This window comes from Balearica regulorum, chromosome Z (genome assembly GCF_011004875.1).
Source record: "Balearica regulorum gibbericeps isolate bBalReg1 chromosome Z, bBalReg1.pri, whole genome shotgun sequence".
Taxonomy (NCBI): Eukaryota; Metazoa; Chordata; class Aves; order Gruiformes; family Gruidae; genus Balearica; species Balearica regulorum.
In genome coordinates this window covers 36663461-36807639 of record NC_046220.1, presented here as the reverse complement: position 1 = coordinate 36807639, position 144179 = coordinate 36663461, and the positions used below count along the sequence as shown (strand labels likewise).

General features: G+C 40.3%; 1 protein-coding gene and 1 long non-coding RNA gene across 8 annotated transcripts; one reads left to right on the top strand and one right to left on the bottom strand.

Moving 5' to 3' along the window:
* Positions 1–40962: 40962 nt before the first annotated feature.
* Positions 40963–125655, bottom strand: CDC42SE2 (CDC42 small effector 2). Of its 7 annotated transcripts, XM_075740205.1 has the most exons (9): positions 124870–124938; positions 124331–124388; positions 110358–110430; positions 89102–89243; positions 88392–88523; positions 75061–75383; positions 48009–48110; positions 43357–43474; positions 40963–42903 (listed from the first exon to the last, which is right to left on the bottom strand). In XM_075740205.1, the coding sequence occupies exons 6-8, from the start codon at positions 75112–75114 to the stop codon at positions 43376–43378; spliced, it is 255 nt and encodes an 84-aa protein (XP_075596320.1). In that variant the 5' UTR covers positions 75115–75383; positions 88392–88523; positions 89102–89243; positions 110358–110430; positions 124331–124388; positions 124870–124938; the 3' UTR covers positions 40963–42903; positions 43357–43375. The 7 variants fall into 7 exon arrangements, with proteins under 7 accessions (XP_075596320.1, XP_075596316.1, XP_075596317.1 ...); XM_075740201.1 differs by lacking the exons at positions 88392–88523; positions 89102–89243; positions 124870–124938 and adding an exon at positions 125327–125655; XM_075740202.1 differs by lacking the exons at positions 88392–88523; positions 89102–89243 and having other exon boundaries at positions 124870–124963.
* Positions 125656–125786: 131 nt separating this feature from the next.
* On the top strand, positions 125787–126888 carry LOC142599465 (uncharacterized). The gene is made up of 2 exons (XR_012833030.1): positions 125787–126020; positions 126131–126888. It is a non-coding gene; the product is annotated as an uncharacterized LOC142599465 (long non-coding RNA).
* The last annotated feature ends 17291 nt before the right edge of the window (positions 126889–144179 follow it).

Below are 144179 nucleotides of genomic sequence, written 5' to 3'. Positions count from 1 at the left end.
TACCTGCTCCCAGATTATTTAATGTGTAATGTTGCGGGTTTATGACAAACTGCAGGGTCAGCCCAGCTGAAAGCAGAGGTGGCTTCTACCTTGGTAATAGTGAGGTCCACCTCCCCACAACCCCCCCCAACCTTCATAACAGTAAAAAAAAAAATCTTCCTAGTCTTATTTACCTCCTGTGCTAAGCAGAGACAGCAAATGCACGAAGCCCAGCACAGCAACATACCCTGAAGTATACACCAAACCAGGGTGTATGCTATAACCATCAGGGGGAAAGAGGATTCTGCCAACTCAAAAGCAGTGAAGCTGCTATGGGTTGATGGTGCTTTTGCTCATCATAAAATGGGGTGTTGGTGAAAGCTGTCATCAAGAAGAGATTCAGGATTGGATCCATCTCTGTAGTTCCTGGAAGATCAAAGTAACCAGGACAAGCTGAATGCAGAGCATTCTTCTTCCACCTTGTCCTGTGCTGCCTCTAAGCAAGGGGAATAATTGTTTTATTGCCAACAGAAAGCACGAGAAGGATCATGACTGTTGTCTAATACTGGTTGTGAGCAGCCCTGGATTATGGTTCCTGTTTCCAGGCTCTGGTTTTGGTTTGCTGGGGTTTTTTTGTTTGTTTATTTTTAGGAATGTCTAGTCCAAAATCAGGTTTGAGTGTTAAATTGGGCTATGAAGGACAGAGTGAGCTTGAAGACATGCTAGAGCCTTGATGTGTATCAGAGAAACTAAGAACTGGTTAGAGTTTTGGTTGTCATCCTGCTTTTTTGTAGCTTGTCTGCTATTACAGAAAAAACAATAGGACCATCCTTGCATCCTCTGGCCTACTCCTTTGAGAAACTATAAAAACTGTGGTTTTACTGCATTGTTAACCTGGAGGATGTCCTCCTTTCTTGAGTGCCAAATACATGTGTTTTGTTTGGCAGCCTTCCATCCTATGCTGGTTTTGAAAGGATATTTGGCTGAAATTGGATCTTGTCTTGCATCAGCAATTAATTTGCTTTTGTACTTCTGAGATTAAGATTAAAACCTGTCAGTAAATCTGTTATCTACTTCAGTTTTCACAAGCAATTGCTACGTGAAGCTGACAAAATACTCCATCAAAATACTGTGGATTTTGGTAGAAATCTGTGAGAAAGTCATCATTCCTAGTAAGTTTGCAGTGGCAGTAACTAGTAAAACAAACTTAAGTACCTCACTCTTCACATCTTCTGTTCAGCTTGTACTGATGAGTCAAGCTCTTTTCCTACACAGAATGAAGTCAGGATTATTAGCTAAACCACACATGTCCTTTCCCACCAGGCAATGCATAATATTGTAAGTACCGTTTAACGCACAGTCCACAGCCTATAATACTGCAAAGAACAAGGCTGGCTGGCTGGCCCTTATTTATCCTAGCCAAACCACATGAAATGCTACATCAAGTTATTCCCAAATTGTGTCACTATTATGTTATAGTCCCATCTCAGCAAAGATGACTCAGCATTTTTAAGAGTGAAATAATTCCCTAAATTGTAACTTAGCTATAGAAAGTGACATAGATTGCCCAGAAATTACAGTGGGCGGCAGGAGGAAAGAGGAGTGATGCAACTACTCATCTTCCACAGGTTTCTCCCTGGGTTTGGTTTTTTCTTTTGGTTTCTTTGGTTGGTTTTGCCAGTCTCCCAAGATGTTTCTGTTGAGCAAAACACTAGGTATTTTAGTTGCCAGTATGTCACTCCGGTGACTTCAAGCTTCATCTTCTGAAAAACTCTGAGGCCAGTTAACAATATATGTCACCCAGCTGCTGATTTTCGTGACAAGTCTGTGAACCCAGACAGTTTCTGTCAGCCACAATGGAGCCATTCCAGATAATCCATGTTTTAATAGAGGGGAATCTGGCCTGCTTACTGTTGCTTTTTACTGTAGTATTTGTGGGAAGTGGAAACAGAAAGTAAGAGAATTCTTGTCCAAGCAGAATAGTTTCCTTAATTGGCTGGTTCAAACATATAAAGGAGGTAAGTAGCAGAACCCGTTTTTTTTTGCAAAAGTTACAGCACCTCAATGATGCTGACTGATGCAGAAGGACAGAATTCTTATCAGAATGAATATATTAATGACTTTATTCTAAAAAGAGGCTTTACTTAAAGACTTCATTGGGTCAGATGAAATTTACATATTGCTTCCTTTCCCTGTGAAAAAATTCTCAACACACACGTTCACATAGACTTTCTAGGCATTTGGCTGTCTCGGGAAGTTTTAGCAATGTTAGCAAGAAGATTGTGTGTCATCTTTTTAAAAAATAGTATGTTAAACTATCTAGGAAATTCAATGCAAAACCTAATGCATGGAAGTTTAATGGCTTGTGTTTATGTAGGCTGTCAGATTACAGATCTACAAAGGTCTTTTCTGAATCTGAATTAGTCATCATTACAAAGTTAGCCGATTCTCTGTTTAAGGGCAATGGAAAACTTCTCACTAAATGTATTGAACTGGCAGCATGCTAACTGCGTAATATATGCAGGCAAGGGTTTAGAAGTGCTTCTCGTGCAGGTCCATTGACTTAACTTGCATACAACTGGAGCTATTGCTGGAATATGGTATAAGAAACTGCAAGTGCTCAACTTCAGAGCTTGGTTTTTATGTATATTCTGTGCATGCAGTAAGTTTATATGTTGGGTGACAGTACAATTTTGCATACAAATGACAAATGTGATGTTTTCAATGTGACTCCAGCATTGAGGTACAAACCGTACAAGTATACAGATGTTTTGTAAAACAAAACAAAAAAGACACCCCCCCCCAAAAACAAAAAAACTCTCATATAATTACTTAGCACTACTACATAGCAATTAAAAACTTCTACTGGAAGTTGAAGGATATTATCCTATCATTTCTTCCATCTATGCATCATTTACTTGCTAGGTTTTGGTGATTTTTTCCCCCAGGCCCCAGGAATTGTTGTCTTTATAATGAATTTTGATCTGTCAGATTGGATTTCTCCTTTTTAAAATCTTAATATTATGGAATTTTAAGGAGTTAATGTTTTCATTGTTACTTTTTCAACTTTCACCAAGAAATAGCACTTAAAGCAACATTCTGTTTTCACACTGCTCTTTGATTTCTTTTGTCTAATTTTCAAATAAGCATATAGAAAACCTAGCTGACAGTTATCTGACAGTGCAAATTTTAAAATAAAATCTGGGGAACTTTTATTCAAAACTATTTCTAGTTTGTAAGAACCATGTGTGTCCTGTGGCTCCACAAAATCCTAGATGCTAAACTCTTTCCACTGGTGAGCTTTGCAGAAGACATAGTCCAATTATGTAGAAGGCTTTTGTTTTCCTCTTAAATGATATGCTAAGAATTAGCTTAAGGAAACAATTTCTGTAGTGATGTCTTATATTGAATCTTTAACACCAACAAAGAAAGTGTGTGTTGTGTGCCTCTACTCCCTGTATTTATAGGTCTTGACATTTTTAAGTGTACATTTCAGGACGGAACGATAATAAGCAGGAAATAATGTATAAACATTGCAGAACGTCAAGTCTTTGAACCTATCTCTATAATATGGTGTGAAAGTGCTGCAGCCATTTTGCAAGATTCGTATGGAATATTTTCTCCTCTATGTTAATAGTTTGAATAGTGAAGGGGAGAGTCTGGCTTCCAACCGTGTTTTAAGGTTTCCTCCCCCAGTAAAATTGTTAATAAGCTATTTATTTTCAATGGAGTGTAATACTTTCATACTGGCTCACTACTTTCACAGTTGAGAAGTATCAGTTTGGGTTGTCCTACCTCAAATTTTGAAATGGTTATTTCAGAAACTAGTTGCATTTCCTGAAAATCATCTCAAGTGATCTCTAAAATCACCAGTTAATTTAAATTATCTTAGCCAGCAGGCTATCTGGATTCTCAATGCCCTTCATTACTGTTCTCAGGATGACTCTACAAAAGATGTGACTAGAGTTACCCTGCAGTTTGTCTTACACAAAACTTTTAATTAACTGAGGAACTTTGCCTATGCTAGAACTATGAGAATGGAATTAATTTCTTTGTTACATAGCTATGCTAATAAAAAGCTCTGATTAAATGAATTTTAGCCCTTATTTTGACTGTCATACAAAAATATGTGCAGTCTTAAAAGCTGCAATCTTGAACCTGACTAGAAGTAAACTTTTCTTGACATACAATTTACTGCTTCTGACCTGGAATCATCCATCATGCCTACTAACTGTTTCTAGAAAGAGATTTTTGTCTTAAGTAGATAATTCATTGTGAAACTAATTAATGTTAAACTTAATTTTAAAAAATGTAAATAGTAAAAATAATAATCACTATTAAGGTAGGAGGAGAAAAAAATTAAAAGACCCAAACCTAGTGTCTCAGAAGTTCCTGCTAGAGGCAGAAATTATAAAGATAAGATCTTACAGCAACCAGTGGTAACTGTTTAGCTGTTTAGATGCTTATCTAAACTCAGTTCTACTAGACTTGCTCATCTCCCAACTAAGATTAGATTCCATCTCTGCAATGCTTCTCTTAGAAGTTCAGACTGGACCTTAGGAAAAGCTTCTTCACTGAGAGGGTGGCTGGTCACTGGAACAGGCTTCCCAGGGAAGTGGTCACATCGCCAAGCCTGTCAGAGTTCAAGGAGCATCTGGATGATGCTCTTAGTCACAGGGTTTAGTTTTAGGTAGTCCTGCGAGGAGCAGGACTTAATGATCATTATGGGTCTGTTCCAACTTGAGATAGTGTATAATTCTGTAAGTAACACTGGTCCAAGGTAAAGATGCTGTGGTTATCAAGTAACTTGAATAAAAATAGTCTTTAACATACTTATAAACTATGAGATCTTTTTGATGGGATATGAACTCACTGTTCAGTTATGAACTTTTTTCTTTCTGGAATTTAGGGCAGCAAAATACTTAACTGCACACCTAATTCTAAGCATAAATCCATTTCTGCATCTCTCAATACCTTGCAAAATCAATGCCTGGTGAAATGAATCTTATGCCACCTTATGGTTTAAAATCTGCCAATGTCCCAAGAAATAGTTGCTTCTGACCTAATCCTGTCCAGAGGTAAGCTTTATATGGCAAAGCAAAATCCTTTCTTCAACTGCTAGCTGAGGGGAAATCATACAAGCTCTCAACTAGCATATTAATTTTTTGCATATTAAATATTTTTCCTTAAGTATGTAAACTGCAGTTCACAGTGGTCAAATTTCAAATGTTTTATAAAGGCTGATTGGCATTTTTTACTTAAAATTACAAGGATTACCAGAGAGACTTTTAAAAGCAAATATTGCAAAAAATCCTTGAATTAGAAAAGCCATCCAACTTTTGCGATTACTAATCTTTGCTATGATTATGTACTTAGCTTTCTACCAAAAGAAAACACCGCACTTAAAAAATAATTGGTTAAGGGAATACTTCGTGTGCTCAGTGTTCTGTAGAGACAGAAACTGTAGATCGGATAGATCTCCTGTTACTTTGGAGAAGTTGACAGTTTATTTTGCTTTGCATATGTGCCAGTGAGATGGAAGTTTTACTGCAGTTTCGTTGTTAACTGTTTAAGATATGTACACCCAAATGTGGTTACCTGTTTTTCAAGAGCTGCTACTGAGATGCTCTGCTTCCTACCCTGAAGGGTAGGACTGACTCATAACCCCACCAGGCTCAGGGTGGTTTTGTCTTGATGCTGCATTTTTACGGTGAATTTGCTGTACTTGGAGCATCAAGGCAATCCCAATCACCATTCCGTTCCCCTCAAGGGGCACTGTGCCACACGTGAGCTTGGAAGTCCTGCAACCTTTTGTCCTCAACACTTCAATCTTCACTATTTTGCAGCAGGTTTTAAGAGTGCTGATTTTACTTAGACTTACTTAGAGTTTCTTTTTACCTCACTTTACTTTTTCTACAAGAATAAAACAGGGCAATTGCTACTGTCTTCTCTAGCTCTGTAACACAGAACATGGAGAAAAAGTGCAATTTTAATTGCTGCTTTCATATCCTGCTTCCTTACTCATAACGCGCTGTGTTTGGATTCAAAAGGTAGATGATTTCTTTAGTGGTTTCACGCTGAGCTTAGCACAGGAGGATGCTTAAAGAACAGAAAAGAGAAAGAGTAAGTAGGAAGTGCTTGAACCAAAACCAATTTAAAGTTACTAAATAGTGAAAATAGTAGGTAAGAAATGCCTCTTTCCTGAATCCGTTTGTGGCAAGAGAATCCTTGGCTGGAATGTGGGTCTTCTCTGCCTGTGCCCCATGCCATTCTCATTGCTGCTCAAAAAACCTCTGTTGCTTTTAAGAAGTATCAGCCTAAAAGCCTCAAAGAGTGTCTGTTCAGCACTACTGATTTTCTACATACTGCCGCATGTGATGGGGACTGCCAACCTTATGCTGAAGCTGATGCATGACCAACTGATGCATGCCCTAGAGGCAGGAAAATTGTGTATTTCAGATGCACACACACAACCCCCAACAAAACCCAAACTCCAGCCCCTTCACTTCTCTCTCAAGAAATTCAGTTTCCATCAAATACCGGGCAATCTTTATGTGTTAACATCTGTATTTACACACTGTTCTGTGTGTAAAGCACTGTTACTGGCAAGTAGGATCTGGTGATTTATATTGTTGTGTCTCACTTTTTAGTAAATATAATAAAGTTCCTGTCTTATGCCAGTGAATTGGACTGGTACCTATTTTTCAGGCAATGAATCTAAAAAAAGAAAATATTAAAACATAATGCTGAATTTTTATAATCCTGACCAAGTGTTTTTATTTTAGATGTAGTTTTTGCGATCACACAATTATACTACAGGAGAAAATCAGTTAGCATTGTATGGGGAAAAAAATCTCATTGTACCTTCCTCAGTCTGATCAGGATAAAAAAGATTCTTTACAAGGACCGATTTGTTACTACAAACTCTCATAAGCAATAGTTTAGAACTTAGGCAGTGTCATATGAATGATGAAACAATAGAGGTGGTTGTTCTGTATGTACATTTTGAAAGGGGAAAAAATAGTTTTTCCCTAAATAAAAAACTGTGCACCTTGTGCCTATATTGACAATTAAGCAGCATGGGTGGGAATCAAACCAGGAATTTTGTTTCTCATACTGTATATGGTATATAATGACAAAAATGTGGAACATTTCCTTTTTTGGCAAAGCACATCCACTTAGTGTGATGGAGCACAGAGCTTCGGATTCCCCTTGAATGAGCTTAGGCCTTACAACCAGTAATTAATTGCCTACTGCTTGAATATGAATCACTTTCAATAAACACTTCAACACAATTTGAAAGAAATTCTCTTGAGCTATAGTAGGCCTTTCTCTGGAGAGAGTGAATTTTTGGGAAATAAGGAATATACTTTTCAGACTGTCTGAGCGCAGAATTGTGAATCAGGAAAGAAACCCTAGCCATCAAAAGGCTGGGCTCTTGAATCCGATATATGAATACTCTGTTCAAGTGGCTGCTGCAATAGACAGATTATTAGAAATCAGACCAAGCAAGTGATCTGTGAACTGTCTGTCCCAAAAGATGTAATAAAGAAAGGGGGAGAAACACTGGAAAAGATAGGCAAAAGAGAAGACCCATAGTATCCTGCCTGGAGTTGTGACATGAATACTACTGACTTGAAAATATTCCTGAACAACTTGGTTTAAATTTGAGATCACTTACTAGGAAGGACCATACCACCAAAGAAAACAAACTTCGAGCATGTACAAATACATGTTCTTATGGTTCATCCACTCCTATTTAAGGGAAGTGTATGTTTATTTAACTCAAGCAAATATAAACATCCTAAATTGGTCCAACTTGTGAATCAGTAAGGGTAATGATGACTGAATCGGATTTAATATTAAAATAGGTATTGGATATTTTTAAACACCAAAAAACATTGCAAAATATCTGAACAATGCTGGAATTGCATTCTTAACCCAAAGTTAACTTTTTTGTAACTGCTTCTGAAACACAAAGGGCTGATGAATTTAACATCTTTTGGGGGTGAGGGGAAGGTAAAGGAGGATAATTTTTTATGGGCATATGTTCTTCACACTGGCCCAATACTGTAACCCTGCTGTTCCTACATAGACTCCTTGTGGGGAGAAAAACAACGTATGACCAGCCTAAGACCTGGGTAGATGAAGACCAGTCCGGTTTAGTGTCCTTTTGAATTGGCACAGGGCAACTGATGCAGGGAACTGCTCTAGCCGTTAGCACTGTGAGGGAAAAAACACATGGCTTTCAGTTTCCTCGTAATGAAAAATCTTGGATGTGCTTGCCTTGTCATGTTGATTTGGTCTAGAGAGTACTAGATCTCTGCTTACTTTAGCTCTGAGTTGTGTTACAAAGTAAGCTACGGAGTGTGCTAAATTAATTCTATCGTAAAGGAAAGTAAACACTTGTCATTAGAAAAGTAAAGGGTTTTTTTAACATGTGCTTGCATTCTCAGAAGATTTCTCAAGTTTTAAATTGCAGTTATGTAGAAATATATTGTTGTCCGACATGACTGTTGGAAAAGTTGGAGAGCCACTTCTAGAGCTAGGTTTTCTCTCTGTCATTAACTAAGCAATAAAAAACCAAGTGTAATTCATGGTAGCTATTTCAATAAATTAATTTCTGAAACAAGAGGCATAAGACTGATAACTTGAACTGCCTGAGAAGTGTAAGAAGCTGTGAGAGATTAGCTGCCTGGAGTGTTTTGATGCCTCTTTCAGACAAATGAGCTTTTACTAGAAAGTTAACTTCTACTCTTACTGACTGCAATAGGTGTGAAGTTTACTTGGACTTTGCTCTGCATTACTGATACTTGTCTTTGAAGCCCAGAAGGCAGGAGAAGTTAAGCTGTATCTGCTTCCCTTCCTCACACAGAAGTTTTTGATGAAAGTCTCTATTTTTTTTTGTTATGAGAGCTGTGGATGAATTTGTTTTCATGTCTTTCCCATCCTAAATGGTCATACCAGATTCCTTTTTCCAGGTGCAACTTACCCTGTAGTAACATGCAGCATCTTTGATTTTCCAGCAGTTAACTGGTCTTGTCTTTGCTCATCCGCAATGAGCAAATGGCAGTTTTACTGCCAGTTACTATTATCTGTTGCTGCTGGAATTCTTGCTGTGTGGTACATTGCTTCTATGCATTTCTTACTTCCTAATGGAAGTGCTGTAAAAATCACCAGTAGCTGGACTGAAGCAGTAACAATAGACTGCCAGGATGGAAACTGGCAGGTGGCTGTACATATGGAAAGCAACTCCAGAATACGTAATGGGCATAAAGTTCCTATTTGAAGAGGTTGGTTTGTTTGTTTGCAGTTTTTTTATCATGAATAGTTAATGTTGGAGAAAATACATTTGTTTCATCAAGATCATTCACTGTTAATGGTTACATTTTCTCCGGTCTGTTGGCTTTCAACAGAGCCCTGTCTTATCCTTTCTGTCTAAGACCATCTCCAGCACCAGAGGTCCTGAATGAGGCAGAATGTGAGTACAAGCAGCACAGTGAAGCTGTGATGTTTCCCGAAGGCTTGACTAAGCCTTTATGGCACCTAAAGAGCCATAGTTGTCTCTTTGGTTCAGGTAAGTCACCAAGCCATACATCCCATGAGAGAGTTAACTTCTTTCGCAGTACGTTTCCTCTGCTAAACTTTGTGTATGGATAGCAGTTGACTGGATAGTCGATTAACTACATCACTTGCAGAGCCATTTCTATTTGTATCCAGATTTCTGAAACCATTTAACAACTACATATCAAATGCACTTGAATTTAATTTTTTCATGTTTAGTAATATGAACATACATCAACATGACTCATATTGTTTGTTGCCTTTAGAAAAAGCGACAGTTGTCAGCCAAATGGAAAAAGTCAACTGGACAAACTTTTAGAGGTAGCTTTATTCTACAAAAATGCCAGCCTATATCTAACTTAAAAAACATAAAAATCTTTTCTATTTAGAAGGTACTTTCTCCAGGCACATGGTTTGTGTTAGGTTAGGGAGTTCACCCTGGCTGCCAAGTTTAATAAAAGTCAGTGTAATAATTTTTTTAACTAATGGAGTTGAAAACCCCAAATTATAATGTCAGTTGGAAACCCTTATTGGAAAAAAGCCTTACTTGCCATGGGGTTTAGATAAGCATGAGGGAGCTGAAAATCAACAGTGTCATGAATTTATCTGAGTTGTAAAGTGTTTTGGTTTTTTTTGTTGTGTTTGGTTTTGTTTGGTTTTTTTTTTTTTTTTTTTAAATTACTACTGAAAATGCCTAACATTTAAAAGCTTCAGCTGGCTCAGATTTTGAGGCTCAGCCAATTCTACTTTTTAAGACTTGGTTTATTACTAGTGAACTTTCATTGCAGCTAGTAGCTGGCTGTTTACCAGTGGCCTCAGTAATGAAAGTTGGCTTGCGTTTCCCTACAGACCTCAGACTTCCTTTCTCAGCTGAGTCTTTTCTAAGGTCTGTGTGGGGAAGCTGTCACTCTCTCTTTGATAATGTACAGCATTTGAATTTTTCAGTCCAAATCTGTAGTAGTTTCAATATACTTTAATTTCAAAAGAAAAAAAGTAGAAATAAACTTCTCTGCATTACTTAATAGAACTTTGTAATTCAAAGGTTATTTTAATACTGAAATGCACCTCTCCCTAGCATCCTGTTCAATTCATTCAGCTTGAGAAATTCAACATCTACATAGAGAAACATTCTTTTCTAGATTATTTTTGTTAGGTAAACTACTGTCGTGGTTTATCCCCAGCTGGCAACTAAGCACCACACAGCCACTCACTCACCCCTCCTGCCCTGGTGAGGTGGGGAGGAGAATTAGAAGACAAAGGTAAACCTTGTGAGTTGGGATAAGGACAGTTTACTGGGATAGCAAAGGAAGAGGAAAATAACAACAGCAATATTTTTAACAGAATATACAAAGCTGGTGATAGACAATGCAATTTGCTCACCACCTGGAAGCCCAATGCCCAGCCCATCCCTGACCAGCGATCCATCCTTCCTGGCCAGCTTCCCTTATATACTGAGCATGATGTCATATGGTATGGAATATCCCTTTGGCTACTTCGGGTCAGCTGTCCTGGCTGTGTCCCCTCCCAGCTTCTGGTGAAAATTAACTCTATCCTAGCTGAAAACCAGGACAATTACCATTATTAGAATATTAGTAATGCATTTAACTCCATCATAATTTGGAATAGATGAGAAAATTAGTACAAATTTGCTTGACTCCTCCCCCCCCCGCAATTTGTGGTACATTGTAATTTCAAAAAAACCAAAGTCTCAATTTTTGTGCTCAATTACTGGCCTTATGCCTGCTTGTTCTTACAAATTGAAGACTTGAGTCTGTATACTTCACTGTATTTTAGACACCAAAGAACTGGCACAGTTTTGGTAGCTTGGTTTGGTTAGAAAGCTAGAGTGTGGCCAATTTATAATTAATCTAATTTTTGATCCTTGGGTGAGGCTAAACATCTCTCCAAATGGAATGTTTCCTTGCCACTGTCTGAGGAGACAATAGAGTAGGACTACCGCTTGTCTTACAAATTTTAAAAATCTAGCTTTAGAAGGTCTAAAACCGACACCATGTAGTGTTACTCTAAATCAAGAGTAACTGCCCAAAACAGTAAAATGAGATTGTTACTAAGTGTCATGCTAAACTGGGATTCTAATATATAAATCCTAGTCTATAACATTTCTTCATGTATAATGTCTTCAGCTTTGCCTTTTCTGTATTGGTTTCATTAAAAGTACTTTGAAATAGTTTCGGAAGTATAACTAGTACATAGAAAACAACTTTTTAAAATAGTATTGAAAATTATAGAATGACATTAGTTTGCCAGATTGCTTGGCTTGGTATTTTTTTGCAGAAAGTTGTCTTGTGTATTTCCAATTGTACATACAATGTATCTATTTATATGCTGCTGCTGCTGCTATTCTTATTCATATTCTTATTCTTTACTGTTGGATTAAATCTAAAAAATGACGTATAAAATTTAGGGGAGACAAAAGTCTAAGTTGTAGCTACTCTCATGGAGATAAGTTTGACCTGAGATATTTGTGTTTGGAAGAAACTACTTTTTTATATGTCTGAAAAGATTTGGTGTGCTAGTTCAAGCCCATGTATTTTTAGGAATGAAACAAAATGATTTTTTAAGTAAGTAAGTGCACTAAAATGTGCCATTCTTTCTGAATAAAAAAGTATAAAAGTATAAAATATAAAAGTAACTAAAGAAAAGCCAAGCCATTTATCTTCCCACCTAGCTGTACCTGAAAAAAATTTTGAGTGTGATCTTTTCTTGGAAGCATATTTGGAGAAGGCCAAGGAGAGAAAGGAACAGTACTGAGGGGTGTCTAGGTATGGATAGTGAGATGTCTTCCAGTAGCTTTGCCCTTAAATGCAAATACAACACAGGAATCCTTGTGGAAGCAAAAGCGCAGTAACCCTTGTAACCCTTTTCTTCCACTCCTCCCAGCACTGTACCGTTCAGTTTGGTGTTCCGTGTGCCAGCCAGAATGCCTCTCTCTCTCCCTCTCCCTCTCTCCCCCTCCCTCCCTCCCTGCCTCCCTCTCACACACACACGGATCAGCTTCACAGCATGCCTAGGATGCTTTGGACTCAAATTGCTTTGGATGGAGCTGTGCCTGCCGAAGTAAATAAAAAAGGGAGGCAAGGGGAAAGATGCCCTTCAGGTATTCTCTTTTTATAACCAGCTGCGGTATGACTTGACCTTAGCTCTGCTGTGTAGCAGCATAGAAAGGAGAGGCGGTCTGTAAGGGAGGATGATGCCTAACTGTTTAGACTTGATTTTAAAGACACTTAAGGGGCTGTGAATTTTTTGAGGATATAAATTCTTGAGCTTTGCAGAGCAAAATTCTAGCTCCCTACAAAAGACAGGCTATTGCTTTGGAGATGGTAGTCAGTGTTAGTTTGGGGATAAGTGCCACAGATTACTTAAAAATTATGGAATTCTATTATAATTCATCTAATGCGACTGCAGACTTGCTGAGCAAAGGAAGGTGGGTAGGGTCTATTTGTATCTGCCATGCCAGTGGGTACTCTTTACATCACTACAAATGGTTTATATGAATGCCATAGGTGCAACATTGTTAACTGCTCTTCAGTTAACTACTAAGTAAGTCATGTTGTTTCCTGTCCCTGGATGGATAAAACCCTTATAGCAAGAACTCAATATTACAAAATTATATTATTTGAAATTTTCTCCCAAATTTTGTCCTCTAAACTTCAGCAATGCAGAAAATGTGAATGTGGCTGAGACAAAACTTAATTAAGCATCTTGGATATAGAATCATAGAATCATAGAATTATAGAATTGCTTTGGTTGGAAAAGACCTTTAAGATCATCAAGTCCAACCATTAACGTAGCACTGCCAAGACCACCACTACACCACATCCCTAAGCACCACATCTACATGTCTTTTAAACACCTCTGGGGTGGTGACTCCACCACTTCCCTGGGCAGCCTGTTGCAGTGTTTGACAACCCTTTCGGTGAAGAAATCTTTCCTCATATCCAATCTAAACCTTCCCTGGCACAACTTGAGGCCACTTCCTCTCGTCCTATCACTTGTTGCTTGGGAGAAGACACCGACCCCCACCTGGCTACAACCTCCTTTCAGGTAGTTGTAGAGAGCGAGAAGCTCTCCCCTCAGCCTCCTTTTCTCCAGGCTAAAATGCTCAGGTTTATTCTGCCTTATAGATCCATGTGTAGGAAGAATGATTTTCTCTTTTCCAAATGGCAGAGTGCTTTCTAGAACATGAGGCAACAATAAAATAATGTCCTATTCAGTAAGGCAGTAATGACATATTCAGTAGGTCCTATTCCAAATGGGACCTGGTTTTCTGATGTATGTGAGAGCAGACACTGGGATGCAAGCACAAACCACACTCTCAGAGATTTCCACACTTCACCCTAACTGTTAATGGTGTACCACAGCATTCCTGGGCAGGAAGCAGCTCTGCTGCAGCTCTGTGGATTACAGTCTGGTAGTGGAAAAATTCTGGGACCTAATTGTTTCATATCAAACATCTTAAAAATGACAGAATGTAGACTTTAAGGGTACATGCAGGGCAGAAAAAAATCTATCGAAAGTTTTATGCATTGTCTCAATTAAAAGCTTAATTAAATGTTAATGTTAGTTAAATGTTGCTACAGAAAATTCAACCAGACATGTGAATGCTCTTCAGCCTTTAAATGTAGAATGAGAACACATAATCTCTGAGTGCATGCCATACCATTTGCTCATGCATTCAATTCTCTGCTTTCCTTAGTTCTTTAACAGTAAGATTACCATGCTAGCTCTTTTCATGCTGCTATTGTGTATACTGTGATTTTTGACAATGGACTGTAAAATCCACCTGTAAGACGGGTACAAGTAAATGTACCGGTAAATATTTAGCAATAATATTTCAACTTAAGGAGCAGCCCTAGATAAGATGACCAGGTTATACCCAGAGCAAACTATGTAGTGCCAGTTCTGAGGATTTTGTGGGTGTGTCTGTCTCCTTTATGAGAAACTGCTATGACCTGAGTTTAGGTTGGTAGGTGTTGATGCTGCTGATACCCTGTAGGGTATCACCCTGTAACCAATGTGAACAGAATAGGTTAAGCAAACTCAGTTCTCCTGAACAAGATGTATGAGATGTAAAAATCCACAATCAGATGGCTTTACCTCCCAAATGATCTGAGCAGAAGGATGAAAGATTGAATAAGCTGTGAAATGTCAACACTAGGAATAAATTTGCTTTTGATCAGCTGTGGTGGGTTGACCTTGGCTGGCCACCAGGTGCCCACCAAGCTGGTTTATCACCACCCTCCTCAGCAGGATGGAGAGGGGGAGAAAATAAGATGAAAAAAAAAAACCCACAACTTGTGAGTCAAGATAAAGGCAGTTTAATAAGGAAAAAGCAAAGGCTGTGTGTGGAAGCAAAGGCAAACAAAAGATTTGTTCTCCACTTCCCATCAGCAGGTGACATCAAGTGAAGTAGGGCCTCAGAACATGTATTGGTTGCTTCAGAAGCCAAATGCCTTACTAACAATTTCCCCACACACCTTCCTCTTAGCTTTTATTGCTGAGCAGATGTCATATGGTATGGACTATCCCTTTGGTCAGTTTACATCAGCTGTCCTGGTTATGTCCCTTCCCAAGCTGTTGTCCACCCCTAGCCTACTGACCTTTGGCAGGGAGGGGCTGGAGGACAGCCTTGATGCTATAGCAGCACTGTTGCCAAAACACTGGTGTGTTATCAACACCTTTCCAGCTAGGAATACAAGCACAGCACTTTCAGGGCTGCTATGGGGAAAGTTAACTCCATCCCTGCCAGACCCAATACACCAGCTGTGCATGATACAGTAGCGACTCAGTGGTAGCAGTTTTGTTTGAACTAGTGTTGGTTTAGTTTTCACCCTGCTAGTTTTGTGCAAGATGAATTATCCCAGGCAGTTGAGACAGATTAGATTCCTAGACAATCCAAAAATTAATCTAAATCTATAAAATACATAGATCTTTACAGGAGAGGTAGAGGAGGTGGTAAGGGATCTAATGGCAAGTATTACATGAAAATGTTTTCTGTGTACGTTACTTGGAGTGGTATAGTTCTGCAGCAGGCTGCAGGGAAGAATGAGTAGATCCATATTCTGGAGTCAAACATACCACACTGTAACTGAGTGAGCTCTGTTATTTGTCCAAGAATAACTGCAAGAGCATATGAAAATTATAGCAGTAAGTAACTAAAGAAATGTTATGTTATGTAATGTGATGATACCTGAACCAAATTGGTATCTATTTGTACAAATACAATACTGTCCATATGCATGAATACTGAAATAATCTCCAAGCAGTGCAAATGCAGTCTGTATTCAGCAGAGCAGGACCTCAGTGTGCACTGGGATCTAGAGCTGTAGAGGAACCTTCCAGCTGATGGGAGTGCAGGGTGAAGCCAAAACTGCTGTCCTCTTTGGGATAAGAGTAATGTCAGTGATATGCATGTTTTTCTGCAGAAAATGCAAGAGTAGGGGAAACAAAAAGTATCTGAAAGAGACTGCAAAGTAAGAGGAAGCAAAATATTATCTAACATGAAAAATATATGTAGAGCACCTAATTTAATATTTAACATAGCAGCTTCCCAACTTGTGACCAGAGCATATCTATTGTGGTCTATCATGGAGGCACAAAAGGGGTTTACAGTTTTTCTCACTGGGAGCTGTCAAACTGGCCTTAATAAACTCTGTTAGCTACTCTTTCTACTCCTTTCCCCAGACAGAGTTATATCCTCTAACATGTGACCCTCTGCAATCATGTTGAGCCAAAAGAGTTTGGAAAACTCGCTAGGCTGAATTCACTAACCACCCTGTTCTCCAACAGAGCAAGTAAATGCATATCGCAAAGATGAACACTGTGCCTCATTACCCTGCTCTCTTTAGCTCCAGTGAGCAGAACAGGACCTAGCCTGTTAATTTTTATATTTTTTCAGATCAGTCTTGTGATGTGTAATGTTACCTTCTTGTACCAGTAGTGAATTGGTTTAACAGGAATGAAAGCCAGAGCTGCTCATGCCAGTTCTGCTGGCTTGAGCACGAACGAATAAGGAGCCTTCAGAGCAAGTGCTTACACATGGGAGATCAGGAAATAGGGAAGACAGGACACTGTGGTCATGACAGCAAGGTTTTAGTGTTGTGCTGGGCAGCAGCTAATGAAAACATAAAGCTAAAATTCCCAAAGGGATAGCAGCATTGAGATGTATCTTTCAGCACCTCCTCTGCTACATCTGCTCTCAAGCCCTCAACAGCCAGGTACATCCTGGAAGACTAAAGTGGCTGATGCCATCTAAGCTGTCATCAGAGACAAGATTGTAACCTGAGCAGTCTGATTATTTTCAGTTCTCTGCAAATGCATAAGGAAAGTTGTACCGCCTTCCTATGTTTATAAACTTGAACACAGTGTTCCCTACAAAACTATCGCAAACAGATTGCAGTGGTTTATTTCTGGTAAGCAATGTTGCCGTAATCCCAGCAGAGGGAAATCTGGAGGCATTGTCAAAGCAGATTTAGTTTTACAGCAGTAAAACCAGCTTGTTGTCATAAATATACTGGAATTAATTAGTGAAGGCCTTTCTTTTTAATTATATGACTGCAGATAATGATTAACTGATGTTATTGCTTAGTATGCATTAGGAGATGTTTGTTTTTAAGCTGTACTCCCAAGAACAAGATCTGGGACATTAAACACATTAATGGTGTCACTTGTTTTTCTATAAAAATTATTTTTTGTATGTTATTTAAAATTTTAAGTTCTAGATAGAAGCAAGATATATTATTTGGGATTTTTTTCTTCTTCTTCAGATATTTTATGTGTGCCAAAAGTAGTTAACAGATCTTTACAAAAAACAAAGAAGGTATGCTTTAATATATTAAAAGCATCAGGCTTTACTGAAAGGGATAAATTCTACCCAATGAAAAGTCTTCTGGTGCTTAACAGAAAGTTCTGTCTTTTACAGTAACAAGTGCAACAGTGCCAGGAAAATGGCAATAGCATAGACATAGCTATACAGACAAAACTATACATGGTAATGTAAAAGCTTCTTTTATTTTTTTTCCATTGCTCATCTCCTGCAGAAGCAAGAGAGACCAATGTAATGGTACCTCTATAAGGGGATTCTGCTGCCCTACCTATGTTGGCTAGTGACAGGATCTATGGATGCCTGAGCAATGTTTAGTGACAGAAGTCTGTAATGTAAAACTAATCATGTGAAAACCAGAGATTCCTGATTAGTCATGAGAATGTGGAAGAAGAATTACTTCTTCTCCTTCTTCTTCTTCTTCTTCTTGGAACTGGAACAGAAATCACCACTACTGAGTGGCTTAAGATTAATTTGGTCTCATGTTCTAAGGGGATGAAAAAGTCTGGTAAAAGCTACCCAGCACCAAGCTGGAATTACTCTAAAGTGATAGGAAGTAAAACATTTGCAGAAGCAAACAACCACAGACTCCTACCCAATTTACTGAGCAAGTCTCTTTGGCTTTCTGCACAAGTCCTTGCCACAGAATTGCACTCCAGAATTTGGAACTTCATTTTAACACTGCTATTTCTGAAAAGGAAAAATAAATATGTGAGAAATTGAACTGGATGCATACTGTTACTTAAAGCCCAAGAGCGCTGACTCACCGTCACAAGGAACTTCAGATCCAGTAGTTGCTTTCTCTTCCTCTCTCCAGCCTTCACCAGAGGCTATTGTCCCCAGCACTGCAGGAGCAGCCAAGAACATCTCTCTTCTCCTTATTCTCCTCAGTTCATAATACAAGCTAAGGTCATCAGCAATTTATACATGTCAGGCTGGAATCAATGGTAGGACTGTGAAGAATGTGCCATCCTCACTATAAAAGCTGTGGGTTCATGGATATCAGGCCCCAGAGCAAAGCTGCTGCTTTTTATTTGCTTATTGAACAGTTATTTTTAACCTCAGTCAATTCCTTGGTTTGGTTAACCTGTGGCTTTAGAAGCAGTCTCACAAACTTCACAACTACCAAAATTGGAGGAGAATGTGGCAGGGGGAAGAGACCAGAGGACAGGGAGGCAGGAACTTTTTGCATCGCTTTTGCCTGTATCTCCATAGCCAGCAGCAGGGCAGGGGACAGTGTTGGTTGTGGGGAACAGGAGCTGCTCCTGTGACTGCAGCTGAGCCTAATGCAAGTACAGTTAAACGATGTTTGTCTAGTCAGCGTGTGAACTCTATCATTTGTCTCAAGGATGAACTAACTCAGCAGTCCATAGCAATTTGTGTCTCTAGTCAGCTGTTCTGCAGAATACCCTGTTAATCTCCCTAGCCCCATTCACGAGTGCCTTCCTAGGTGTTAAACTACTACCATCTATATTAGGCTCAGAGGCCAGGTGGTTTTGAGCACCATCTTTAGGATTTCTATATTAAAGTCCCTGTTAACAGTACATAAATCTGCAGTGAGCCAGAAATACAGATGAAAAAAGACCACTGAAACAAATCATATAATTTTAAAAAATAAGCAACTCCATTTTTAAAAATGTCTGAATTTCTATCCTGTAATGCTGGGGTGACTTTTAATCTTATTAAGCAATTTGACTTTCTTACTTGAGCCTTGGTTAATACAGCAAAACTTTGTTACAGAGTCCTCTGCCCACCCAGATTCCTATAACCTGTGTGTCTGGGAAATTTGTCTGTGATGTAAATACTGAGATGTTTTTACATAGAGATGCCCATTTTCTGAGGCCTGTTATCTAGCCTCCATAGCAGGGCATACTACATTGTGCTTATATATAACTGAGGATAAACACAAACAGCTCCTGGCTTTGCATATATGTCAAGCAGATGTATTGCCCTTTTTAATTGCTGCTCCACACTGTATATGTGATGAAGATGCCAAGTTCTATGCAACTACTCATGGGAAAACATCCTGTTGCTACATCACCTGGGAAGATCTAACTATTAAATTATCCAAAACCGGGCTACAGGTGAGTCAGGGAAAGCAGAGGGTTTTACACCTGCAAAGAAAACCATAGCCAGGCTAAGTCAGTATAGTGTCAGTTCCTTTTGCTGGTGCCTGAATCTTTTGGGTAGAATAGTGCTTACTCCACATTTGTTGGCAGGAAGGAAGCTATCTTGCTGCATGGCAGTACCACAAAAATTATCCAGAATGTGCACTTTAAGATACAGAAGTTAGGTAACAAGGCTTCCTAACTCACAGTGCTGCCCAGAGCTTTGATTTTTCTGTACAAGGAATGAATGCAGTGTTAGCACTAACACATATGTGGTTCCACAAGATAACTCTTTGCTGTCCCAGCCAAAGCCTTTATCTGATTAGCAATTCAATCCTATCTGCTAGTGCTAGGTCAGCAGGTTAATTGGAAATTTGTGACTGGTTTGACGATCCAGAAAAACTAGAGTGATGTTTCACAGGTTTGTATTTGTAAGACAGAAGTATGTTGAGGTCAGTAAGTCAAAGGGCTCAGAGAAGCATCCCCAAATTGTTTCAATTCCTGTGTCAGCAGAGCGCTGTTACTGTTTAGTATTTTGAGATTTACTGCCAACAGTAAACTTCTAAAGCAAAGACCCCTGGGGCTTGTGATTGTATAATTCTAAACAGCATAACAATACGTTTCATAGCTTTTATCACTCTTCTGCCTGGAGCCAGCAAACTGCTATTCTGAGAGCTTTGCTTCCTCAGAATGATTTAGGACAGGGGATTTGAGTTACAGAGGTGCTCAGGAGTCATGAAGAGAGTGATCTGTATCAAAAGAGAGACCAAAAAGGAAAGGGGTTTGCCTGGGCAGACATCACATTCTGTTGCTTTCCTCTTGGTGCTGATACTGTTATCCCACGCAAACTAACAGGTTCCTTCTGCATAGTGATTTGCTGCTCCCGTAGCTGTCACAGCACGTAAGTCATTGTTTCTGGCACATCTTCTCCACCTTTTCCTTGGCAAGAGCCTTCCTCTGGTGCTGCTAGTGGTTCAGTCTTTAGTGGAATCATTGAAACGTGTATACAGAGTACATAAACTCTTGGAAAGGCTTATGTAATGATGGTCCAGGCAGTCCCTTGGTGGTGGCTTTAGCCACAAAAAAAGACAGTGTATGACTAATACCCAGTCCACATTTTATGCCCTTGCTATACCACAGAACACAGTAATGCTTCAAAATTTTTGTCTCTTGTCCGTTAAAGACAAATATTTTAATTGCTGTTACAAGCTTCCAGGATGTCTTTTTAAAAACTTTAAAATATACTTTAAGCCTTTTTCTTTAAATTTGTCTTCCTCATTTGGCATGGGTTATTAACTTTGGTTGTCTCTAACACCATAAGCCAGATAACGTAAATTATTTGGGGACTAAACACATTCATGTTGAGATGCAAAGTCCTCCTCTTTGCTACCAAGCTTCCTGCTTCATGGTAGGCCAAATTCTTTAATCAAGAAGTGCAAAGAAGGAAAAAACTCCTGTGGTGCACATAAAGACAAACTGATGCTTGAAGTCAGATGCTTTTTAAATCTGCATTTACACTTGCTTTAAAGCCTTACCCAATTTTCTGTCTGTAGCACTTCTGTGCTTCAGAGCAATACCCACATGGGAAAATGTTTCCAGTGCATGTTCCATGCTTTGACATACCTTGTTTTTCAATAACTGAACATGGAAGAAGATGTAATTCTTGCTACCTGCTGAGCTTGCTCTGTAGCTTTTGGCTGTTTCGGAGTAAACCTGTTTCCCATCCCTTAATGTTTCATTAAATCAGCAGTTTCTGCTAATTCGTAGATGTTGCATCATATTTTGTTAGCAAAAGGGAAAACAGATTTAATTCTGTTGAATGACATTTTCTCTGATAAGTCCTGTGTACAGAAGAAGAAGAAGGATCTGCCACCTTCACTGTCAGAAACCTCTGTTCAGGGCTGCTAAAAAAATTTACTGTCCAAAATAATATCTCAATTCTTGAAAGACAGTATACGCTGGGTGACAAGAGTGAATTGCTGTTGCAGTAAAACATATTTAATATTCCCATTATTATCTTTCATGCTGAAAATAAATGCTCGATTTTTAACAGTGCTGTTGGGAATTCACAGTAAGAAAAGACATTTTGGGGGGAAAACATCACTGTTCCTTCACCTGGTGTGCATGATTTTAACCCAGAATGTTGATATCTTCATCCATCAAGATAAATAACTCCATTATCGCTTGGGTTCTCTGACCCATATCCTTTTTATTATTCTGTTGCCACAAAGGAACCAGACACCCAGACAACTGATTCCTCAGGGATTCTGTCTTCACCAAATGCCACAAAGTCATTTCTTGCCAATAATGCAGCAAATCTAGTAACTTAATGTATCTCAAGACTTACAGTATCTTTCTTGATGTTGGTAAAATGCAAATTTTTCAATAGTTTCTGAATTATGTCTAATAAAATTAGAGAAAGAGGTGGGGTTTTAAGCTGTTTTTTTCTTCTTTGATCTTAGAGATTTGAAAGAAAATTGGCGTGTTGAATATGCAACACTTTGTGAATGACCTAATACAATGCTTTGGAATAAACTACGATGGCCCTTACAACCACTTCTCCCCTGATAGTTGATAAAAAATTCCCTGACAGATTTGAAATGTGTACATTTCTGCATGCATTTGTGTATAGTCAGGCATATATTTGAACATATGGAGAAGCTCCATGTACTTTCATCAACAATTTTTTACATGCATGGAAACCATCTCTTTGCCTACACGGGAGTAATTAAATCTCGTTTGCAGTAGCATTGTTTTGCTGAATGGGAGGTTCAGCATTAGACAGGCTTGCTCCAGCCAGTGACAAACTTGCCAGTCAATGGGACAACTGACTTAAGGTGCGAGGTAAACAAAACCTTTATTAAGTGAATGTTTTTCTGCTTTTCTGTACATATTCACCATTATTTGCGTAAAACCTACATATGACCATTTGCTGAGCCTTTCTTTAGCCTTAAGACTTCACTCACGAAATGCCACATTTACTTTCATAAAGCCAACCACATCCTGGGCTGCATCAAAAGAGGTGTGACCAGCAGGTTGAGGGAGGTGATCCTGCCCCTTTAATCCGTTCTGGTGAGACCCTACCTGGAGTACTGCATCCAGCTCTGGGGGCCCCAGTACAGGAGAGACATTGAGCTGTTGGAGAGAGTCCAGAGGAGGGCCACAAAGCTGATCGGGGGGGCTGGAGCACGTCTTCTGTGAGGACAGGCTGAGAGAGCTGGGATTGTTCAGCCTGGAGAAAAGGCGGCTCCTGGGAGATCTAATTGCGGCTTACCAGTACCTGAAGGGGCCTACAGGAAAGATGGTGAGGGACTGTTTATCAGGGAGTGTAGTGACAGGACAAGGGGTAATGGGTTTAAGCTGGAGGAGGGTAGATTTAGGTTAGATGTTAGAAAGAAATTCTTTACTGTTAGAGTGGTGAGGCACTGGAACAGGTTGCCCAGAGAGGTTGTGGAGGCCCTGTCCCTGGAAGTGTTTAAGACCAGGTTGGATGAGGCTTTGGGCAACGTGGTCTAGTGGAGGGTGTCCCTGCCCGCAGCAAGGGGGTTGGAACTAGATGATCTTTGAGGTCCCTTCCAACCCAAACCATTCTATCATTCTATGATACTCTCCTTGTGGCAGAAACTCCTTACTGGTACCATTTCTGCATGGATGACCCTGTGTGAGCTAGACAAAAAATCACTTTTTCTTTTAGCAAAGAGTTGTTGGAAGGACAGTATTGCTTTTGGTGCCTCTGATCAAGAGGAAGGTGGCACATTGGAACTCTTGATGTAGTAAGGATGCAGGGAAGAGGAAGATAAAGTAGAATTGGTTTGTTGACTATGAAGATATGCTAACAAAATTGTGTAGCAACATCAGGAAAAAAAAAAATAAGGAAATTCTGCGAGGAAATGAATGCACAAAACATCTTTTGTAGTCCAGATCTACCAGATATAAGCAGATACACTTCTGAAGAAGGCAAGCCATTTTAATAGGAGAAAGCATCTTGGAGTGGAGATTTTCTTATCTAATTCCTACTTTTTTTAGTAGCTTTCTTCTAAGAAATATATTTTCATTGGAAATGTTCTCCCAAGAGCTATTTTTAGGAGAAATGTAAACCAACATTGTGGTTTTCCTTTAAACTAGCTTTTTAATTACATCAGATGCCACCTATAATGTACTAAGTCCTCTAGCTTGTATTTATTTCATTAGTGTGAGTTGGTTTGTGGGGAAAAAAATTTAGATTAATGCCCATTTAAAGCTTGGACTGGTCCAGCTCTCACCTAGAGAAAAAAACCTATGGTGATGTAAAAGTTATTTATCCAGCAGTTCTTGTTCAGTGTGGGCATCAGTTATACTCTGTGATAGAATGGAAAGGGAGAATAAAGCCTGTAAATGTGACATGTTTTAAGGACTGATGAAAGGAAATTAGGAACTATTTCTGCAGAAATACTTCTCAGTTTGTCCTGTTGCCTCCTTCACAGGAGATTCTGCCACAACCTGAAGGCACTCAAGTTTTTTGGGGGGAAAGAAGGGGTTTTTTTTTGTGTTTTTGGTCTGACACCTGAAAGTAATATTTTACTTGATTGAGATTGAGTGCGCCCTCAGTAAGTTTGCAGATGACACCAGGTTGGGTGGGAGTGTCGATCTGCTCGAGGGTAGGAAGGCTCTGCAGAGGGATCTGGACAGGCTGGATTGATGGGCCCAGGCCAACTGAATGAGGTTCAACAAGGCTCAGTGCCGGGTCCTGCACTTGTGTCACAACAACCCCATGCAGCGCTACAGGCTTGGGGAAGAGTGGCTGGAAAGCTGCCCAGCGGAAAAGGACCTGGGGGTGCTGGTCAACAACTGGCTGAATATGAGCGAGCAGTGTGCCCAGGTGGCCCAAAAGGCCCAAGAGCATCCTGGCTTGTATCAGGAATAGTGTGGCCAGCAGGAGTAGGGCAGTGATCGTCCCCCTGTACTCAGCTCTGGTGAGGCCGCACCTTGAGTCCTGTGTTCAGTTTTGGACCCCTCACTACACGTACAACATTGAGGTGCTGGAGCGTGTCCAAAGCAGGGCAACGAAGCTGGTGAAGGGTCTAGAGCACGAGTCTTATGAGAAGCAGCTGAGGGACCTGGGGTTGTTTAGCCTGGAGGAAAGGAGGCTGAGGGGAGACCTTCTCACTCTCTACAACTGCCTGAAAGGAGGTTGTAGTGAGGCGGGTGTTCGTCTCTTCTCCCAAGTAACTAGCAATAGGACTAGAAGAAATGGCCTCAAGTTGCGCCAGGGCAGGTTATATTAGGAAACATTTCTACACTGAAAGAGTGATCAAGCATTGGAACAGGCTGCCCAGAGAGGTGATGGGCTACCATCCCTGGAGGTGTTCAAAAAATGTGTAGACGTGGCACTTCGGGACATGGTTTAGCAGGCATGGTGGTGTTGGGTTGACGGTTGGACTTGATGATCTTAGGGGTCTTTTCCAACCTTAATGATTCTATGATTCTATGATTCTATCTCTTGCTTTGTTGGTTCAGATTTCCCTGGAGAGTTTACAGTGACTACTCTGTCTGTGCAGAGCCTACTGACTGAATGGGGTCCTCAGTCTCAGCTGGAGCCTTTCAGCATAATTTTATTATAAAAAACAGTCCAAGGTACTACATGAATGATTTTGTAGATGCCCTAAAGCCGTTGTTCTCCTTTGAGACTAATTTTTAAGTATATTAATTATTTAACAAGCATGACATTGCAGATGTAGTCTGATGATTGCTGATAATACACTTGTCTGTCCTGTGCATCATCTGTCCTTCAGGGAATGCATGCACTATGCATGCTTGTAAGTCAGGATTGCAGCCTACACTTCTGGCAGTGTTTGAAAGTTTAGTTTGCTTGAGCAGTTAAGGAAAATTTTTACATAAGCAGAGACTTCAGAAGCATACCAATTCCATTATTAGCTTGTGACAGTAAGCTCTTGTATTTTGGGCTTGCTTTTAAATGGAAAGGAAGAGTGGAAAAACATAGAAAAGGTTAGAATGACCTGACCTGGCTGCTTAGCTGGGCAGATAGAACATCTGGTCCTCTTTCAGTCTTTGCTGTTCTCTTCTTCCTCCAAAATCCCCGAAACTGTCAACAAGAAACAGCCTCCAAGTTTCACTTCAAAATAACTGTCCCTTCTCAATCTGCTCTCATTTTAGAGCTAGTATTTTAGTCTACATACTTGCATGTGGCAGTGATTTTCTTAACTCAACAAGACGGATAATGAACTTTATAGATATTTTTTAGCACAGGTATTGAAAGTGTAAGTAAAAAAGAACAACAACCAAGGAAAGGAAAAAGCAAACCAAACCAAAACTAAGCTTCTGTCATTTTTGGTGCGTATTTTTCTGAGCCTCTGGCTCCTGTTTTGACACTATTCTAAAGGCTTTTCTGTCTGCATATTCTTGCCACTTTGTCCAAAAACATCACAAAAGGTGTGCAGCACTTTCAGAAGTGTCTGTAATTAGGATCCCCTGGTATACAGTCGCATTGGCAGCTAACCACTTCCGAGTGTGTGCGGATCACTCGCATCTGTTTCTTACTGCGTTTACTGCTGTGAGTCATGGAAAAGAAATGAATGGGTGCTACAGCACGTTGTCCAAAACTGCAGCAACTGAGTTCCTGTTGATAGTAATTGTTTGCTTCCATATGCATATTGTATTAATCAGATTGATTTCAGTCTGATACAGTGGGTGAATATCTCACGAAAGACAGAAAGTTCAGATGGAAGAATACGAAATACAGGCTTGTTGTACCAGAAGTGTCTCATCAGCTACTGGCTGATGAGTTGACACTTTTCACCAAACTGCTCAATCCTGGCTCAAATTGGCAAAACTATTTGTCATCCATATATGAACTACAGAAAAGGAATTTGAGAAGCCTGACTATCCCTGATGGCAAGAGGTACAAAGAAATGTTAGAACATTGCCCTTGGTTATTCCCTTTTGTCCAAGTCCACACACACATGTTCGTACTATGAATGTTGGAAGTTTTTGGTGTCAGTAGCTGCAGGCTGCATTCAGCCCCTGTTTTCTCTTAGCTGTCATCAGCCTCCACACAACCCTCAACCTCACATCTGAGTTCACAGCTGCCCTGTGAGCTTGCTGCATTATGCTTCATTTATCTGTTCCTATGAGTTATGCTGCTAAAGTGATGTTTCTTCATCCATAGTCAAACTCTTACCTAAAGAATCAAAACCATAAAAAGAAAATAAAGGAAAATAATTGAGTGTATACTTAGCAGTTTGTTTTGCAACAGGCACATTCCCATCACTACTGCCTGCAGAAGAGGTCTGCAGTGTTTGAGGAAAACACCATATTCTGCACAAATGCTTTAAGTTCAAGTGCAAAAGTAGTATCTACAATGCTATTGTCTTGTCAGTTTCTGTGCTCTGCCATGGACTTGGGAGGTCTTAACACTAAAACTTCATCTTCCTTGCTTTTTTCCTCAAGTGTCTAACAACTTCTCAAGCACTAAAGAAAATCTCATAGCTTTAGTATGGGTGATCAAGGCACCCAGAAATTTCCACCCCTGATATGCACCACTTCCTGAGACTTCCCTGATGGGACCCAAGAGAAGCTTACCCAGATGAGGTAATGAGCTATGGAAATAACTCTAACATCAAAGGTCAGGACATGTTTCACCAGCAATCAAAGTATACTAGTAGCTAAAATATTTCCTTTCCATACCTCTGCAGACCAGCTTTTGCCAAGTACTCCATTGCTGTCATGAAAAACCTGCATTACATAAAGAGTCATGGGACTTTCTTCTAGAAAATCTAATTATTGAACCCTAGAGGTTATAGTTGCTGGTGGCTGTGGTATATAGGAATCTGGAATCTGTGGTATATAGGAATCTGGAATCTGTGGTATATGCTGGAATCTGTGTATATAGGGGTAATCACACTTAGGAGCCAGCTTACCAGTAATTGTAGTTCCAGATGTGTTGTTCATATGCTCATTCATTATTCCTCCCCGTTTTTTTTTTTTTTTTAAATTGTGTCAAAGGTTGAGAAAATAGAATATGTGCTTTGCACTACCCTTTTGTGGTCATGCACAGCAGAACAGGAAAGAGGGACACACACCACAGGGTGCTGTAACAACACAAGGCTAAAATAGTGCTAAAGAGAAGGAAAGGAAAATCATCATGAGCAGCACATGGAGAGAAGAAAAGGGGACTATCAGAGCACGGAGGCAAGGCATAAAGAGTGTAAGGTGGCAGTAGCAGCAGCCTAGCCGAAGCTTTGATCACAGGGTTGGACATGCCTGGCAGCAGCATCACACAAGGACTTGAAGGGGAAGGAGGGGGGACTGGAAGAGAGGTTCCTTCTGACACTGCTGACCCAAGCTCAGAGCTGCCACTCAGACTTCAGCAAAGCTTTAAAAATGCTCCTCTTCTGGTGTCTTCATTCAAGACTCTTCAGTCACGTTTTGTGCAATGCAGCTTGAGAGGAAGGTTAGACTGGTTTTACCAGTGTTAGGAGTGTGGGAGCAAGTAGGACGGTGGGGAGAAATCAATTGCTGCACAGATACCTTGAAGTTTGCCTTGCTACAGACTGGCACAAATAAACAAATTTTATAAGTGGATTAAATGCATGTGTGACATTTTACTTGCCGTATATCTGCAGCATACATTACTCTGCTTCTTGTTTTACAGTGCACTATCTTTATTTTCTCTTTACTGCAGGGAGCAGAGGCCTCATCTGTGTGATAAATGTGCCTAGCACCTTCTAACGGTCTAAGGTGTGCAGACGCCTGTTTAATGGGGAGTGGAGAATTGGGTGGTGTGTAGATTGATGGAGCAATTGCACCCGGCGGTGGCACTGCCACCATTTTCAGTGTGCAGGAAACAGCCAAGGCAGCAGAGCTGCACAAAGCACAGGGCGGCTATTCCCTTTGTAGCTGACCAGAGTATCCTAAATGTAAATGGCTTCATCAAGAATTGCAACAGTGATTGCCTTGTAAATTGGGCAAGCAGCTTTCGCATCTGGTCTCAGAATAATTCATGTGTCCGCAGAGCTGGTTTCTCATCCTACGTGACAATTTGGAGAGGCATGCGTGTGAGCTGTGCTGTTGTACCAAGTATACATTGCCGGGGCTGTGGGGTGGGGAAGTTTCTTTTCCTGGTGTTGGTAGGGAAAATTACATGGGGTGCTAGAAACCAACTTGTCCCCGTGGAGGAGCACTTCAAGAAAAAGCAAGTGTGGAGGCCCAGAGTGGGAAAGGCTCGTTCGCTCTGCCATTCCCAAGCGGAGAGGGACTGGAGCCTTCCCAAGGGCCATGGCAGTGTTGGAGCAGTGTGAGGTCCTTGGGGCTACTACGGATGTGATGTGTTCAACATGATGCTCACTTGTCAAGCTTTGGGCTGTTCCTGCCATCCTGGTACTGCATGTCCTACGCTGCTAGGATCAGCTTTGAGGCAAGAAAGTTGGAGAGGGATGTGAGAACAAAGCACTACAGGAAGACCTGAGCTAAGGCTGGAAGCTAGTCGTGCTGACTAATTAATATCATCTCATGTAACCTCTCTCACAAGCAGCTTAGAGCCAATGAACGATTTGAAAACCGGTACCAGGCTGGGGCATGACCTGAGAACCAGGCGTGCTTATGCATGTACTCTTTTGTCCTGTGTACACTCGTCTTGAACAGCATATTTCAAAACCAGTATATTTCCTGTCTAGTTCAGAAGTGCCTTCTCTTCCACCTAGCCAGAATAAAGCTGGTTGCATACAACAGCTCTATGAATATATATATATATAGGGAAGTAACAGAGGTGGAAGGTGTCCAAAACCAACAACGGTTTTCAACAGTGCTTGCCAGGTCTAAGAGGAGGCAAGAGAAGGAGATCCAGAATTTAGCCAGACTTGTTGATGAAAGAGGATAGCATCATAGTCTGAGTTACGCATTTCCTTCTCCCTCCCCCATATTTTTGTGCTAACTAGTGCTTATTTATGAGTGCCAAATGCAGGAGAAAACATAGCTTTTTTCTGTGTTATGTATTTGTTAGAACTTGTTACTGTCTTGCTCAGGGGAAGGGATAAGAAAAACACAGTCTCTAGTTACTTCTTTGGTTTGGTCTTCAGAGATTTGGAACAGTCTTAAGGGACATGCAGAAGAGCTTTTGTGTTTCTGAGGCAGTAATTAACTTAAGGCAGTAAAATGCTTCTTCTCAGTGTGTCTGGTGGGAAATGGGTAGGTCATGGGCTCTGGCTGGAACTGGTGCTAAAATGCCCAGGAGCAAAGCTCACAGCTAGAAGCATGGAGACACAGTGCAACAGGAGGGGAGGTTGCCAGCAGAAAACCAAGGGCACTACCAGTTAGGATTTTCAGTTTCAGCTGAAGAAAAAGAGTACAGGAGAGAGTAACATGGCACATATGGCACTGTCGAACAGCAACTCTGTTTTCACCTTGAGAGGGGACATTGTTTTCTGCTGTCTTATTTTGCCTCTCCTGTGAACTGAGGGCTCCAGGAGCATCATCACTGAGCTAGTCACAGAGGGTTGCTAAAATCTGATGCTTTGCTGAAAGGCACAGCCCAGAGTAAGAGAGGCTCACAGTGCAGATGGGAGCACAGGGGGAGTCCGTAGTTCACACAGCTCAACTGAGCCAACTGTTTTAAGCTGATTTGTAGCAGAGAGAAGTTTAACAAATGTTCAGGATCTAGTGGATAAGCAACGTTACGCTGGGGTTTTTTCTTCACATACATGATTTTTCAGGACTTCAGACCTTTTAGCGACTGACAGCCAAATGCTCAGTGAGAAATGGCCCTAAGTTTGACATCTGAGATGATAACCTTCTCTGAAGCTGCGGAGTGTTCTGCAATGCAAGAAAGCAAAGTCAAGGGGAGGAGGGAGCATACAAACTTTTATTATTTTTGCCTAGATTCATGTGTTTCTATTTTTCTGTTACTTGGAACAAGAAACCTATACACCACGTCAGTATGCTTCTCACTAGTTCGTGTCGCCTTCACCCAGAGACACATGTAGAGGACCGAGGGCAGCAGCACACTGCAGAGACTTACACGGTGACTCACACCACCACTGGCAGTATGCCGGGAGACCTCCGAACCCTTGCACGCCGCTTTGCTAGGCGAAGTCACCAGTGTGCTCTCAGAGGGAGGTCAGCTGTTAGCCAGCGTGAGTGGGGGTAACAGACATCTTACAGCACCTGTTCTGTGCAGTGTCTTTAAGAAAATAAGGCTTAGCACTCACCAGTCCACCTTGTGTGAAAAAGGATAATGTCTGCCCACCACATTTTTCAAAAAAGCTCTCAGGCATAAGGGAGGGACTAATACCATGGATGTACTGGTCTGTTGGGTTTATGTTGCAAGGTTTTGATAGCGGGGAGACTGCATGAGTGGCTTTTGTGAAAAGATGCCAGAAGCTGCCTCCATGACAGCTAGAGCTGCCTCTGAGATGGACCTGTTGCTGGCCAAAGCTGAGCTCGTCAGCAACAGTGGTAGCACCTCTGTGATTACATAGTTAAGAAAGGATAAAAAAAAAACAACAAACAAACCCTGCTGTGCAACAGCAGCTGGGAGGGAGAAGTGAAAATTTGTGAGGGAAACAACTTTGCAGACACGAAGGTCAGTGAAGAAGGAGGGGGAGGAGGAGGAGCTCTAGGCAGAGACTCCCCTTCAGCCCATGGAGAAGACCATGGTGAGACAGGCTGTCCCCTTGCAGCCTATGGAAGTCCACAGTGGAGCAGAAATTCCACCTGCAGCCCGTGGAGGACCCTACGCCAGTGCAAGTGGACATGCCCTGAAGGAGGCTGTGGCCCCATGGGAAGCCCACGCTGGAGCAAGCTCCTGGCAGGACCTATGGTCCCATGGAGAGAGGAGCCCACGCCAGAGCAGGTTTGCTGGCAGGACTTGTGACCCCATGGGGGACCCATGCTGGAGCAGTCTGGTCCTGAAGGTCTGCACCCTGTGGGAGAGACCCATGCTGGAGCAGTTTGTGAAGAACTGCAGCCCGTGGGAAGGACTCACGTTGGAGAAGTTGGTGGAGGACTGTGTCCTGTGAGAGGGACCCCAGGCTGGAGCAGGAGCAGAGTGTGAGGAGTCCTCCCCCCCCTGAGGAGGAAGGAGCGGCAGAGACAACGTGTGATGAACTGACCGTAACCCTCATTCCCCGTCCCCCTGTGCTGCTGGGGGGAGGAGGGGGAGAAATCGGAAGTGAAGTTGAGCCTGGGAAGAAGGGAGGGGTGGGGGGAGGTGTTTTAATATTTGGTTTTATTTCTCATTATCCTACACTGTTTAATTGGCAATAAATTAATTTCCCCAAGTCAAGTCTGTTTTGCCTGTTACAGTAATTGGTGAGTGATCTCCCTGTCCTTATTTCAACCCATGAGCTTTTCATAGTATTTTCTCCCCCCTGTCCTGTTGTGGGGGGAAGTGATAGGGCACCTTGGTGGGCACTTGACAGCCAGCCAAGGTTAACCCACCATAGCTGGCAAACTGACACAAGGGTCAAGTGCAGCAGGAATGGAGCAGGACTAGAAAGCTGGTTTTCAGCGTGATGAATCCTCAGACTACATGGGAACGCAAGAGGCAAGTTGATGTGGAAATCCAAGTTGCACAAAGGCTCCTGCAATGGACTAATCTTTCAGTTCATTAGTAGGCACTGCTGTGTCATTCAACTTAGTCACCTCTGCACCAAAACCTAGCCCTTTGCCCCTTCTGAAGGAGGCTGCTGCAGAGTTCAAAGCCAGTTACTGGTTTTCCATGAGCTACAATGAGATCACATCACTTACCCTACCATCTTCCTTGAGTCCTGGTGCTGACAGTCATCTGCCAACTGAGGCTTTGCACAATGGCATGTTTTCATCAGCCCAGGACTAGGTGTCTACCTCAAAAGTGTTCCTTCCTTAAGGGACGAGCCGTGGGACCAATCTGAAGACTTTTTCCATTTTTCTCTATCTAGGCAGGTTTACCTGACCAAATAAAGCTAGTGGAGCCTGGAAGTGCAGAAGCTGCTGAATTTTCTTTTTCTCACTCCCAAGAACTGCTGCCAAACCCTGCTTGTACTTGTGGGCTTTTCTCCTGGACCCTGTCTACAGCCACACTGTGGGTCTGGCTTTTAAGAGAGCCACTGATGCTGCAGCACACCCCTTCTTGTGCACTTTCACGTCCAGGCAGGCTGGGATTTTTCTGTTGCTTCACTTTTAACCTATGAATGCAAACATCAAACCCACTTGCTGATTAAAGAACCACAAACAATCAAAATCAATATTCACTTTGCATTTAACCACAGGAGCAAAATGGCAAGACCTGAAGCATTTAGCTCTAATGAGGACACGGTGCTATATTCACAATAGCATTCATCCATTAATCACCTTGTCTGTAAGGAAAGTAGATGGTGTGTTTTGAGACCTCTATTCTCAGAGCTGAGGGCTCAATATGGTATTACATCAGAGTGACAATGTTGTGTCATTGGGTCTGACTAAGGGGGCATCTTAGTGTTGTAAACAACCTCACTGACAATCACATGCAGGCACACTTATAGACAGAGATTTGCTGAAAACATGCAAGGTTGCACAGTCAGAGCCCTCTGCCTCTTGCAACCAGGTCAGCCTGCGTGAGCAAAATGCCAGATGAGCTGTGGACAGAGTGCTCAGTTACAGCAGGCATGGCTGTGACAGCTCCCCTGCCACTCTCCTCCCCACTTCCCTTGGAGGTGTTGCTTATAAGAAGCAGAGGAAAAGGAATGATACCACCTATCTCTGCAAGTTCCTTAGTCTTTCCTCTTGTGGTTTGGTGTTTCTTCCATCATGCCAAGATGTTGGTAACAGGACTGACTCTCTGCTGCAGCTTGGCAGAGGATAGGTCTTGTTCCTATGTCCCATCAAATGAACATTTGTGGTAGAAGTGACTAAAAGCTGTATCTGACTCTGTATCAGAAATGAAGGCTCTCTCTCTGTTCACCCAGGCAACCCTATGTGCTCTTACTGACATAAATCAGCAAAGTAAAATTGAGTTGCAGTGACCTTGGATGAGACAAGTTGTCCTATCTGTGTGGCTTAGTTCCTGCAGTCCTTGTTCAAATAAATTATTTCATTAAAACAAATGAGGCTTTTTGACAAGAGTACTATGACCCTTTTTACTTTTCTCAGAAGATCTATTTTTTCTTATCTTGTAGTAATTGCTTTGAAGCAGGAGAGAACTCTCTTGTTACCCTGCTGCAGCTGAAGAGGTATTATCTTTCTGGGTACAGAACACAGGCAAGGGACAGGATGATCAGTTTATGAAAAAAATTATTATCCATTTTATATAATTATTAATTAAAAATAAATTACTTTTTCTTTTTCAAGAATATACTAGACACCCTGTGTGCTTGTGCGCCTCACGAGAAAGCTCTGAAGTGACTTTTCAGTAAGTATTACTGACTGAAGTGAGGATGAGACCTGGGAAGCCAGTCATTTGATGCAATGCTACAAAAGCAAAATGTGGCACTGCTGTTACCCTGTATAGGATGTTAGTCTTGACCAAATATCAAAAAACTGCTAATGCTACTTCAGGAGCATTCTAGGGGATGTTTAGGGACAATTTGTCTATGTTTGTTATTTCAAGCTTCACTTAAATTCATTAGCTCTTGGTGCATATTCCTGATAATCCATGTAAATGTGACTATGATGCCATTTGTGATGGGAGGACTAAGACTTACCTTAGGTGGGAAACAGGCAACATCAGTAGCACATAAAGTCTTAAGAAATAGTTCTCAGAAGCCCAAAACCTTAAGTAGTAAAGGAATAAAAATGCAGATGATGGGGTGCAACAGAAATTCAGGCAAAAGGTTGTGCAGAGGAAAAAGAAGGCAATGAAATCCTGAACCATGCAAATGCATTCTTAGTTTTGTAAAACCTTTAAACTCTTTGCAGCCCTCTCATTCAGGATCCTCTTGGCCTGATTAGAAAAGGTCATTCTCATTTGTATGTTCATTTATGGTCAGAGGATTGGACTGCAGGGTTCTTAATTGGGAAACAGTCCAGTGCGCTGAGAAACTGGCTTTACCTTGGGACAATGAGCTATCTAAAGCAATTGCCCATCCATGGAGTCTGGTGTCCACTTTCCAATTATCCAAATATTTATTGCAACTTTTTAAACATCTTGTTATGTGAACATCAAGATTGCTAATATTTGGAGTGGGAGGGTTTATGGGCCCTATGGCATGGTTTGTTGGACAGGACTGTGGCAATTTCTTACTTACAGAGAAGTTTAAATTTAGAAGGCATGTCAGTCCCATGGAGGATTTTTCTTCATGGGTGTGGATAGCTTTCCAAAGGAGGAAAGCTATCCAAATAAGCAGCTGCACATATTTGATTCCAGTTTTCCAACAAGTGACAGCACTGATTATTGTATTGATAATAACTGGCTCCAGTTACCCTTCCATGAGCTGACTGGGCTGGCATAACCCTGCTAAACGTGGGCAGGGATGAGGATCTTTGCGCATAGTTAGTTAAGTGCCCTCACTTAGAAAATCTGAATCGAGTTTTCTTAACTCAGTGCAATGCTATACGAATTTTCACTTAGGAAGGTAGCAGTGCTGCCCAGGAATGTGATGCAAACAGCTCGTTTAGTTTGGGGTGAGGCTGGGGTTCTGTCAGCTGCCTGTGGAGCGGGGCAGCCGCTGCGGTTGCACGTTTTTGAGCGAGTCTCACCGTGCCAGACCCCGCTGGCCCACACAGAAGCTGAGCTGGGGGCACTGCGCTTGCGGCAGCCTTTACCTGCCGGTGGCTGCAACACCTGCAAGCGCTGGTAAAAATTGTTGCAAGTCCCTTGTGCCAAATCGCTTTGGCACTTTGGTTCGGGACAAAATGTCTGTCCTATCAGCGCTGTGCCGGCCCCCGCTGTGCTGTCGGATGGATATTTGCAGCGCTGCTGTGCACGAGGCACAGTGGCTGAGAAGCACCTCATGCCCCAGAAACTGCCAGGCACTCATTCTTAGAGAAGAAATCATTATATCTTGTTATAGCATGCATGTTAGGGACAGTATGGGCTACTGCATCTATGTAGGTCAGAACAGTTTAATTTCGCTCTAAGTGTTTGGGTATGCAAGTGTGTTTTAAGAGGCTGAAAATCCTATTTGAAATTGTTTTAGTAAGCAGTCATCTTGATGTAACTTTGCAGTTCTAAGTTTTACAAAGCTGTTGCACTAGCCACGGTGTTTCCTTCTGTCATGTATTCCCAGTCCTCTGATTGTGATTCAGAGAATGAATGAGGAAGCTCTTAACCAAAGCATGGCATGGCAATTTAATTCCCATCCAAGAACTGGGCTGGGTACATTTTGGCAGTCTCTGAGGAAAACAGCATCTGTGCAATTGCAGACAGACGTAAACAGATAGAAGTGGGTGGTTCTAGTCAATCAAAAGAAATACTGGGACTTGGACCAGCAGCAGCACTATCATCCTGATGTTGTCCAGCTCCAGCAAATGAGTTTGGAAACAGAATTCTGAAGGTTTTTTTTAAGAGATGTGGAGTCACATGGGCATCTATTGCACCATTGTATGTACGTTCACATTAAGAAAAACAGTTTGCATTTAATAACGACTTTGAAAATTGTCGAAAAGAGCCTCATTTCCCAGCTCTGTTCACCATGCAGCTCTGTTCCTCTGGGCTGCTCCTACCCTGTCTGTTATGATGGATCCTTCGTATGCCAGCTGGAAACCAAATGTCAGCTGCAACTTACGTAAAGTGTAATTGGCTTGGAACCTACTACCTAAAACAGTGAAAAATGAACAAGCCTTGCTGCACTGGGCGCTGGTTTTGTGGCTGTCGCCAGCAGGTCCTTCCTGAAAAGAGCACCATGGAGAATTGGCCTGGGTACAGTGCTTGGACACCTATCAAAGTTTACCCTCCTCCATGCTCCTTTCTTTTCACTCACCCACCATTAATATCTGCCTTCCCCACAGTCCTCCATCCTTCCAAACCCAGAGTGTTGCTTGCTGAAATGTCATTGTTGATTCCTTACTTCCACCTTCTGAAATGTTTTTCTCCTTTATAAATGTGAATCAAAATGCTGCACAACGCCCCCACATCCATGCTTTATCTCTGTTGCTTAACGCATACACCATACACGAGATGCTTGTTACTGCTCCAGTAGGTGAAGTTGTGACAAATGGAAAAAGCTGTGGAGTGCCAAAATGTACATTAGCATTAACAACCTGGAGAGTGTACTTTTCTCCAAGGATTATGATTCTTTGCATGTTTTATTGCTACTGTAAAGATAATTTCCTAAGGAAAACTTTCAGAATAGCCATTACCCTAATGTTGCCACATTTCATGAAATCTGAGGACTTCAAAATCAATTCCAAGTAATACACATCTCCCCCCCTAGCAGTGATGTTTTAAGAACTAGCCTTGCATAACAGCCTATCTATCTCATACATTTGGTGGGGGATTGTGGTGAGTGACAGCAGATGGAAAAGATAAACCCCAGCTCCTGTGTGGTGCATGAGGGCTCCTCACACTATTATCAACAGGAGTCAATCATCTGAGCTTCCCACCAGGAAAGGCACAAATGCAAAATACGTTTAGATTGCCTAGCAGATACTTCAAAGCAATTATGACCTAAAAAGGCTGGTGCAATGGTGACAGATTTTAAAAAAAAAAAAAAAAAGCCAACAGCCCCTTTGTGGCACTTAAGGCATAGCATGGGCAAAACAAAGCACATTCCTGGGAAAAAATTGCCCATGACTCTGACATGCAGAGCACTGGTAGAAGACCAGCACTCCCTGAATTTCCCTGCTGACATCAATATATGAAGCTTTGTTACTGCTCAGCATTTTGAGGAAAAATGACATGTATCCATAGCGGGTGGCTCACTGTTTCATGCTGAAACATCTCCTACCCTTAAAGTCACTGTTGAACTGATAAAGCTTATCATGATCCCTCCATATACCAAGACTTTGTTGAACTGTTGGAAAATCAGAATAAGCTAATTTCAGTGTTATCTACAAGGTCTCCGGTCCTGCTCTGTGTGTGTGTCATGGCATACCAGGAGTGTCTTCTACTACAAGCCAAGTCCAGAAGTGAAGCATCCACTTCACTTAAAAGGATAAACCAAACATAACACTCTACTTTTATTTTCTGCTACTAGCCTCTGTTACTATCTTGTGTCTAAAAATAGGTCATCAAATTTTTGGGAGAAAAAAAGATGAATTTGGCTGTAGACAATCCATAACATGAAAAGTTCCCACAATAGATATGTTAAAACAAATGAATGTGTCTTTTCTATGACAACTGAATCATTCATAAATGTGGTTATACCATTCTGCATCATATTTAAATAAGCAAGTTTGGTATTCAACAAATTATTGCCAACTCCACCAGCACTGTGTTTTCTGGGCTTAATAGGAAATCTGCTTGAAGTCTGAACTCATAATTTCTATTAGCTTCTGTGAAGGCAGAAAGTCATGTCTTCTGTAGTGGTGATAGATGGAATTAGTGCTGATGGCAGAAATAAATCATATTGCCTGAGGCTGGCTGACTCTTGATGATGATGTAGTTGACCATTTGGTGATGTGGTCAACATGCTCTGCGCCCCCAAACCAAACAGAATAACCTGGGCAAAGCTGGTGAGCCCAATACATGGAAATAGAGCTCCCAAAAAGTGCAAGAATGAATGTGAATACAGTAGATGTATTCACAGCCCCAGCTGCAGCTAAGCTTTGTCACTAGGCTGAATGTTCTGGTTTTTTAATTCAGAAAGCTTGATGCTTTTCCACAGCCAGGTTAAGCTATCAATGTTCCCCATAACAGATTATTTCTGATCCTATGCCACTCACTCCCATGTCTACTCTAGATAAGCATTAAGAAACTGATCCAGGTTAAAACTAACCAATTTATCCCCAAAGGCAACCTTTACTATAGGTCAATACCCAATACAGACAGCTGAGCAGCCAAATCAATGTCAGTGCTAGCACGGACTGTGAGAGTAAGTACATGGGACCAGTCCCAATCAGTTTTACCAATATGCCTTTGAAGTACTTCCACTAATCAGTGGCAGAGCCAGGACATAAACTTTTAAAATATGCTCACCAAAATACTGTTTTAATATCTGCCAACATTGCATAAGGTAGGACATCTATCAAGAGTGAGGACGTTTTACTGTGTTTTGTCTGGTCATGTGTTTTCTTGATTTTCAAAGAATCTAGCCAGAGCTATACATTCACAGTGATGACTCAAGAAATATGGCTTGCACTTAGTGTTATTTGCTCAACTTCGCGATAACTTCCAGTTATATTGGCTTATTGCATCTACGCACAGAGATCTAATCACGTAATAGCAAACATTGAAAGAACCATTACCTATTACTACTTCGATGCACAGGTTTTTGTCAGCAGGAAATGGTTAAATTTTCATTACATCTCATTCTGGGGAATCTTGGTCACTGCTTGGCAATTCCTTCACCCAATATTTCTTAGCTTCCCAGTGGCATGTGCATCAGTCAGGCAGGTGAACTTCAGAAGTAAGGTAGTGCTGTGCTGATTATCATTTTTACATCTTCTTATTGCTAGTAGAATAGTTTTATAGGGAAGTTGTAGCCTGTGGCTGCAACCAGCATGTTTTTATAGACTTAATACAAAAGAAGCCTCAAACTCTCATCCCAAATACTGAGCCTGTAACGTCTTTTACTCTGAAAGTGTTTTGTGTCCTGATGTAACTGTTTATGCTCATGGAATTGCATTACACCTCTAAATCTGCAATTTTGTCCAGATTTCATAATTCTATCATGTTAAAAACTCTTTTTAAGGAGTAAGAAAATGTTAACTAGTAAATAGTGCATAATATAATAATAATATGCATAATTGTGCATAGTCTTCTGTGATTAGCTGTAGTGATAGAAGAAGGGATATGGAATAAGGAATGTGAATTTTACTGTTGAAATTCAAATAAATGCACTATTCACAAACTGCAAAATCCAGGATCACAATCCGTGTGAAATCCTCACCAAAAGCTTTTCATGGGTGGGAATATGTACTACCCAGGCCTCTTCCATTAAACTGCTTTCACAAACGTAAAAAACTAATAAACTTTCTTTGGAAAATCCTATACTGCTTCCTACTAGTTTCAGAAGGGGACACAATACTTTTTGATTTTTTTAAAGGCATATGAAGAGAGAAAGTACAGTCAAATCATGGAATCTTTTGAGTGGCATGCATAGAGATTTCATACAATATGGAGAACAGGAAATATAATAAAGTGCTGGAGATCTATAAAATCCTTATGAAGCTCAAAAATCACTTTCCATTCTCTAGGAAGGGCCCCTATTCACATGCATACACACAAAATAGGAAAAATTTTAAAAATTAGATTTTGAAAATCAATATTGTCCATGCTGTATGTGTCCCCTGCCCCCCCCGCAAAAAAAAAAAAAAAAAAAAAAAAAGAAGCGACAAGGAATACTGAAATCAGAATAATCAGTTTTGATTAAACACGAGTTGTACTTGGTAAGAATGTGTCATTATGTAGACAGGGCAAGATTTTTAAAGAACTTAATTTTCTTGATCTGAAGGGTGGGGTTTTTTCGGTGTATCAAATCATGGCAGAGTACAGTGCTACTTGGGACCAAGACTATGTTCAGAGACTTGGTTGCTAATGCAGCATTTCTCACTTAAATATTAAAAAATGCACAAAAGAGTTGAATTGACTCATACAAGTGCTTTAGGCAGCTACAGACTAACGACTAAGTGTAGACAGGCTGGCTCCTTCTTTAAGAGGTCAAACCCCATTATTTTTATAGATGGTTATATTAAAACATCTGCTCTTCAAGACACACCTTTGTAGACAGTACTCAGGTTCTATAACCTCAACAATTAAAGAACCCCCTAGTTGATTGATATCTCACAGCTTTATCTTGATCTTTCTTTCCCTTTAGAACTATCTTTTTTTCCCTCAACTGGCAATTTCAGGCACTTGCCATGAGCTAAAGAATTCATTATCAGTCTTTAAAACAACTTAGCATGAAGTTTAAAGTACTAAATTAGCGCTTAAGGAATTAACTTTGAGAATGTCAAATATAAAAATTGAGCCAAATACAGAGTAGAAATTACTGTGCCTTGCAGGTATATTTAATGCAGATGTGCATATTATGATGATTAGTTATACAATTAAGTCTTCTACTGATCACCACAGTAATCTGCATCACAATCAAGAAAGTAACGCACATACCAGTTGCAGTCATAAAGAAATAAATTCTGTATATGAAGGTATCCAGTGTATTTTTTAAGAAACCTTCCCTTGAAGATCCTTGCAGAAGCCTTTGGTATACACGTTAAATCAATGCAACAAAACTGCCAATAAAATTATGGTTTGATCCACTTGGTAACAAAAGGGTCAAGTGGCGTGAAAAAAAACTCAAGCCTGCAAATTACCAAATTATTGACTCTTTGAGAATTTTCACCACAAATTTGTCCATAGGCTGCAAGTGTTTTTCTAATGCAAATGTAACTTATGAAAAAGAAAAAGGGTAGGCCACCAACTGAAAGAAAACATTTATTGAATCAAAGTCAATACTTTCCTTTTATTATCTACAAGCCAACACTGAACTGACTTTATTCAAGAATGAACACAATGTACAAAAAAAGTACGTCTGTTATAAAAATATGTCAATTTTTTTTCCTGGCTATTGAGCTGAAAACATTTTGACAAGTGCAAGATAGGTTTGGCAAGTAAATTTAAGCCACTATTACCAATGACAAAGTTCAAATAATTTTGTAATCAGAGTATATTTAAGACTCATTGATAAAGTGGCATTGGAAATGTTGACCCCTAAAAAAAAATGTATCACTGCACTGCCATGTGTTTATGCACTCAGACAATTGAACATCTTGATCTTCTGTCAACAAATCAGTACTTTTATCAGTGAAGACTATCCAACCTAATTTGAACTATTCAACCAGAGAATTGACACCTACCACTGGAATACAACTTAGGGAAGGCAAACTACCTCCATGGCCCTGTATTTTGTGTGTTTGCAAACTGAGAGAGAGGAGTAGGTAGGTTCACACATGTTTAAATCAACCTGACAGCTGTTGCAATGTGAAATCAGGGAAAGGATGGAAAAAGAATAAAGAATCATTTATGACAGCAATCTGTATTTCTGAACACATGCATTTTTACGTATAAAAATGGATCTGACTAGGCTCAATTATGCCTTATTTGTTTAGATGTTGGGTTTTTCTCCCACATAAAAATTTAACTCAACCAGGACTCAAATCATTGCCTTCTCTCAAACCACCACCAAGGAGGAAAAAAAGGGACCATTTACAGGGATAATCTGAAAACAGTGCAATATTAAAATACAATTTCACAACATGTGAAAGAAACATGCTTTGGAACCTGAGCAAAAGGCGTTTTACTGACTTAGTAAAAAGTCACCCTGTATGTTGTTTTCATTGGCATCTGTTCTGCCAGATAAGTATGTTGCTCTTAGCAACTTCCATGGCCCCTAAATATTTAGTACACAGAAACTGCCAACTACTTAGAGAAGTCTACTAAACTTTTCAGCTAATATTGCAGGCAGTCTGACATGCTGCTACTGGAAATGATCATACAGCCTAAAATTGAAAAAAAAATTGTAGAAAGAAAAAGAAGCAGCCAAACATGATGCTTTTCTTTTTTAAATAGACTAAAGCGCTTCCACAACACTTAGATACGGTACTACACTGGTTTACAGTCTCAAGGTCAGCTCTTTCAAAATAAATATACTGAACATTTACAACAAATGCCTCATGAATGCAAGCTCTCTCTTTATTATTTCAAGACCAGTTGGATAAAAACTAAAATAAAGACATAACTCTGAAGCAGCTAAGTTACAAGTCCTTTTTCAGAAACAGGCATGACTTGGTGCCACAGCAAAATTTTTCACCAGTCTGCAGTAAGCAATTATTTTTTTTCTTCTAGCACCAAGCAGGCCACCATACAAAAGCAACCTCACAAAGCATGCGGTCATCTGCTCTGCTCATTCTGTATGAAATAATCGTTTGTGCTTGCAGGTCCGAAATGGGTATGAACAATAGATGATTGACGACATTAATGGCAACTCACTCACTTCTAAATTACTTGAGCAGAGAAAAGATTTAAAGACTAAAGAGCAACAAAATGTTGCACATTAGTATTTGTGAGGGATGAAGAAAGCTAAGGTTGGTGCTTTAATTTGCCTTAAAACAAACAAAAAGCTAAAACCAATCCTAAACAGCTCTATGTCCATGATACTGGTAGAGGCCAATGTGTGCATGCCACTAAAGGCACAGTTGGACCAATCTGATAAATGGCATCATCAGAGCAGAACAGCAACTTTTCACTGGAGCAATCACAAAGGGTGAACAATGAGCCATCACTTCTCTTGTCATGAGCACAGAAAGCAGTCACCAAGGCAAAAGAGGGGACACAGGAAAGAAGATACAGGAACTTACATAAACCTGGAAGACAGAAAACACACATTAAACTGAGTTTTGAACATTCTGAGTGATCACTTTCCTACTGTAACATTGCTACTCATTGATTTAACATCATACATATTATGCTTAAATGGACAGAAGTGTTGCAAAAATGGTACCCTAATCATATCACAAAATTCTTCTGACATTTGTTATACGACTAACTTCACTTGCAAATATTTGCATACAATATTATCTTAGGTATCTTTAGGTATAAACAGGCTTATGGACAGACTGATGCAGTCAGGACAATGTCTTGTTCATCGTGTAAAAAAATTAACATGCTTGCACGATACTGAATTTTTTACTTAGAAACGCGTTTTTAAAATCGGGCATTATAAAGACACAGCTATTTATAGGGAGCTAATGATGAAGTAGTACGATTGTTCTTCCTACTACTCTAACAGTGCCTAAAAAGCAGAGTGCAATACTTACAGGAAAGGTATCCCCAAGGTTATCCTGCCTTTGTATCTACAAGCTGCATCTGAACGTTTGCAGACATGCCACCTCCATAGCCTCCCTTGGACTGCATTTGGTTCTGAATTGAGCTGACCTAGAGACAAAAGGGAAAGGGGGGGCAGAGCAAACAAGAAAGACAGTTAGTGAGCTATAGCATCTTCTTGCTTTCAATTTTATTTCTAGTTTAGATTTGGTTTTCAAGTACTCCTTTACCATGAAAGCTACATTACTTTGCATGAGGACATGTGTCGCATAGGCTTGCTGGAATTTTCACTTCTGCAGGCAGCTCAGCAAGCGAGATGGAAGAACTGGTGCTAAGGCAGAATTTTCTCCTCTCTCCCGAAGAAAACTGGCTGATTCAGGCTTTCACTGCCTTGCTTGATTACTCAAAAAACCCCAATAAATCGTATCTCTTACTGGTATCCAACTCCACTCCATCTGACAAGCTACAATTTATCTTGTTATATCGAAAATGTTCTTTGACAAGTAAGATAAACCAGAGAAGTTGACACCATTAGGTTAAAAATATAATAAGACAACTTACATAATATCTGAATAGTATCTGCACTCTATGGCTAACTTCAGATAATTAAAAAAGGACTTTCTAAACCAGCTTTTGGTTTGTGGAAGGTTTTTTATTTATCTATTTACATAACAGCATACACTGCTTTCCTTAATTGCTCCTATTCCTTTAAATGGCAGGGCATTTGTTGTTTAAATCATACTCAATCTATCAACTTCCCTGGAAATAGCTTATTTGAAGGTATTTTTAGCCTGATGCAAATAAATACATAAAGAATACACACACACACAAACATGCACATCTCTCTATGGCTTTCATTGCCTTTATCATACTTCTTTCCTGCTTGCATTGCCTGAGTCAAAATAATCATCTCCAAGTGCCTGCAGCAAGATGACTCCAACCTCAAAAGTTTGGGCTTTTTCTCTCTCCACCCCAGAGCATACATAACAAGTATACAATGAGCACAAAACAACATACTCATTCAAGGCTACAGCTTCTGAAATTGAACTTGCAGCAAAGCCTATGCCTGCAGGGCACCACTTCCAATTATTACATATATGGTCCTTCATAGAGCCCTCAAAATACCACTAGAAAGCTGGATTAAAACAGCACTGGAGAACTATTTCCAAGTAGCTTGTATGATATTTTCTCTGTCTACAAAGACAAGAGAAATATATACTTTTCCACAGCAAAGCAAAACACACGCAGACACACACAATGAATCAGCAGAATTCTTTCTTACACACTGTTTCTCAAAACAATGTGAAAAAGAGCCTGTTTTAGCATCTTTGACTTCAACAGTATGGCATATTGCAGTACTGTGCAAAAGATCTGATTTTTATGTATTTAAGCAGCCCAATGCAAAAACATATTCTACCTTGGCGCTTTGCTCAAATAAGCGATGCAGCTGCAGCAAAGCAATGTTATGTTCACAATTTTCTTCAGGGAAAAGTGTTCAAAGCCAATACTCTAGAAGGTCTGACATCAGAGACTACAAACTCAGTAACGAAGTGTGAAGAAATGCAACCACATGCATGGGGTGGTATTTAAGAACCTCAACATTTCACCAAGCTGCTCATCTTCTTCACCAAGCATCTTCTGTTGCTAATTGGAACAAAAGGACTTTGAATTTAATCCTTTTTTCCTCAGAAAATAATTAATCTACATGTAAATGTATTCACAAAAATGACCTGAGGATGGCATTCATTTCATCTGAATGAACCCTGCCTCTAGTGAAAAAGAGCTAGAAAAAACATCTCCAGGCCATGTCACCGTCCAGCTTGAAAACTTGCCTACATGACTTTAAAATTTTGGAGAACAGCAAATCAACATAAATTGCAAGGCTAAAGCATAATTTTTCATGAGTACTTCTTCTAAAAGTTAGAGTAATTTCTCTGGTACTTCAGTCACACGTACAGATTTTTGTGTTACTGGGTAAGGAAGTATCAGTCTAAAATGCAGAGGCTGTTACACCTAAAGCAAAGAGAATGCAGCAAATTAAACTTGACAGCATTAACAGTTCAGTGGCTATTTTGTGTATGAAAACACATGTATAGGAGACATACCAATGTTAAGAACACTGAGCAAAAAGCAAGTCTAACAATTGTAGGCTTATAGGGTGATACTCTTTCTGAAGCATCCTCCTTCTGAGGAAGTCTGAGCTACAAGAACAAGCACTATGAAATGCAATTTTTTTTTTTTTCTTTCTCAAAGATGCCATTGCTTTCCTTTGATGATAAATAACAACAAAGTTCTCTCTCATGTCTAATTTAGATAGGATAAGGATTTAAAGATTTTTGGAAGGGGAAGAGGATTGCACCAATTAAAGATCACGCAATCTGTTGTGCCATTTATCTGCCTCATTAATTTCCTTCTTTCCTTTTCTTTCCATCCCTTTTAGAATTGGGAAATAGCACAGATGGTCCTTGAGAAAGAAAACAAGAAAACTAAGAAAAGGATGGATTACATGAAATCACAGACTAAACTGAGGAATATGAAGCAGAAGAAGAAATTGGGAGATTTCACCATGAAATATGAAGGTAAAATACGAAAGTGATGGGAATGAGAAAGAAACAGCACAGAGGGCTCCTACTGTTTAAGCGTACCTTTGACAAAGGAGCAAGGCGCTCTACAGAGAAGACAAACAAGCAAAATATTTCAGTAGCCAGAAAACTACTGGACTCAGAACCATAAGGATATGTAATGAAAGACAATGCTGATGAGAAAAGGTACAGAGTAGATAGTGGATAAGAACCAAATTTATATGGGAAAAGCTAATGAAATTGCAGGAGGTGCTCCTAAGGTATACAGAAGAGAGAAGGCACAAGGAGGTTCATGCAGAAGTATAATGTCCATACTATAAAGGAAATTAAGCAGCAGAAAAACATGTGGAGGTTAACACCATAATCTTGGAATTTACACTGCGAAGAACGAACAAGGAGATTGGATGCAATATTACCACAGTAAGTCACCACAGAAAAGGCAGGAAAATAAGCAGTGTGAAAAAGTAGAGATTTGTGCTTCGGAAAAAAAGGATTATTTTTGCATACAGATCCTTTCTATCTGAGGTAAGAAAAATCACTCTGGCCACTGATGCAGCACATTATCCAAATGAGAAAAAAGTGAGAGAAGGAGATAGCCAGTTACAAGCATTCAAAATGAAACAGTCTATGTAGAGAGACAATAATGATTACCCACTATCTGGAGATGAATCAGATATTACACAAGGCAAAGATGAAGGCAAGCAGGGGGAAGGTCTGAAGTGAAAGAGCAAACCTTCTGGCAGTCACCACAAACCTCACATGAGAAAACTCAGCTGTGAGAATGAGGAAGGTTCTCACAGGTGGGACAACAAAAATTTTAAAAGCAAAAAGCCACACTTTAAAAAAAAAAAGAAAAGAAAGAAAACCGCTCACTTTATTATCTCAATTTATAAGGGCTTTAAATACTAATGTAATATATTGCATTAAATAAGTAGTTAGCTTTAAATGAATTTTATCAAGTTGAACCTGTGTTTGTCCATTTTAACTTGCTTAAAGATATTTTAGTACAAACCACTTCCAATCCATTATGTTGTTTCTGGGAAATGTAGTATATTGTCATGTCAGGTTTTCTAGCTTTGTCCTTTCCCAATACATACTGAGTTACAAAAGCTTTCATCTGATCTCAATAAGCTGTAAACTAGTTGAAACTACAAATTACCTCACTTGCCTACATTAAAACTGTCTCTTTCCTTTACAGCTCTGCTCTCTATTCTGATACCTCTGACAGAACTCCTACTTCTCCTTTGTCAAGAAGTATTTTTCATCATTTTCATCTTAAAACAATTTTTTTCCTATTTAAAGATTATTACGGTCAGAAAGTATTTATCATCATTATCTACACACAACCCTTTTCTAGGTTGCATATTACTGACCTTAAAAACAGATTGACATTTCACATAAATATGAAACTGTACAAAAGAAATCATCATAAGCTGATTTTCAGTAGCCATCTTAGCCTCTGTTTTTCACTATCAGAGAGAGAAAAATATTTATTGCTCCTATCATCTACAGGAAGCCACAAAACCTTGCTTGTGACATCATTGCTTGCTCTGGAAATAATTCACACTGCAAATAGGGCTACAGAGTATAGAAAAAACACGATACTCAAAAATATTTGTGTGCACCATAAACCAAGGTAAATTAGAATTTTACATGAACTATATTTAAAATAGTTTAGAGCATTTAAGGTAAGAAATCTAGTAAATTATAATACACTTCTAGAAGTTTTCTCTAAAATACTCGTGTATTTTCAAATATACTTCTACTTTAGCTCATACATACCATCAGAACAAATTTTTAAAAAGTATTCCACACATAGCCTGTATAATTTATACAGCATCTACTACGTATTGTCAATGAATACAGGAATTAAAAAAATGACATTCCATAATCTTGAATGCAAGTGTTTAGGACTTGGAATTAAGACACTAGCAGGCTGCTCTTCAGTTTTATAGAGATTCTTTCTTAATAGTTGAAAGACTTGTTGCTTCAGCCACAATGTACATATACAATGTTCCTGTATGCCATCTAAGATGAAATATTTTTCATCTGCTCATGCTTACCGAATTCATTCCACTGAACAGGTCTCCTGACCCTACATGAGCAGTATGAACAAAGTTTGTCGGCTCCCCAATCATGCTTCTGTCAATCCGCCGTCGTCTTTTCTGAAAGGAAGGTAAAGAAACCATTTAACTGAGAGTCACTGAAAAGGCAACATTGATGTATGTCAAAAAAGTTAACTGTCCATAGGATATTTCATACACTGTAAGATATTTGCATAGAGTCAAAAAGCAAAGTCCGAGTTCCCAGGTTAACCAAGACATTGGTAATACTGTCCTTTGTTTCTACTTGGAGGATCTATAGCAGATCATTAGACCAGCACCAATACCACTCTTAACATTTAGGCCAACAAAACATTTGTAAATAACCTTACTGCAATCCATGGTTTATTAAGCAATATTTGCAATGTTTCATACAGTAACTTCTGCCTACAGTTGTATTTAAATCATGACGTGACTGATCAAACTCAAGGTTTAGTCATTCAAAGGAAGAATTAAGGATCAAAGAGCATTACTATAGTCTATGAATCCACTAACTTAGAGAATTTCTGATTTGCATGCCATGGGAATTTATGTCACTATTTGTCATACGCTTCACAGTGATGTTCAGAACAATGCCTTGAGTTTGACCAGGGTTAGTCACAGACATAACTTTACTGAACCCCGTATACTCAGATAACTTCCAGTCTGCGTGGTTGTAAAGTGAGCTGAAGGGGTGCAGTGTGATAGTAAGGCAGGATACCAGATTAGGGACTCTCATTGTTGTGCTGCGAGACAGAAGGCAAGAATTGCTTAACCTCTGCCTCCCCTTTCTCAGAGTCACAGCTTCATTTTTTATTAATGTAATAACACACAAATGAAAAACTGGAGGCAGTAAGGACTTCCTCTAATTAAAGCTGCTTTGGTTGCCTGCCTCCAGCTAAGCATTGCATCTAAACGAATAAAACAAGAAAACCCTATCCTCATTCTTCGGCCAGAGCCAGGGAGCTTACACAGAGCAAGCCATACAGTGTGCAGTCACTGTATGGTCATATTCTATATTTGAAAAAAACCCAAAAAACGCAATAGCCATGATGCACAGTATTAATATCTCAATTTAAGGTGTGTCATATAAAATACAATATAATAGCTAATAAACTACTTGAGCTCAGTGAAAAGTTTCCCATCATCTTGAAGTTCACTCAGTCTCATTTTTAAAGAGATCCCCGTTTCTAACCCACAATGAGATCATAAGACCACCCGGACTCGAGACACAAAGGTACATGCCTCATGACTGGGCTAGCTGCTATTGAAACACAGCTACAGATTAAATCTTTATGAATCAGAGCCCACAACTATGAGAATCACGGGGCTTAGCCAGCAAGCACAGAACACATTTAATCCTTTCCTGTACCTTCTCCCTATTGCCAAAGCCAGATTTCAGAAAGTTTCAATACCTTAATGCATCGTATTGATAGCTGAGGTGAGAAGAAACACATAAAAAACTCCCACAGAAATAGAAAAACAAAAATGAAAAAAAAAATAAAAAATTACCCAATCTATGCCAAAACTATTAATGAATTTTCTACTCCCAACAAATTTGACAAGATCAACCAAATAAAATAATCATAGCTATAAAAACATCTTCATGTAGTTTGAAGACTTTCACAGAGAAAATGTTTATGGAAATTAACTGAAATGTCTCAATTACAGAAAGCATTCGTAGAGTTCACAGAGCCATAGATAGCCACAACATAATCTATTATCGTATGCCACCAATGCATTAATATTTCACTCTGGAAGTCAAGCTCACTTATACCTACAGCAAACTATTTCTTAAGTTATGCATGATATCAGCGAGTAAAGCATACATGACTAACTTGGGGGAGGAGACCCCACACCAGCTTTATAGTTCCACTGGATGAGAACTGCTGATCTAACATGTTCAGGATGACGAGCATCTCCCACCAGGTGTGATAATTATTTTAAATGCACGTTGCTGCATTTACACAATATAGTATTGTGATATGCTGTGACTCTGGCACAGAAAGAAGTTCTAGAAAGCTGTATGAAACACAGCACTCCACATAAAACACAATTGTTTCGGGTCTGCAGTAGTTGCCCCTCTCCTCCTTTTAAAAAATAACAGCCAGAGTCAGATTCATTTCTATGTCTCAACAATATATCCTTGATTTCTTGGTTTTAGTAGAATTTTGAAATGCAGAGAAAATGTAGACAATCTCAAAGCTTTTAGAATTTTTTGTTTATTTGTTTTGCAAACAACCAAGCTCTTTCTTTGGGCAACGCAACTTATTTTCCTCCTTTACTTGTTGCTAAGATCACTGGCATGCCAGTAGCAGAATCATGTGCTGGATCATATGAACAACTGCAAATGATTCTCCGCTAATCATCAGCTAGTCAACCAGTAACCACTAGTTAAAGTGAATCCCCCTCAAACCCTGTTTCTTATCTTAAGCGAGTTTCTTATCAGAAACCATCAGCCAGTTATACCCTGGCATGTGCCCACTAATGAGATCTCCTTGAAGCAATGGAACAGTATTTAAATGCTCTGCTATATTAAGACCACAAAGTAGTTCACTCTGAAAGCAAACCAAACACTGTTTTTCTGTTGCAGGACTGCTCAAGTTTGCGTTTTTTTTTTTTCCCCTTGCCTTGTCCCAAGGCACTTCCTCCTTTACTAAGGGGGAAAGCGGTGGCAAGGAGCACAACAGAGGAGACATGAGAGGAAAAGACGTGTAAAGGGATCCTGGAAATGGAACATGAAATGTCATAATTTAACGGCTTTACTCAGTTTGTTTCCTTGACAAAAATCTGCAGAATTTGGATTGCAAAGTACATACCAGGTAATCTTTACACCACAAAAAGAATAAATAATCTTTAAACAGATGTAGAAGAGATGCAGGTTTGTGTGTAAAATGTTTGAGAGGAATGGAAGCAGTCTGAGGACCTATTTCAGAAGCTTTGCTTTGAACATATACTAGATGCAGTGAAACTGGATCACATATCAGTTACCATAGTAATGAAGTAAAGAATTGATGTCTCTTCTATTCTTAATCTACAAGAGATGCTTTGCACCCACGCAGGGTAGCATCTCTTGTGAAGTACAAGATCAGAATTCAGAAAGCCACCAACCGTTGCATCATGTGGACATTGGCTTGCAGGGGCAAATTTTGTCCAGAGGCTGGGCTGTGCTTCTCTAGCTCAGGCCACTTCATAGTGATGGCAATGGTTCTGAATTAGACAAATTTTCTGCCTTTATATATACCTACAAAAAGAAAAGCTTTGCAATTTTTTCTCCTTTACACATTTATGCATCCCTCTCTGCCCTTCATGACAGGCCCTCTCAAAAAAAGAAAAGACACGCAGAGTAACATCAAGGTCTCAAATATATCAGAAAATATTTGAGTGACATCACTTACATCCCAGCAGGCTGGTAATTATTTTTCTGGAAGCTGCTAAAAGAAGAAGTCGCAAATGAAGTCAAGCAATATCATACAAATGTATCCCACAGTCAAGTACCAACCTACATATGCTGGGGATCACAGAATCATAGAATCATTTAGGTTGGAAAAGACCTTTAAGTACTATCATTATGTCCAACCATTAACCTAACCCTGTCAAGTCCACCACTAAACCATGTCCCTAAGCACCACATCTACCTGTCTTTTAAATAGTTGAGTCACCACTCCAGAGGTGGTGACTCAACCACTTCCCTGGGCAGCCTGTTCCAATGCCTGACCACTCTTTTGGTGAAGAAATTTTTCCTAATATCCAATTTTAACCTCCCCTGGTGCAACTTGAGAACATTTCCTTTTGTCCTTTTGCTAGTTCCTTGGGAGAAGAGACCGACCCCCACCTGGCTACAACCTCCTTTCAGGTAGTTGTAGAGAGTGAGAAGGTCTCCCCTCAGCCTCCTTTCCTCCAGACTGAACAACCCCAGTTCCCTCAGCCGCTCCTCATAAGACTTGTGCTCCAGACTCTTCACCAGCTTCATTGCCCTTCTCTGGACACGCTCCAGCACCTCAATGTCTTTCTCGTAGTGAGGGGCCCAAAACTGAACACAGGACTCAAGGTGCAGCCTCACCAGAGCTGAGTACAGGGGGACGATCACTGCCCTACTCCTGCTGGCCACACTATTCCTGATACAAGCCAGGATGCTGTTGGGCCTTCTGGGCCACCTGGGCACACTGCTGGCTCATGTTCAGCCAGTTGTTGACAAGCATCCCCAGGTCCTTTTCCACCAGGCAGCTTTCCATCCACTCTTTGCCAAGCCTGTAGCGTTGCATGGGGTTGTTGTGACCCAAGTGCAGGACCCAGCACTTGAGCCTCATACAGTTGGCCTGGGCCGATCGATCCAGCCTGTCCAGATCCCTCTGTAGGGCCTTCCGACCCTTGAGCAGATCAACACTGCTGCCCAACCTGGTGTTGTCTGCAAACTTACTGAGGGTGCACTTCATCCCCTCATCCAGATCATTGATAAAGATATTAAAGAGAACTGGCCCTAGTACTGCACCCTGGGGAACACCACTTGTGACCAGCCACCAATTGGATTTAACACCATTCACCACAACCCTGCCATCCAGCCAGTTTTTTACCCAGCAGAGTATGCCCGTCCAAGCTACAGGCAGCCAGTTTCTCCAGGAGATTGCTGTGGGAAACGCTGTCAAAAGCTTTACTAAAGTCCAGATAGACAACATCCACAGCCACTTCCTCTTCGCTAAGCAGGTCCAACCAGATCCAAATCAATATGAAGTGATACATACATGAAATGGCAAGTGATGCACCTTGCTTTTTTTTTGACACAGTTCTTTTTGTCTTTCATTCTAAGTATCTGTAGACAAGGAACTTTGGTTCAAATTTGTGATCATTTTTCCTTATTCTGCAACACCATCTGTATTATTTTTCATGACATGTTATGTTATTTTGGCTTCTGTTATTTCAACACAAAATCTGTAAGCTTTCCACAAAGATTCACATACAGAAAATCTAAGAAGTAACATTTATTGAGGCATAATCTCTGTGCTTTATCATCTGTATTTCCTAATATAATGAGAACATCTTTTGTATTTTAACATCAAAACAGCCTTGGTTCATAATCAGGGGAAAACAAAACAAAACACCATGCTTTGGCACCTCATCTGATGTGGAGGAAAAAAAAAAAAGAAGCATGAACTTCCTGAGATTAATTTTCCAGTCTCTTCCTAATTTCAGACTTTTTTTTTTTAATTAATTCTTTAAAAGGAGTGCAGATTGTATAAATCATAATTCATAATATTCCACATTAGAGAGGGCTATTGTGGCAGCATATGAGGCTTCAGTGGGCTGCACTCATCTGCCAGGATTGCCTTCATGGAGTCAGCAATGCTTACTGCTGGCTTGCAGGCTCAGTGACCTAGCTAAGACCAAAAAATACTTTTTCCCTTTTCTTAAATGTTACTGTAATAAAGGTTTATCTCTCGTGGCAAAAAGATAACTAAACATTTAATTCCTCTCTGCAGCCTGGTTCAACACTTAATAAATTTACTTGCTAACTCCCTGCTGGGAAACTCTCCCTAGTGAATAGAGAAGTGAACAATCCAATCCATCTGGACACTATGAAGAGCTGCTTTGCAGAATGAGTTTCTAAGGTCAGACAATGACCATTTACATTGATTACCTCAAAAAATTTTGCTCTTTTCAAAGCAGAAAGATGAATGTGAATTCATAAACACTAGAAAGTTACACAGCTTTTAAACTTGTCTCCACAACATGAGGGTCACATTTTCAAACTGCTCAGTCACTACTGAGTCATTAAAATGGCATCAAATACAATAAGAAACAATTCACTCCACGATAGCTCTTTGCAAGCTTGACTTGTAAATAACAGCAGGGTAATTTGAACGTAATGAAGAATAACTTTTAACCACATCATCTAATCCTTTGCTACACTAAGAGAAGTAGAGTTAATACATCTTTGCATACTAAAACAATCCAAATCCCAAACTCTCCTAAAATAAAATAAATTGCAGTAGTGCCACCACAACTGCTGTTCTTATGGTAGACAGGACAAATACAAACAAGGAATACACTCCTGGTTCTCCTCTGTACCTGCCTAGTCCATTTGTGTTCGTGATTAGGAGCTAGTCTGCTCATATATCCAACACTGTATGGATGCACTATCACAACAGTTATTAAGTATGTGATTTGCCATTATTTATTTATTTATTTTTTACACAGGAACTACCAGATTTATACGGAGGCTCACAGCTATTGTTTGACCTTCCTTCACAAATAACCCTCAAATATCAACCCTTTTTTAGAGAACTTCTGTTACCATTAATTCTGTTAATTTCAGGCTAACTCAATGCAAAAAGCGAGCTCTTTTAATCTGCTAATTCATTCTCTGGGATCTTTGCCACCCATCAAGATAGGTGTTTTATAACTTTTCCCTGAGGACAAAGTCATCTATTAAACTTTTCAATGATATAACTCTCTGTTGAAATAGAACTGTTTGCTAGCTTTGTATTCAAGAACTCATCTGAAACTTCAAAAGGAACGCAGGCCAAAGATATAACCACGATAGAAATCTAGGGAAAGGATTTAATCATAGATAAGATAATCAACCATTTCAAGATGGGGAGAAACTGACAGAGAGAAAACACTCTTCATTTTATTTTCCTTCTTTGATCTCTCCTACTTATCGTATCTTCCCTGAAAAGAGGACCAGCAGCAAAGGAGTCCGTATGCTCTACATGCTCTCTACACGCTCACACACAGGAAGAGCGAGGTACTTGCTCAGAACAGGAAGTATCAGATCACCCTGTAGAGGTAGCTTTCTGTCCTCCCACATACATGCTGTTCTGCTCCCAAAATAGTCTGATGTGCACAGCATGGCTGGCTATCTCCCAACACAAGCTGTGGTCTGACTGACATAAAATGACTGACCAAAATTACCTAAAAAGGTCTTAAAGAGTATCTTTCATCAAACCCTACATAAAGGGGCTGCAGGGACAAGGGTGTCCCTGGTATTTGGTTTTGTGCATTGTGTGTTTAAGATCCATTTCTCCACAGTTGCCTCCCTAATTAGAGAGATTCTTGTTAAAATCAACAAAAAGTGTGTACACATATAAAGCTGGAATGCTAACACACTCCCATCTCTAGCAACCGGATCATTATGTAGCAAACTAGTACTGTGAAACCAATGGCTGGATGTATAGGACCATCATATAGACAGCATGAAATTTTTGAGGAAGAAAAGGCTGCATATCTCCTAAACGTTTCCCTGAATATTGCAGTACTCTCCTTTTTTTTCAGCTTTTTAAACCCATGAGCTTACACTACCATTTCCAACATTTACATAATCTGCAAATGCTATACGAAAGTTGTGAAATTAAAGACACTATCCACAGTAATGTTAAAATTCCAGTCAGGAACTAGCATATGTTTAGAAGTTTTAACATTTAATTTAATTTTTGAACCATAAAGTGACACTGACTATATTGAACTGCAGGAGACCACATACTCTCTTAAGAAGCAAGGATGAAGAAGTAGGACTTGAAGCTTCAAATGCCTTAGTTCAGGAGGTCTACCATACAGAGGAAACACAGAGAAGCACAAATAAGATAATATGCAAGATAAATTAAAATGCTAGCCACTCCCTTCAAACCACCACTTATGACCAACTCAAGTGGCAAAAAAAGAATAAGCAAATATGGTCGTTTTCTGAACTCCCGACCAAAGGAACTAGCAGTTCAGTTCGTATGTAGAAAAAGACAAAAGTAAAGGGAAAATTAAAGAATCTAAAATGGCATAGAAGCTGACTTTATCAAATCTTCCAGCCTGATTTTAAGTACAACTTCAATCAAATTTATCTATTTTGTAAATGAATATCTCAAACTGGATTGCATATTGTTATCTCAAACAGCTCCTTTGCTTTTAGCAAATTCAGCACCTTCCTGAATCTTTTGAAATGCATGCTTTTTGGTCTGTTTACACAGTATGCCATTATATTATGATGGTGTTAGTCATCACATGACAAAACTGGCAATTGTAGCCTGTTTTCTAAATAAACAGGAAAATTTGCCAGATGAGGTCAAATGACTCTGAAAGACAATAGGTCTTTTAACAAATGTGTTTAGCTCACACATTAAAGGGAGCTTGTTTCATTCCAGATGCTCAAATGACTTAAAGTCATATAATAAATCAGAATCCATTCCTTGGTATAGCTAGTAAGTACTGTCCTTTTCAAAATACACATTAGCACAATTTTAAGATGACATTTACAATTTGTAACTTGGCTGTCACATTGTATCACGAACTAACTTATCTTTCCAATAAGTTTATTTTCATTACTTTTGGTGATTAATGCCTCTTTAACATAATTTAAAAAACCCAAACCAGTCATCTAAGATAATAATACTGGTTTTCTACTATAGCAACCGTACTTCTTTAATGTCTTTAGACAGACTATGCAGTCTGATTGTAGAGTAACAGGTAATTCATCAACAATATGGACAGCAGTGCATGATGAAAGGAACAAGTTCGTGATACTGGCTTGTGATATCTCGGCAAAAGTCAGAGTTTAGCATTTAACATGCACTCTTTTTCTTACAGTTGCCAAGCTGTGTAACTTCCAGCACATTAGCTGTAGCTTGGAACAAGTGCTAATTACCAGTCTGCACAGCTGGAAACAAAGTTTATGCAACACCTTTTGGAGTGCATCCAGAGCTGTGACACAGGTAAGGGACAAAAAATCTGCTGCACGTCACATAGAACAAGAGACTGAAAGAGTGGGTTTGTTTACCCTTAAGAAGACAAGAGATAGCTATTTGTGGTCTTAATGGTCTTCCACTACCTAACAGGATGATACAGAAGACAGACTTGGAGGTGCACAGTGGTGGTATGAGAAGCCACAACCTGAAGTTGCAACATAGAAAATACTGATTAAAAAAAGAAAAAGATTATGTTGGTGGTCAAACACTGGATGAAGAGCCCAATGAATCTGAATGTTGATCCTTGGAGATGCCCAGAACACAGCTGGACGTGGCCCTGCAAAAGCCAGTCTAGTTCATTCTGCTTTGAGTAGATGCATTGCTCTAGATAGCATCCAGAGGTCTTTTGTCACCTAGATTATTTTCCAAGTCTATCTCCAGCTGGTGATGAACAGGAAGAATATAGAGCAGGCTGGAACTGACTTTGCTGTAATACAGATGCAGTATATTCTCCCTAGTGATAAAAATCATAATGTTAAAAGATACAGATTAAACAAATGATGTAAAGTTACACCACAATACAAACTACCTGGAAATTTCTAATAGCTTCTTAAAAAAAGCAAATCCAAAACGCACTGCGAACTGCATCATATTGAGCTGTCTTTCGTTTCACTTGCTGACCTTTTCCAGCAAGAACACAGGAAATACTTTAAAGGTTGTCTGGCATGAGAAGAGCTGTAGTTCTCCAGAGGACATGTATCAGGATTGCAACATGCAGCCCTTCCTGCTCAGCCAAATAAATGTCAGACACACCTCAACACAAACAGAAGCTTTGGGTGTCAAATACACTGCGTATGGAGATTATTTTGTTAAGAAATTATATTTCATGCTTGCAAATCCTTTAGTAAGACCTCCTAGAGCTAGCTGGCTAATACAAACAGGTTTGCTATCTCCTCTGTATGCAGGCGTCTGCACATATTTGCATATATATGGAAGCATATGTGCTGCATAAGATACATTACATACAAGTCTTTTGTACTCCTATGTGTAATCTTCTAAATCAGAATAAGATGCACATACCAAACTCCATTGCAGAAAAGTACAAGAACAAAAAAATAAACTGAAATATTACCTCCAAACAGGTAATAGCCACTGCCAGATACAGGATCCTCAGTCACACTCACTATACAAAACCAATCACGTGGTTAAGTCTAGCACCTTCTCTGGACCAGCTAGTTCAAACATCCACTGCTCTGAAGATAAAAGCTCCAAACACATTGACACATGTGCTTGCAAGCAGCAGTTTGGTACTGCACGCTGTGATTCACCTTTGACTATGACAACAAATCAGGGCACAGGTGGTATTTTCAGAAAACGTCCACACGCAACTCTTTACTGGGAGAAGATGGATCTTCAGCAGTTATGGCACTGGTATTTTTTAGCGGTAGGATTCATCAGTGGAAGCTCTACTACTTGTGCCACAGGCAAAAACAAAGCCATGAAATTTAATAATAATATCCTCAAGAGTCAAACACACACAGACACAGTGACTCCATCAGCTTTTAAATACCTCTGTGAATGTCATCTTAGAAGCTTGACATTAGTTTGCCCAAATAGCAGCAGCTTCTGGTTTGTGTATACACACATGCAATGAAACACCTAAATATTCACCTGGCTTTCTGGTGATGTACTGTACTGCTTACTTCTCAGTGCAGTTTTATGAAAATGAACTTGCTCTGAATCAAGATACTTTATTTTTCCTGTACAAATCCTTTTTTATGGGAAGCAATCCCATTACAGTTTTGTGTGTGTCAGGTCCATGAGACACACTCCTAACTGCTGACCTTCCTGGCAATCTTCCCATTGGCATTTCCTTGCTAAGTTATTTTTTCACCAGTGTGTATTCATCATTATCTCTGGGTACCCCTTGCTGCTCCAAAGGCATCCTGACCAGTTACCTTATCAGCATCTGAAGCACTGTCACACAGCCATGGGTACCCCATTTTGCAGTGGGGAGAAGCATTTGTAAACATGGAATCATGAATTGGCATCAGTGGCTATCCTGCTTTTTGCTCCTGTGAGGACTTCTGGGAAGTTCCCAAATTTGACTGTCAGCGTTGCAAATCTGTTCATCCAGTTCATTTAGGTAAGTAACTGGAACAAGTGCATCCCAGAATACATTATGATGTGGTCTGTCTTTGCTTGCTCTTGAAACATCAAAGTAAAAAGGAGTTACAGCCTACACAAGGGAAGCAGGAACAGCCTCCCATATTCTTCCCATACTATGAAAAATTATCACACATTTGAAATGTGTTCCCACTAGTCGATGTGGAAATGATGGCATTATGCACAATATAAAGAGACAATAGCACAAGGATCCCAGACCATTTAGCAATAGATATCCCAGTAGATATTTCAGGGATGCTTCGATACCGAGCCCACACATAGCATGGCTAGAAGCATCATCTCTGGAAGAGTACTCTACCAGCAACTCTTAAGAAATGTTCAAATCAACAGCTGCGTGCACACTTAAAATAGCTTTCTGCTGAGATTTTGACATATTCGTAACAGTATCTGACACAGAGCAGCAACACAAAAGCCTGTGCCCGAAGTGTGGCAAATACCCTCAAAAGATGGAAGGGAAGTTTTTCAGGAGCTAATTAACAAGTCCCAACAGAAGCATGGGGGTAAAGGAAGAGCAGCGTGGTGTATCATTGCAAATCTGGGGGGTCAAAAGACAGACAATGAAGAAAAAAGGCCATTGTGAGGGAAAACTTGTAGTCAAGCACTGTGTTCCTACCTATTCCTCCTTGTCTTGCAGGTTTTCTGCAATAAGTTGTCAATGATAAATTTATTACTGTGCAAGCAGAATTTCTATTAGTGTACTATTGTGTCTCCTACTTGCATACTTTTTGATAGCATTCCTTCAAGTCTAGTACTGGCAATTCTGAAGTTGGATCCACTGTAAAAATCCAGGAAATATAGTGGCTTTCTTAGAGTGTCAGATCTACTGGTCATGCCAGAGTAAGACCACATTTAGGAGCTTCTTAAGACAGGAAGAATAGGAAAGCATGGTTCTTTAACAGTCAGCAACACAGAGGAAGCCTTGTCATTGCAACACTGAGCACCATGGAGATCTCTCAGACTCTTCCAGGTTCTTGCATTATTGGCAACTTCAGGGCAACTGCTTTCGAGTTCCACAAGTATAGTCAGCTTCTATCAAAAAGAAGATACAGCCAACATGAGCTGTTGGCTACAGATTTACAGTCACTGTCAGTTAAAAAAAAAAAGTCAGAATGAAGAAGAGAAGAAGCAATAAACATACAGAACAAGACCAGGTTTTCTAAAGAGGTGCAGGCTGGGAATTTCTAAACTGGGTGCATAACAATAAGTGTAGATTATTTATAGTAAATATTTCTCCTTTTACTCCTCAGCAAATGGAATCATATGATACCTAAAAAGACAGGTACACAACTCCATCTTCCCAACAACTAGAGCTATAAACACAGAATTGAATAGTAATTGTTGGTAGAGAAATATCTCTTGTTCCTAAGTCAAAGAAAAAACCCCAAAACTAAGCTAAAACACTAGGACCACCACTCTGTGTTTCATAGCCTGAGTGTCAGGTACCCTTTACCAACACACAGGTCTGCAGTGGAGTCTGGCAGTTATGCCAATAAAACAAGTTGGTTTTGAACAGCTGCCTCACCAGCATGACAACTGCCAAGTTCCGATCATATCAGATTATTTTAAGAGTTCCCCATGCCACAGTGTCATCAGGCTACACCACCCAGAAACATGCTACCATGATCAATGCACAGAATTTGCAAGAAGCTCATTTTCTTCCCCGATTCCCTACATGGTTTGTATGCCTCAACTTTGCTTCGCCATTTCGCCAAGTTTCCCTGAAGTTCTGCGAAGATCCACAGACACAAGTATTAGAGTAGTTGTCTACAACTGCTGTTCTGAACTGGCATTGCCACTTAGGTGCTTCTCAATAGCTTCAAAGTTTTAAACTCAGGGGAGCTGCATACTACATCAAAATAATTTAGGACAAGAAGAGATGCATCAACATGAAAAGTATCACTTTTAATAGGCAGAATCTGAGTTGCCTAACCATGGAATTGTAAAACACCAGTTGTCACTTTGTAGTTACCCTACAGAGAGCTTCTCAGAGCCTCTGTAACCTTTCATTTCAGATGTGTGGAAATAGTGCTTCAGAAATATTTCTGAAAATCAGAAGGCACTGGTGTTTGCTCCACTATCCTTTCTTCACTGCCTGCACACATGCAGGCACGAACAGCCAGAGAAATGTCATCCTTTCAGGTGACTGGCATTTAAAGCTCACTGTATACTCACTTCTCAGGAGCCTTCCCCACGTCTGCTCATTGCTCCTCTCTGTTACTGTAACTAAAACCTCTGTCCTGGTCCCCTAAAGGTAGCGGTCATCTTTGTCATTTGACAGCCATCCAGGCAGGAATTTTACCCAAATACTGCTGGCTTTTCTTACTGGAAAGAACAATTGATTTACAAGTTACCTTGATAAAGGATTCCACAGGCTGCATAGCTGGAAGACAATAGAGTAGTAGTAAGAAAACCAGGCACTTCAAGCTTCTAGCTATTCCCTCCCCGTTCTTTGTCCTAAATCATCTATAGCAACCATGCTAAAGCCCCTCCTGAAAAAAGGGAATTGCTATAGCTCTTCAGAAGCTTAAAAAGCTTGTTTTCATAAAAACATACTTGGTTTCTACTCCATCTGCTTTTATGCAAAGCCAAACAGTACAGCTTCAGAAGTGACCCTAGCTCTCTCTGTAACATCATTCTAGACAATTTTAAACATAATTTCTTAAGCTTTAAAGTGTCAATTTTTACATACTATACTGAAAATGTAAATATATTTGAAGTACCATTTATGAATCTAATATTCTTTTAAACTCACTGGCAAACAAATTTCTCCACTAAGAACAGCACAAAGGGGTTTTGTTTTCCAGCTTACACAGCTAAGAGAGTCAGAAAGCAGAAGACGCATGCATTATCAAAACACTCAACATTCCCTCTTTGAGACCACTAAGGAAAAAAATGAGAAACCTAAACCATTCTGCCCCTCCCTGCATGCTTCCTTTTCAGATCACTCTTCTGTGTTCTGAGACTGTGTAGTTACAGTTCGTTTTTTTTAAGAAACTAAACCAAGTAAACTTGCATAAAGCACAATCTAAAATTTAGGTGTGGCTGTTTATCTGGGGAACCGTAACAGCATGAACCACATGATGGTTAGTGCATCCTGCAGCATTTCTTGTCTTACGCATTGCAAACGTTGACTGTCTGCTATGTTTGGTCATGACAAATAAATTGTTAGTGATATTCAACCCTGCAATGCCTGCAGAGCCAGCATTGCCAAGAGCCCAAGTTGAATTCTATTCCTTCTTGGGCATGACTAAATTATTTACTAAATTCCAGTGAGCTGAACCAAAGGGATTACTTGCAGAAAACTTACTGCACCAGTGTGGGAAAAAGAGTCAGCTTGACTCTGAAGCCTGAATGAGTTTGTAGACCTGGTGACTGGAAGTTTTACTTGGTATATATAGACCAGACTGATGTAAACCCTTCTGTTCCCTCTGACTAAACAGAAATTACTATTTACACTGGTGTCAAGTTCAGAGAGACTAAGCAAGAAGCAGAGACATTGCAGAATGCCATTTTGGTGACATGAAGCATGCTACCAGAAGCATAGAATCATAGAATCATAGAATGGTTTGGGTTGGAAGGGACCTCAAAGATCATCTAGTTCCAACCCCCTTGCTGCGGGCAGGGACACCCTCCACTAGACCACGTTGCCCAAAGACCCATCCAACCTGGCCTTGAACACTTCTAGGGATGGGGCCTCCACAACCTCTCTGGGCAACCTGTTCCAGTGCCTCACCACCCTCACAGTAAAGAATTTCTTTCTAACATCTAACCTAAATCTACCCTCCTTCAGCTTGAACCCATTACCCCTTGTCCTGTCACTACACTCCCTGATAAACAGTCCCTCACCATCTTTCCTGTAGGCCCCTTCAGGTACTGGTAAGCCGCAATTAGATCTCCCTGGAACCTTCTCTTCTCCAGGCTGAACAACCCCAACTCTCTCAGCCTGTCCTCATAGGAGACGTGTTCCAGCCCTCTGATCAGCTTCGTGGCCCTCCTCTGGACTCACTCCAACAGCTCCATGTCTCTCCTGTACTGGGGCCCCCAGAGCTGGACGCAGTACTCCAGGTGGGGTCTCACAAGAGTGGAGTACAGGGGCAGGATCACCTCCCTTGACCTGCTGGTCACGCCTCTTTTGATGCAGCCCAGGACACAGTTGGCTTACTGGGCTGCAAGCGCACACTGCCGGCTCATGCTGAGCTTCTCGTCAATCAATACCCCCAAGTCCTTCTCCTCGGGGCTGCTTTCAATCCATTCCTCGCCCAGCCGACAGTCATGCTTGGGATTGCGCCGACCCATGTGCAGGACCTTGCAGCTGGCCTTGTTGAACTTCATGCGGTTCACACGGGCCCACCTCTCCAGCCTGTCAAGGTTCCTCTGGATGGCATCCCTTCCCTCCAGCATGTCGACTGCACCACACAGCTTGGTGTCATCAGCAAACTTGCTGAGGGTGCACTCGATCCCACTGTCCGTGTCACCGACCAAGATGTTAAACAAACAGTGCTGGTCCCAGTACCGACCCCTGAGGAACACCACTCCTCACTGTTCTCCACTTGGACACTGAGCCGTCGAGCACGACTCTTTGACTGCGACCATCCAGCCAATTTCTTATCCACCGAGTGGTCCATCCGTCCAATCCATGTGTCTCCAATTTAGAGACAAGGATGTCATGTGGGACAGTGTCAAATGCCTTGCACAAGGCCAGGTAGATGATGTCAGCTACCCTTCCCTTATCCACCAACACTGTAACCCCATCATAAAAGGCCACCAAGTTTGTCAGGCACAATTTGCCCCTAGTGAGGCTGTGTTGGCTGTCGCCAGTCACCTCCTTGTTTTCCATGTGCCTGAGCGCAGTCTCCAGGAGGGTCTGCTCCATAATCCTGCCAGGCACAGAGGTGAGACTGACCGGCCTGTAGTTCCCTGGGTCTTCCTTTTTAACCTTCCTAAAAATGGGGGTTATGTTCCCACTCTTCCAGTCAGCGGGAACTTTGCCGGACTGCCAGGACTTCTCAAATATGATGGAGAGTGGCCTGGCCACTTCATCCACCAGTTCCCTCAAGACCTGTGGATGCATCTCATCAGGCCCCATGGACTTGTGCACCATCAGGTTCCTTAGATATTCTCAAACCTGATCTTCTCCTTCAGTGGGCGGTTCTGCATTCTCCCAGTCCCTGCCTTTGCCTTCTGTGACCCGGGCAGTGTGGCTCAAGCATTTGCCAGTGAAGACTGAGGCAAAGAAGTCATTGAGTACTTCAAGCCTTCTCCATATCCTGGGTAACCAGGTCACCCATTTCATTCTGGAGGGGACCCACATTTTCCCTCGTCCTCCTTTTCTCACTAAATACCTATAGAAGCTTTTCTTGTTGTCCTTGACATTCGTGGCCAGACTAATTTCTGTCAGGGCTTTGGCTTTCCTAACCTGATCCCTGGCTGCTCGGACAGTTTCTCTGTATTCCTCCCAGGCTACCTGTCCTTGCTTCCACCCTCTGTAGGCTTCCTTTTTTTGTTTGACTTTGCCCAGGAGCTCCTTGTTCATCCATGTGGGTCTTTGGTGGATTTGCTTGACTTCCTCTTTGTTGGGATGCATCGCTCCTGACTTTGGAGGAGGTGACCCTTGAATATTAGCGAGCTGTCTTGGGCCCCTCTTCCTTCCAGGGCTTTGTCCCATGGTATTCTACTAAGCAGATCCCTGAAGAGGCCAAAGTGTGCTCTCCTGAAGTCCAGGGTACACTAGACAAGGAGACTAATTTTACTGTCTCCAAAGGCTGATCAAGATGCCCTCATATTTATAAAATATTATGGCAGATGTTACAAAGTAGTTATTTCACATGAATATTGTGCACTTCAGAAACTCCTCTTGTATTATAATCTCTTTAGATACGGAAAAGCTGTTTACAATGAACATCAAGTAAGTAGTTAAGTCTAAAAAAAAAAATGTACATGTAATCTATAATTAACACAATCCATTTTAGAATCTGGCTAGAATAAATTTTTGCCTTTGACATTTAAGCTGTGCTGCCTTCAAAAATATTCATGATGCTTATGTTGAGGGATATTAGTTGTTTAACGTAAATAAGTAGGGTTTAATTAGAATAAATGACTTAGGATTATAATAGAATCTGATTTGTGCTGTTTGCTTAGCTTTACTTAGCACGAGTGGCTAGATTTGCTCAAGCCTTTAGGCCACCATAGAGGTATTTTTCTCAGTAATTTTCCTAGTAGTTTTCCTAACAGCTGGTACAGTACTGTGTACAGTCTTTTAGTATGGGAAAATATTTTGCTATCACACTAATGTCTCGGTACTGTTTTTTCCAAGTGTGGGACTCTTCAGCTCTGCATGTTCCACCAGCAAGGACAGGTGCACAAGGACTGTAAACCAGAAGACAAGGAGGCTCCAGCCTTTGGGGAAAACTGCAGAAACTGCAAGTCAACAAGATAAGAGCTTGCTTGCTCTTGAGCAGAATCCGGTTAGATGTTAGAAGCCCCCAGAGCAAAAATCACCATCGGACTAAAGGACGCGTGGGCAGCGCGTGAAGGGTGCGTGAGGGGTGGCTGTATGGGACCTAAGGGTGTAATTGCCCTGGGATTTCTTTGTTCTGGGTCCCTCTCTTTGGAGACACCCAGCCTGGGCTGATCCTGCTGCTGTACCCGTCATATAAATTAATTATTTTATAAAATCCGATGCCTGAGACTCTGCTGCGGGAAACCCAGGGTTGGGCCTGACGAAGCGCTCCCGAGAATAAGTGTGTGTATGTGTGTGACACCATGAATGGTGTGTAAATGCTCGGGCAGCAGCTACTCCTTTAACACTTATATGCATGTCCCATAAAACCCTCCTACTAAACCTTCTTCTAAACATCCAAGAGTTTTCTATTTTTTATTATTTGGTAGTGCCTTTCCTCAGAGGATCTCAGCACAGTCAGCAGGATCCCAGGCAAGCACTCAGAAAATACTCTGGCAATTGGTTTTTGCTGTAATTCAGCAGATTATTCCCTACACACATAAAAAAAAACCCAACCCACAAAACACCAAAATCCAACCCACCATCCAAAATCTACTTCACAAATCAGAGAAACCAGGAACTACAGTTTGTATGCCTTTGCTATGTAGACACTAAATGTTGCAGCCTGCAGAAAACCCCATAACCTTCAGGTTTTTAACCACTAAATCAGCTAATGCATCAGTCAGTTTCTTGCCAGATTTCAGTCTAGGTGTGTAAGCATTAAAATGTGTAAATTTCTTCTTGATTATCTTGTCTGTGTAGGAACATTACTCTCCTTTCATAATGGAAATGTTGGCATTTTATTCCTGAATTAAAAAAAGCAGCTGAATCTGACTGACCTGAGATATGTGCATGTTTCATTTCTTTAGCGGTAGGGTCATAAGCAATAATTAAGTAGCCCCAGCTCTTCTCTCTCACATACAAGTACTGTTTCTTTATTCTCTGAAGTACACACATTACTGTTATTTTCTTTCCACCCTAAATCTTCCTTTCTTCGCATCACAAATTGAAGAGGCATTTCATTTTCAAAGCTTAATTCTGATGTTAAAAAAAGCAAATATTAATTTGATATTTTTTCATGGAGAATAAAAGGCCCTGTAGGCTCTTTTGCCTGCTATTCTGTGGATCAGCACACCTACTCTTGAGTTGGCATTTCTTCTTCTCTTTACAAGTTCAGCAATGCTCAGCTGCTAACACAAACACAAGCAATCCAGTATGTTATGTAGACACACACACTTTTTGTGTGTGCATTTGCATATGCTAGCAGATTTGTTTGGAGTATGTGCCTAGCAAGATTTATTGCCCCATTTTAACAGTAATCTACTATTTAACCATCATCCTAGAGCCTAGGAATTAAATGGTTTTTAAGTAACTGGAGTATGGCAAGCTGCATTTATAGTAATATTTGTTCCAAATGGAGTTAAATAACATGTTGTCCTATATTAATTTTACTCAAGTCTTTCAAGAAATCCACCAGAAGTGTATTTGGCTTGGAAGCCCCCTACATTTAGAGGAACTTGATAAGTTATAAGAGTAATTACCTTCTATAAATGATACACTCCTCTGACACACAACTTTAATTTCCAGTTGAATACAGTCAAGTGTACTTTCTTCAGATAATTTAATTCCCAATAGCATCGGTTTTTCAGTTCACAAAATTGATAAAGCACCCCAGAAGGCAAGTTTTATGCAAATATACATAATGAAGTAAAGATTAATACCTACAGTTTATGCAACTATCTTTTTGAAAACCTTGATGTGACATCACCTCTAAAATTCTATCATTCTGGAGAAATCCCCAATTAACATCTTTTCATCAATCCTGTTGAAGACTCTTCCTCCATTTTATTTGAATCTGGTTCATTTCTCTCTAACCACCACATCATCCCACATGCCCCAAACAATTTTTCTGTTCTTTCACCACTTAAGGTCAGAGGCTCTGAAGCTACCGATGGACTACCACACAGCTCCCCAAGTAACCCACCTGGCATCTTCCCGCTGTAAAACAAGGATGGCAGTGCTGACCTCTCAAATGAGTCAAATGGAGGAAAACCGACCTCAAAGTCAGTGGCGTAACTTGGAGGTTTCAGTGGAGGCAAGACTTTAACTTTGTGTGTAAAGCAAGACTTGTACTTAAAGCAGTCTCAGGCCAGAACAAGAGAGTGCCACAAATTTCCAAAGCCTTCACCTGTGCCCGGCTGCCACCACAGTCACTGCCCATCAGAAATGGTTTTTTAAGTAGAAGAATTTAAAAGGTCGCAAATTCTTTTAACAAAGTGAAACTATGAAGCTCTGCACTGCACCACGTCCCTCCCAGACAGATGGACGTAAAGCAGAGGGAAGGCAGCCTCCAATAAAAAACAGCATTTCCTGCTGTGCACCAGAGGTGGGGAGCTCCAGCTGGCCAATACCACCACGCTAGAGCAGCAGAGCATGAAGTGTGTCACTATGCCAGCAAAGAAGTGCTGGTCTGGGCAAACTTAAGAAGACAAATGACGATTTGGTCCCAATTTATTTCTCAATCTCCAGAGGCAAGGCAGCCACAAACCAACTTGAAACCTTGTTCTGCAGGTTAGAAACACCTACACTGTAATGCAGGCCTGCCAAAGATAAGGCAAAACTAAAATATTACGGTTTGAGAGCATCCCGGTACCAAAACATACAAACTACAACTAGGTATGATAACCCAGAACACAAGGGTAGTTACGTTCACACTGAAAGACAGTCACATCACAATTAACAGAAACAAGCAATTATGAAGACCCCGTGCCTGCTGAAGACAGCATATTTTCACTATTTCACTATTTTCTGAGACTGAATGAGCTAAATCTACAATTGCAAGAAGACAGATAATGTAGCTTAAAACTATTTAAAAAAATCCCATGCGAGCCTCTCCCTTTTGGTGTCAGGTCACTCTCAGAGCATGACATGTCAATAAATGACTCAGTGTCACAGATTTATTTGAGAGAGAAAACACAGAGAGATGGTATCTTTCCTCAGCTACAGTAAACTACAGCTCTCTTGAGGGTACACCCAAGTAGCTAAAAAACCCTCTAAAAGTATTTGAAAAACAAAAATAAACCCGATGGGCTCAGAGAGGCATTACTTCCCTGAATCTGCACCAGAGTGCGGTTCACAGCTTCAGGTTTTCTGCCCAACCTCCACTCCTCTATTCTCCTCACCGCATGGCAGAGCAGTACTTCTAACCCAGAGTGTATTTCTAACCCAGAAGTACAGAAGTCAGCATTTTATAGAGATCACCTAAGCCACTCTGAAGATAAAAGTCAGAAAATCATTGCAAGTGAATACGTATTAAAGTCTATGGCTTAATGGGTACCTTATAATTTCAGGATCTCTAAGAATACATGAAAAATAGCTATAATATAATTCAATGGGAACGTTGATATCATGCATGTCTCACGCATAAGAGTCATGACAGGAACTGCAGAACCAAAGGTTTGAGGAACAGTCTGAAAAAGGAAAACTTTCATCACTGTGAAGTGTTAATGTTGGGAACTAAAAATGTAAGTGCAGGCAGAGATCTTTAAAATAGCCATTTAAAAATGCGTATTTTGTGAGTTTCGTATCGGTCTTTAGAATTATCTCCAATGGAATATCTCAGATTCCTTACAGAAAAGTTAGAATAGAAATACAGAAGATAGCAGCAGAGGAAGCTTCTATTCTCAATGCTCCCTTTCATATCAAAACCAGTTAAAGGTAAAAGGCTGAACACTTAGCTTCAGGCCAACGACTGACTTCTGTATTCACCAACACAAAGCGTACTTCCATACGGAGTCAGTGAAAATGCACATCTTTTAAGACTATGTCCAAGTCACCTCTGCCTCTAGCTGTTGGCAACTCAAAATGCCCCTAAACCTATGTGCTTGCCCATTTCCCCTGCTTTGACATGAAAAGCAGAACAGGGGAAAATAGCTGAACTGCCAGCATTAAAATTAAGGCACATCAAAAATATGAGGGCTTTGCAGCTTCAACTTTCATTAAAAAAAAAAATTCAAAAATTTCATTGGATTTGTTAATTTCAGAAATGCTTCAGCACAGTCTCCAAGGGTGGCTGCAAAACTATGAATTTGTGCTAGGCTGTATCAACTATTTCTTGTGGCAGCTCCTTTTGTCAGTGACTTGTACTGGGTTTTGCTCTTGAAGATGTCTTCTCATTGAAAAATTTAGAGATTTAAAAGAAACAAGTGATTCAAGGGCTCTAACATTGGTGTCCAGATCAACAGAAAGTACAATCTACTTCCTACCCATATTTAAGCAGAAAGGCTGAGCTCGGTAGAGCCTGTAGATATTAAGAGCATATCGTGTCCTTCTTCAAATATCTTGATAATGGCAAGACACATTCTTATCAACAGAGAGCTGGCATAATTTTTGTTTCCACCCCCCCAAAGAGCTATTTTCCATGCCATCAGCTAGTATTATATTAACTAAATAGCATCAATACAGCTAACTAAGAGGTCCTAAAAATTTCACAGCCGTAATAAAGGATCGTAAAATATTCAGTTAATTTTCATTCAAGTATTTATACTAAAATACAAAATACTGCCTTTTTTGTTTTCTTTGTAAACATTTTAATACTCGAACATCACAGCAGGTATTTTAAGATGTATGGGGGCTAATTTAAAGGTAGAAGAAAAATCTGAAGTAGCTCTATCAATCAGGCTGAAAGCAGCACAAACAGATCAGGTTTGAGAAATAAAAGCCAAGCATTTTGATGCTTATTTAACTCTGCCCCCTTTGATAAGGTGTTCCCTCAGGCTACTTCTACAACAGCACTGAATAGGAAAAAGAAGGAATTTCAAACATCTGAACTGGCAGCTCAATATGTAACTCAGCATGACGACTTTGAGGGCTCTCTAGAGTTGCCACCTTCTACATTAGAGTCTTTCATAGGCTTACTGAATGTGGTAGGCTGATCAAATTTAATGAATAAGAGAGCCCGAGTTTTAGTCATTTCGAGCCAGAAGCTGCACTTGCACAGCACTGCCGCACTGAGCAGCGAGCCTGGCCCTGTACTTCTTCAGTAGCAAATGCCTGATTTACCATGCATGGCTACCGAGGGTGATTTATTCTGCATATGGTATGCATATGGAATGCTTCATTATCTTTACTGTGGTTCATGTTTTTAAGAGTTGCAGTGGTAGGTGTATGCTTAGCTATATATCTAGAAAGAAAAGCTAGAGCTGACAATATCCATTAGTGGTTGATTTCCTTAAGTACCCACAATCAAGATCATTTGTATCTTCTGTAGCATTCAGTTCAGTTGATAAATACAACACTATGTGCAGGGTTTCTTCTGCCTGTATTTTAAGATGGGCCTCCCCAGTCTAAATACAGATCTGTCAATCCTCTTTCATACATCAAAAAAAGGCACAAAGGGAACTTCACTAGATCTCTAAGCCACTTTATACATTTATGGCATAGCATGCAGCAAAACCGTTATAGCCCTTGGAAATAATCTAAACAAGAGACAAGCAGCAAAACAGAAACTAGTTAACTAGAGAAGGAGGCTCAGAGCAAGAAAGAGAGCGGAGTTTATTCTTTTATAGCAGAGCAGTAATTTTACTGCAAGGTCAAAGGAAACTGAAGAGCTCAGCTGTACTAGGCAGTGGCCCAAACCAGGTGGGAGTGCAGCAGATCATGACCAAAGGCTTCTCAGACCAAAAATTAACTTTGCAAGTTAAAAAGGGACAGAACATGAAAAAAAAAATAAAAAAAAGGTGGCGGAAAATAACAGATTCCCGGTGTAGGCGACAAGCTCAGCCTAAGAAAGAAACCATGGACGTGTTCTCTGAAAACCTGCAAGATAAAAGGCTTTCTAAACTTCTGTTACCAGGCAATGCATCTGGTAGCGGGGATTTGGCAGAGTTTACTGAAACGTAGCTGTGGATGGGATGATAGCACATAGGAAGACTTGTCACTGGGAAGTGCAAGATCAGCTTACAGAACCTATAAAGGGTATAATCAGTGGGAGGTGTAAGAAACCTGGTGCAATCACTGAAAGCGCTACTCTTCTCAAAATAAAAGATGGTTTTGGTCAGATCATGAGCAATTGATTTCAGGCTATTTAAACAACCAAGAAAACCTGATCATAGTTATTAAGAGATTAATATCACCTTCTTGGTATTATGAAAACAGATATGAAAGCAACTAGTTGTCTGAAGTCTTCTTTGTGGTAAAATATATTATCAATCCAAATTTGACAAGAGAAAACTAGAAGTTGACATGAGAACACCTTCCCTTGGCTTTTGTTTGCATTCTACTGTGGTAAAGACCTCAAGCTATCAATAAGCAAGACCTGAGCCACCATCAGGGACACACTTCCTTCAACTGTATCACTATTTAGTTTTGTTTCTTTGCATAGTCCATTTCTTCATTTATCACCCTATTTCAGAGGAGCATAGAGACCCATGTTCAGACATGTGCCCTCCATGATCTTGTTATGAGTACTGCAGCGTGGAAACACCAAGTGAATTAATTAGCAACCAAAGAAACATTAGGAGAAAGAGTAGAACACTGCTTCCCAAGATGCCTATGTTTTATTTAACAGCAACACTGCATCTGTTTAGCACTGACGAAAGACAAAAAGCTGTGTCGTGATACATTTTAATAAAAGATGATGGTAATACTTGAATACTGTCTTTTAATTAAGGAACCTCTTAAAAGTGCACTAATATATAACTTTAACATTGTTACTGTTCTGCTCTGGGGTATGCTATTAGGGAAGTGATGGCAGTGAAATTAGGTAAGTAGTGTGTTCTTATTGCCTTACAGTTTGCAAATCTTACCTAAAAAGACAAGGTTCAAAACCATGAAAATGCACTGGAAAGCACCAAGCATGGAAGTCTGGAAGGCATACAGAGTATTGGCAATAACCCAGAAGATGCCTTTGTGTACAGTCCAAATAATAATGTTCTATAAAACTGACAGGAAACAGTCAGTGCATGTACGCATTTTTCATTTTAAGTGCATTATAGCTGCAAAGAGATGCTGTATTGAAGATTCCTAATGTACTATGCTAGAATTTTGCCAGAAGACAGCAAGAGACAGTTCCTGCCATCCTGGATTTCAAGCGATGAGGAAAACTATTTAGCTCAATAGAAGTTATAAATATTACAAAAACATGCAACTACTACAAGTTCCAGGTTTTTTCCTCCAGTGAAGAGGCTTAAGATGTATGTCACTATCCATGACACTGAAGGTGTCCAAGATATCAGCACCTGACAAAGCTAATGAGAAAAAAGTCATGTTTCAGAGAATATAAGTTTAAAAACAAAAGGAACATTTTAAGCATTGATCAGACCAAGTAGCAAATTAAGTAACTTCCTGCTTTCAGAGTCTTTATTCTGGGTGGCTGGTGGTTGTTAGCGTTGCTACAAGACCACATTAGTCCTTCCAACAGAAGGAGCATGCTGAACATGAAGGTGATGGCTGGGACACTGTTAGCCATGAAGAAGTTGAGATGCAGGAGGTAAAATGAAAGAAGGCACATGAAAGAGATGAAACCAGTCAGATGAGGCATTTCTCCTGAGAAACTGGACTAAACTGACAGATTGAATGCATGGTAGGGACAGACAAGTAGCATTTACACAAGCTTGCATGCTTCACCTTTCTTTTGATACAACAGGACAATAAGTACCAGTATATTGGGGCTAAAAACTAGCATGTTTTTCAGCATGTAAGTCTCCCAGACATGCAATCAGACAACACCTGCAGAAACAGGGAAAAAATGCTTCCTTGCCTCTTTTCTGGTTTATCAGTTTGCTCACACTGACAGTACATGCTTTGCTACATGTCAGAGAGAAAAAACATTCCTGTACTTATTCAGATGTGTATGTGTCTGATTAAACACTCCACTTAATGTAACAGTGCATGGCAGAACAACAGCTGTACAATGCAACACAGCAAAATGAGCTGAGTAACTGCAGGGGAAGGACAACCAAGCACCTATTGTCAAACATGCCAAGGAGGGCCTGCAACTTTTTTCTGAGATGTGTCCTGAAGCATTTTGGCACTTGATAACGAGCAAGGCTCCTATAACATTTGAAAGGCAGATTTCAGGAACTAGGTCAGTGCTCAGCAATGTGCTATTCCTATCTTAAACATAAGGATTGTTTTAGTTTTCTAAGAAAATGCATGCCACTAGATCAGCAGAAACATACAAAAATGGGTTGTTTCCCTTTTCTCCACTTTTGAAGTACATTCTCCACCCTTTCCATGAGCTGTGACCCACAGATCACTGCAGGCTGTATTAACATACTGTGTATTTTTCTTGGGCAATAACTTAACTGTATCATAAAGCTTGAATCAAGATTTTACAAGGACTGAGCCTCAGGATTCTTGTAAACAAACAGAATATGCCATTTTCTATCTCAAAGATTTTAAAGTTATACCTTAATTGAAATATGTGTTCTAAAAACTACGCAAATAACTTTTGCTACATATGGATGTAGCTAACATTTTAAAGGACTGCATAGTATTCAAGCAACAGGAGAGGATTGCACCTTCTCATGTTGGTACCTCAGAGTTCATCTCCTACAACTCTACTGGACTAAGAGTGAGATAAAGTCACACTCATTTGTTAGAAATGTTAACAGTCACACTTTAATTTTGTGTTGCCACCCAAGGATCAGTCTGTCATTCAGGCTTTGTGCAATGACAGCACCTAGCATCAGATTATTTTTTTTTTTTAATCCTTTGACTTCCCTAAAGCCAAATATTATCATCTGAGCATATTAATGTGAGTTTGCTCTATTCACTCTGGGATTCGCTTGGTCACTATAATTCCAGCATATCCTTTACTAGTAACTGGGCTCTTGTCCACGTATTTGCAAGATTGCTGTGCCTTCTATACATTCATTTAGCTTGATGTGGATGCCACACCATCCAATGATTTTTCTCACAGTGCTAATCATATTCCTGGTTAATTCCACCTTCATGCAGACAGACTTTCTCCCAACAGCACTGGACTCAGGAAGACACTCCAAAAGTACTCAGAGTATATGAAGCCCAAGACTATTTCTGTTCGTCTTCCTGACGTTACACTTTGAAATGTTCTTCTACTCAACTGTTTGCTATGTACTTTTTCACTCAACATTCAATCCAAATCGTACTAAAAAATGAAGCATTTATGGTATGAGTGCACCCTTTCACTCTCCTAAGGTTTCATCTAAAAATTAAAAAAAAAACCAATTAAGGCTGAAATCCTTAATTAAATTAAGGTGAAGGAGGACTGGATTTCACTCTGGACTTTTTACCAGAATCATTTCCTTCCTTCATCATTGTCCAGCCACACCTGATGGCAGGCCTTAAGCCATACAGAAGTCAGGATATTTATAGATCTCCACATAAAATTTAGTTGGTTTTAGAATGATAGTTTAGGTTCTCCTCACCCTTCTCATCCTTTTGCCTCCTCTTCAAATAAAGGGTCTTTCCAAAGTCTTGGGATAGATTTGATCTTAAGGACAGGAAGATACCTGTGTGACAACAGTCTAGAACAAACATTTTTTTTGTCCCCACTAAGTCAGGATGTTAATTAATTCCTTAATTCTCACTGAGCTTGGCCAAACAGCACTAATTTAAACAGCCATGAGAAAAACAGCAAATGTGAACCATGTAGTTAATCATACAAGAACAAAGCAGTATCAATATTCATACTTACAGGCTGAGGCTGTTCTGCAATACAGCAGTTGAAACACAACCAAAACTCACTCATTGTTTACAGTCTGAAGTGGGAACACAGATGAAAAGCAGGACTCAGCCTCTGTAAATCTGTCTCCAGATAGCAAGTTCTTTAAATAGGTTTATTTATAATGGTTCCAATGTGAAAATCTTTTCTCTGTTGAGCTCTTCTCCAAAAACAAGTCAGTCTCAGGACAAACAACTTCAAGGCAAAAAGTTATTTTAGAATCTTCTTTCAGAAGGTTGGTCCCAGCACCACAGAAATGTTACGTATGTTTCTTTGGTCCGTAGCGTTATGTGAACCTGAAAAGAGAAGTACATGACATCAAAAAGAAAGAATATAGAGAATCTTGTGCTCCCAGTCAGCCACCCACACCATTGATTTCTTGGTAATATCTTGATCAAGCAAACAAGTCATGTGCTTATTTCTACAATGACTACCAAAAATAGCAGACACCAGAAATCCATATGAGGCTTGCATTCCAGCTTTGGTTAGATAAAGTGACACAAAGAACTGGTGTCCCATCTTTTGGTAGCCATCTCTGTTTACTCTGTTCCTAACTTTCAAATGTAATTTTAGAAAGTGACAATTGCCCATAAACCCCTTTAAACTTCTTAGGGATGTGCCTATTGACACTTCATATTTCTTAATGGAAAAATTACCCAGTTTTCTCCGCAGTGTGAGGTTTAAATAGTATTTAAGCCCAACCCTGCCACACAGCTGTCAAGCAAAGGCATGCTTTTCTAAATGTTGAGGAAACAAGTAAATAAATTTCTATATATTGAAAATTTGCAAAATTCCTGGACTTGCTCAACTCAAGGTATTTTCCTTCCACTCTCTCTACCCTCCTGCTTCACATACAGTTGGCTTCAAAATAGGAGATTACTTGTCCAGTTTGAAACTGTTTCCTTAAACCTCTAAAATTCCTCATGTGGAACAACTGAGGATTCCAACCATTCCTTTGCTAAAATAGTGTTTATTGGTTAATCTCCAACCTGGTTTCTTTCAGTAAGAGTAAATTCCTGTAAGATTTCACCCTGGTCGTTTATCTTGCCCTCTATCATAAACTTTACTTGCAGAGAAAGTAAGCCAATGAGCATTCAGAAATTTTTACACACATACTCCTTAATAATTCTTGTATATGACTGCATCTTCATTCATAGAAATGTGTGCAAAACTACGCATCATTATTTGTATGCAACTCCTCACAGTACGAAGTGGTTCGGAGACTCCATGGGATACGTAAACTGCGTATACCTATGTACATGCACACACATTCTGTGGCAGAGCAGTCCCACTTAGCTACTGCCTTCATCAGTTCTCTACATGCCAAGCAGATAGGCAATGAGGTCCCTCATTTACTACATACATGCCAAGTTAATGTACTGTGAAGCCACTACTAGCCAGGTACTTTCCAGGACTGTTGGCTATAACACACATGTACAGAAATACAGTAGCATCTTTCCCATACTAAGTCCAAAGCCGCTATGAAGCTTTCCCACTTTCTTACCTCTTCAGAGACTAACAGAGGCCCTTTAAGAAATAAACACATGCTGCAGTAACACCATCTAAACAGCAAAACCTCAGCAAAGGTACTTGTCTCTCCTAGCTTTGAAAAAGCTACTGGTAGTGTTTAAATTACATTTATAGGCCTGTTTGTGGCATTTCTTGCCTAAAGATCAGAATAGGACAGGTGGGAAAAAAAGGCTTTCCTAGATTTTCCTATCACTAACACCATATAAAGCAAAGCAATTTTATTAAACAGAACACCCTGAGGGTAAGAAAAAACCTAAACAAAAACCAACCAAACAAAATCCTCTATGTAACCTTTCTTTTGTCAGACACTTAAATAATCTTAGTACAGTGCTAATATGACATATTTTCACTATTTAAAGGAAAATATTTTTTTCTACCTCAAAGATGATAATCTAAATCCCATGTCAAGAAGCTGCAATAAAACATGGGAATTACCAACCAACAGTGTTAAATCCAAGAATGAAAATAATACTAAAAGTCTCTACGGAAGTTCTCACTTGATAATTAGGTAGCTTCACACCATTTTCTCAATTCTTCTGGTTACTGAAATTTTGATCAACTTAAGTTAGCAAGAGCAGGACTAATGTAGAAAAGCTTGATAAGAAGATATTCTACTGTTCTCTGCAGTCTCAGAATGTGCATGCTACACAATTCTATTCTAAACTTGATTCACAATGTAACAAAATTGCAACTAATGTTAAGCATGTAACAATTGACAATTTGAGTCCAGTAACTGTACAGCTTATCTCTCCTTAAAACTTGGGGGGGTTTATGCCTGAGAAGATAGGCTCCACGTTGTTCTGAAACACAGCAACGCTCCCTCAATGCCTCAGTGTGAGAAAGTGAGCACGCAAGTACTCAAAGTTAGAGCATTTTGAAGTCTAATATGTTGTAACCTACCCGAGCTATAAACCAATACATTGCAGTGGGCTTCTCTTGCTGCGCAAGTGACCCAATATTCTGATTTGCAGCTCCTGAAATTCTGACACTTCTATTATTGCTTCCTCACAGTCTCTTTTTGACAAAGTCCAGATTTAACTTATCAAATTCTTGTTCTGACAGAGGGTTAACTTCCATTCTGCTGTTACAGCTGTGTACAGAAGACATACAGGGAAAGGGTAAGAAATTTCCTCTGTAAGTTGGTCTTCCTATTTGCTCACTAATAGCTGGTATGCTCCACCTGCTCCCTGCAGCGTTAAGCGCTTCAGCGTTGAGCTGAAGCCCTGGGACCAAGCACAAAGAAGAGCTTGTACCTTGTGTCCTGTGAGCCTGGAAGGTTCTTCCCGGTTACAGAACCCTCAAGGGTGCATAAGACTTTCTCCACCCAGCCACTCTCGGCATGAAGGACTTGTGCCCTCCAGGACAGAGTTCTCTTTGAAACTGCCACCCCCGCCCCGTAAATCAAAGCTGGTGAATGACAAAGCCAAGCTAGAGATCATGAATAACAGTCTCTGACAACACATTCATTCTTAAAAATGTATTTTCTTTTCTATAGCCTGTATAGTGCCACATTTGCTTTTCATTTCATGGTCCTGCAATTAGTATGAAGCAGTTTTTCAATATACTGATTTTGAATTAAAACCAAAATGGTGGTGGGAGGGCATATCTGTAAGCCTGGAGAAAACAGACAGTAATTGCACCTCTTAAAAGGCAAACAAAAGCTTAGCACTATAGCAGTTTTTGTTAGAGCACTGAAATTTTATACACCCCCACTCTGCTAAACAAATGTTTTTTGCAGTGACTAAGTTAATATAAAAGATTAGGTATAAATCTGCCACACCAAAAATTGAAAGAAAAAGCAATTATCTGAAGGCAAAAAGGCTTATCAGCACTGTGATGTCAACAGCAACACACTAGGACTTCTCTTAAACTGCTAGTTGCTTGTTTGTAGAAGAAGCTGGAACAGGAAACCTCTGCTGTTCTTTTCCAAAGCAATGGTTATAAAGAAAGAAAAAAAGCACCATACTGACCTAAAGCTACCAATCAGGTAATTATGTAGTATCAGCCCACAAGCAATCTTGTGGGAAAGAGCTCCTGCAAAGCCCAAACTGCACCCCAAACCTAGCTGCAATGAATGAGATCCTAAAACACGTGCAATACTTCACAGCTAGTTCCTCGCTTTGTCAGAGGATCACGCTTTGAATATGGCGCTGTTTGCAAGTGTTGCTGCGTTTGTGTAGGCTTGCCAGATGAAGAGGACAAGAGAGGCTGAAGAACACAGTTCAAAACAACAGCTCTGTCGCTCTTTGTTTTTGCTCTTTGCAGAGTCTATGGCGCTCAGAGTGGCAGAACACCATACAGCTCATGTCGAAAAGACAAGGCGCTTATTCTGTCTGAACCGGAAAGTTAAAGTGATGAATGGTGGAACACTTATTTACTTTTTCTCATTTAAACTTTCTGAACTCTGAATGCAACTTATGAATGTACGGTTCATGTTGCAAGAACACACACGACTATCACACTGAAGAACTTTGTCACATTTTAAGGCTTTTATACTTTATGTACAACTTTAATTTCATCCCATTTATAGACATTTTAAGTAGTGTGAAGAAATGAAAATATTAAAAAGGATACTAGTTTAAAATTTAAAGTGAAAACCAATAAGGTAATTTTCATTACTGCGAAGTTTATTCCCACAGTAGCTGATCTAATGCAAAACCCCAACTACTGCTTATTGTTAAATATCAGTCATAAAGGCAGTAAGTAGAAAACCTGCATTAATAGATTGTGGGGGTGAAGCACATTCTCTTAGAGTATCAGCAAGTTTTCTTATTAAAGCAGTACTAACTTTTCTGTAGGAAAGGAGGAAGGGTAAGAAAAGAAATCAATCGCCCCTCCAAGCTCTTCATGTTTACTGGCAAAAAGCAGGTTAGGTAGCATTTACCTTAACTGATCCAAACAGGAATATGCTGTACAGGGTCAGTTAGAATACAGTTACTTATTAATTATATAGTTTAGGAACAGCCTGCTGTTTTTAAAAAATATCTATAAAGTTCCTTTTAAGGGTGAACCCTCTATATCCTTTGACTGCATACTGTTCACTATGGCTTCAAAGAGGAAGTGCGGTAACAACGCTCTTTGACAATTACTTGAAGCAAATGAAACCACAGGAAGAGAAAGAAAATGACTGCAGGTGTTAACATCTGAATTTAACTAGATTTGCTCCAACACACAGACTATTATTTAAGGAGAAGGGGAGAAAAAAAAAAAGTTAAAAAAGTGAAGCATGCACAAAGCCATGGGTAAATATGCCATGTCATGGTATGTCATGACATGACATGATGTACAATAACATGCACATGTATGCACAAAGTCACAACCACAACTTCTACTAGTTTTTTAGTCTCAAGTACTTAATAAGAAAGTAATTTACAATTATTCTTGCTATGGAAGTATCATTTCATAAAACAAAGTTTTCTTTTTTCCTTCGCCTTAAAGGCTCTGAACAGCTATCATTTGTTTCAACCTTGCAAGCTGCTAAGTAGAAAATTACCATTTCAGAGTGTATTTTTAAGACTTTCATATTTTTCACTGTAAAACTCTATTGTGGCTGTACTATTTCCTCTTGCTGCTTATCAGACACAGTCAAGCAGCAGCAAGAAGTGTGGGTGTGCATGGATATGCATGTCCAAACCAACAGAGATGTTGGGCTGCTGCACGCTTACATACACTTACAGTTGTAGCAATTGGAGGGTGCTCTCCAGCTCTCAAAGGAAGTGAGAAGTGTTTACTTGCTTGACAACCTCATTTTTTGAAATAATGCAATCTGCACAAGAAGCAGTAGAGGTTTTAAACAAATACTACCTATAAGGAAAGTTGCCTTTGTGCATGAATTTTGTATCAGAAACATCATCTCACCAGAGCAGTGCCCTTGCAGAAACACTCTTCCTCCCTCCCCCCCAGCACAGCAGGAACGTCTGGGGACTTTGGCACTGCTTTTAATGCACTAGTTATCTTTTGCACTTTCAGATCCTGAGAAACCTGAGCTCCAAGTAACTCTGCCAGACAAAGGACAACATTCACCATCTACAACAGCTGAATAAGGTTGAAATCCCTTTTTCACTGTCTCATAACTTTCCCATATCGATTCAGCCTCCCCCCGCCAAAAAAAAAGTGTTTCAGGGTTTAGTTTCATGACATTAAAGAAGCTTCTTCAGAGTTAGACTTTCTTGTGCGACGGTGCGGTAGGGAGGCCCATCGTCTGCTGGGCCAGCAGCAGGGTCTCCCGGCCCTGGCCGTGCCCCCTCCGCCAGACCCAGCATGGAGGAGCTCCCCGGCACCTCATCCGCAGCCCGTGGTGGGGGTCCCGGCAGCCAGCCCTCTGCTCCCACTGCCATCACCACTGGAGCAAGAGAAGCCCCAGGAGGAGCCAGGGCAGGCTGTGCCCGGGCCCTCCACTTCCAGCCGGGGCAGTGAAGGCCCCCCTGAAGGGCCACGGCGACCCCCAAAGAGGAGGGCCGGCAGCTCTGACGCCTCTCCAGAGAGCAAGAAGCCGGCACCGCGTCGGTGACCCTGGAGGGTGCCTCGGGGGACGGCCAGACCAGGACTGCACCTTCATCCGGGGCCTGGGCCAGCCCTCAGGGGCTCCCAGACCCCCAAATCCAAACATCCCAATAAAAGCAAAGCATGAAAACTACAGGAAAAGTCTCCGTGTTGCTAACGGTGCAGGTGGCATTGCTCTCCTCACCCCTTTTGGTTTTCTTGCTGGGAGGGTGGGATGCAAACCCAGAGGGGGTTTTAAATTGTCGTTGTTGTTACTAGAATGGAGTCTAGCTTCAGGAACAATCTCATCTTTCCCAGAAGCCAAAACACCTCCAGGTTTTGTTTGTGTTTTCACTGTGTAGGAAGCCACCACAAGTTTCTCTACAACAAATGTCCCCTTCTGAAATAATAAACAGGAAGGCAGCAAAAGATACAGGAAAGGAACCACAGCAAGTCCGTAAGGAGAAAAAGTGGTCTTTTCATGTGAGGTCACTGACAGCGTGAGAAGGAGCTGTAAAGCAGGTGAAGGCAGGAAAGCATACCATTCGGTCAGAGAAAGAACAGCTCATGTAGTATGACACCAATCGTGTTGTTTGCCAGTGCCAGCTGGGAGCTTAAAGCAGAGTCTTTAAGTATCTTTAAAAGATATTGATAGCGTGAAGCTCAAACATTTGTTTTATCATTGTAAAGTGTCCTGCCTTTCCCCCCCCCCCCCCCACACCCCACCTGCAATCTCCTGAGTTTTAGCATTCTGTTAAATCTAATTATTTCAGCTAAGTGGCCCAACCCTTGAAAGGTCCTTATTACTTCGTGCACAAAACCAACAAATGAAACAGACAGTATTACACTGGTGCCGTTAAAATTCCCTGAGTCCATTTTGAAACATAAAAGCATAGTTTTTCAGGACGAAACCAAGTTTAACAGGCAATACTATGCAGTGACTGAGCAGTGCAAGTAACCTTTTCCCCAGCACTGGCATTTCAAAACTTTCCGTGTCTTCAATTAATCATTGCTTTCAATATACATGGGTTCAATGCAGCTTTCTGAAACATCTGATACGTAGCTCACACTATTTCCCACACATACATGCAGACAGGAACCTACTCCTCTGAAAACCAAAGCACAGAACATCTCATAGTTCTGCACTATGAAAATATAGAATGACTAACAAAAAACTAATACATTTTGCCCTACTTACAAAACCAGTCAGTTAAGACCAAGTGAGAAGCCTTTGAGAATCCACTCCTATGGTTCAGGAAATCTGACTTCATATTGCCTGCCCATTCACAGAAAAAAAAAAAAAAGTCCTGTTAGTCAAAGTTCTAATCAGTCAATAACATTATCTTCTTAAGTAGCAAGCCCTACTGAAGGTAACACAAAAGAACACTTTTCTCAACCTGCCTCTGTGTTAATTCTAACAGGTAATAACAGTCAGAGAGAAAAAATAAACAAAGCAAATGAGTGGTCTAAGGCAGGCTCTGAACAGGGTACCATTTCAGAAAAGAAAAGAGAAAAGGGAAGAGAGAAAAGGGAAGAGAGAAAATACACCCCAAAACCTCCCTGAAGAGACCCCTCTTACTACGTCTAAAGTAATGATGGGAAATGCTCAACATCGGCATCCAGGGAGTCCATCATTTTAACAACAGTGTAGCATTAAAAGGAATGGAATAGTCTGTGGGGAAGAAAAAAACCAACCCATGACAAACTAAATGACAGACCATACAAGATATTCAAGGGACCCCTACCTATTTTTTAGTAGGACAATAGGGAAAAAGCATTATTCACAGCATTTATAATATTCCTTTTTCCACAGAAAACTAATATACCAAAGCAATTTCCAAGGAAGGTTTAGGACAGAGGAAAGGAGTAAGTGGCAACAACAGGAGAAAAGGCCATTAAAACTGTCAGGAGTTCACAAAGGCAAACTCTCACTAAGTGTTTCTTGTCAAAAAATCAACATGGCACACCGCTATTGCAGATTTTAACTTGCTGTTGTAACATAGCCTTGCAACAGAAGTCTGCCATTGTATCTAAAGACATTTTAATGCACTTCAGTAGATTATTGCTGTCACTTCCTCACCTCCCACTCAAGTACAAAACAATTATGAGATCAATTACACTAAGCAAAGAGGCATCATGTTTTGTGGGACCAGGTAAGTTAAGTCTACTCAATCACAGACTAACACTAGCTAGGGTGCAGGTCTGCCTGTTTGAAAAGCCAGATGAACCACCTCTGTTCAAGCCTTCCTCAGCACATGGTGATGAGATGTTTCAAGCAGGAAGAATGCATCAGCTCAAGTAGCGTGCTTCTGCTTTAGCTTTCAGTTCCCTAGCTTGCAAGCAACAGAACAGCAATAGTCTTCTGCTCAAAGTACGACAGAACAGTGTATTTTTCCTCTGCTGGCATTTAAGACCCTACCATTTCTTTATATTTATTCTCTAGCCCTTTTATCATTTCTCTATTATTAGCTGCTATAGATAACTTGAACTCTGTGTGTGCACCTGCATGTACGCACATGGGAGATTGCTTAAAGCAATTTAAAGCTTAAGACAAAAGACACATTTTCAAAGATACTTGGGTTACTCTAGATAGAAGTGGAATCTAGGACATTTGCAGTATGTACTTACAGAAGTTGTAGGCAGAGACCTATGAGTTCTCAGCTGTACTGGCTCCCAGGTAGCAGTATAGTCCATCCAATGTACTGTGCAGTCTGTTGTACCATGCAGTGTACTGTACTTTCAGTGCTCCCATTAATTCTCCTGAATGACCACTCTGCAGCTTAATACAGATCACATCTGCTGGCTTCAACTTCTACCATCTTTAGCAGCTCCTCATTTAAACAGCACTCACACAACAACCACACATATGCAAGTCTGAATTAGGCTACAATGGGTCTGGAGTAGTATCAGTTTTTCCTGACTAGACACTTCAAAGCCGTTTATTAAAATATTTGCTTTATTTCATAGGAAGTCCATCTTCAGACAGAAAACGGTGCAGTAATACAAACAATACCACTAAAGTTAGGCAGGAAAAGCAAGATGTTACTGGGACATATGGCAGAGCCAGGAGGCACAGAAGTTTTAGAACTGGTGAGAGGTGGCAAATGCTAACTGGGCCTGTTAAGATTTCACTCTAAAGATAAACCTGGCAAGCCGCACCAGTAGGCTAACAAAGCAAGTCTCAAAAAGAATGCTCCAGTCAGAAATACGCGCACATGTAAAAATGTTTACCATAGCCACATGTGCTTTTGCACCAGAGGACATGGAAGGGGGGGGGGGGAAGGGACAAATTGCCTGGCATTTTCCTCTTCTCTGTGAATAGCCAGAGGTCTGCTGGCACAGTACTGTGTAACATGCAGCACGAAGTCACACCCGGACAGGACGGTCAGGTTTAATCTTCATCTAGCAGCATACAGCAAGAGATGGTTCTCTTCCTCTAACTCCAGATTAAGTCCTCCAACTCCATTTCTTAAGTCACTTAAGCAAAAGGAAAATCTAAACGTAACTGTAGAGACAAAGTCAGGCTCATGTATAATAATTTAAGTATGCCATAACGCACAAGAGTATCCTAATTCTATAATCGTTAAACAATTTCAAAGAAAACAATGAATTGAAATACAACTATTAAGTAAGAAGTACTCACTGAGAGATTTGAGACTTCCACGGCACAAATAACCCTTCTTACCCACTTCTACACACAAGTAGCGTACTGAACACCATGACTGCATGCACATGCTGGTGTCCATATGAAGCCACACACACAACCTGTAACTCAGTAACTACAGCAATCACAAAGTATTTCATTCTTATGGTTAAACCTATCATGCTATATGAACAGCAAGCATGAAACTAACCAGAAAGCTAACAAGCTTTTACCTGAGACAGCCAGTCTGTATTAAGGAGAACAACTACAACCTGAAAAAAGTTTCTAGGGTCAGATGGTAAAGAAAAAATTTGTATGTTAGAGCTGCGGTCAGTACAGAATGACATTCTGCAGGTCTACATTACCTTTCTTTTCTCTTTCTGAAAGGAACACTAATTTTTTCAAAACAGAATGAGATTTAGGGAGGGGAGAAAAACTCTTCAGGAAGTTTTTATTATCTCTACAACTGTTCACACTGAACAATTACACAAGCACACATACACATAGCTTATTAGTAGCAATAACACCAGTACCTATACAGGGTTGTTTCACATGATTTCCTATAATTTGGTATCCTATTTTGGGACCACCTTCAGACTGCAGCTTGATTCAGATACTGAGCATTAATTAAGAGGCATTATTGCTCTTTCCTTCTCCTTCCTCCAAGTTGAGAGTCACTACAAACGATTCTTAACCTTCAGCTGAATTTGAGTATTTACTCTTCGGAAGAAATACCTGACCACAAAGAGCTCTTGTATGTCTTTTGCAAAACACTGATAAAATGTTTGTTTTCACAATCAAAGGCAAAAGCATGAAGAATGTAACTGCAAACAAAATCTTGAAAATCCTTATTGATTTGCATTTTGTGATAGATAATTCGCTTATTAATTTTTTGGTTGGAAGCGCAGATCAAGCTTGCTGTTTGGCAAGTCTGTGACAGAGGCACCCGCTCTGAGTCAACAGTGCTTTGGTTCAAGCATCACAAGGATGTCTGACTGAAGTTGGCTCCACTGTGCAAACTGTGAGAACTGTACTAGGCCCTATGTTCTCAGGGACTAAGGAACCTAGGCTGTGTCTTATCAGGAGCTCAGTACCAGTCTGAGCTGGGCCTAAGCAGAACTAAAACTGCTGCAGCTGCACACCTGCACATACACCAAAGTAGGGTTTGACTACAAGTCAATCACTTTAAGAAATAAATATCTGTAGCCCCCTCCAAGCCCATCAAACTCTGCTGTACAGCAGCAAGCAGCACAGCAGTGATCTCCCCCTTGAGCAAGGACACCTCTCAAGGTTATTCCTCAAGGTTGAGAGACCCCTTCCCTAGCATCTGATATCTACAATGAGGTAAATGATATTTTACATTAGGCCTACAAGTATCATAGAATCAGAGTATCTCAAGTTTGAAGGGACCCACAATGATCATTAAGTCCAACTCCCCACTCCTCGCAGGACTACCTAAAACTAAACCCTGTGACTAAGAGCATCATCCAGATGCTCCTTGAACTCTGACAGGCTTGGCGATGTGACCACTTCCCTGGGAAGCCTGTTCCAGTGACTGGCCACCCTCTCAGAAGGGGTGAAGAACCTTTTCCAAATGTTCAACCTGAACTTCCTCCGATGCAGCCTCATACCATTTCCTCGTGTCCTATCACTGGTCACCGGAGAGAGGAGATCAGCACCTTCCCCTCTACTGCCCCCCTTGAGGAAGCTGTAGACTGCCATGAGGTCACCCCACAGCCTTCTCTTCTCCAAGCTGAACAAACCAAGTGACCTCTGACACTCCTCATAACTCTTGCCCTTGAGGCCTTTCACCACCTTGATCGCCCTGCTCTGGGCACGTGCGAACAGTCTGATGTCCTTCTTAGATTGAGGCACCCACGACTGCACACAGTACTCGAGGTGGGACTGCGCCAGTGCAGTGTCAACTGGGACAACCACCTCCCTCGACCGGCTAGCCGTGCTGTGCTTGATGCGCCCCGGGACACAGCTGGCCCTTTTGGCTGCCAGGGCACACCCTTGACTCATATTCAACCTGCCATCAGCCCCCAGATCTCTTTCCGCTGCGCTGCTCTCCAGCCTCTTGTCCCCCAATTTGTATGTAGAACCAGGACTGTGCCATCCCAGGTGGAGAAGCCGGCACTTGCTCTCGTTACAGTCCATACTCCTGCTGATCGCTCAGCTCTCCAGTCTATCCAGATCTCTCTGTAAGGCCTCTCTACCCTGGAGGGAGTCCACAGCTCCTGCTAATTTCATAGCATCGGCTATCTTACTCAAGGTACATTCAATTCCTGCGTCCAGATCATTTATAAAAACACGAAAGAGCACTGGCCTTAAAATCGAGCCCTGGCGAACCCCACTGGTGACTGACCGCCAGCCTCACGTAACCCCATTTTACTATAACCCTTTGAGCCCAACCCATCAGCCAATTGCTCACCCAATGTATTATGGACTTGTGTAGCTGGAGGCTGGACATTTTGTCCAGAAGGATACTGTGAGAGGCAGTATCAAAAGCTTTCCTAAAATCCCAAACCCCCACATCTGCTGGCTTCCCTTGGTCAACCAGATGGGTGACCTTTTAAAAAAATGAAATTGAGTTTGTTAAGCAGGACTTTCCCCTCGTGAACCCATGCTGGCTCTGACCAGTGACTGCGTCGTCTCGCAAGTGTTTTTCAGTAACTCCCAGCATAACCTTCTCCACAATTTTAGCAGGCACTGAAGTGAGACTGGCAGGCCTGTAATTACCAGGGTCTTCCTTCTTACCCTTCTTGAAAATTGGGTTCAATCGCTCTTTAATTATAATTTAATTATTGCTTAATTGACTACCATTTAATTTTCATTCAGTCATTGATTAATTATCATTAGATCATCATTTAATCATTACTGAAACCCTTTCAGTTAATGCCATAACAATGAGTTCTCTTAATAATTCACCTGCAACACATATCTTTTTGCACACTAGACAACATGAAAAACTATACCAAATAAAGTTTAATTATAAGTTAATGAAGTTCAGGAAATCAGGTAGAGAGATGTGCCGTTTTAAAACCAAGTCACTGCTGTAACATAGGTAGAAAAATAGCCAAGTGTACATATAGTGAGCTTAAAATAAAAATACATAGTACACAAGACAAGTCTCCAACACTGAAATGCAATTTCAATGGAAATACCAGAATAATTGACCTAGTTAAGAAATAAAGTGCTGTATAAAAAAGGGAGTTTCAAAATGTTCCAGAAACATTTTAACAAAGTACAAATTCTCAGCAGAACAGTTACTGCTGTTCCAAAATCTGAACGCACAGGCAGCTAAATTGTCTCCTCAGAAATGACCTGCCAATCTTGCCAAGAAACACTGAATTGTGTTCCCTGCGTACCCACAAAAAGTTCAAGGCCATTACCGCTAAAAATGCCCATTTGGAAAATGTCCTGCAGATTGTATCTCAGTGGTGGTGAAGTCACCTGGAGTTTTACTGCCAGTGTAAAACCACTGTAAATCTGAAATGGTTTGGCTCTCCTATTAAACACCAATGTATACAGCAGCATATGGCTCACCTACACTGACAGGTATCCAGTGAGTGGAAAAACCTGGAATAAAGGTGTGTCAAGGCTAAGAGTTATTCTCCCAACGAGTTTTAAAGTAAGTTGTTCATACCTGTAAGTGCTGAACAGGTTCATTTCAGCTCCCCAAACTGAAAGCTGCTGACAAAACCGTAAGCAACTTGCAGTGCTTGTGTACTAAGTATGAGACACACTTTATGTATCTCGATTCTTAGTCAGTGGCTCTCTAGAAGGAAGTAAATGGGCAATGTGAAAAGTGTACTCTGACACCAAATAACCACAGGATGACACTATTTGAACTCCACAATGAGCTTCTAATTACATTAACTACCGTTAGTCAAGATTGTATTCTCATACAATAGACAGAAAATAACTGTATAGCATGTAGTTCAAAATTCTACTTCCATACATCCTCTTACAAAACAGGCATATCACAGATTGGAAATTATTTTCTGGATGCAAATTCAGCCTGTCAACAATTTAAAGAAATTTCATTAATAAATTGCAGAGATTATCCTATGTCACAAACTATCCAATCTTATCCAAGAGTCTACTAACAGAATCTGTTTAAAAATGCTTCACAACATAAACAACTGCTCTTGTAAATTCTGAGGTTTGGGTTGTTTTTTTCAAGAAAAAAGTTCCCTCAATTTCTAAAAACATCAGGAAAAAAACACTCCTGTGGAATGAATTGTGATAAACACAAACATTTCTCAAACTAAAGACCTTTCTGTTCTTTCTGATGCAAAGGAAATATTTTCTATGTATTACACTACTATGCAAGAGAGGACTGAGACAGCACACCCGGTCACTTCTGGTTGGTTCCTCAGGACACAGCCAGATAAACTTTTCAGGATACATCTGGATTCAGCAAGTGTTCTCTTGCCTTTTCTCAAGAAATCCACCTTCTTGGTTCTGTCTATTTCACCATTAGTTTGAAAGTCTTCTGTGGAATAGTAGTGTTTGGTTTGTTTAAGACTTGGGCTATGTGACAGCAGGGGACGACAAAGAGATGAGCAGGTAAGTTGACAAGATCTGGAGCAGCTTCTTGGTAGAGGGTGCAGGAAGGCAGGTGGGAGCAGCCACCAGGGAGCAGGTGGGAGCAGCCACCTGGTTGCGGCAGGCAGACCAGCCTTCCCCAGGGGGGCAAGCCCTGGGTCAGGGACCCCCACTTGGCTTCCTGGCCCCCAGGTACGGCCCCACTGATGTTACACCCATCTGCAAGTACCTTCCAGTGCAGATAGCTGACAACCTTACAAGAAGCTGGATGAGATAACAGATGGATAGTTAGATTACTAAGGTCTTCTTTTTCTCCCCAGTAAAAAAAAAGAAAAAACAGAAATACCACACACCCCCCTAAACCCCAAATAACTGATTCACCTGCACCACACCTACACGTTTATTCTGACTGCAAAAGTGCTTCAGCCAGTTGTCTTTGATGTACTCATGCATCTGCTGCTAAGTCTCTTCCTTAAAAATGCTGCTTTTTATTTGCTTTTAAGCATATTTTGCACTAGAAACACCCTTCCTATTCTTTTTCCAATACATTCTAGACTAAGCTCATGTCACACAATAAAAGTTACATTCACTACAGGCAGAACTACTACATGACATTTGCAAAGCAGAGTCATGCCAGCTATTCAATATGACCTAGCTGACAATTAATCAGAGTAGTATTTTCTTCCTCCTAAAAGCACAAGCTGGGGGGTGGGGGGGTGACACACACCAAAAGACATTAAGAATCAGATAAAAGGAGATTAATTTTCAGGCTCCAATCTCAATCCAACCAGTGGATCAGAAAGAGAAAAAAGTCCACTGTGCCACTGACATTTCCTCCCAAAAATCTCCATGCTGCAGCTTTCTTGTTCACTGCTACACTGCAAGTCGTTTTGCTTTACATGCGAGAATGCTGCAGCATGAAAAATAAGCCGTTCTAAAGCAAAGAGTGCACACAGTTGTAAATCTGCTCTGTTTATATCCAAGGCAACAAAGAAGATTTAAATAGCATGACATTTTTCGCTCAATTTACCTTCACAGTCATTGGTTTAATTGTTAACCTTCTTGTTGGTAGAAAATGGGGGTTTACCACTAAAACTCAACTTGCGGCAAAGCTACCTGCTTCTCAGCTTAATGCAGTTTGACAAACAGTACTTTCTGTCACGCTACCAGGTGTTCAGAGACAGATGTTGTGAACATACAGTCAACCGCAGTGCTTGTTGTCCCATCTGGAGTCTTAACTAGGCTCTGATTTCATTAAACAGAAATTAGCAAGCTGTCCAGCCCTTCTTACCAGGCTTGGTTCCCACGACTGACTGGAGACCTCTGTTCTGGATAAGCAAATAGCTACCACAACAGCACAAGACCTTCCCAAAAAATCCTAACCCCCCCCCCCCCCAAAATCCCCGAAACAACCACACCATAATGCTCCCCACCCCAAATGAGGGTGTTTCATTTTTTAGCTCAAAGCCAGAGAGCATTTGCTGCTTACTTCCTATTTGTTAGCTTTCAGTTACAGTTATGTTCCTACACTATGACTTCTGCCTTTGAAACTCTCTTATCTGTGAATTATATTAAGAACAAACTACCTTATTAGGAAAGAAATCAGAAAACTTGTTGTGGAAAGAAAAAAAAAAAAAAGGCAACCAAGAACATGCTAGATGTGAAACTAGATCTGCCATTTGTCACATACACTATGCCTACAAAAGGAAGAGGTCAGTGCTCAGTTGTCCAAGATGTGATTTCATGCATAATCATTGCACTCCACTTAATCCACTTCCCATGTGGCACCTCAGGAGGTGCCGAGCGTGGCTGCATGTGAGGGAGCTGACTTTCAGAAGCAGACTAGTGGTACCCACGACAACAGGATTTTTGAGCACGCTACTGAAAGTACGTCCAACTAGCTACTGCAACTTCCACACAGAGGCATGACCCAGCCTCACCTAACCTCAGAAGCACAGCCCCTCGACAAATGTCTCCCCCCACCTCTCGCGCTCTGTACCGCACCCCATGCACGGGCATCTGTGTGGAAAGGGGATCGATTTGTGCATGCTGGAGGTTTGGGCATCAAGAGCTAGCTCTTACTTTGTTTTTAAGATACAGCCTACAATGCAGCATGTTGCTATCTTGCATGAAGGAATCAAAGCTGCATCACGTCAAAACTACAATTTCCAGGTTATTGTAACATCAACAACAGGAAGTATCTGGACTTAAAAGGATCTGTTTTTCCTCCACCTTAGTCTAGGAACTTCATGCATGAAATGTGTTTGTGGGTACAGTGCTATTATAAAACATTTACTTATTTGTCAATGACTAGCACATATTACCACAAGAGAAGCTCAGAGCACAGAGCCAACTCAGGCACTTTTGTATGATGCTTTTGTTTGAATTTCACAGAAAGATTCTGTTGCCCTGAGGGGAAAGAAAGGTGCCTATGCTGAACCAGACACGAATTTCTCATTTAGCTGATGCCAGCTAGAAAGCCCCCTACCTATTAAGTCAATATTTTTAATCACTGAGAGCAATTAAGACACCAATGCTGCGTTTTCCGCAATGAATGAAAAATCAAAGTTAAGTAACAAAGAATAAACATGAGATCAACTAATCTAGCTTCTTTATCAAACATGGCAGGGTTTTATTTGCATGGTCACACTTTCAGAAGATACATGGAAGCATAAAACACACCTGTAATTAGAAAAATAATTATTATGCCCAAAAGCACAAGTGATATTGTTGATGTAACGGGGTAATTACACTTTTGAAGATAGATTTGCAAATCAGCATTTCTGTACTCTGACATCCAGCCTCCAGGTCCCCTTCCTACTCTACAGATTTAATAAATTTAACTCAAGTTAAATGAATATATAGCTTAACGGTAAAACTTAACGGTAAAAACTATAAAGGGGGGGGAGAGGGGAAGGAAGGCAATTGTCAACACTGCCCCCCACACACACATTTCCTAGTTTGTTGTTGTTGGTTTTTTTTTTCTCCTAAATTGCAGAACAGTCTCAGTAGGCAAGTGGTGGAAGCTCCAGCACATGAGTCATTTAGTACTAAACTGTACAGAGCATTAGTTAAAAAAACAAAAAGAAAACACCACACATGAACAGTCACATCTTGGCAAAGAAATTAACACATGAATGAGCAGATCTTTTCCATTCCTTTTTTCTTAATGATTCTGTGGGAAAGAAATCAAAAGGTCTTTAATGTACGTTAAAAAAATTGCATTATCAAAATAATAAAATGGATTCAATAACCATTTAAAGACTTGGCAAAAACTTTGGGAACCAGTATCAAGTAGGTAAAAGAACTACAACTTTTTTTCCTGAACTTAATATACTCCCAGCATTCTAACACAGCCATAACTCTTCATCTTGGGCCACAGTGACAACACATTGACGTAATTTGTGAAGTCAATTTTGTGACAAAGGCTGGTAATTACTGAATTACTGTAAAAAAAATAATAATCACGCATACATATAAAGATCTTTGAGTATAATCCATTATTGTGAACTGTATTGCTAACTATTTAACAGGAATTAGTTCAATTGGTTAAAAAAAAAAAAAAAAAAGACAAGACACAATTAGGAGACTCATGGCAGGCACAGGCTTTCCCATGAGCACTCTGAGGAAGTCTCCTGACCTCTTCCACTTTGTATGTGTTGGAAACTGAGGCATAATGACAATATTACAACTCAAGATAGCCAAGAGCATTCTTACTCAACTTAGTTCTAAGCACATGCATTTCCACCAATTCATGGATTTCAATGTATGTCTCCTTGCAGAGCTAGGACATTGAAACTGCTCTGTGATGGGTACCCCAGGGTAACCCTTCACCCTGCCAAACTGACCAACAAATGTTTATTAGTTTTTAGAATTCCATATATTAATCTTTTACATTTTTATGAACAGGTATTGGAAAGAACACGGTAAAAATATGGTATCTTTTAATATACAGCAACAGGTATGTTTCTCAGCAGAACTTTTTCTGAACTCTGCTCAAGAACTCTGAAGTTACCATGAATGGTCTGCCTTGGGAAAAAGAAAAAAAAAGAATATACACTGCTGATAACTTTAATCTGTGATGAATTTTTAAAAACCTCAACACACCTGTCTTGATATCTGCTTTCATTGTATTTTAGCAAAAAACCCATACAGTTACATATTCAGACTGTTTCATGATGAAATCACAACATTAATTTAAAGGGGATTTTTTCAGTTATGTTTTTCTGAGCAGCAAAATTGAATAACAAGTGGTCTTTTGCAAGTCTGGCAGTAATACAACATGGTGGTTTTCAGCTAACATCACTTTAAGAAAAGACTGGTTTTAATCATTCTTTAGGCGGGAAAGACTGACTGTAATAAGCTATGTCATGAATAAATTACAGTGGCTGCAGTATCCACAAATACTACTTCTCTACTAGACATGCGAAATTATAGAATCTACATAGGGAGTTAGAGTATGACACCCATCCAGTTTTACATACTTTTAGTAGTTTTGTTTCCCCTGTGTCAACTTCATCTTCTGTATTTATAAAAGCTCTGCGGTATACTCAGCAGCTCTTTCACAAATCATCATTGTACAACCTTCTTAAAAATCCCTAAAGGGTACAGCAAACCTTTTCTTTAGGTAACATATTAATATATCATATATGCAGTTGTTACCACTGTTTACTTGCCAGGTACCCGCCAAGCAAAGATAATCCCAAAAAATATGAAAGAGAAGATATACCGTCTTTGCTACAATTAGGCAACATCATAGGACTATAACTGTGCCAGACAGCACTGCAACACGCAGGTGTGCATATATCACTAGAATTTTATATGTTATTTTGAATGGATTTTTGTATGACATAACAGGATTTTAAAATGTGTCATCTTTTTCTCAAGAAACAGACTTTATACATAAGGCTCGGGACTACAAATAAGAGGCAAAAGCCTCATTATTTTTGTTATGTATGATATTTCAAGTAAAGATATACAATATATTGTTTTCTTTTTAAATAAATTAATCACGGCTTTGTAGACATTTTCCCTACTTCATAATCTACCTTGACATTTTTGCCAGGCACCTATTTTATTTGGTTTTTTAAAAAAAAATAAATTAAAAAATATTCCATCAGTGTTGTCTATGTATCTAGGTTCTGTAGGATGATCTATCTGGTACAGCTCAAATCTTAAAGGAATAGAGTGACTGAGGAATCAGGAATTTAGGAAAAGCGAGCCCCAAACTAGTAAACATCTTCCTCCTTAACCCTTCCCTCAAGACACTTGCCCTATTCTGCTGCTCTTAAGGCTGAAACTAGTATTACCTAGAGTTTTGTGCACTTTTCACCTTTCTGCCAGTATTTCAAACAAAGCAATCACTCTCAAGGTATGTCAAGCTGCCAGCTCCTAGTGTTTTTCCTCTTTGTGCTGCCTCTGTTCTCTCTGCAGTACTGCACTGTGAAGCAAGCATGTCAAATCCTGGAGGCAGTGGGGATAGAAGCCAGAAGTTTGAAAACAATAGGAAGAACAAGCCAAGAGACCCTTTTGTGCTGAGTCCACCTCTTTCATACAGTAGAGGTGAAAAACATCCCTTCAAAGTGATTTGAACTAGGTGCTTCTTGCTGCAGAGTCCTTTTACACTTACGTTCCCAGAATGTTTGCTGAAAGACGGTGCCGTGCTTCCTCCTCCTGCCCTGTGTTGTTCAGGTCTCCACACTAGCCTGACACGGTCTTCAGACATTGCCCTTACCTACTTCTTGCTTTCTTATCCCTTCCTCAACAGTATCTATACTTCTACCCTCCATTCACACATATGGTGAGGAAAAAAACCATTCATTAAATATTGGATTTTGTAATGGCCAAAATAGTATCTACATGCAGCAGACATTAGCAGTGTGAAATAAAAATCTTATCACTGTAAGATAGCACAGCAATGAAGTTACATTCTTTTTCCCATTGTGGGCACGTCAATTCCACTTCCACATTACCCGACAGTATTTGCTTATCCACACTGAATGAACACTTTCAGGTACAAAGACCTAGCTCTGGAGAATTTATTTGGGAAGGAGGAAAGGTAAAGGGAAGAAGTGAGATTATTTACGAGAAAACACATTTGAAAACAGTATCAGCAATTGTGGTATCAGAGGCATACATACTGTCTCCAAGCAATCTCTCCTACATCATTTTAGTTAGTTACCTGCTTGCAAACAGGTAAGGAAGGGAAATAACACACACACATACACAAAATCCTGGCCTCTTCTTTCCAGCCTTCTGACCTAAACAAAACCCCTAATGGAAGCCTGAAAAATAAAGTGTTTCGACCATGGTGTTTCTCATGCCAAAACAATCACTAGACTAGTGATTGTTTATCTACTGATAAACTTGAGAGGCCCTGAATAACAAATATGAAATATAATACTTGTGCTTCTTTGCTATGAAAAGAACGCTGCTGCCACACAGAGTAAGAATCTCTATAAATATAAGCATGAAGACTCAAGTGTTTCTCACATCATTCAAAACCATTTGCCCACTTGAAACAGGGAAATACAAGTTCCCTTATTCAAGATCAACTACGGAAGTTTTCCAGACAGCCAACAGCCAAAAAGGCAATCTTTTTGTAAGACAGATGACAAACCCGTAAGGAAAATGGCAGCAGCAACCACTGCTGCTCTTCGTATCAGGAAGGACTGCCAGGTTCCTCCAAGACCTCTTTTGTGAACTATGCTGATGAAGACTGCAGAACAGGCCACAGACAGAGAAGTGAATTACAAGGCTTCGCTCGTGATGGATTTAACATCAGATGCTTCCGAGTTTAAGCTTGAAAAAATAAATGCTTTGCCAACTCCACCTACTTTGTTCTCCAGTGCCTGTTGTCTTATTCTACTCTTTTGACAGGTAAACTTAATCAGAGTTATTTCTCTTAGTGAATACCTGGTTCCCTAGACCACAAGGTAAATATATATTAGCGATTCAGAAGGATCATCCTGACTCCAAGTTGTGTTATGGAGAAACATGACAGAAAATGTCAGACCATTAAAATTACCTAACATACAAATCCACTACCTTTTCTGGTACTGCTAGGGTCAGGAAAGCCTATTGATACTGGTACATGTTTCCCTTTGAGTTAGACTCTACTTGTGGTTTGAACACAGTGGTACTTTGTCCTATGCTGGGATCACACCAATTTGGAGATACAAAGCACTAAGTAGCACAACAGCTTCATTTTCTCTCAGGAACTGCTATGGCAAATGACCAAGAAAGAATTAGACAAGTTTTGGAAAGATAAAATAGCCCAAACGAGCACACTGCCTTTTACAAAAGAGATAAGATGGCAGATTTTTTTATTTTGAGAAGATGCACTCTTTTCTTTAGTCCTATGGAGACTTGCCTTTTTCCCCAGTTACCCTGGAACGCTGAAGAAGTTTTGCAGTCACTTTTGAAGAAGAGATTGTAATAGCTATGAAGTATATACAATTGGAAAATATCTTCATACTGACCTTTACATACTTGGTGGTGAGCACTCTTTCTGCATGCTACAGAACTGCTGGCAAACTCCATTATCACTTAAAATTTAATCTGTAAAACTCAATGGAATTCCCTGTTCAAGAAGGGGAAAAAAAGAAAGGTCTTTTTTGCCTTCACATTTCTCTTATTTCTGTTTTGTTGAGTTTGGGGGTGTTGGTTGTTTATTTTTGGGTTTTTTTGTAAATCATTTAAGAACATCTTACTAATTCACTTGTCTAATCCTTTCCAGTGAAAGGTCTGGAGATGAGTCACTAGGGTTTTGCTGGAGGGTACAATCAAGTCTGCATGTAGAACTGACTTAAGTAAATCAAATGAAAAGCAAGCAGCAAGCACTTTGACTAAATTGTCAAACAGCTGCAAAGTGACAATTCAGTTTACCATACAAATTTTCCTTATTTTGAATGAGATCCTATCTCCTGCAATGCCACACAACTGTTTCTTTTTTCTTTTCAGTGTGTGGGGGACGTTTTCCTTGAATCTGCTGACAGATATCCTGTGTGTATTTGGAAACCAAAAAACCCCAAACCACACACCAATTCCTTTGCCTGGGATAACAATTTTTATCTGAAAGCTAAGATTAAGGTGTAAGAAGTATGTATTTAGATAAAAGCTACAGTTGCTCTTTAACATCTTTTTCCATTATGGTTACTCTTTCTGAAATAAAGGAAGGGACTGTTAAAGGAGAGGTCAAGCTCTTTAAATTTGCAACTGCTTTCACTAGCAACTTCTACAAAGAGCACAAACTACAGTTGTTAAATCTAGCATTTAAGTACAGCCTGAAGTCCTACCCCAGCCCAAAACATTTCCCTCATTTTTCCTACCCCTCACAAAAATACTGAGAATTCTATAATTTGAGACTTGTAGTGTTTTCAAGTATTTTACAGGTGCCAGGCCATTCCCTTTGCACTGTACAGCAAGTCAACCAATACACCCAGTGAGGGAACACGTTCTTCCTAGCTTTCACCTTCAGTCCTCTTTAATTGCTCAAGCTGAACATAGAAGATGTGAGGGAAGAAGCAAAAGAAAAAAAGGAAAGCCAAGAAATTAGTAACTCATCCCATCTACAATCAAGCTCCAGTAAACCTTGCTTGAACAGTTTAAGATGATGTTCTAGCTTTCCACACAGCTCCTGTACAGGACATTACTGCCTGTGTAGAAGAGTCAGTGGAAGGGAACGTGCTTCTGACCTGTGGTTGCCACAGGTCAGCACACTGGCCTGATCAGAGATCATCCAGGAATCATCGCATCTGCTGCTCCGTTTGCTCTGGGCTCTGACTTAGAATCAGCTTGTACCACAGATGTTAACAGACTGCGTATAGGAGGGAAGAAAGTGGAAGAGAAAACAAAACAAGATTTGTACCTATCTTGCAAAAAAATGGCTACTGCATTTCTCAAAATACTGGAAAATAGAACTAAAATAATCAAACTTTCCATGTCATCATTCTTTGTTATAGTAACTAGATGAGCACGATGCAGTAACAGCACCTTCACTGGCAAGGTGCACTTGCTTCCTAAGTGGATTTGATTTCCCCCTTTTCTCCCCAAAACGAAGGGGCGATGGCTCACACACGAGGTTCAGCATGAAGGCCAGATACAGCTGCGGTCTTTTCATGCAGGATAATCAGTCACTTCCCCAAAGTCCTCTTTGTCTTCCACTCAGCCACAGATCATTTGGTTTAAGGTATTCATTATTCAGTCTCTCCTTCAAACAAACGCCCCCTCTCTCCCAGACGTGCAGCCAGAACTGTGGCTAGTGAATCACTATCCACAGCTGGGTAATTAATGAAGCCTATTGTATTCACATCAGTAGCATTATCCCAATTCATTCACAGGACTTCCCATGCAAATAGATTGCCACACCTTACAATTGAAACACTTCACATTAATTTATCTAGAAAACATCTATCACAATAAGCACAAGGATCTTAGAAGCACCAATGCAAATCTTGCAAATAGTCTGTGAATATATATACATATAAATACATTTTTTACAATAAATTAGTTCCTCAAACCACTGCTTCTTCAAGGATTTTGTGCACCTACACTACACAAATCAGCTCGAACTGAATTCCTTCATGGTCTTTAACTGGTGACGACGACTTGTGCGCTGTATCAAACAGCATTGTAAATTGTCCAGGAAATACACTATCAAGTTAAGACTCTAAAATCACACACACACACAAAAAATAATTCAAGGATTTTAACTGTTTGTTTCGAGAACTTACAGCGTTATGTTCAATATGAGACATTCCTAAAGTGCAAACCAAGATACAGTTAACAGTAACAAAGCCACCGGCAAGTCATAAGCCATTGATTCATCTATGTATTAAAAAACACACAGATGGATTTCAGTCTAAGGGTTAAAATTAAAAAAGAAAAAATTTCCTAGGAAGAATAACAGGCATACACACACAGAGGTTCTTCTAAATACAAGCTACCGGTTTAATTCGCTCATCTTCAAATATGGCTATACTCCGTTGGGAAGCTGCCCTCATTCTTTTTTTCCAGGCCCTTGTTGCCAAGGTTGCAGCTGCGCACACGTCTTTGGAGGGGGGCACAAAGGGTTTCATTATGCGCTCCTCTGAGCGGGCACTGCGTTCCCCCTTCTCCCCCCACCAGTAAGAAGGCAGGCACACCCCCCCTGCCAATCCGTGGTGACTATTTACATATGAAGAGCTGCAGAAGGGATCCTGTGCCCTCACTAAACTGCCTGCCGCCACCACCACACGTTGCTACCCTCCCGTCCAGGGAAGGGTCTTCAGAAGGTCCTTATTTATGATCCAGTCATCTTTACTCATGACTTGATGGGAAGACCACACTGCACTTCGACTTAAGAACTAGTGAGATTTTTTTGGTTTGTTTTTTTTTTTAAACTAGGAAGAACAGTCTCCTAATACTGCTAATCTTCCAGAAAGAGTTGTGTTTAAATGTCCTGGCCTTCTCTGGGACATACAGATTGAAGATGCAGAACAGAGAAGGTCACAATGACCAAACAGGCACACCACGCTCTCGTCTAAAGCGCAGTTCATTGACACTGAACTACCTTCCCAGGCCTTAATTTAAATCTTTATTGGCATTAACAGCTGGATTCATTCAATGCACATCTTTACCCAGTTGTGCCATTTGTGAAGGAGAGGGGGATATGAGCACTGTTTCCATTCAGAAAATTTAGCAAAATAAAGAAATAAATTTTAAAAAAAAAATAAAATAATTAAACCCCAATTGTTTCTTGGACTGGTCTTGATATCATCTTGCTTTTGAATGCCAGTATATTGTCAACAATTTCCTATACAGGAGTTGTTCAGCATCTCTAGTGTCAGAGGAAAGAAAACAGGCAAAAATAAGTGGTTTTCACTTTGGACTCCTCTTCCTCAGGGCAAAAAAATTCATTGTTGAACAGCAGAAAAGGAATAGAGAAAAGAAAGAAATGAACTCTCCATGACAACCCTGAGTATCAACACGTAATGACTCATAAAACATGGTTTTTTGAGGCTATGTGCAAATAAGTAATTCACAATGGAAACTTAGAAGATTTATTTCATGGAAAGGAACCCGAAGTGATCATTAATTTTGCATTAATAAGCGTATCCGGAGAGTACATGGGGTGCAAAAGCATTCTCACATAGGTTGTCAGCCTATTGCACAGCAAGAGGTAGGAAGGAAGTCACAGTTTTTCCAGGCCTCAACTAAAGATCAGACTAGTTTTTCACTTAAAGTTATCAGATCAGCAGTGCTGTACCTGAAGGTCCGTCTCTTTAGCAACGGTGGAGGAAACATCTGGGATTTGTGCCAGCTCTGAGGAACCCAAGTCTCCATAGAAGGCAATAGAAATTGCAACGTTTGCTGCCCATAAGATTACCAGAACACCTGGGCAAGACCATGCACTTAGCGCGCTCCCAAAGAGTCAGCGTTATGACAACTTCCAGATACAGTCTGAAACTAGAAGGCTGCTACCTGTCCCATGATCTGACACCTGTGATCTAATACTGGAAGGACCATAGGCAGAAGTATGATATTTTTAATTCTGTGTTGATGCAGGACATTTGCAGACAGTCTAGACTATTTCCTGGTAACCTTTTGGGAAACAGGTTAGATGTTCTCTAACGTGTTTGCTCTTGGTACTTCTGCTGAGGTCTTTGAGCCCCATGTCGTTATTTCTGAATGGGCAAAAAGGAAGGCAGAGATGAACAGGCCTAACTTCTGTAAGGGAATGTCTTTAAAAGTTCACATTTTGAAAAAAAGCAACACATTTACAGTTAACTGTCTCAGTTCTGTGTAAAGCATTTTATAATCTGGGGGGGAGAGAGGGAAGGAGTGGGGAGTAGTTTAAAGAAAGAGATCCTGAAGAATACAACTGGTATTATTTGAAGATTATGACTTGAAAACTTCTAGCGTAACAGAAAGTTAATTGTTCTTCTAATCCAGAATTTGTGATGCCTTAACCTACAATTGTGGGTTTTCTTCAATGTGAATATCTCATAAATTTTTAAAGTAGGTATACAACAAGATCAAAAAAAGGTACATGTACCACATTTATTTATAGTACTATGATTTTTAATACTTGATTCCAACAGCTCTTTTTCCTAGCCTGAGCTCATGCCCCTCTGTCTCCTGTTGTATAGCTCTGTAAGTGGGATGGTAGAAAAACTGGCAGGAAGAACTTCAATTTCCATGTTAGAAGTAAACATTTGCTAGAACCCAAGGAAAAACACCAATAAAACAACACATGTATTTCACATTGGGCAGAAAACAAGCCAGAAGTAACTAGAAGAACAAAGTGTTAGAGGAGCAGTAGACCACCACATAGTGGTGCTGAAATTCTTGTATGTGCAGTGTAGTGAATAATGCTAAGTTTTGTCAAAAGAGAGAGTCTGCTTTTTATGTCACTAGTACATCCATTTTTGAACATTTGAAATTAATTAGTATGTGTGTACATTGTATTTTTATATAAATGTAGGTAAGTATCTCAAGCATTACAATTGCTTTAGTGAGATATGCACAAAGCTATCACCCTCAACTTGAGACTGAGATTTCAAAACAAATGCTGATTTAACTGCCTTTATAATATACTAATATCCTAGACAGCCACAAAATTTAGACAGCACTGGTAACACCAGTAATAATAGTCAGTGCATACTGGTCATCAATTTTCACTCATTAATTCTGTACTGGTATTTTGATGAGGAAAGAGACAAAAGTGGGATTTTTGCAGAAGTTCTGAAAACAAAGGTCTAAAATACTTTCTTCCACTTCTTGACGAATATCCCATTTTACTGTAATACTGAAAACATAGTATCTCAAAAATGAGGTACTTCCTAAAATGTACAAGTATGTACATTTAGTACATACTGAAAACATAGTATCTCAAAAATGAGGTACTTCCTAAAATGTACAAGTACGTACACAACAATGAAATAGTGAAAAGCCTTTCAGAAGCTTTTCGGAGAAGTTACTGCTCTTGACCTCTGAAGTGATGGACATTTCTTCTTTTTCTGTGTTATTGAACATGCCCTCAGAATATAACTGGTTTCTGCAAAACAACCTATTATTTCTGGATATATGTATCTTCCTTCTAGAGGATTCTCAGCTATCTGAAGAAAAAAAAAAATGCAGTGAAAAAAACCAAAAAACCACTGCTACACTTGAGTTCAGCTTGAACTACCAAATTGGTAATAGCTGCAGTGTCACTCTACTGTAGAAGCTTCCGGTAAGTAAATGCTACGTGACTTTGTTAAATATATACGGAAATGAAAGTATATCAGTCTCTAGAGACTGGAACAAGCACATGCTTTTGTTACAGTTTGTTTGCAGACACATAACAAAGTCAGATTTTTCTGCAACAAAGCTTTAAATCTGGGAATTCGATGTCTATTTACAAGTGGTTACTAGCCACAGCAATGCAATGTATTAGGTTAACAAAGATCATCCAAGAGCCTCCACTACTACATTAGTAATGCGTACCAAGCCCCTCATCCTTAAATGGCACTACAGTTAGTTTCTGCAGAGCTAGTAACTTCTCCCACAGCTTTTAAAATGTTAGTAATTAGAGTTTTCTCCTGTGCCACCCCATGATGGACTTCATAATGTAACATTATCCAGCAGCCTTCAAATTCTGGTGAATCTGGTGATCTAACAGCATCACCACAGCAGTAATGACTGCTACAGCTATTTTGAGATACAAGCAGCTGAAAGGAACAGGAAGAGACAGAAAGGTAAAAGGAAAGGTTATAGTGTTATATTGGGAGAAGGAGAGAGGAAGAGGAGAAGCAAGGCAGAGCAGAACAAAAGAAACTATACTCATGACACAGGCATGAAGTCTACATACAATATAAGAGAACCAGGTAGGAGAAAACAAATGAAAAATGAAAGAAAGGAGAAGTAAACACACTTGTAATGATACCACAACGGATAACTCACTGCATAAGAAGCTTTGCTGAACTATATCTAGATATCCAGAGGCAAAGATAGTGCAGGAGATATTGAGGAGGTAGATGGAGAGCAGAAGAGGCAGAAACAGAGGAACCATTGTATTTATAAGAGCACTTGTTGACAAAATAATTTTCTAGACTGGCTTATCTGAAGGTAAATAATGAAGTTTTGACACTAAATCATATTTTTCTTCTATAGCAACTCTTAACAATGAAAAATTTCAACAATCTTCCATGAGTTGTTTTCTCTGCAACAGATAAATCAAGTAATAACATCTGTGTACAGTCTAATCTGGGGATCTGAACTTGAAAACTAGCTGGGACTACAGAGATTGGTATCACAGTGTGGCTTTTCATTTACTCATTCAGTCACAGTCCATTAGAAGGCAGAAAACATTCAATAACAACAGCACTACAGTCTCTTGTGGCCTCTCAAGTTAGGAGCCTTATGCTAGAAGCATCTCAACACAACTTGAAAGTTAGGTAGGTAGACTTCCAGAAGTGCCAAGTACTCAGCAGTCTCCACTCAAAGCCTGCCTGATTTTTGAGAAGCAGGTGCTATTCAGCTACAGACTAGGCTTGCTGTTTTACAAATCAAACAATTCCTCTGGCACCCCTGCCTCCCAATAATTAATTACAATGCTTCTCCATGCCTCCACTCCCTCTTTTGCATAGAGAAATTAAAAGCAAATAACTGTAACCCATGCATTCCTCTTTAAGAGGGGGTATTTCATATTTCCACCTCACCATGGCAGAAGCATCTTCCCTAACAACAGTGGCACTAACTTGAAAAGACTACTCTTAAAAAAAAGGGGGCTAGGCTGGCATTAGCATTCACTAATTTTTTTTAATTCACTCGCATTAACTAAAAAGCAAACAAAAACCCTAGTTAAACTCCCCCACCAGTATTTTCCTGCCTGAGTCAATTCAAAAGCAGCATTCCTCTTCTGCCAGTCAATGGGATTTAAAGAAATAATGGCTCGAGGCCATTCTTCCAGTTCTTCAAACTCCTGCACCAGCCTGAGTCAGTGTGCAGTTCACCCTCTGAACATGATTCATACTTAAGGCTGGTTGACCCAACTTGACTAACAGAATAACCGTTGACAAATACTTGGAGTGAAGTCTAACAAAACAGCCTCAAAAGAATGGTTGGTCATGCATAATCCACCCAGAGAGAGGCATGGATCTGTTATGCAACAAGATTAATGGAAATACTGGCCTGCTTACCCTTCCTCCCCAACTTACCCTGTAATAGATAACATTATTCCTAGTAGGATTAGTAACCGGGAATCAAGAAAGACTAGAAAGATTAAAGGTTGATACACATTTCGATGCAGCAACAGAAGTTGTGCTTTTGAACTGCCTCAATCAAAAGAAGAAATCAGATTCTTGGAAAATGCTGCAGCTACTAGCTCATGCTTAAGGAGGTAGGAGCAGCAAGAAATTACTTTGCTCATTATATTTTTAAAAGAAAATGAAGTCACAGAATATGATTTGAAACTAGATCAGTCTCTCCTGGACACAGGCTAGCATCCAAACAGCTCAACCAAACTACAACAATTCTGGACATGAGTAAACATGCAGAGTGGGTGTCTGTGAAACTGCAGAAAGGAAGCAAGACATCTGTGAAATCTGCATGGCCAAAGCTGAATGTTAATAAGATTTTCAAGACAGTATTTTGAATCTATGTGCCAAAGTCCTGAATAAGTGCTTACAGGAACACAGCCCTCCTTCAAAAGACATAGCTTAAAATGCTTTTCCTATTAAGGGAGTACCCAGTAAGCTGTACATGATATTAAAAAACAAAGCTAGAAAACAAACCATTCTATGTCTTTCAGTGTGCTGTAGCAACTGTTGGTTCAAAAAACAACATCGGAGTGGAAGAGTATTTTCTGTGGCAGAGATGAACCTGAAAGTTAAGCTGGGCCATTAGCAAAAGTCTGTTCATTACTTTCTCTTTCCTTCTTGACACGAGATCATTTATGTAGGAGCAAGTATTATCCTTCTCCTTCTTTTGAAGAATACGGGCAGTTGCCATGGTTAGAAGCTCCACACGAAATTCAAGAACAAGATTTAGATATGGTAAGGGAAACAGATCGCCTCCACTTGCATTCACTTTTGCACCCAGCCTACTACAAAGATCAGATTTTTAGACTTCATATGAGCTCTTCTCTGCCTTCGAGCTACCTAACTTACTAGATTTTAGGTATCTCAAGCAATTTCATGCTGTAGAATAGGGTTCCTTAGTTGTTTGATACCTATAGCGATCTAATTCAACAATATAGGCTACCAGACAATGTGCATGCGCTTTCTGAATGGATAGGCTTTTGCACATTGGAGGGTAACTAAAACGTGGTGTACAGAAGACAGTAAGAACTAAACAATTTGTGACAAGCACTGTTAACACTCAGCCTGGGCTCTACCAGGAAACAGGATGCCAGCGTTCAAGTAGCCCCAGGACATTTGTCCTTGACATTCTCACTGCAGAGAGCACTTTGTCCTACACATAATGCAGCAGGTGGGCTTGGGGAATTTTCTGTGGAGATATGATTATCCATGGTGGTAAAAGCCAGAGTTACACTCTTAGGCTTCTTAGGCTTTGTGCCTTAATTACAAAATGGCAGATTTTTTTTTCCTGCCTAAAATCGCATATAAAAACAAAAATATGATTGCAAAGTACAGTGTGTGTTAGAGGGCAGGAAGCACATACAGGTTTTTCAAGATACCATATTTCACACTGTACATAAGCTTAGTCAATTTAAGGAAAAGATTACAGCATATGACTGTACTTCCAGAAAGAAAAAAAAAATCTTATAGAACAGAACTTCCAATCTGTTACAGATACTTTAAATACCATTGTGAAGTACATTCTATAGCTAGTTAGAAGGCTAAATATAAAACCTCAGAAATAAAATATCTCTCAAGGTGTATATACTTAATATTTCAAACTACAGGGTGTATATACTCAATATTTCAAACTACAGTAACTAAACATGATGCAGGTGTACCTCCTAGCATCATTTCTTTGTGGTCTTCATGCTTTTCTTCCCTTCCCCATTACACTGCAGGATGACTTACCCACAAAGGAGGACAAACCAGTTTAACTGTCTAATTTAGATATCAACCAATATTCCTGACACACTCTCCTATCCTACTTTTTGTTTACTATTCTCTTCATACAGAGAAGTGTAATGAAAGTTGGCTTCCATGACAGCAATTTTCTTATTGATGGTCTTTGATTCCTAGCTTTCTTCTGTTTTATGGTTTCCATTGGCACAAAGTTTCAGTGACTATTCCTTGTGTTCCACTTTACTGTGAAAAGCAACAGCAAAAGTTGCACTGTGGACTTCTGCGTTAATATCATTCAATTGGATCAGCTGTGTTCTACTTCAAAATACAAATAAAATGTTTCTGGGTAAAAAACCAAAACTGTTTTGAAGATCTATGTAAGAAGCTGAATCAGTTATACAATCCAGCTGCACCCCCAGTGATTTGACCCAAGTTTAACAAATGAAGGAAGGACAGTCAGATACAAAGACGCTGCAAGAGACAGCAGTAATGAAATGGAGTAACAGAAGAGCACAGTTTTGGGCCTATGTTGCTTCAGAGTTATTCCATGGGATTAATGCAATGACTAAAACTCCAAAGTTGCAGGTAGAGGTTAAGCTAAAGTGAAAACTAAAAGACCTTAATTAAACAAAATGTTAAAATCCAACGTCTTGTGTGATTTTTTTCCTTTGTCCTTAATGTGAACAGCACATACACATTTCAATTAAGTAAGTGAACGAAAGCTTCTCTTTTTGCCATTGCTCCAACTTCATCAATCAATTATTAAATTGGAAATTAAGAGTCATACAGAATTGATGAAAGTGTGGTGGATGAAGTCTAAACACTTCCTTATAAAAGGAAACTAAAATCCATGAAAATCTTACTCAGAAAAGACAGCCAATGAACCAAATCTGAAAACCATATACTACAAAAGCAAGGTAATAGAAAAGACATATTTCACATTTTGAAGGTATGCAGGCTTTTCTGTGGCAGTACCCAGACACAAACACAAGACACGAATAGTCTGCTAACATGTCAGGCTAGGACTTCTGGCTGCAAGAGTTCACTGCAGAAGTGTTGCTGAGGCTTTTAGTGCTAGATGTAAATGGAGAAAGGGTTTCCTGGACAAACTCAAGTCGTTCACTGGTATAAAAGCATTTATCTAAAATTCACTACCCCCAGAAGAGGGAAAAGAACTTTTTTTCCACTTTCTCCCCCACACCAGTACTCCAGACCTTTAGTGAACTAAGTGGTAAGTAGCAACACTAGAATGGAAAAGTTAAGGGAAATACTTTTTTTTTTTCTTTTTTTCAGATTGCTATGGGTTTGCTTTAAGGAGTTGGAAAGTATGTGTTTCAGAGTATCATGAGACCAGATGAGGAATATAGTAACTATGATGAAGAGCCACAAGCCTTAATGCATTCTCCTTCACATGACTGGAAGTACATCCACCCACCTTGTAGTCAAAGTCATGTGACATGAAACACTGGCTATGTGAATGAAGATGCAAGTCCAGCCACACAATTGCAGGGGGACAGGGGATGGAAAACATGCAGGGTTCTAGGTAAAGAGGCAGTAGGGGATGGCTTTGGTGCACTGTCCTGCATCACTGTCTAACACCCTGTCAGTTTGAACTGCAAAACGCTTAAATCAAGAAAAACATTAGCACTTCAAACATGTTTTTTTCAGGCTGGAACAGAACATACTGCAAGATGTTTATGGAGATTTTACGTTCACCAATTTCATGGGTGTCAGCAAGGCAAGTCAGGAAGGCTGTACTTCCTGACCTGTGATTGAAGTTTCCTGCAGACACTCCTGGAGCATGTACAGAAAGGGCAGGCAACAGGCTGGGAACACCCACTGCACTTCACTTGCTTCTGGCACAAGAATGATATACACGTTTTCATACTGTGGAGTTCTCCTTCTCCCTGCCTCCCTCTGCTCCAGGGGGAATCACCACTGACTGACACCAGTGCTTCAGGAGAAGTCTTGTCTCTTCCCCACTAGGTCTACCTGCAGCAGCTCTCATCCCCACCATGCCCTCCTCCTGCTGCTTTCAGTACCGCCCTTACTCTGCTGTGGTAGTAAATATGCCTCCTCTCTTCCTCTCAGTCATCTTCTTCAAACAGACATCACCATCTCTTACCTGCCCTTATCACCCCTACATCTGCTACCCAACTGCCTGCCTTCTCTTCTCACCCTTTTTGGTTGTGGGGTTTTACGGAGTTGGTAGTTTATTTATTTCAAAATTACCCAATTGGGCTACCATTTCTTTCCTCTCTCTCCTCCTTCCTGACACAGTCTCAAGGACAGAGATTCCCCATTCCCACACCCCATTCTCATTGTGCAATGAAGCCTTTTTTTGCACAGGGCGAGTATGTAACCGTGCGGGGATGCTCCTGAGGCACAGCAGCAGGCAGCGGGCCAGAGGAGGAACCCCAGGGCCAGCGGGGGAGGCTGCAGCTCCTGCTTCCACTTCAGGATGCCACTTCCAGTTTCAGATGCTAGTAATAAAACCACCTCATCATGTACTTCTCCAGGGTAAATTCATGTGCAGACTCTTCCTTCCCCAGGCTCTCCGGCAGAAAGATTTTTACAAGTAATAGTGAAATCAGAGCTGAAAAAAAACCCAGGTGTGTTCACAGAAAGGAGGTGCACAACATGAAGGATAAGCCTGAACATGTCTGGTATTGTCAGTGCTACTGAAAACACTTTGAGTGTGAGTTGTCAAAGGAAAATGGGGGAAGGGAATGAGAAAGAAGGAAGCAGAAAATGTAAGATTAGCCAATTGCCTGTATTTAAATGAAATTCAGCATACTTTGAGTATTTTTAGGTAAAGCATCATTTGACTGCTACTTGAATTACATACTTCATGAATGGTGCTCAAAGGTAAAATAGGTATTTGTTATGCAGTACCTGAGAAGTGAAATAGTGTTTCGCAGGCTTTGCTCTCAATGCGGAGAATTGTGCAATGTGTTCCACAAGTTACGCCTCTTTCTGAGGAAGCAGCTTGTGTAAGAGATTTTTATGCACATTTCCTAAAGTACTGTTACCTAACAGAATCCTCCACGGTTCATTTGGATTTTTAGATATTAAAATATAAAACAGTAAAGGAAAACACTAAAGTAGAATTTATAAGCTTCTAAAATCAAACTTGCTGTACAAAACTAAGCTCCTAAGAAACCAGTAGTAGTTTAGGGTTTAATTGTTCCATCAGCACTCATGTAATCCCCAGAAATTAACCCTACATAAATGCACTCCAATTGTATCACTTAAATAGGAATAGATCTATCCCAGAATTTTGCTGGGGGCAAATTCAGCTGATTAACAACACTGGCCATTCATCTACATTATTTAACACCACACCAAAGCACATGTACTTGATAGGAATTAGTAGTACAGTCAAGCTGGAATGGGGTCCTTCAAAGCTGAGCAAACCAGGATAAGCAGTAGCATATGATATTAAATTGCAAGTTAAATTATTAAAGCCATGAAAGTTATCATAAAGAACACCAAAGCAGTTTTGTCATCTTATTGAAGAATTAGGTATTGGAAATCTATTTAGAACCAAGGAATAGGAATGCGAAATTGACATAAAGTAATTAGCAAACCCATCAAGAATATACTTTGGTAAGAAAATTAGGGAAGGAAATCTAGATAAAGTATATGTGGCTGCACATACCATGAATACCAGAGTCTGCTGGGGCAAAAAGACAATTTAATGCTGTCACAAATAATTCATTAAATTAATTGAGGGTCACAAAGTACCTGGACCTCCTGTCAAAGTTAGTCTGAATTAGTTATGAATATTAATAAATCTGGTTTTATTATGAGCACAAAGGACATTTGTATATCATAATTCTGCTGGACTTCTTCAGGGGCTCATCACCAGGGAGGCACTTGGAAGTGCTGCTTAGAATTCATGAGAAGAGCCATGAAGCTAGATCCATTCTACTTAAGGTTAAAATCCAGATCATGCTTTGATGGTTTTGGTATCACAATAAATATTCATAGATCTGTCATATGTGCTTACCTCAACATTTAAAGTGAAAAGTAAACTCACAGTATTGGCATACCTGAATTTCACAACTTCAGTTACTCTAGTCCCTTCTTTAAGCAGCAAGTTATTCACTGAAGAGATCCCCAATTCTAGAGAGTGAGGAAGAAGGAAAAAAATGTCATAAGTAACTATCTATGACAGTTCCTAATGCAAATTATTTATAACAAAGAGCAAGGTAACTTCATATTAACAGGAAGAAAACAGCTACCAAGAGGTATAGTCGGGAGTTTCTCCAACTTCTCTCCTTTGCAGAGCACCACAGATGCCAGAGCTAATGCTGTATGTGAATGAATTCAAGGGTTAGAGGCTACCTTGTTCACTGCAGCGTTTAAACAAACCTTCACTGACTTGTGCGGTCTTAGGTGCTCTTTATTCTTATCCTAATATGTTTACACACTGTTAAAAATATGTAAAGTTATGTGTGTGTATATATATGTACTGCATAAAAGAAATAAACACAGAACATCAGTTCAAAAGTAGTAAGTACTTAGTTTTGGCTGCTCCCTTTGCTAGGGTCAAACAATATTAACAGGGTCTGGGGGAAAGGCCCTAAGCCAGGTGTATATTCCAACATTGGTGTATGCAAGATTTGTTAGATAATCCTTCTTAATGATGAGCCTTCAGATCACTGGCAATACCAGATAGTTCAGGAAATAACTGGTTTGTACTAAGTGCCCAATAAAAACGTGTAACTTGGCAGTTAAGTCTCGTGACGTGTGAGGTTTAGCAAACAACTCTGTTATTGAATTACTGTCCATGACATCTGCTACCAAGTTCAGCAGTTCTCAGTAAAAGGAAGGATGGATTACAAGTACTGCAGGCAATAACAGAAAGGAAACATATTCGTAAGAGCTGGCTCCAAGCAACAAGAATGACTGCTCTAGAATCTGCTGTTGAAGTAGCAGCAGATTATTTACCAGTGTTACACCTGTATTCAAAAAACAAAACAAACCCCAACAAACCAGAACACCCCTCCATTCAAAGAGCATCCACCTATAATGGCAAACTGTCATGACAGCATGCATATATCAGAAATGAGCTTCAAAACAGACAGAAGCTGTGAGGAAAGCTGAAAACTCCAAACAATCCAGTTAATGCTTCAAGTGTTCATGTAAAAATATGGTAAAAGTAGTAGTAAATTAAATTTTCTGCATCTCCTATGTTATGTAGGACAATGTTCCGTAGATTTAATTTAAAAAACAAAACAAAAAAACAACAAAACACAAAACCTCTCTCCTACATTTGAGCTCCCTGGTGTTTTGTCTTTCACACTCCATGGCAAGACGTTTGCTTGCAGACTTTCACCAGGGGCTTGTTTGTCATATTTCAGCCCTTCCTTGCTCACAAATTAGGGAACCAAGTCTTCTGTTTTTTCTCAGACTGACAAAAGCCAGATTTAAAAAGTAAAATCAAAGTTTTTTATCTTTACCTCTGTAGTTTTCACAAGAGACTGTCAGAAAACGTACAGGCTAGAAACAAACTGCTGAGGCAGATGAGAGCAGGTAAAAGACTATAAATGAGGAAAAATGGTAAATCAAGAGAAGAATGCTGGGGAGGAAGAGAAGGAAGAAGGATACTTGTCTGGACAGCGTTACGTGTCAGAGACAGAAAGCTTTGATCACCGTTTTTGTTAGGATAGAAATTCAGGTGGTCAAAAAAGGAAGACTTCACAACAGTGGATTACTAAGAGGAACAGTATTAGGAATTGGCTATAACTGCCTTTGTGAAAATAATGTTTGATGATTGCATAGCCCTGACAGTGACAGGAGACTCTGAGTCTCATTTCTTTCGCTGTCAGACTATATAAAAGGTGTAGAGTTACTGGATGAAGGGCTAGAGAACCGCAGGTCCCAAAGATGGGACGTAGTTGAAGCAAAGCAGGAGGCTATCAACATAGTGGCAGAGGCACACAGGGAAAACACATCAATATCATAATGCTTGGGCTCCACATAAACTATATTCAGAACACCTGTAAGTCGAGTTCTGATGATTTTTCTTTCCCCTGGTAAAATAACTATATCACAATAAGCTGTTGCTCATACAAAACAGCTGAGCAACACATGACACTGCACTGCTTGCCTCACAAATTCAGAAAGAAAGCAAATAAAATCCTTAATGCCAGCAAGGCAAACATACATTTTTAGAGTAGATGTCAATTTTGTAACTGAATTGTCACTGCAAGTTGGCTACCTTCTAGTTAAAGACTCTGTGGACAATATCTGATATACAGATAGGAGAACCAACTAATTTAACTGTAGGTAAACACGAACCTCACTCACACACAATGCAAGTGAAACCAAAGTCGAGAAAGATTTGTATTAGTAAATTTTACTGAGAGAAAACTTAGACCATTCTGCATTATGAGATGTTAGCACAGAGTACACATAACATCCTAAAAACATGTAAAGATTGCAATTCTGTATAAGACATTTCAATATGCAACAGTATTTTTACAAATGAGCTAATGGTAGATATAAGAGTATCTTCATTTCCGACTTCTAACACAAATGTCTTCCTCCAGAAAAACAGACGAAGTAGAAGGTAAATGAATTACACTTTCCTAAACTGAAGCATTAGAAATCAAGTGCCATGCTGTAAGAGCTGCAAGACAGAACGATGAAAGCCATCCTTGTACAATCCCATTTTAAAAAGTCAGTCACAAATGAGATCTGGAGTAGTAGGTGTAAGTCATTGTGACACAGCTATTTAGAGTCCCAGATGAATGAAGTCTGTACATTAAACCCACATCCTAACGGACAATTTAATTCACAAAAACGCTTCTATAAATGGTAGACTTCTAGCCTGAAAGGCTACTAAATGAACTGCATAGAGTATGAGCCAGCAGGGTGGAAAGAACAGTTGTTTGCAGGTACTGCCAAGGCACACTACTAATCAAGCTGTAACCACTTTCTATGAAGTCTCAACAGCTTATTGCAGACTTGCCCACATCACTCATTAAGAACACCATTTATAAATAGCAATTGTCTAAGTGTTAGCATTTGCATGACAATTTGAAGTTTTGTACTTGTCTGAAGCCATGTTTTGCATTCAGTGTACTTCCTGTACTTCTAAATAATAATTAAATTACTGATTTAACCAGTTACAAGAAATCGCTAATGTTACAATATTAGCAGGCAATTTCGTCATTATCTAACATTATCTGCTGATTATTTCTTATTTTACTTAGTCCATCACAGCTTAAAAGTCATATTAGCCTTTTTCAGAAGTTCAGTGTAACACCTGTCTATGAAAACAAAGATAACAAAGTACGAATCAGTATGTTAAGTGGCATACGGATTAGCTTAGAAAGGTGAAACATATCTATTAGTACAGTGCTGCTTCTGAAGAGATACACATTCTTTTAGAAAACGCCACAGAAGTCTATTTTGATGGGGCAGCTACAAAAGTGTCACAAGCATTAACAGACTTGAGAAAAGCAATGCTGTTATTACCAAGTGTATCAAATTCAGAGAGAAAATCATTAGTGCAGACCCGTAACATTTTCTAAGTTGTTTTCTAATTACACAGAACAGGTTAAAAATTGATAAAGGTCTGGAAGACCCTATATATGTAAAGTGTAAGCTTTAAAAATGCATTTGTGTCTTAAGGAAAAGTATTTTCTAAGCTAAAGAGCCCATGAGTTTACAACAGATGAAGAGTTAAATAGTCTGTGAACATTCAGTCCTTTCCATTGGGAAAAAAAAAAATCCAGACATTGAATTTCAGCAGTTTTGTCAGTTTATCCATAAGAAAATGATACTGTAAACTTTTTTGGGGGTTTCATTAGAACATCTGACTTTTTTTATCCTTTTGCAAGCTATTAAAAATAGAACTGGAAAAAATACCAAGGATTAGTTTTGCACCTGCTAAGTAACTTCTGTATCTCTACAGACACATACAGTATATAGACACAGATTTACAATCGTCCTTCCATTCCAGTCAATGGCAAAGTCACATACATACAGAAAGCTACAGATAGCCAGGTGAGCATATTTTATCATTGCATTATGAAGCTTATAACTGGTACACCAATTAATTTAATATAACCATAATGAATGTGAATAAAGTTAATAAATGTCAATGAGTTCAGAGCTGTGCATACTTGGAAGCAAAAGAGCCATAAGTTATGTAACATTAAATATAAGTTGAGGCACAAAGAATCATGAAAGCTTGTTTTCATTTCTCCCATTCCTATCACAGGGATGTAAGTCTCAAAATTAGAGTCCTTTAGAGGACAATATAGAGGTGGAGTTTACACTTTGATACGCCTGAAGGGGGAAGAGACCTCTGTTCACCAACTTAGCCTAGAAGAGGACTTGGGACAGTTGCCTACTTGAACTTATCTCTGAATACCTTTTCCCCACCTCAAACATTGTTTTTCAGAGATCCTTAGAAGACAGCAACATCAAGACATTTCAGTATTTTATAACATTTACATTTACCTCCACTGGCCTCCAGAAATCTCCCCAAGAAAAAAAAAAAAAGCAAATAATCCTCTTGGAAACTACTAGGAGTCAGACATATAGAATGCTGACCTCCAGGTCATGTTTATCCATGCTGGCATCAAGCTTTCCTATTTCTTCTCTGTTCTAATGAAATTCTTTGAGCTCAGTGGCACAGGTGTGTCTGTGTGGATGATGAAAGGATGACACTGTATGAACACACTAAGGAAAAGACTGAAAGATACCTGGGTCAGAGGCTGGGAGTGCAGAAATTCAGCTATATAAGGTGTGAAATCTTGTATTTCGTTCCAATTAGACACACTGGATTTTTAGTATGGAGAAACTCAGTATGTATTACAATGTTTGAAAGGTTAAGCCTTTCATAAAGGGAAGGAAAAAAGTATCTGTGTGCTAATACTTCTCAGATTATTTTACTACCATACAACCTAAATCTAAGAGTGATATCTTTTGCTAAATGTAAAGACTTTCCTTTTTCAGAAGGAAATGGCTGAAAGACGCTAATACTGTCAGGGGTTTTGGTGGGAGGAGGGTGCATTTAATAGCATGCTTTTCAAAAGCAGGTACTGTGTTTTCATACCTGCCAACATAGGCTTGGAGAACCTGACATGAATAACTTAACTGATTTATGAGATAAAGGATGTAATTTACTTAAATTTTTTTGCTTCAGAAATCTAGTATGAAAAATCCCTTAGCTGTCTGCCTTGAATCACACAGGTAACAATCAACCTGTGTGCTACTACAAGTTCTGTACATAACAGAAGTAGAAAAGTCAAAATAATCAACAGAACAAGAAACCCAAAACTACAATAGCTCATTGTTTGAAGTCCTATCGACCCTGAAGTTTTGTCTTTTAAAGAACTATAGAGATATCCTCTTAGTGGACATTAAACATCTCCTCCTTCAACAAGCAAAGAAAGGACCTATCAACTCACTAGTTATACAAACAGCTCCACTGCCTACATAGTGGAGTTCAGCCTTCACAAGAACAGCCTTAAAAAACCCACAACTTGTTTTCCTAAGGCAAAAACTTTCAAAGTCATCACTTCCCACACTTACCCTCTTGAAAGGAGGAGGCCTGACATTTTGAAAAAAAAAAAAAACCAAAACCAAAAAACCACAACATAGTAATAAGCACTATTATGACAGACTGCATATAACAAGTGAATAGTGTTGTAAAAACAAAGTAAGTGAAAACCACTCTCTCAGGCCATCTAACACAAAAGTCATTATAACTTGGTCTGCATTTTGAACCAGTATCAATGTCTCTGTAATTCTCAATAGCAGTAGGCCAGTATTTTTAAACTAGTAAGTTACTGCAACTTATTAAAATTTGAGACATTCAATATAGTAACAGGGAAAATAAATCAACCTTCATCCAAGTCTCCTTTTTTTTGGGTGGGGGGGGGGGGGGTAGGGGGTGGGAAGGTTTTGTTGTTGTTGTTTATTTAGACTACAGTAGTAAAGAGCTAAGAAATGTCAGGTTTAATTTCGGACCCCCCCCCCCCCCCCCCCCAGCAATAGCCAGTTTTCCTATAAATTCATAAGAATTAATAAGTTTCTGTCATCAGCACTGACTAAGGGTAAGTATTAAAAACCAGTTTCAGCACTCTAGAACAGAACACAGTTCCTCTTGAAAATATTTTTTAAAAAAAATTTTATTTAAACTAGCACTGACTACACCTCAGAACTAATTATGTGTCTAAGGCAACAACTGCATGTACAAAAGCATCCAGACAGGCCTACTCAAAACCAGGAACCTTAAACGTTCACAATGACTTGGTAGAAATCACCAGAACATGGTCAATTAGTAGTAAATGTCCTTGGTATGTAGCTCCAGCCGCAAAACATGGACTTTTAAGCTTATCCGTAAGTTCTTAGAGAAGCAACAAAGAAGTTTTGAGGTTGCTTTGCTAGATTACAAGATTCTTATATGCCATTTCCTGAACTGAAAGAAGACTCAATGATTACCCACATATCTGATTATTTCAGTGGATTAGTTTCATAATCACAAATCTGATTAAAAATCAGACTATAAGCAGTATTAGCTGCATCATATTACTTTGTTTTTAATTAAGCAAAGAGCATATCTACATCAAAGGACAAGCAGTGCTAGTGGCACTGAGCATATGCAATATTAACAGATTCTGTTAATGCAGATTCTGACTTTAGCCTTCCTCCCACACACACACATTACCATGGTGATTTGCAAAATTTGCTGCCTGGGATTTTGGAACAGTACAGTATTTAAAATGCCCTCAGCATCTTTGAATAGATGCAAACACAAATTAAGTTACATTTAAAGAGATAATAAGCCATAAATAGTTTGATAAAGCTGTCTTTACAGAAGAACACTGACAAAAATATCTTCATATGACCTGAACCAGTAGAAACAAAGCAACAAAGCTTTCACATTATGCTTTTTGTCCCTGAAAGAAAGGGAAGTAAGTTTAAGGATTCAAGAAAAGAAATAGCATACATTCAGTACAAGAAACATAATCTAGAACCTTCCATTATCTCTGTCAACATTTGAGTAGCTATCTGTGGAAGTGTCACATTCAGAACAACGTATTTTCTTTAAATGAATTCCTAATTTATTTACTATTTCACTAAAATGCATACCTGTTTGGACTAGAACAGGTCTATGCCTCTTGTGAGTTTCCCCCACTCTTGACGCAGTTTCCTTTATTAATAAAATTTCAACATAATTTTCAACAGAAATTAAAAGAAAAAAAATCATCTTAAGAAATGAGGGTCATCTTACTGTGAATCCATACATATCCTGACAACATAGAGGGCACAGGACTGTGAGCAAAGAGGACAACTCTTTGCTCTTGTGCCCAACCGAACAATAGGTTAAACAAACAAATCCACCACAACCGAGGGTATCTGTATTTTCTTGTATATACAGCAATAATGTCTCATACTTTAGTTTGTAAGCACCCTGGGATACAACTAACACAATTATGATTCTAATGAAGAAATACAAGGGACAAGACTTCATCATAACTGCTACCTTCAGGTAATGGCAAATATTACCCTTGCAATGCATTCTTGCAGAGATGCAGTTGACTTTCTTCACAAAGTTGTAATGGATTTAGGATCTCAATGAAAGGTTCACCACTAACTTCATCATATACAGGGTTTAAGTTGAAACAAAGGCATCCCTCACCACCCACTCCTACTGACTTCCCGGGAAAGGCCTGTGTAAGTGGAAGCACCACTTAAAAATCACACATGGATGAAGAAGAGGCACCAGTGCAGGGATTTACAGGCTCTTCTTTAGAGCTCTCACAGGAAGCTTGGCAGTGGTGGACACCAGGGGATGGCCTATGTGGAAGAACTGCGTTGAGTCAGTCACACATTTCTGGACAGAGCAGCTGTACTGACATACGACCCCTTTGAATTCACCTCAATACAGTCTTAAGTCCAACTAAGATTTTTTCAAGAGCATTACAAGGCTTTACCCATTACAAGACAGCTTAGCAGAAAACAAGTTATAATAGCATCAAGTAGCAGAGCTGGACACACTTAGATTTATCTTTCAGAATATGTCACTCTTTCAACACAAAGTCTTGATTATGCAGCAAACCTTGGCTGTACCACTGTCATGATCCCACTGTGAACAGATCACCTAAACATCTGTGTAAGATTCATTTTTGATAAAACAACAACAGAAACACCCCCCAAAAAATAGAAATAAACCAAAGGAATGTACCAGAGCTGCTGACTTAGTCTTCCATTAACTCCACAAATTATTGCCCCCATATGCTTGAGGACAAAAAAAAAAAAAAAAAAAATCTGATGAGCAATGAATTAATGAAATACCAAAACTAAAGCAATTATTTGAAGACTGCTCTCTCCTCCCTCCCCTTAAAAATTAGAGGTTACTGAAAACAGGTATTTCTAAACCTTTCTTTCAGTCCACTGTAGATTGATGATGATATATCCAAGAAGTCAAATAAAAAGCAAGTAAACTCCTGCTTCTGAAATACACATACTTTGGGCTGGAGAAAAGAGTTTCTATCATAATATCTTAAGATCTGTTTATACAGTTCAGGTGAACAGGACTGTTCAACTTAAAGTTACTTTCTTACATCAATTTTATTTTTTTTTTATTTTCTCAAGGCAGAACAAACCTTATAAAACTCAGCTTATTAGAAAAGGACTTCAGCATGGAAAAAAAAGGGCAAGACACCATTCACTTGAAGGGTTAAGAGGGGAAATAGGTAGTTGAGCTCAAAGGAAAAATTGTTCTCAGGAAGCCTTAAAGGAGTAGGTAGAATTCCTTTAGCAAATGGTGTTTGATGAGAATAGCTGCATCACTTGAGGTCAATTAAAAGAGATGCTATTGGTCAGCACAAGAGTTATGGAACATGAGCCATAAGATAAAAGGAACCAATAAGTGTAACAAAGAGCTTTCTGCATTTAATTTTTCAGTACTTACTAGTATGACTGTTTTGACGAGGGAGCCAAGTGAAATTTATGAAAGTCCTGGTTTTGCACAAGATTTAAACAGTCGGTCTCCAAATTCAGTGGGTGAGTACAAGAAAGATGACAAGGAAAGACTTCCCAAAAGGATGTGAATCTCCTTCTCTGGAGATATTTAAAACCCACCTGGATGTGATCCTGTGCAACCTGCTCTAGGTGATCATGCTTTAGCAAGGGGGTTGGACTAGATCTCCAGAGGTCCCTTCCAACGTCTACTGTTCTGTGAAAACTATATCAAGCCCATACAAAGATAAGCCTGTACTTTATGACAGAAGAGGCACTAAGTTTAAGACAGAAATCACCAACTTCACTCAAGACAGACACACTTTTTTTTTTTTCCTATGATGACAACTGGGATTTTGACTGGGAAGGCTTTGGTGACAACACACTTTCTATTCCGTGGAAAGAAAGTTTTCCTAAGAAAACATTTCTGAACTCTGTGTAATAACTGATAAATTTCAAGGCACTGCAGTCAGAAAAAAACCCCATGTTGAGTTGTACAGTAATTTTTAAGAAAGCACAAGATATCCAGCAAACAATGATGCAGTCTGTAATCAGTTATTTGGTTCATGCATTGTTTTGCCCTTGTACTGTGATTTATATACTGATAAAATAAATAGCTCTTTGTTTTAGCCTAAATGGTTAGAGATACTTAAAATATTTTATCCCTGCTTGCCTAAAGTGCAATTGTAAGTACTGTAACTGTTTTGCTGTGAAAAATTATTGGATCAGAACAGTCATCACCATGTGTAATCTTCTCCCAGCATTAGGAGCTCATTTAGATGTTTAGATCAAAGTTTCTCCTTTACTATGCTAAAGATGAAGTACAATTTTTCCTCCAGCACCTCTCCTCCAATGCAGAGACAACATTTTATACAGTGCAAACAAACCTCATCATGGGCCATGACACTTCTGCTATGATTTATTTATGGTAGGGGAAGGATTCAAACACTGTCCAGTGGAAGACTGAGCTGGCAGTTCTCTAATAATGACAGTATCAGATCAAGTGCTCAGGTAACTGCAACCTGACCGACATTTAACATTACTAGATGTTGGCCTGTACTGTGATCCACGCTTTCAGCATCAGCCAAATATGCAAGACATCCACTGAACACAACCAACAGATCTGTTTCAGTTGCTTGTTGAATATACATTAACCATAACTTTGAAGCAAGCTGAACACCAGTTCCTAGCTCTTCAGTGCAACTGTCAGCAGCTTGCTTTCTCCCATTTAGCACTCCAATGCACTACTGCACATGCAGAGAGAAGGTAACAGGTCTCCCTCTAACATCTCATGACAAATATTACCAATCTGATTGGACAGAAAGCTAACTAAATCAGAGGAGGAAGTTAATTCAGTATAGTCATGTTTCCAACAAGAAGCCTGCAAAACCTGCTAATGATTGCATTGACACCTTATGTCTTCCTCCTTACATCTCCCTCCTAAACCCTTACGTTAATGTGACACTGACGAAGATGGAAAAGTGCTCTGAAGTAGGTCTGCACTCCCTTAACTGTGCCTTCATTACAGGCAAGAGACATCCTCTTCCTCTTGGAGTTGGAGGGAAGCAATCAAGAGAAATTTCTGTTCCTACTGGGACAATAATTACCCTTAGACTAGTACTTTCACATCCACCTCTAACAACAAAGAAAACATTGAACTAGGATACCACTCTGACCCCCTTTCATTTGTTTCCTTGAATTTGTCATTATTTCTTGACATCATCACTAGTCATGCAATAAAACAAGAGACACTAATCACACAAGACAGACTTGCTTCATCAAAATATCCCGAAACCTTGAAGTGACTGTGAATACTCAAAAGCCTCTCTTCAGATTTACTGACATTTTTTAAACAAAAAGGAGTCCAACCCACCCATCTCAGGATCAGCATCCTTCAGAGAAGCATTCCTACACCCCCTCCCCCCTTTATTTTCCTCTCAGGCTTGGCTACAAGAAGGAACACCATGTCCCTGCTTTTCTAATGCATCTCCATCCAGTCTATTCAAAAATTTGTTCTTGGAAAAAAAATAAATCATTTCATTGTGCAGTCACCATCATGTACACTTAGCTTCAGTACTTTTAACGCAACACTAATACAGAAAGACAGCCTTAATATTAAAAAAACTCTTTCATGTTAACCTTGCTATGTACGCTTTAAGAATTGATAAAATTGCATTAGAAGACAGCCATACATGTACCAGCTACATTTGTGGAGTAAACAGCAGCTAAATCCCTACAATCCTTCAGCATATATAAGAAAGCATGTCTCTGACTTTCAAGGTATCAAAACAGTGACTAATGCTCACACCACCCTCAGCTCTTTTAAGACTCAGTTATTTGCTTTACAGGCCAATATTAAGATTAGGAGACAGAATAATACTAATCTTAACCAGATACGGTAGTTACTAGCAAACACATTGTAATGAATATGACACAGCAAGGTACAACAAGGCTCCAAGGACCACACTAGTCTTCACCCATTTTCTCTATCTGAGCACACAGTTATACAGTGAGAAATAGATACCCAAAGGTAAGGTGGTGACCAAAGATAACTCTGTCATTCATACATGTTTACATAAGGCGACAGTCTCTAATATTAGCTAAAACCATATCTAGTAAAAACATGTGGTGCAGTAATGAATTTGATAATAAATTGCTATTCGGCTCCTGGACTCAGGTTGTCAAGTGTAATCAGGAGTTGCAACAAAGTTGCTGAAAGCTAATCTGAATAGTCAACTTATCACTCAAAAGTAAGTGAAAGTTAGTCATATTTTAATTCTATATAAGTACTCAGCGACGCTGACCAAAACCCAGTGGGTTTCTGGACATAGAGCTAACACAAATCATGCCGGAGTTTGCAAAACAGAGTGGCACAAGATTTTCTTTAGCATTATGGTATGCTAGGCTTACATATAAATTTGACACTCCACAACAAGCTAAGTTCACCAAAAATGAAACAAAACAAAAAAAGGCCCACAAAAACAACCCGCAAGAGAGGTACTTCCAGGAAGTACTTTAACTATTTTTTTAATTTTTTTAAATTGAGTAATTTAATTTCACATTATGCTTCATGCCTAAAGGTTGGTCTATAAATCACATTAAGCAAAGCAAATGTCTCAACACTATTCTCAATAGATTGAAAAAAAAAATCTTAAACTCCAAGGTACTTCCACCTTAGTCATAAACCACAGAATGAAATATGTTTTCCTTGTAATTCATATGTCAATAGTGTAAAGAAAAAGTATTTTTCTAATACCGTATTGTAATTCTATCAAGAAATCCTAACTGAAGAAACAAAAAAAATAAACCCCTTCACACTCCACCTTTGAGGGTCAAAAGGTCTGGCACAAATATCTAAAGGGTTTGTGTGATTTTGCTCTAAAAGGCTTGTTCAAGTTACCAGGTGTTACATCGACTCCTCCCTAGTGGACAATGAATTACAGCAGCAACTGCTGATTAACATTATTTCACCACCACAAACCATTACTCCTTCTAGAAATGTACGAGAGTGGTGAATACACTTCTAGTTGGGGAAAAATATGAGATGAGATGTTTAACACTTCTTGTTTACTGTAATGGCTCCACAGGACATGATCTAATTTCTCAACACTATTCTAGGGTTAATGTTTTATCACTGTAATGAAAGCTCTAATATCTAGGTAAAAGTGTCACAGTGCCAGATTTAGAAAGTCACTTCAAACACACACTCAATTTCTCTTTTCCCCCTCCTGCTTCTAAATCAACTTTTTTTTTTTTTTGACAGCAGAAACTATGATGGGATGTTCAAAACATTTCTGTCTTTGTCTTTTCCTTATCATGACAAGACACCATGTCCACAAGGCTTCCCACCAAGCATCACACTGTAAGCCACCACAGAACTTTTGAAACTGTCGTAAGGTCAGAATTACTAGCAAGCTTCAAAACAATTTATTTTGACTGGTTACATGACAGAAGTAGTAAATTGTCAATTGTTTTTCAGCAAAACAGCCTTTAAATAAACATTTCTGGACAAGCTACACCTAACAACAGTTTCACAGTTCTTCGTTCCTCTGGTGTACAATACATTATAATGTTTTATAGACTGTACACTGCAATTTCTGACCTATACAACTTTGGTTTAGATATACAGAAAATTCACCAGGAAGTTTCTTGAACACAGAAAACCCAATTCTCTGCTGTGGAAAGGATACCAGCCTTTCCTCAAAGCAGAAAGTGTTATTAGCAAAATAATATTAGAGATCCGGACAGCTATATTCAGATTCTAGTTTCTCACCCAAGCTAATGGGAGAAATTTGAGAGAGCAGTGATGCAACTATTGACACATAATTAAATTTATGTACACACTAAAATTTATACAGTGAATTATCTCATTGCTTATTTGAGCTGCTACTTAGTTCATGAATGGTTGTAATCATTTGCTTGATCACTTTCTAAAATTTTACCTACAATAGTCCCTTTCACCCTTCCAAAAAAAAATATTACAATAGAAATTAAGAATTTTATTATATCTTTCAAAATTGTATCTGCATTTCAACAATGTAAAAAACAACTTTTGGAAACATATCTGTACCTTCACTGAGCTATTATTAATCAGATTAGCTAAGCAAATTAATTGACTAAACATTACTTATGAAAGTGAGGAAAAGGCACCATCTAATCTCAATTACTTCAGTTAAATACAAGGAAACATACTAGTATTACAGGTGTTTCTTATATATTGCTTTAACCTTAAAAGGTGACTCTCAACCCTTGAGGACTAAATAAGACCCACCACCAAAAAAAACACCCCACCAATCTAAAAAAGAGAGCTTTTTGCTCTAAAAAAGGCAACCCCTCCCCCCAGGCTTCACAGATTTTATTTTTCAATTTTTTAACCAGTTATTATAGTCTAGGAGGGATATATTTGAAACAAGCATTCAAAAAGTCTGCTTAGGGTTTAATTTAAATTACTTCTGAAGTTTTTGTCTTACAAACATGAAATTATTACTCCATTCATCCATACACGCAAGATCAAAAACAAAAACAGAAGACTTACAGTTTAATGCATATCCAACTTCAGAGTTAAAAGCCGCAGGACCTTATGTTCTCCTGACCTATGAAAGTAAGATTTATAATTTCGGTAAGACTACAAGGTTACCTACACTGAATAACTGCCTGGAAAACCACACGCTTAACCCAGAAGACAAGCGCCACATTTCAAATAACCGCGTTAAATACGACTTCACCTCTCTGCATGCACAACGAAGTCATAGCTGTTATAGCCCAGCGCCTCCCCGGAGCGGCCTTCTGCCCCTCACGCCGCTGTGCGGGACTCCCCACGGCGGTCAGGGACACGGGTGCCCGCGGCCCGCGGCGGGGGGGAGAGGGAGGCGCCGCGGCATCCCCGGCACGCCACCACGCCCTGTGCCCGGCACAGGCCGAGCCCAGGCCCCGCTGCCCTGCCGCTCCCGCCGCCCACCCACCTGCTCACAGCAGCACCTGCCCTCCCGCCACACGCTTTTCAAAGGACAGGAGGAAAAAAAAAAAAAAAACCAAAAAAAACCCAACCCCTCTTCAGCCTTTTTTATCGCCCACCAGAAAACCTGATGCTTGTTCCTTTTTGTCCGAGTGTCAGCCGGGATTACCGCTGAGCATCACTCACCGGCCAGCCCTACGGCCAGCCCTACTGCCCGCTCCCGCGGCGGCGGGGCTGGAGGCTCCCCCCACAACGCAACGCCCCGCCCCGCCCGGCCCGGCCCGGCCCAGCCCCGGACCCCGCCGCCCCGGGGCACCTCCCTCGGCCCTCGCTCGCCGCTGCCCGGCGGCGGGGCTGGCGGTGCAGAAAACACCGGCAGTATCAGGCGGCGGAGGGGCAGCAACCTTCCCCCGCCCCCGCCGGCGGCAGCCCGAGCCCCTGCGCCCCCTCTACCCCCCGGAGAAGGGAGCGGCCGCGGCTCAGCCCGGCCCACCGGCAGGTACCTGCCCCGCGGGCGCGCCAGGAAAGCGGGGCGGTGAGAGCGAGGACCCCCTCACCCCTGCCCCCGCCACTCACCGCTGCCCACGGCGGCGCCCGCTCCTTTGTCTGCCCGCCGCGCCCCAGCACCTCCGTCCCCCGCTGCCGGGCGCCCCGCGCCCCCTCCCCGCCGCGCTGGGGGCGGAGGAGGACGCAGACGAGATCCGCGGAGGAGGCCTCTACCGCCCAACAGTCACATGCAGCGGGCGGGAGCGGCGCAGGCCCCCTCCCGCGCTGCCGGGAGCCCGGCCGGCCGGGTCCGAGGCTTGGCAGGGGGTGAAGATGGCGACCTCGGCAGCGCAGGGGAGGGAATCCCCAGGCCGGCCAGCTCCGCTCCGCGCTGCCGGCTGAGCTGGGCGCGCCGGGGAGGGAACAAAGGAGGCCGGGCGGCGGCAAGGACGGCTGCCGCTGCCCGTCAGCTCTATCGATGTACCGCCCGCTCCTCCTCCGCCGCCGCCACCGCGCTTTCAAACCGCCGTCAAGGGCCGGCGCCGCAGCGCCCCCTGTCCGCCCCGCTACGATCGCCCGGGCGCGGCGGCTCTGCCGCCGCGCCCGGGCGATCGTAGCGGGGCGGACCACGGAGTCACCGTAGGCCTTAGTGCGCACCCCAGTGGGACATCGGGCCCCGGCTTGCGTGGGTGTGGTCCCCGGGATGGGCTCTCCCTGTCCGGAGCTGGGTGACGCCAGCGCTCCAGAGTGCTCTGAAGCTGGCGGGATCATCTCACCTCCTCAGGTGCTTTTGCTGCCCTCACTCAGGGAGGAGGTAGCACGCCCCGGGGCATTTGGTGTGAATGGCTGACCATTCATTAGCTGGTTGTACAAAATTTTGTGTTGGCATTACAGAGGCCTTGAAGAGGTGTGGAAAGCAGGTCATGAAAGCTGGTGTGGTTGGAGTTGGACTTCCAGGTAAAGAGAAGGGGCTCTGGCTTCTGATCCCCGGCTGTTGACAGCAGCAAACGCCCTCTGCGTGTTGGTAAACTTCCCCATCCTACATCTACTCCTGGCAGTCCGTGACAGCAGTATGAACCTGACCTTGCAAAGAGGTGATGGTTTGTCATGGGTGCTCCACAGCTGTGACATTACTGATTCAGAGTAGGTATGGCACTACTGCGACTCCTGAGGAGAGCTCTCTGCACTCCATTCCACTGTACTGTATATTGTCGTTTAAAAAGAAAAAAAAGAGGAAAGCAAAACTAAAGGTGGCAGGCATGCCTCAAATGTGAAATATGACGAACGTGCAAGATCAGGCGTTCTTCGCTGTTTGGCAAAGTATGGCTGGCAGCTCGACCCAGTGACATCCTGGTGCTCTCGAGCTGCAGTTCTCCACATAGAGACAGGACGCCATCCTCCTCCATCTCACCTGTGTGCTACTTGTCGTGCTTTTGCACATCATCCGTGGTTCAGCAGCAGCATGGGTTAAAATGGAAAATGTGGCAGTGCTAATGAGTGGACAGTAAGCTGAATTTGGATGGTATCACAGGGAAAAAAGACTGGAGAGACCAGTTGAAGAGTGGAACATTTCCTGGTCTGTACCTAAATCTGCAAATTGTTATAAAACAGTCTGAAAAGGATATCAAGCATATAAAAAAAAAATTCAAAAACTTTTGTTCTGTTTTTGTCTGTATGAATCCCTGACATTGAAGCTTGCTAACAAGATAGATTTCTTGTCGTTAATAAGACCTGCATCAACTGACAACATGGTTGTTTTTTATTATTTTCCCAGACTCTTTTTTTTAATGGTTTTTGGACATTTTTCTAAGAGGTCTTTATTTGTGTCCAGCGAGGTACCAGATGTGGTTATGTCTAATTTGCCATCAGAAGGACACAGTGTGAGGGGTGCCTGCATAAGGCATGTCCAGCTATTGAAGTCCCCTTGCACAGACAGGGGCACCGAAACTCAGTCCTAGCCCAGCGCCTTGCTGGTGGACTTTCACCTGTGTGTGTTTTAGGTAATGAACACCCTTATCTGATGCCTGCAAAGAACAGCTGCGATGGTTGCTTCCATTCTGTTTTAGCTTCTCATTACTGTTAATGGGCTTTATTTCACGAGAATCCCATGATGTAGAGAAAGTAGTAGCATCCCCGCTTTCAAGAAGAGAAATTGCAGCATAAAGAGGCAGTATAGCTTGCCTCAGGTCATACATATAGTATGTAGTAAAACCAGAAACATAATCCAGAGTTTGGGTGCAGATCCAGTCAGTCTAACCACAAGTTCATTTTCTTTCTCAAGCTCTGTTTCTCAGGACTCCACTCCTGAAAAATTCTTGAGAGAAACAGCAAAGCAATATTGAAGAAGACCCACTAACAGGAATTCTCTTGAGCTCATGCACAAAAACTGTGTGGTTAAATGGAAATGTTGCAAGTAGGCATATTTACACAGAAAACCTGCAGAAACAGTATCCTGGTTTGGTAAGTGCACAAACTAAGAAGGGGAACACCATGCAGCATATCGCTTCAATATTACGCATTTAAGACATGTGGTGTAAGTAAGAACTGCTAGCTTTTATTTGCCAAATTTCATGAGCAGGTCAATTACAGGAACATCGGAGGAATCTTAGGCCAAAGCTGCTATGACTGCCTACATTAGGAGTGCCACTAAGTATTCTGAAGAGTTGTGGCATTTTCATCAGACCCTGTGGTAACACACAGCTTGAACTGTTCCCCACAGCAATTCCTCTCGAGGAGCAAAGATGTGTCAAGTGCATGCATCCAGAGTCATCTGCATTAGATGGTTCTGGTACATCTTCAGAGTTTCAGGCATCTCTCCTGCCACGTGTCTCAACGGACTAGAGTGCCCAAAGGCAGTGTGCAGCCCAGTAGCATAAACCTGTAAGAAGCCAACCTCTCCAAACCAGGTCCAGCAGCATAGTCAGGAGATTCATCTACGCTGTGAAGGCATGTGCCAAATACTTGGTAGAAGACAGTGACGTGCCAGGCTGCTTCTGGCAGCAATGGTACGTATTCAGCTGCCATAGTTACTAACAAAGTCCTAATCGTGTGTGTGAGAACAAACTGCGTACAGAGCCAGCCATGCTTGCAAATAAACTCAATTAAGCCTTCAATAGATTGAACTGAGCTGCACAAATGCGCTCTGACCAACAGTTAGTACTCTGCTTTATTATGCAGAGTATTTATTTATTCCTCAAAAGTGCAGTCATGTTCTCTTTACATCTTTCCAAGTATCTCTTTTGTGTCCTTCTGACTACATACTGACCATTCTCCTGACTTCTTTGCCCAGTGGCAGTCTTGCCCATATTACTGACTACTTTTACTAATTACTTCTTCCATATCCAAAGTTAGGCAAGAACTTTATCTTTCAAAACCTTTTTCCTCTCCTGCTGTTCTCAGGACCTAATGCCAAAGCATGAAAAAATGGCCAGGCAGAAATAACTCAGTATTTATATGAACCTTTGATGATAAATGACATTCTTCCCACCCTGTGTGCCAGAGTGCTTGCTAGTTAGCATAATAAACACAACAAATAGAAATCCATCATTGCTCGCTTTGATGGTGTCTATGGGAAAAAAAAAAAGATTGCTTTTTAAAAGGGAAAAATTGCTTTTTAATTCAAAATTTAACAATGCTTTTTCCCTTTTTAACATGAACAATAAAATGAACATGCTAGCTGTGACTAAATAGCAGTGTGTGCGTATAACATTTGTAAACACCACAGGATTCCTCTGTTTCTAGTGTATCCATATACAAGTCAGTGAAGGTGTGGACCAGCAATTACAGGTGGTTAAGGCAGCTATTCACTGAGCTGGGTTGGCTGACCATTCCTTACCCCCATTCAGCCCTGTACCTTCAGGAGGCAAATGCTTTTTGTTTTGCAGTTGCCACAGGTAAGGAACCAGGAATACGGTCCGTTAATGTGGATCAGCTAACAAGAGGCAACATGTTACACTCTGCTCCTTCAGTCGGTTGCAAGGGTTTGTTCATGACCAACGCTGAAGGTGAGTCCAGTCATAAACACGAGCTTTAAACAGAGCTCAGCCCAATGAGTGTGGGTGGTGGGGGTGGAGAAGAAAGGCTAGCTTCTTACTTGTCTTCTCCTCTGCTAAAAAAGGCAGCTACTGAGGATATTCACCTTCCAGTGTTTTCTCTCAATGGTTCTTCCCTGTGAATAAGTCCAGGTAGGGGAAAAGCTTACTTTTTCCAGAAGAGGGAGAAGCTTCATCTGGAAGTCCCAGCAAACTCTCTGAATCTGCATCTGGTTTGGATACAAGCTCCTCTACATGGCCTGGTAACTGTCCATGTGGAAGCTGATGCACCATGCCTGTTCCCTTACGGCTTTATAGGTAGCATATGGCTTTTTGTGAATTATATCAAGAGACCTGAAACACAAGCTGAGGTGCTCTTTCACCAGGTAGCATGAGGCAGATTAACCACTCACCAAGAAAGTGTGGGGAGAATGGAAAAGAATGTATGTCCTCTTGACTCAGTCACTTCTCACTCAACATGTAAAGACCTGAACTTGGCAAAGTAGCTTTAAGCTTTTCTGCATAATAAAAAGATGATCCTTGAACAAAAGAAGCTCTCTGAGTGAAAATCCAAAGGGATTTTCTCAGATAATAGTACTGTTTCTATCAGGAAGGAACTTTGCTAAATAGCTGCAGTGATACAGTTGCTTCATCATGAGCCTGCAGTGAAATCTCTGTATGATACCCTCATTCATTGTCCTTTTTTTCTGACAGCAATGCAACCCCACAAACAATAGTGGTTTTTAGACTTGCAAGAACCAGGGCTGGTAATTAGGTTTCTAATATATTTTCTGTAAATTCCCTTAGTTTTTATTCTGTGCATGTATGTGGCATGCATCTCTCCTCTCTCACCCCCTGGCTGGCTGCTCTGTTTAGGTTGCGTATTTCTGTTATGTTTGCACACTGTCCAGTATTAAGCAACTCCCAATTTGTTTGGCTTCTCTACTTGCTATTGTGATACAAATAATAATTCTACACTTTAAAATTCATTATTATTTCAGAAGCTCTAGGGATTAACTTTGTTTTCCTGTTTATGAAAATACAGTTTTATTGGTTTTACCAGAGACCAGGGGCACTGCATTAGGCACTGTAAAAAGCAGGCTTTGCATTTTACAGGCTTTCCAACATACTACTATGAACTGAGTAACATGGTCCAGGAATGGGAGGAAATCCCCTGTAATCCTCTGTGACGTCTAATTTTTCTCACCATTGCTGTCAATATTCCTAGATGAATTGCCAATGGCATGAAGAGTTTTACAGACTTATCTCATTAATGCTGCTGGCTAGGTTCAAGTATTTTCCTAGGAAGCTTTTATTCATCTGGGAAAAAAGTCCTCTGAAGTCAACAGGACCTGTGGTTAAGTGACTTATTAGGTCTCTGAACCATTTACAATCACCCTTCCGAGCATCCAACCAGCACTTTGAAAGCTGACATTGTTCCTTTGTTTTTGTTCTTTAATTTTCTTCTTCTTTTTCTTTTTGATTTTTTAATTGCCACTTCCATTAAAGATTTATACTCACTGTTTTTTGAATGTGACCGCACCAGCCCTGTTCTGAACTGCAAACCGTCTGGACTCACGTTCTCACTGCTATTAACCTGCCTGTCCCTGCAGCAGAACTGGTTTAATTTAACTGAGGAGTGGTGACAAGATGGCAACTCTTAATCTGGTAACAATGTAAATTCCCATTGCTTTTTCTTACTTTAAGCTGTCCAAACCCATTTTGCTACCCCCACCTCCGACCCCCCCCCCCCCCCCCCCCCCCCAAAAAAAAAGGAGGAACATGAAAAGGAAACCAGCATTCCTAATACTTTCAGAATAATTCTATTTCTGACTTTAAAAAATTACAATAGGATACTGTATGTAGTATCAGGGGTATTTTGTGCTTCTAAGGTGAATTCTGTCCTCTCCATGAAACATTCTTTTGGTTCCTAAACACAGGGAAGTACCCAATCTGATGCTGACCTTAGAACTTGAACGACTTAGTGGAAGACATGCCACTTTGGTGAGACCATTACCTTGTATGCTCAGCTTCCTTAAACAGTGCTTCGTGTGTCTGGGTCTTTTTTCTTTATAACAGGAGCTTTCATATTCAGTTCCACCATATAAATGTCAGTGTATCTTTTCCATTGCCTTTTTATTTTTTTATTACCCTACACTACACAGTGTTTGTTGTAGCTAGTTTAATTTCATTATTTAATTTTAAGCGAGTGAACTTGCTGATGGATAGGTAGTACTAAAAGCCTGCTTGCAGCAGTATTTGGCTGTGCCGTCAGCCACTCCATTATGATGCCTTCCTTGTTTATGTAACTGGCAGTAAGTTGCATCAACTCATATATTGTTGGTATTTCTGATCTCTTGCCAACCTGCTAGATTAATTTGGAATTGCTTTCAGTCCTAGGCCACCAAAGATTGATGACATTTGTTTTGAACAGGAATTCATATTCATGAGAAAAAAACAACTGCCCTCAGCATCTGAACAGTGACTGTATGCCCTGAAGCATATGCTCTTTGAACTTGCAACTGGGATTTCAGACAGTATTATTATTAAGTACTGGTGTTTATTTTGTGTCGATAGTACCGGTCAAAAGAGGTGGGGCTCAAAACAAAACTAGATGGTGGGCTAGGAAAAATGTGCTGAGCTTTTCCTAGAACAGGAATCCCACTAACTGCTAGCAGAGTTGGGAGAATTTCAGAAAACTCTCAGGTCAAGCCACAGGCAGGATATATATGAAGTTGCCTCAAAAATTAAACTCAAATCCTATCCATGCCACAGAAAAATGTGTGTGTGAGGTTACACAGGTTTGTTTTTTTTATCACCACGCCATCACCCTCACTGATTCATTCTTGGGGAAGGCACAGTTTTGCACATCCAGCTGCACTGCCAGAGACAGTTTGCCTCAACAGGGCATAGGTGTCTGCACAGGGCTGGGCCCACACACCTGCCTTTTTATTCCTGAATCAAACAAGCCCACTGACGTAGCAAATAACGTTGAGAGTGGGGTACAAGTCACATGGATGTTCCCCAGCATAGTATTCGGTAGGAGAATGTTTTCCTGAAGTGCAGATGGATGATGACATCCATTCTGAATGCTAGTCTCAGATTCACAAAGGGAAGTGAAATCTCAATCTGCGCCAAAACTACAAAAGGAAAGGACAAAAGTATGCGTATAGGTTGAAATATGACTAAGATGCACTAACAGTAAGAGAATAGTATGAAGTTCCATGAATGCTGGAAACCACGAATTCTAGGTTCTGAGAGTTTCTATCCTGTTGTTGATTCCCTGGTGTCTCATAAAAAGTGAAATCACCAAAGTTTTTATTGCAGTGGAGACATTCACAAAGTCTCTACAGTGTGAGTTCTCCACAGTCTAATAAAGGGAAATATTATTCTGTAGTTTTCCATCACCTGGGCAGGGTTTCTCTAATCTCTTGGGCTACCTCTTTTAATGAAGCTTTGTAGGGACTTACAAAGCTAGGACTTTACCTTTTTATGAAAAACACACAGACCTACACAGCATGCACAACTTGAACTAAGGTAAGAAAAACCTCACTTACTTACACAGACACAGAGACTTTAGCACAAAACTGAAAAAAAAAAGAGAGCAAAAAGAATAAGAGGAAAATAGCTCTAGAGAAATCTCAAATTTATGTATTTGGGAGAACTGGCCTTGAAAATGGGACTATCCAATTACCCAACTGACATGATGAAAATCATAGCTGCCATAGGCAGCCAGCATACATTTTTTCCGGCTTTATGCCTTTAGCAATATATGGTGGCAGTAAGTTCTGCAGGCTAATCGCACTGTAAATCCAAATATTCTCTGAGACTCTATTTCCTCTCTGTCTTGAGTGACTGTCTCTTCTCCCCTATGGCACAAAATTGAGAAAGCAGCATTTAATCAACCATTTTCTGTCCCTTTACTAGTCTATATTTAATCTTAATTTATTTCTTCACGAAACCATGCGAAACATAGGAAGCTTTCCTCAGATGTAACTGTTGAGGTCTCTGTAGCAATATTGCTGTCTAACAAACATATCAGAGCATTGGGATATCTAACCTGAATTAAATATAATCCTGCTATATCCAAAGAAAAAAGAAAATATACATATATTTCTACAATAAGGGGATTTAATGCCTTGGAAGTCATGCTGGAAAAAAAAATAAAATCGTTCACCTGTATGAATTAATTGGTAAGTTGCAAACTAAAAGATTATCAAGTATGGCTTTCTGAGCAGTGTCAGAAGAAGTGGGTTTCAGAGGTATGAGCCCTCAGTGGAAGTAGCTTGCTGCCCTGCCTTCAGGGTTGTGCCTGGCAGCCAGCAGCAGGAGCAGCGCGGTAGGTGGGTACTGCTGTAATGAGGGTGAGATGGCCAAAGCTTCCTTCCCACTGCAGTGGCATTTCTATCAGGCCTCCCTCCAGTGAGACAAGACCTTAGATGGCCTTTATTATGATAACCAACATTTTGAATGGCACTGAAAGTAGTTTTAGCTAAGGTTTATTGCTCTGTGTTGTATTTCATGTCATTCCTGGAACCTCCTTTTCTGTGGGACAGCCACAGGACCACAGCAGGAGGCAACTGCAGTGCAGTCTTCCCTTGCAATCATTCAGAGAAATCTTGGGCCATTCAGAATTCACCACTTGTACCCAAGTCTTACCTCCATCATGTCATGGAACTGTTTAAAGAAAATATTTGAGGTGGAAGTAATAAAACAACTGCACTAATTCATACAAGAAAGTTTCTGTGAAAAGTGGCAGGAATGCACACCTGATTTCCCCCTGTAAATAGGAGCATTCAGCTGCTGCTAATTGGCATACCCATGTCCTGCAAATTTTGTAGAGTTTGGTGGATTCTAATAGCAAAGAAAAAGCAGGCATTGCTTGATAAAACTAGGTGGAAAAACTTAAAAACATTCTAGGCTTTAAATGGGTACTAAATGTAGTTCAGGTTCTGACTTATGAGCCAGATCTTGGAGGTGCTCCAGATATTGAACTCCCACTGAAATTTATGGCAACTTCAGCAACATCTCTTATTAAAAATCAATAGGACTTTTATTGTACGCTAGTAGATTTCAGCTATTCATTCCAGAACAGTTTAGTCTGTAAACAAAGCACACTGGTGTAGGTACTATTCATAAGCAAAGCAGGTATGCTACCAGATCAGGTTCAGGAGTTTGACAGACTACCCCTTGCTAAATAATATAACTTTTACTTTTCTAAAATCCCCAAAATAGTCCAAGCAAAGTGTTGATGAATTGTTTTCCACTTTGAAAATCCCTGACAAAGACACTGATTACAGTGTGCATAAATTAAAAAAAAAAAAAAAAAATTGTAGTGAAAATGTGGAGGATAGCAGCAGGGAACTACTATATAAAATGTCCCAGCCATTTACATATTTAGCAGAACATTCCGAGGACTTCTATGCTGAATACCTCACTGAAGCTGTAAAGGGTCTTTTCCTCAAACAACCCACAGCTGGGCTGTACGTGGCAATGATGCCTAAATAGGACTGTGCCCTGGAGGATATAAGGATGTATAATTTAGAAAAGTCAGTATGTACTTTGGTGCTTTGTGTCCACCACGTGATTGCTTCCCTTTTGGTTTCTGTATTTTTAGCCCTGTTGGTCCAAATATACCTTTGGAAGCAGGTTAACCACCACTTGTTTCACTGAGACCATACACAGCCTACCTGTGTGACAAAACCAGAACCAGCAGAGACATCCTGGTTGTTAACACACTGCATTGCCCTAACCAGGGAGCAAGGAATTCAGAACAGGGAGTAACATCACTCTATGACACAGGCTGTTGTTACAGGCTTTATTTCAGTAGCTTTATTGGGTAGAAGAGTGTCTGTAGGACACCAAAAGCAAGTGGCTTGCTTCGGTGTGTGGAGGACTGGCAACAGCATTCCGTTTCACCACTCCTCCAAATGTTTACAGTTTTGTCACCATCTGGTTATATATAGTAGTTCTATTTTGAGGCCCTGTCCCTAAGGAACTTCAAGCACTGATAGCCAGATCTCAGCTTAAACCAAAATCTTGCTGGAAAATAGCTAGCACAATTTACCCATGCAATGTGGGATTATGTTTAAAAACCATTTAAATCTACTCAAGCTTTTGCTTAAAGGTATTTTTTAACCTACACGTTGCCAGTACTAGGGAAACTTCAGTAATGATAAGAACAAGTGGGAACAACAGCAAAGACATGCTGCTGGCAACCAATGCTGCTCAAACCTGTTCCACATAGCTGTCAGAGTTTTCCCTGTAATGCTGCACCAGCAGATTCCCACCACTCAGGAATGGTTGGAAATTTTTGACAAAAAACTTTTGTTAGCCTGTAGCAAAAGTTTGCAGAATGGTGTTGTATGTTACTTTATCTATAAGGTATTTGTAGTGGCAAACTGGGTTTAATATGTTGGCATATGTTTATGGCAGTTTAGACAAAAAAATGTACTAACTCATTTGGGTCATAGGACAGATTTGGAGTGGTCTTCCAGGTTTTTCCCCCAACCCATTCTAGATAAGGGGAAAAATGAGAGATTTCCTGGGAAGTGAAACTCTTTACCTATCTCCCATGCCACTTCCTCAAAAATGCAGAGGTACTTATGATGACATAATCTGACAAAAAAGAAATAAATAATAATGCAAAGATGTATCCTAGAGGCCTATTTTTGTTCCCAGTGAAATCAATTTAAAAATTCCTACTGACTTCAGTGAAAGCTGGATTAAGCTTAGTTAGTTGTAGAGGAACTTTAATAGGAGAATAGATGTCTGCCTCGGGCAGAAAGAGAATGAGGGACTTTCAAAGTTCCAAATTAGAGACATGGGGCTCATGTTCCACTTATTATGCCCAGACAATCTAGTGTGAGAACAGAACTGGTCTTCCTTTACAAATTTCCTACTACCACTCTCAAATGGGATTTAAAAAGAACACACACACACAAAAAACCCCAAACCTTTCTCTTGAAGCTATAAAATTCCTCCCTCCCTCTCCAGAACTCTCTGTGTATCAGTTATTCCACATGGAAATTAATCTATAACCCACAAACAGGCCAGATTCTGTTTCAGAAAGTGCCTCAGTTTTGCTGAGAATTTTGTGTTTACCTGCCACCCTCAATTACATGTATTCCACTATATATTATTAATTGATTCTCTTTCAAGTGTCTCAATCTAAGGAGTGCACACTTATGCCAGGACAGAATAGGGCTACAACCAGGGATATGGGAACACACCATACCCACCTCTTGTTCCTGGCTGTACCTTGCTAGTTGTACAGACCTAACCAGGATTAGCAGCCTGCTGGGGACTTGCAGTGTGCTCCAGCAGGTCTTATGTTCAGCACGTTGGTGGACCAGAACATGGGATGTGCCACAGAGCACACTTACCTCACAGTGAAGATGCAGCCTATTTGTCCCATACTAATGTTACAAAATCTTACAACTGTCAAATTTCAGTTCAAATTTTACAAATAGTGATATGTATATGCCTGAATAAGATACCAGTTTCTCTGGCTTTCCTATCCATTTGGAGTTCACCCGCACATGACCACTGCCTATACAATTTTTACAGGCCCAACAAACGGAATCAACAGAAACAGGAAATGGCTATGTATTTGAGGTGGTCAACTGCTTTGAAAACAGGGAGCAGGATCAGGCTGAAAATGTAATGGAAGGTCAGGATATTAAATATGATTACTGTTAGTTTTGGTTTTGTTTACTATTTACCTTGGGCCAGCATCCAAAAGCCCCACTATGTCATATTTAAAACCAAAACAAGAAAGTTCTCACATATGTAGAAATAGATCCTGCCTTGAGAAGCTCACACTCAAGATGAAGAATAAGATGGAGCAAGTAAAGGTAAGAAATAATCATGAAGAAGAAGGTGAGGATGGTTAAATAACCAGTTGGGTGGCCATGGTACCATTCTGACAGTTGCAGGCTACCCACTGAAAGACAAATCTTTCTCCCCAGGTTTTATCAGAATGGTCTGTTTCAACCCAATCTGACACTGAAAAAAAATGCATTTGCTGGTGCTCAGTCCATGCAGAACTATAATCCAAAGGGAAAAAAAAAAAAAAAAAGAGAGAGAAAATTTGGCCACAGGCATATTTTCCAGCAGTTTCTTTTTTTCAATTGCCTCTTTTGCTTATAATAATTTTTCCTTTAAAGTACTGAGGATTCAGGAATTTCTAATTAGTTCACACCTGCATTTGTCTTCCACAACCCCTAAAAAATGCGTGTAGTGTAGACATTGGGTCCTCTGCACGGAGTGCTTTTCTCTACTGCACTGCTGCTGCTGCACCATGCTACTTGCTCATGTAGAAACTGTCTGAACTACTTCAGATTTAGAGTAAGCACATCCCACAGCAGACTATAGCAACACATGGAAAAAAATTTGGCGGGAGTGTGTTAGACTTTCTGTCTCTTCTAAGCAGCCCTGACATACTGTGTACCCTATTATAATGCCTAAGTACAGATTTACATATGTAACTTTGTCATCAAAGTTTGAAAGTGACTTCTAATCTGACTCAGAACTCAGGACCATGGGCTTCCCAACCTATACTCAGGACATTTTATAATCCCACCCTGCACGTAGGATATTTATTTATTTTCTGTTTTACTCATTTGAAAAAGGTAACTGCTAGATCATCATTTGGCAATACAGAAAAGATTCATACATACCTGCCCAAATTTCAGATAAACCTATTGTGACACAGAGGCCTCAAAATGTGGATGTGCCCTTAAAATTAACTTAGGCCATCTGAATTCACTGATGTACAACAAAAGATGTAAATTGAACAGCTGAGCATAGAACATTTCACTTCCATATTGTTCAAAAATTAGACTGCTGAACCCTGGCCATTCAAGGACTGATTGATTGCTGTACTTGTATTCTCTTCAGAGAATTAAGAAATATTTACATCAAATACATGTGCATGCATGCATGGTTGACTGAGAGAGGGAACCAGTTCCATCAATCTCCAAGAACCATAAACTCTTGTAAGAGCATATAAAATGGAGAAGGCCCTTACAAACTGAGTCACTCATGCATACTAGCAAGAGCAGATTTGCAAATAACAGTGTACAAATATAAACTAATCATAAAAATATCTTTTGAAAACTGTCTATAACAGGGTAAGTGGTTCATTAAAAACATCCTCATTGGGGTTTTTTTATTCGCTTTTGTATCAGTGGTTTTGCTGTAATTCCTTTTGTATTCTTGAGTCATAGCCAATGGTGGTATCTGGAGAGAAACAACTGAAGCAACTTTAGAGATTGCTGTCTTTATATGGCCACAAGATGCTAATACTGCAAGGCTGCTAATTCTGCAAGCTGACTTTCTCTCATTTCATGCTTCTGTTTTTCTAGATAAAATAACTATTGCAGAAAATGTTGTGCATAAGGTCTATAATTTCTTGTCAGGCTTGCAGCAAGATGCTGCAGAAAGCTGTGTGTGTAGCTGCTGCTTCTCCTACACATCTTTCCCAGTTGTCTTTTCGCTCTCCTGTCAACAGTGAAGTGGGTTTGCAGTCACAGCCAGTTACAGACCTCCTGCAGCAATGCAGAAGTGAAAGGAAGGGACCTACTGACAGGGATGAGTGAAAGGACCCATAGAAGAATGAGGCCTTTCTTCAGTGTCCTTGGCCTGTGCTTTTGACTGGGCTAAACTGAATGAACGTCCATCTTTGATGATGCAAAGGGTCCCTTTTTAACCACAAAAAGGGAATAAAACCCACATTCTCTGACTTGTTTGAAACACATGTTGTGTTGGACAGACAAAATGCACTCCAAGTGTTCCCCTGTGATTCAGGCCTGAAAATAAACTCAGGAAGATGGTAGAGCACGTTGCTTATGTTTGGATCTCAGGAGACTTCTGTAGAATTTAATTTTCCTTTTTAATTTTTCCCTGAAAATATCATTGCAATAACTCTAACACATTATTAAGGCCTTAGCCCTTCACACACCCATGTCAAACTTCACACAAACAAGTTGTCTCATTCATTCAGCATGTTTGAAAATGCAAAGCTACTCATATCTGACACTGCCTGTCACAGTGCTCTACCTTGTGCTGCTTATCCTCACCGAGTGCCTGTTCTGAAGGCAGTGCAGGTGGTCCGCAGTTAAACCCTGCCAACGTGACTTGGCAGTCAGCCTCCAGAGCTGCAACTTCACCAGAAACGTGACCTGTGGATCTCTCTAGAATGGCAATCTGCCTCACAAGTGAAAAAGGTGGATTCCTCTTCTTTTATCCCCTTGTATTGGAACAGTTCAATTAACTTCAGTGAGACTGTCGATAAAGTTGCATGTAGATTGAAGTCCTGCTGTGCATGGAGAAGAAAATATGAAATGCTGATACTGCTCTAAGTTGTTTCACTTCTCTGTCTGATAGAAGAATTCAGATGTAGGCTTTAGGTTTTTAAAAGCTTCAGTGTGAGAAGAAGTGAGGAGAGAAGTAGCATTCATGCCATGCAGACTTAAACTGGTGGACATGAGAGGAAGCTCTGGACATTGTGTGTGTTTTAAGTCTTAGAATGTCTTGCTAGTAGCCAGAAACTTTTATTATGCAAATAAATACTTTTCCTGCCTCATGTAATCTGACGTAGTTTATTGAAAGTCTAAGTTTAACTAAGCTATTTTTATTTTCAGGAAGTCATAGTTTATATGGTTTAAAACATGAATGCATGGAAGACAGCCCTGGGGAAACTAAGCCCATATCTGGAAATGCAGAAGAAGATCCCTTGTGACAACTGCCAATTTAACAAAGTCTGTTTGCAGAAGTCAGAACTAACAGTGTTCATGCTCCCAACTTACTCAACATTGTTCTTTCAGCAGTAAACACCCTCTTCTATTTTATAAGTGATTTTAGCCTTATTTTCATAATTGACCATTTCTTATAGTTCTCCTTTCCTGTAATTGGAATGAATTATCTCTATTATACAAAAAAGCAGATGTGAATAATGAGATGCCTTCCAAAGAAAGTGTCACTTAGATCAAAGTCATGAGACTTAGTCTTCTTGAACTACACTCTCAGCTCTGCCACCTACTTCCTCTAAGACCTTTGATAAACCACTTAACCTCTCTGCATCTGTTTCTCCACCTTAATGAGAACGGCCATACTTTCTCCGCTCACTGATTAACATTTTACAAAGTACCTTTGCAACTTGTGAGGACAGAACATCTTGCAAGAGCCAGGGGTTACTGCCCAGGCCCCAGTGAACTTGGCACAGTAGGAGGGATGGACACAGCTCTGGTCTGACCTGGGGGATCATGCAGCTGGCTGGCCATGACTGCTTTGCCTGTTGATACTAGTCAAGGCCTACAGTCACTTTATTGCAGAACTTGCTTTGTAGCTTTGTAGATCTGGAGGTTATTTAAAAGATAATTTTGTTAGCAGTTGTCATATACTAATCTGGCAGAGAATAGTTTAAAACCCCAAAGTAAACGTACAAACAATTTTACTTTTTTCCCAGGGATTTAATCTATTAAAATTGTCTTAGGCTAATTTTTTTGTGCATTTGGAAATGAACATAATTTTTAATATTGACTCTTGGTTTGAATATTTTCTGGAGTTGAGAAACATATAGCAGCTTTGGATAAAGTTTAGTATTAAAAGTGGAGACTGATGCTGAAAAGAGGTACTTGTCACACTGCCAGTCTCCCCTGTTCCTCTAGCTTCCTCAGCTTAATCCTCCCTTCCTCCCTTCCCCCCTTCCCCTTTCCCACCTCTTTCCCAAGAGCCATCCAACTGATGTTTCAGTTCTCATGCTTCTGCTAAAGCATTGCCAGTCTTCCTGACGCTAGCAGAGAATCGGTTTCAGTTGTTTATATATGCTGTATTACACCACTGTCCTGTAACACTGCGTGTAACAGCTGGTTGAATAAAGGATACTTTTAAATTTCACCAATTTTTTAACATAAAAACCCAATGTTGATTTACATCAGGGCTGTTTTATGAAAAGGGATCAGGAAAGGCAGGCAGTTCCTTAGAGGTACAGTGAAAGACAGAAAGACACCTACTTGAAAGGAACAGGCTAACCTCGGTACTTGTTTTTTTCCCGTTTCTCACTTACACAGTCCTGTACTGAGAACTTACTAATGATGGCCTTTATGAGCCCCACTCCTCAGCACAGAGCTCATCTCATGTGCTTAAGAGAAAGCTGAGGGTATAAACTCCATTCCACTACTAACTTAGAGATCAAAAATATAGGTAATACAACATTCAGCAGTGCAATGACTTTCTCCTTCTATGGAGATGCCTCCAGTCTTTTCTCAGGTGACAGCAGCTGGAACATTTCCATCATACAATCTAGGTCTTATTTAGGTACCGTATGGTAGGAAAGGGAGGTCAGTAAGGAAAAGGAAAGAATCACATATCAGTCACCAGAATCATATATTTCATTTTTATCATTTATTTAAATTGTATTTTATTGGTATTTATTACCACCAACTTCTATATATGGAGGCTGCTGCTCATTTAATGGGCTGATTTCACTCCCCTGCCCACATACTTTCTTTGCACCAAGCATGCCTTCCTGGCAATATTGATTACGCATCAGTTTACTTCTGACAATTATTCCAAGTACAGCTTTTAGAAGGCCATGAAATCCCTTCTTTCCCAGGGTGTTTCAGGCACAAAGAAGAGCAATAATATAAAACTTAATGTTTACTACAAGCTTGGCTATAGTGAACAAAGAGAAACTGCTTCCTACTGTTACCAAAGCAGAGAGAGAGTTATTTTTGTCCAATGCTGTTCACTTCACCACAGAGTAAGGAAAGAAACCTTTATGTCAATGGTGCCTGTAATAACCCTCTGGGACCAGGCAGGCAGAGGTCACAGAGCAAGACACCAGCCCCACAAAAGCAGGTGCTAAGGCTCTGAGGGCTGCTGGGAGGGGTAGATCTAATGTTTGTTTGTTTATTTTCCCTTATGTCCTGAGACCTGTCAGCCCTCTGATCTTACTGAAGGCCAATATTTCTTTCTTGAAGGTGTAGTTTTCAACCAGATCAACAAGTTGATCTGACTTGCCAAACAATTCTTAGTTTCAATAGGAAAGAGGTAGCAAGAACACGTACCTGGGACCAAGCCATAATTACCCTTTTCAATGGCAACTCCATCTTGCAGCAGCTGACCCCCAACAATATTATGCTGAAAAAGTTTCTTGGACACATGCTTTGCTCTGCCAGAACCACCTGGTTTTACATTTTCAGTGTTCCCTTGTGTAATTCCCATTATCATTACGTTTGTCGAAACCTATTTTTGTCAAACACAGCCTGATAGCGTCAGCACCTGGTTAAGCCAACTTCGAACACAGCCATTACACTTACATGAGACACCTGCAAGCAGCAGCAGGAAGCCTTTGGGTCTGTCCCTATGCCCCAGCGGGAGCACTGTCCCTACACAGCTGAGGTAAGGGCCAGCTTGTGCTGTGGAGCAAGAAGCCCACGGAGACACAGTTCAGACCCTGAGTTGTGCTCCACACTCGCAAGTGCAGCTACACAGTGTCAGAGCTTCACGAGCTATTATTTTGTGATCAGCTCCCCTAAGTCTCACCTGGTGGCTCAAGACATTCAAGAATTACCCATATATGAATATGCAAACACACACAGCATGTACCATAATCTAGGCATTTTATTAACAACATAACCAAAACTTTCAGAGCTTCTTCTATGACAAGCTAAACACCCAACAACTATTAAAGTAATTTATAAATTTCCAGCATGAACTTTTTCATTTAATCATTCCTATACTGTTGTAGGCACCAGCAAATTCTCTCCAACAGTATTCTGGAAAGTGCACGTCTGCCAAATGGTTATTGCTCAGAAAGCATTTTCCATGTGAAATATTTATTTTGTAGCACAGTGAGGATGTGTGTAATTCACCAGAGACTTGTAGTGCTGCACCATATCTCACTGAATCAACTTTAACGAGTGATTTCTAACCAAAATTCCTGCTGTGAGAAGCAGAAAAAATAGAACAATATTGGGTCCCTGCAGATGTATTCTTCAGCTCCCAGATTTGCTATTCCAGCTAAAAAGCCCTAAAAATACTACTGCTTCACTGTAAAAAAAACCTTGAAAGTAACCTTATCAAGCCTAATATATGACAAAATGACAATACTGCTGTTATCAAGACCTTTTATGTATAAGATGTGTTTGTGAGTGCATATACACATATGCAAATCACATACATAAGTCTCTTTATGTAAGCAAAAAGGGTACTAAAACTGGGGATTACAAGAGTAATATGACAAGGTACACTTCTTCGTACAAAAATGGACAAAACTAAGAGGGACATGACCTCAAGCACTGAAGCCTAATGAGAGGTATGAGCAGGACATATCTCCCCCAACAGTACTGTTACATCCATCTCAGATACACACTGTGAAAAAGGACTTGACCTTGGCAACGTTACCCCGAGTCCCAGACCTTTGCCTTTCCTCTAGACCTTTCATCCAGGTCTTAGATCTGCTGTCATGTCAGGAGAAGACCAGGTAAAGAGAGAAAGGCAGGCATTTTGTTCTCACCGAACAGTGAAAAAAAACACGTCATTTTGTGCAGCCTCCTCTTTGTGGGCAAATTCATTTAAAGATGAGCAATGAGAACTGTCGCTGCCAACATGTCTCCACATCAGCTGTGCAGAGCAGGCCATCCCGGTGCACGAGCAGGTCCTGCAGTGCATACTGGAAAACAGGTAGCCTTACCCCTGTCCCCCTGAGGGCCAAGCTCTTGAGTCCTCTAACAAGGAGGAGATATTTCTTCCTAAGTGAACTCTGTAATGCCACCATAACCATTTTCTTTCTCCTAGTCTGCTTTCACAGGTCTGCTTGTGGCCAGCTGTGAGCAGGTGCTATTCTGCTTCTTTGGCTACTTGTGTTGCATATTCTGTTCCAGTTTAAGAAGCGTCCTCTTGTG

Excerpts from the sequence above, each read along its gene's own strand:
- CDC42SE2 (XM_075740201.1), bottom strand. The coding sequence starts at position 75,114 with ATGAGTGAGTTTTGGTTGTGTTTCAACTGCTGTATTGCAGAACAGCCT. Across the intron at positions 48,111-75,060 it reads TTGCAGAACAGCCTCAGCCT|AAAAGACGACGGCGGATTGA; the intron begins GTAAGTATGAAT and ends CCTTCCTTTCAG. Across the intron at positions 43,475-48,008 it reads TGTTCAGTGGAATGAATTCG|GTCAGCTCAATTCAGAACCA; the intron begins GTAAGCATGAGC and ends TTTTGTCTCTAG.